The following is a 135,615-nucleotide window of genomic DNA, read 5'->3' on the forward strand; positions in this document are numbered from 1 at the left end:
AAGTAGTGGCCGCTGTGGCCGATGGCTGCTCCTTGTGTTCCCCCAGCGCCTCAGCAGTCACCATGGCGGTGGCTGCATCTGCAGGATTGAGCTTTGGGAGCCCACGTTCATATTTGGAGACCAGAAATTGCTGATGGCTGTGACATTTCTTGTTTATTGGTTTGGCAGTAGAGATTTCATTTCACAACCTATTGATTGGCAATACCCTTTTACTCCATGCCCTCCCTCCCCCAGTTCCTGGCAACTACTATTCTGTTCTTTATTCCATGAGCTTGACTGTTTTCCATACCTCATGTAAGGGGATTCATGTGGTACTTGTCATCTGTTTCTGGCTTATTTCTCTTGGCATAATGTCTTCCAGGTTAGCTCATGTTGTCTCATAAGACAGGATTTCCTTCTTTTTAAGGAATAATAATCCTGTGTATGTTTATACTACAGTTTAGTTATCCACTCATCTGTTGATGGACATTTCAGTTGTTACCACACTTTGGCTACTGTGAGTACTGCTGCAGTGAACTTGGGAGTGCTAATATGTCTTTGAGACTTTGATTTAAATTATTTTGGGTAAATAATTTAGATGTAGAATGGGTAAAACCTATGAGTTCTATTTTCTCTGCTTTTAACTTTTTGGGTAACCTTCATATTCTTCCTAATGGTCACACCATTTTACCTTCCCACTACCAGGTACAAAGGTTCTTTTTCCTCCATAATCTCACCAACATTTGTTATGTTGCTTTTTTGATTATAGTCATGCTTCAGGTGTGAAGTGATACATCACTGCGGTTTTGATTTGCATTTCCCTGGTGACTAGTAGTGATATTAAACTCCTTTTCATGTCCCTGTGGTTATACGTATATATGTCCTCTTTAAAGAAAACGCTATTCAAGTTCCTTACCTAATTAAAATTAAGGTTGTTAAATTTTTTTCTATTATGTTGTAGGAGCTTCTTACGTACTTTGGAAATTAACCCCTTATCATATATATGGGGCTCCTATTTCCTTAAGCCTTGTAACCAGGAAGAGTTAATTTTGAATTCATGCTGGATCAGCTTCTGTGATTTTAACCCTCATCTTGCCACTTTTGTTATTGTATGCATACATAATGGACTGCCTTTGGGACTGAGCTGCCCACCTGTGAGGGACTGTAAGGAAGCAAATCTAACACATTGTCCACCTGAGGCTTGCCATACTAGGGGAAATTTGCAAGTATTGTGTAGTTTCTTACTTTGTTTCCTTTTTGCAATCCATATCTGACCCGTACAAGAACCTGGCAACAGGCTCCAGCAAGATGATTATTTTGACAAGGCACTAGCTCGTCATTGTCTTAGCCAGAGTGTTCCCGAACAAAGTCCCTTTCTAGTCTAGACAGGCTTCCCTCATAGCTCATTCAGTAAAGAATCTGCGTGCAATGCAGGAGACTTGCGTTTCATTCCTGGCTGAAACATGAAAATTTTCATATCATTTTTTCATTTTCCTAGTCCAGACACCTCATCTCAGATTCACTGCAGCAAGCGGAGCAAGCTTGGCTTAGTAATAGACTATGTCACGTGCCTTGTAATAGACATTTTGTTGTTTCCATAGCAAAATTTTGAGGCAAGTATAGCTTTTGTCTCTAATTACAGCAGTGTTAGTAAGCTGATCATCAAGGCAGTTGGTAAATATTTAATGTCCTAAAGTACCGGTGCCTATAGATGTCTGCATACTCAGGGCACTCAAGGTCCCCAATGGAAGGCTTAATGCTTAGTATTAGCTGAAGGGCTGCTGGGTTTCAACAAATTATACGAATAAATTCCTGATGGGATCTATGTCACCATTAGTTTATTTGTTTAGAGGAAAATATCCATGGGTTGAAAGGCGGGGTCAATGACTCGTGGTGCTTCATTCCCTGAAGATACTAAGAATGTCCGAAAACACACTAAATGTCATTTCAAAAAAAAAAAAAAAAATGGCAGGATAGAGTCAATTGAATTAACTGTTGTAGGGTAAAGTGGCAGAGAATATTTGGGAAGTCCTAGTGGACAAGCTTCTTAATGGATACAGCCCAGACATTGAGTCAATTTTGAAAATAATGAGAAGAGAGGAATTTGGGTTTCTAGTAGACTACAAGTTGCTCATGGTCATGTGGCTGCAGAGGCCAGATCAGTGTATAAATCTGCATAAGTAGAGCTTCAGCAAAGCATCTCAACTTGTGACCTTATGGCCTAGAAAACTGAAGGATCATGTTATCCTGTCGAAGTCCATGAATGGAGCCATGTGAAAACACACCTGGCTTAAGACTGCCAACACTAGAAACTAGAACATTAGAAACACAAGACACAACTTTGTGGCCCCAAGTCATTTAATCGTCAAGAAAAGGCTAGAGAAGAGCGGGGCATGATGTAAGGAAGGTGAGTTTTAAAAAACTGTGTGTAGGGGTTAAGATATGTGACATTAGTAAATCCTAGTCTCCACCATCAAGGGAAACAAAGCTGGGTGCTGGCAGGTGAAATGGAATAGGGAGGAAGTTTTCCATAGCAGATTCTTGGGGGCTGGGGAGTGGAAGAATCACCAGGTCTGACAATGGAGGAGCAACACTATTTTCAAAGAATTCCTCATATTTCTAACCGGTGCATAACAATGGCACAGGGAGTATGTGACAAGGTCTCCAGTGAGTCACTCTGCACATCCTTAGTGAAGGATAAAGAGGTCCATGGACAAGGGAGATTTGTGATTTCAGCATGAATGTGGCAATTTATTTTTGAGATTGCAAGCATGTGGAATTTGGGGTGGGAAACAAGTGCATCAGCCAGTCCTGGGATGTTCCCCCTGGGTGGAGCTGCCTGGTCCTTATAAAAGGAGTCTCCATCACAGTGCTGTCATTGTCGTGACGGTCATAGGTCTTCTCTGGAGCCTCAGGTGAGCACAATTCTTAGAGATCTTTTTGGAACTTGGGTGGTAGGGTTAAATTAAGTGGTAGAAATGGATTTAATTGAAGCAATTAGTGCTCTGTCTGGGAAAAAGAAAATTATAAGGATTTAGGGGTAAATTTTTGGCATTTGGTCATGAATACGATCTTAAATGCGAGGAGAAAATGGAGTCAGAGGACAGTCTTAACCTGGGAGAGAGTAACTGTGCTATCACAGCACACATTAGTTCCGAATGCCCCCTTCTCAGCATTCAGTCCCACTGGGTGCCTGGTGTGGGGCTTTGCATTTCTCCTCAGAAGCCCACAGTCAGGTCAGCTTGGCCAGCAACCAAGACCTCATGGGAGAAATAAGTAGAGATTTGTTTGGGGATTGGCTAGAAGTTTATTATCCAGATTCTTCTTCAGAGTATGTTTGTATTCGTACAACACCTTGTAGGTAATTTTGTATTAGAATGTGACAGAAGGAGAGACTAACAAGAAAAGACTGAAAATCTGAGGGCAAGAGATCCTAAATAAGAAGGGTGAAGAAGCTATAAAAAACCATAAAGTCTGTATTAAGAATCAAGAAGAGTCCTTAGTGACGGGAGGGTAGTTGGCGCAGCTAAATATTCTACCAGTCTGACTCTAGTTATGAAGAATGTTGTCTGTTTGTATTTCAGATTCCTTGAGACCCAGGAAGGATGTCTTACCATCCGCATCCGCATCCACATCCGCATCCGCATCCACATCCACAGCAGCAGCAGCATCACCATCACCATCACCATCAGTGCAAGGAGCCCTGCCATCCACCTCCAATACTGTGCCCACCAAAGTGCCATGAGCCTTGCCCACCCCATCCATGCCCACCTCCAGTGAGCCAGCAGAAATGCCCTCCTGGACCACCATGCCCACCATGCAAGCAGAAGTGTCCACCCAAGTGGAAGTAACAGCACCAGATTTCATCTGGACCAGGAAACAAGATCCAGGCTCTTCCATTGTCCTCCCTTCGGCCATGGTGACGGACTGCATCTTCCTTAACCTCCCTCCTCAACTGACAGCTGGCAGAGAAAAGCCTTGCTCCTGATGCTGATATCATGTTGTTGGAAGAGGAGCAGCAGGATCATCGCTTGATCTCTCTGTGCCATGTGCCCGTCTGTAATCTGTGTTGTGATCTCTACCCCATGAGCAATTAGTGTATCTATTCCTTTGTTTCTCCAATAAAGCATATTCATAGCCCATTACGTATATATTTCTTTCATTTTTATTGTGGATTTTTCTCTTTTTTTTGCATATAGTGTTTTTCATCACTTCTATCAACTACAAGTATTCTAAGTGTTCCATTTCATTCCTACTGGATTATTAGAATTAGACTTTTCCATCATTGAGTTCAGCTTTGCTTGAAATATGTCTTTTAAACTGGATCCATCAAAGAATTTCTTCATTGTTTCAGTCTTCTTTCTATCTGTCTATATTGAAGACCCTGAAATGAATTTAATTCTCTCAGTCTCAGGTTCCTTATTTGTAAAACTCCTAGGCAAGAATCTATTCAACTCAGTGTACTCATATAAATTAATTTATTCACAAATGTTTCCCAATTATTAACACATGCCAGGGAGTCTCTTATGTGCTAGGGACATGACGATGGTGACTAAAGTCCTTTCTCCATCTAAACTCTTGAAGGGAGTTTCCACAAACACACACACACACACACACACACATACACGGCAAATAATAGTGATGCACGGGGGAATTGAGTTTTAAGCCAACTTTTTCACTCTCCTTTTTCACTTTCATCAAGAGACCCTTTAGTTCCTCTTCACTTTCTGCCATAAGAGTGGTGTCATCTGCATAACTGAGGTTATTGATATTTCTCTCAGCACTCTTGATTCCAGCTTGTGATTTGCCCAGCCTGGCATTTCACATGATGTACTCTGCATAGAAGTTAAATAAGCAGGGTGACAACATACAGCCTTGACATACTCTTTTTCCTATTTGGAACCTGTCTGTTGTTCCATGGCCAGTTCTGTTGCTTCTTGACTTGCATACAGAGGCACCTAGGCATCTAGGGAGGCAGGTAAGGTGGTCTGGTATACCCATATCTTGAAGAATTTTCCACGTTTTGTCGTGATCCACACAGTCAAAGGCTTTGGCACAGTCAATAAAGCAGAAGTAGATGTTTTTCTGGAATCTCTGGCTTTCTCCATGACCCAACAGATGTTGGCAATTTGATCTCTGGTTCTCTGCTTTTTCTAAATCCAGCTTGAACATCTGGAGTTCATGGTTCATGTACTGTTGAAGCCTGGTTTGGAGAATTCTGAGCATTACTTTGCCAGCATGTGATATGAGTGCAACTGTGCGGTTTGAACATTCTTTGGCATTGCCCTTCTTTGGGATTGGAATGAAAACGGACTATTTCCAGTCCTGTGGCCACTGCTGAGTTTTCCTAATTTGCTGGCATATTGAGTACAGCACTTTCACAGCATCATCTTTTAGGATTTGAAATAGCTCAGCTGGAATTCCATCGCCTCCACTAGCTTTGTTTGTAGTGATGTTTCCTAGGGCTCATTTGATTTCACATTCCAGGCTGCCTGGCTCTAGGTGAGTGATCACACCATCGTGGTTATCTGCGACATAGAGATCTTTTTAAAAAATATAGTTCTTCTGTGTATTCTTGTCATCTCTTCTTAATATCTTCTGCTTCTGTTAAGTCCATACCATTTCTGTCCCTTATTGGGCCCATCTTTGCATGAAATATTCCCTTGATATATCTAATTTTCCTGAAGAGATCTCTAGTCTTTCTCATTCTACTGTTTTCCTCTATTTCTTGGCACCGATCACTGAGGCAGTGTTTCTTATCTCTCCTTGCTATTTCATGGAAATCTGCATTCAGATGGGTGTATCTTTCCTTCTCTCGTTTGCCTTTCTCTTCCTTTCTCACTCTTTGTAAGGCCTCTTCAGACAACCATGTCACCTTTTTGCATTTCTTTCTCTTGGGGATGGTCTTGATCACTGCCTCCTGTACAATGTCTCAAACCTCTGTCCATAGTTCTTCAGGCACTGAGTCTATCAAATCTAATCCCTTGAATCTATTTCTCACTTCCACTGTAGAATTGTAAGGAATTTGATTTAGGTCATAGCTGAATGGTCCAGTGGTTTTCCCTACTTTCTTCAATTTAAGTCTGAATTTGGCAATAAGGAGTTCATAACCTGAGCCATGGTCAGCTCCTGGTCTTGTTTTATTTCTGGCTGTATAGAGTTTCTCCATCTTTGGCTGCAAAGAATATAATCAATCTGATTTCGTTATTGACCAACTGGTGGTGTTAATGTGTAGAGCCTTCTCTTGTGTTGTTGAAAGAAGGTGTTTGTAATGACCAGTATGTTCTCTTTGCAAAACTCTTGTTAGCCTTTGCCCTACTTTATTTTGTACTCCAAGGCTAAATTTATCAGTTACTCCAGGTATCTCTTGACTTCCTACTTTTGCATTCCAGTCCTCTATAATGAAAAGGACTTCTTTTGGGGGTGTTAGTTCTTGAAGGTCTTGTAGGTCTTCATAGAACCACTCAACTTTAGCTTCTTCAGCACTGGTGGTTGGGGCATAGACTTGGATTACTGTGATATTGAATGGTTTGCCTTGTCAATGAACAGAGACCATACTGTCATTTTTGAGATTGCACCCAAGTACTGCATTTTGGAATCTTTTGTTGATTATGATGGCTACTCCATTTCTTCTAAAGGATTCTTGCCCACAGTAGTAGATATAACAGTCATCTGAGTTAAATTCACCCATTCCAGTCCATTTTAGTTCACTGATTCCTAAAATGTGGATGTTCACTCTTGCCATCGCCTGTTTCACCACTTCCAATATACCTTGATCCATGGACCTAACATTTCGGGTTCTTATGCAGTATTGTTCTTTACAGCCCCTGACTTTAGTTCCATCAGCAGTCACATCCACACTGGGTGTTGTTTTTGCTTTGACTCCACCTCTTCATTATTTCTGGAGTTATTTCTCCACGGATCTCTAGTAGCATATTGGGCATCTACTGACCTGGGGAGTTCATCTTTCAGTGTCCTATTGTTTTGCTTTTTAATACTGTTCATGGAGTTCTCAAGGAAAGTATATGGAAGTGGCTTGCCATTTGCTTCTCCAGTGGACCACGTTTTGGCAGAACTCTGCACCATGACCTGTCTGTCTTGGGTGGCCCTACAAGCATGGCTCAAAGTTTCATTGAGCCAGACAAGTTTCAAGATGGTGGATTAGAATGATGTGTGCTCATCTCCTCCTGCAAGAATTCCAAAATTATTTTGGAGCACAAGAACTCCAAAACTACAACTCGCTGCTGGACAACCATTGACAAGAAATTGTTGGATCCAACCAAAAAAAGATACCCGATGTCCAAGGGCAAAGGAGAAGACCCAACAAGATGGTAGGAGGGGTGAAATCACATTCAGAATCAAACCCCATACCCGCCAGAGACACTCAGAGGGCTCAAACAAACTTTGTGCACAGCAGTACCCAATGACCCCACAGAGACTGAGCCTGAACTTTGTTTGAGTTTCTCTGGTGGAGGTACAGGTCAGCAGTGGCCTGCCCCAGGGGAAGGGCTCTGGGTATAGCAGACCTTGGTATGGCATAAGCCCCTCTTTGAGGAGGTCACCTTAACCCCACCACAGAGCCACCAGAACTTACCCTGGACTGGCGAAACAAACTCTTGGAGGGCACAAACAAAACCTTGTGCACACCAGAACCCAGGAGAAACGAGCAGTGACCCCACAAGAGACTGGCCAAGACTTTCCTGTGAGGGTCCAGAAGTCTCCAGCAGAGTCATGGGTCAGCAGTGGCCTGCTGCAGGGCTGGAGGCACTGAGTGTGGCAATGTGTGCATGGGACCTTTTGAAGGAGTTCGCCATTCTCTTCATTACCTCCACCATAGTTTGGCCTCAGATCCAACAACAGGGAGGGAACACAGCCCTGCCCATCAACAGTGAATTAGATTAAAGATTTATTGAGCATGGTCACACCCTTGCTCAATTGGTCCCACCCACCCATGAGAACAAGACTCAGTTTCCCCCACAGTTAGTCTCTCTCACCAGGAAGCTTCCATAAGCCTCTTACACTTATCCATCAGAGGGCAGACAGAATGAAAATCATAATCACAGAAAACTAACCAAACTGATCAAATGGACCACAGTCTTGTCTAACTTCAGCCATAAAACTCCTGAATTGGAAAGTTTACAGATTACACTAGTAATAGAAATTGTATAAGCTACACTCTATAGTAAATTATTACAAAATATTGATTATATTCCCTATGGCTAGTATTTATTGGAGATACAGTGAAAGTCAATAGGTGTTGTCTGACTCTTTGCAATCCCATGGACTATACAGTGCATTAAATTTTCCAGGCCAGAATACTGGAATAGGTATCTTCTCCCTTCTCCAGGGGATCTTCCCAACCCATGGATTGAACCCAGGTCTCCTGCATTGCAGGTGGATTCTTTCCCAGCTGAGCCAACAGGGAAGCCCAAGAATACTTGCGTGGATAGCCTAGCCCTTCTCTAGATCTTCCTAACCCAGGAATTGAACTGGGATCTCCTGCATTGTAGGCAGATTCTTTACCAGCTGAGCTACCAGGGGGGCCCTATATTCCCTGTGTTGTCCACATACAAATGTAAAGAACAAATACTGTATGTCTTCACTTGTGAGTGGAATCTAACAAATGAAACATTATTAAGAGGTATAAACTTCTAGTTATAAATTATAACTTATTCAGTAGTTTGTACCTCTTAATCCCCTTCACATATTCTGCCCCTCCATCCACACCCCACTCCTCTCTGATAACCACAACTTTATCTCTATATGTCTGAGTCTGTTTCTATTCTATTTGTTCATTTGTGTTATTTGTTAGATCCAAGTACAAATGAAAACATACAGTATGTGTTCTTCTCTAAGTCACTTTAAAATAACAGAGACTCAGTCTTTCATTCCCTCCCCTCTTCAGATTGCTCTCATGAGTTTCTGTCCATCCAGCAGCAATAGATCAGGACTTCCAGACTCACTGATTGTCCTCAGGGATATAGTTACTGGCTGGGCAAAACTTCCAGGTGTACTCACCTTTGGCCTAGCTCATACCTCTTTTCCTCTCCTCATGATACAGTGATTCATTGCTGAGGTCAATCTGTCAGACCGGGGCTTCTTCTTCTTCATCCCCAGGCCACTTAAATGATCTTTATCCCTGTCCTTTGGGCTGTGAATGATTTTGTTTATCAAATATATTTACATGATTTTAAAATTCTACTTCAAATGTTACAAGTAATTGCTACTTGAAAACTGCAGTTGATAACTAAAATATTTATTAACCCAGAGTGTTGGATAAACAAAGAGGGGTTGAATTATCTCTCTTAGTGAGGTTAGTAAATTTTCTCAAAAAACTAAAATTGAGATATCATATGCTCCAACAATCCCACTCCTGGACATATCTCCTATTTCCAGATAGGAAAAAAACCATAATTAGAAAAGGTACATACACGCCTTTCTAATAGCTTTGATATTACTGGTACTATCTGACATCAGTAGGAAATGCTATATAGAGATACTGTTTGGTGAGGACTGGGAACTCTGGAAGTATTTCAGATGACTCCACATTTTGGACCCCGGGAGACAGAATAGATGATGTTGACATAGTATTTTGGTCTCTCAGAAGAGTACAAGGTTATGAAGGAAGGAAATGGGTTTCATTTTGGGTACACTATGTTAAAGCACATGAGAAATCTTGGTAGAGATGTTAACTGAATATTTAGAAATGTTACATGGTTCTCTGGCCCCTCTTCAGGGCTGAGACACAAATACAGTGAGATGGGGTGAAAACTTAAGAAAGGAGAACAGCAAAGGGTGAAGGTGAGTAGAAAATTCTGACGACAGAATGCCAAGTTTCAAGGGATTTGAGGGCTTCATTTTAGGTTCAAAAAGAAGGTGGGTCACTCCTCTCAATTTTTTGTTTTGGAATTGATATACACTGTTACCCAATTATGATTTTGAACATCTATTGCTCTTTTCCTGTGTGGCCCTTCTAGCATTAACATTTTAGAGAGTCTTCTCGCTTATGTCTTGTGTACACAAGAAATGAACCAAAGAAGTCCTGCTGTGTCAGTGCCTTTAAACCTTCTTCAGACTGGGTTTCTTTATCCACTGGCAAGATACACGGAATTTACAAAATTATTCAGCAATCACATATATGGGGAAATTTTTCCACGGAGAATTAAATACTTGAGCCTCAGACATAGTCAAGGCTCCATTCCTTGTAATTCCAGTTGCTATAGGTTGGTGTCTTTTTTGAGGAAGGCTAAGGTAGTGGAAAAGACCGTGATGCTGGGAGGGATTGGGGGCAGGAGGAGAAGGGGACAACAGAGGATGAGATGGCTGGATGACATCACCAACTCGATGGACATGAGTTTGGGTAAACTCTGGGAGTTGGTGATGGACAGGGAGGCCTGGCATGCTGCAATTCATGGGGTCACAAAGAGTCGGACACGCCTGAGCGACTAAACTGAACTGAAGGTAATGGAAAGACTATTTGCCTTAGAAATCACATTTAGAATGTACAGCCAATTACATTCTCATTTTCTGAATATAACTTCATCCATGAGAAAGACAGTTTGTCCACTTGTCCTTCGGTTACTTTTTCTTCAAATCACATGTGAGCAAAGCTGCACTCAACTCTGTGCATTGTTCTTTCTATGCTTCCATGCCCCTATGTTCTGATCTTCTGCAGGCAAGTCCCTTCCCCATCTAGGTAACATTCTCAAGATCCCAGGTATGATTTTTTTTTTCATCTCTGCATCCTGAACATTATGTACAGTATTTATTACAGTAATTGTTGATTATAACAATCAATAATTATTGATTGAATGGATAATTAAACTCCAGTTCTGACTCCCACCAATGTTTATTTACTTACTTAAAATATATTTTGATCCTTATTATGTTCCAAGCTCTGTGGTAGATATTGGAAGGACAAGGTTGAAATAAGACACAATCTTTGCACTAAGGTGCTGATAGTATTTGATGTCAAAGACACATAGAAAATTAACATGTAAGGTTGGCAAGTACAAGGATACAGTCATCAGGACAGTATGGTTCTGGAACAAAGACAGAAATACAGACCAATGGGACAAAATAGAAAGGCCAGAGATAAATCCAGGAAACCATAGACACCTTATCTTTGGCAGAGGAGGCAAAAATTTACAATGGATAAAAGAGAATCTCTTTAACAACTGGTGCTGGGAAAAACTGGTCAACCATGTGTAAAAGAAAGAAAGCGGAACATTTTCTGACACCATACACAAAAATAAACTCAAAATGGATTAAAGATCTAAATGTAAGACCAGGAACTATAAGACTTTTAGGGGAAAATATAGGCAGAACACTCTCTGATATAAATCACAGCAAGATCCTCTATGACCCCCCTCCCAGATATATAGAAATAAAAACAAAAATAAACAAAGGGACCTAATTAAATTTAAAAGCTTTTGCACAATGAAAGAAACTATAACCAAGCTGAAAAGGAAGCCTTCAGAATAGAAGAAAATAATAGCAAATGAAACAACTGACAAAGAATTAATCTCCAAAATATACAAACAGCTCATGCAGCTCAATACCAGAAAAACAAAAACCCATCCAAAAAGTGGGCAAAAAGACTAAACAGACATTTCCCCAAAGAAGACATGCAGATGGCTACCAAACACATGAAAAGATACTCAACATCACTCATTACTAGAGAAATGCAAATCAAAACCACAATGAGGTACCATGTCATGCTAGTCAGAATGGCCATCATCAAAAAATCTACAAACAATAAATGCTGGAGAGAGTGTGGAGAAAAGGGAACCTTCTTACACTATTGATGGGAATGCAAACTGGTACAGGAACTCTGGAGAACAGTGTGGAGATACCTTAAAATACTGGAAATAAAACTGCCATATGACCGAGAAATCCCACTCCTGGGCATGCACATCGAGGAGACTAGGATGAAAGAGACATGTGTACCCCAATGTTCATGGCAGCACTGTTTACAATAGGTAGGTATGAAGCAACCTAGATGTCCATCAGCAGACTAATGGATAAGGAAGTTGTGTTACATATATACAATGGAATATTACTCAGCTTTAAAAAAGAACACATTTGAGTCAGTGCTAATGAGGTGGATGAAACTGGAGTCTATTATGCATAGTGAAGTAAGTCAGGAAAACACCGATACAGTATATTAACACATATATATGAAATTTTGAAAGACAATAACGATGATCCTATATACAAGGCAGCAAAAGAAACACAGATGTAAAGAATCAACTTTTGGACTATGTGGGAGAAGGCAAGGGTGGGAGGATTTGACAGAATAGCATTGAAACATGTATATTACCATATGTAAAATAGATGACCAGTGTAAGTTGAATGAATGAAGCAGGGCACTCAAGGCCGGTGTTCTGGGACAACTGAGGGGGATGGGTTGGGGAGGGAGGAAGTAGTGGAGTTCAGGATAGGTGGACACATGTGCGTCCTGGCTGATTCATGCCGACTCAGTGTATGGCAAAATCACCACAATGTTGTAAAGTTTTTATCCAATTAAAATAAAGTAATTAATTTTAAAAAAGAAATGAAAAGGCAGAGGAACCAGAGATCAAATTACCAACATCTGTTGGATCATATAAAAGCCAAGAGAATTCCAAAAATATCTACTTCTGCTTCATTGTCTATGCTAAATCTTTTGACGGTGTAAATCAGAACAATCTGGAAAATTCTTAAAGATATGTGAATACCAGACCCCCTTACCTGCTTCCTGAGAAACCTCTGTGCGGGACAAGAAGCAACAGTTAGAAACAGACATGGAAAAATGGACTGGTTGGAAAGCAGTACATCAAGCCTGTATGTTGTCACAAGGCTTATTTAACGTATATGCAGAGAACATCATGAGAAATGCTGGGCTGGATGAAGCACAAGCTGGACTCAGGATTGCCAGAAGAAATATCAATAACTTCAGATACAGAGATGACACCGCCTTTATGGCAGAAAGTGAAGAAGAACTAAAGAGCCTCTTGATGGAAGTGAAAGAGAAGAGTGAAAAAGTTGGCTTAAAACTCAATATTCAGAAAGCTAAAATCATGGCCTCTGGTCCCATCACTTCATGGCAAAAAGATGGGGAAACAATGGAAACAGTAAGAGACTTTATTTTCTTGCTCTCCAAATCATTGCAGATGGTGACTGCAGCCATGAAATTAATAGACACTTGCTCCTTGGAAGAAAAGCTATGACCAACCTAGACAGCATATTAAAAGCAGAAACTTTACTTTGCAATAAAGGTCCATGTAGTCAAAGCTATGGTGTTTCCAGTAGTCATTCATGTATGGATGTGAGAGTTGGACCATAAAGAAAGCTGAGTGCCAGATAATTGATACTTTTGAATTGTGGTGTTGGAGAATATTCTTGAGAATCCCGTGGATTGCAAGGAGATCCAACCAGTCAATAGTAAAGATAATCACTCCTGAATATTCATTGGAAGGACTGATGCTGAAGTGCTAATAATTTGGCCACTTGATGTGAAGAACTGACTCATTGGAAAAGATCTTGATGCTGGGAAAGATTGAAGCAGGAGGAAAGTGAATGATAGAAGATGAGATGTTTGGATGGCATCACCAACTCAATGGACATGAGGAGGTGGTGATGGACAGGGAAGTCTGGGGTAGTGCAGTTTCATGGAGTAGCAAAGAGTCAGACATGACGGAGTGACTGGACTGGACTGAACTGAACAGAACTGATAGCCAAGGTACTCAAGTTTCCCCTGAAAGGCATAGCAAATATTATTAGCTGAAGTGTTACTGTTGGTCAAAACTTATACTGATAAATTATAAATGGGTTCTATGTCACCCCTATTTTATTTATTTAAGAAAAAATACCCATGGTCTGAATGGCTAAATCAATGATTCATTGAGGTTCATTCCCTGAGTGTACTAAGAATGTCTGAAAACACACTAAGTCTCATTTAAAATAAAGGACCTGATAGAGTGAATTGAATTAACTGTTGTAGAGGAATTGGAAACCCACTCCAGTATTTTTGCCTGGAGAGTCCCAGGAATGGGAGATCCTGGTGGGCTGCCCTCTGTGGGGTCGCACAGATTCAGGCACGACTGAAGCGACTTACCAGAAGCAGCAGCAACAGCAGGGGAAAGAAGTGCAAGATATTTAGGGAGTATTAGTGGAAAAGCTTCTAAATGGATATAGCCCAGGCTCTGAGTTCATTTTTAAGATAATGAGAGGAGAGGAATTTGGGTTTCTAGTAGACCACAAGTGATTCAGATCATGGGTCTGCAGAGTTCAGATCAGTGTATAAACCTGCAAAAGTAGAGCTTCAGGAAGTGGTCAGAGATTGTGATTTATGGCCTTAGAAACTGAGGCATCATGTTGTCCTGTTCAAGTCCATGTATGGAGCCATGTGAAAGCACATCTGACACGAGACTGCTTGCACTAAAAAATCAAGGTAGACTTTGTGGCCTTTAAGTCACTTAATTGTCAAGAAGTAGCAAATGGTACAGGCAAGTTTAGAAAAACGGTAGGTAGGAGTTAAAATATGTGCAGTTAGGAAAACTCTAGACTGTCATCAATGGAAAAACAGCCAGTTGCTGACAGATGAAATGGAATGGAATGCAATAGTAAGTTTTATGTACCAGATGCTTGGGGAGCTGGGAAGAGGGGGAAGCAACATATCTAACTATGGAAGAATAGCACCATTCTCAAGCATTCCTCATATTTCTAAATGGTTCATGGCATGGGTAGAGGAAGTATGAGACAAAGTCTCAAATGAATCATTCTGTAATTCCTCACTGAAGGGTGAGCAAGTCCATGGACAAGGGAACTGTGTGATATCAGTATGACTGGGACATTGATTTTTGAGATTGCAAGCATGTGGAATTTGGGATGGGAAACAAGTGCATCAGCCAGTCCTGGGATGTTCCCCCTGGGTGGAGCTGCCTGGTCCTTATAAAAGGAGTCTCCATCACAGTGCTGTCATTGTCGTGACGGTCATAGGTCTTCTTTAGAGCCTCTGGTGAGCAGAACTCTTAGAGATCTTTTTGGAACTTGAGTGGTAGGGTTTAATTTCGGGGTAGATGAGGCATTAGTTGAACCAATTAGTGCTCTGTGTGGGAAAAAGAAGATAATGAGGATTTAGGGGTAAATTTTTGGTATTTGGTCACTAATGCAATCTTAAGTGTGAGGAGAAAATGGAGTCAGAGGCACAATCTTAACCTGAGAGTAAGGGGGATGAGATACTGTGCCACAGCACAGCACACATTAGTTCCAAATGCACCCTTCTCAGCATTCAGTTCCACTGGGTGCCTGGTGTGGTCCTTTGCATTTCTCCTCAGAAGCCCACAGTCAGGTCAGCTTGGCCAGCAACCAAGACCTCATGGGAGAAATACGTAGAGATTTGTTTGGAGATTGGCTACAAGTTTATTATCCAGATTCTTCTTCAGAGTATGTTTGTATTCGTACAACACCTTGTAGGTAATTTTGTTTTAGAAAGTGGTAGGAGAGACGAACAGGAAAAGACTGAAGATCTGAGGGCAAGAGATACTAAAAGAAGGGTGAAGAAACTATATAAAAAAAAACAACATCTGTATTAGGAATCAAGACGAGTCCTTAGTGATGGGAGGGTTGTTGGCACAGCTCATGTTCTACCAGTTGGACTCTAGTTATGAAGAATGTTGTCTGCTTGTATTTCAGATTCCTTGAGACCCAGGAAGGATGTCTTACCATCCGCATCCGCATCCACATCCTCATCCGCATCTGCATCCGCATCACCATCAGTGCAAGGAGCCCTGCCATCCACCTCCAATAGTGTGCCCACCGAAGTGCCATGAGCCTTGCCCACCTCATCCATGCCCACCTCCAGTGAGCCAGCAGAAATGCCCTCCTGGGCCACCATGCCCACCATGCAAGCAGAAGTGTCCACCCAAGTGGAAGTAACAGCACCAGATTTCATCTGGACCAAGAAACAACAAGATCCAGGCTCTTCCGTTGTCCTCCCTTCGGCCATGGTGATGGACTGCATCTTCCTTAATCTCCCTCCTCAACCGACAGCTGAGAGAGGAAAGGCTGCTTCCTGAAGCTGACACCACATTATTGGAAGAAGAGCAGCAGGATCATTGCTTGATCTCTCTGTGCCATATACCCGTCTGTAATCTGCGTTGTGATCTCTACCCTGTGAGCAATAAATGTGTCTATTCCTTTGCTTCTCCAATAAAGCATATTCATTGCCCATTATGTATTTATTTCTTTCGTTTTTTAGTGTGGTTTTCCCTTTTTTGCATATAATGTTTTTCATCTTTTCTGTCAACTACAAGTATTCTTCAGAGTGTTTCTTTTCATTCCCATTAGATTATCAGAATTAGACTTTTCCATCATTGAGTTCAGCTTTACCTGAAATATGTCTTTTGGACTGGATCCACCGAAGTATTCCTTCATTGGTTTCAGACTTTTTTCTATCTGTCTACCTTGAAGACCCTGAAAAGAATTGAATTCTCTCAGTCTCAGGTTCCTTATTAGTATAACCAGTAGGCAAGGCTCTATTCCACTCTGTATACTCATATAAATTAACTTATTCACAAATATTTCCCAATTATTAACACATGCCAAGCAGTCTCTTATGTGCTAGGGACATGAGGATGGTGACTAAAGTCCTTTTTCCATCTAAACTCTTGAAGGGAGTTTGCACACACACACACACACACACACACACGTGCACATACACGGCAAATAATAGTGATGCAGGGGGAATGCTGGAGACAACTGTGTAGAAAAGCTCTTCCAAAGTGACTTTTAGGGCAAAGACTTGAGTGAAGAGGAGAGTGAGCCTTGAGTATCTGCGGTACACTGTACCAGTGAGAGGCGAAGGCGCGTGCTGAGGCAGGGCCGAGTAACTGCAGGGAGAACAGTCATCCAAGAGACAATATCTCCAAATGGGGTTGAAGACATTGGATCTGAAAGATGTAGCAAAGATTTTGATAATTTATTCACAGTTTTCCAACCATACTATGCTGAAGTTCAGAGTCTCAACTTTCTATGTGATTCTCTACTATCACATCTATTTTCTTTTATCTGAAAGTACTTATGATCTTTAAAGACATTTTTTAATGGTTATAAGGGCCAAGGAATAAATTAATTCTTTTGCAAAACAAAAATTTATTTTATGAGTGTGACTATATGAAAATTGTCTATTATTAACAATGTTCCCATATTATAGGGAAGTTGACTCCATTAATTTCCATCACCTTATAGGTAACCAAATGCACAGAGAATTTTACTCTTGTTGTCCTTCCAACACTAAGAAGTGACTTTATTTTTAGGAGGTTTGACTTTGTACTATTGGACAGGGTTCTGACCTAATATTGACACGATTCCCTCCCCAGTTTTGTCTTGAAGAAAAACAAGAAAAAGGAAAACAAAAAATAAAATTTTGTTTCATTTTGGGAGAACATGATCAACACATTCAGAAAGTTCATAAAGCTTTGCTGTGTGAAGTGGGTAATCACAGATTGATCTCTTTATTGTCAAGAAAGATGAAGATAAAACAAAAGAACATTACCAACCCTGCCAAAGACCCAAGCTTCCTAAATAAATTTCACCTCCTACCTTCTCCATTAGAAGTGACCACAATCATGTTTCTGAGATCACAGATCCTATTACCAGCCTTCTTGAATTCACTCCGTGGCTCTGCTGCTTAATAACTCTATGATTTTGAGTAATTTGCTCAAGGTGTCTGTGTCTCATTTTAAGGTCTCATTTTCTTCTCTTTAAAACTGGAATAATAACAGTACTCATCTTATAGGTTAGCTTGGGAACCTTACATTTATACGTATATATAAAGCACTTAGAACTGTGTCAGCTCACAGAAAGCACAATGAGGATCAAAATTACTGTGAGTGCATCAGAACTGCTCAGTCCATAAGCATACCCTGTCAGTGTTGTTACTTTTCAATCTATGAATTTCACGCCTTGGCCCCTATGCCACTTAAAGAAGCAGTACTTTTCCCATTAAGGTTGTGATAATCTTATAGTTTACTCCATATTTAGCCTACGTCTTTCCTGTTTTCGATTTTTGCTTTGGCATCTTAAGTTGTCTCCTCTTCCCACTCCTTGTCCCCCCCCCTTATTCTGTTTCTCTATCTTCTTTTTCTCTTCTTCCTTTTCCTCTTTCCCTCATTCTTTTGGGAGTTTAAAATCTGCTAGCACTGCAAGTTGTGTGTTCTTTCAAGCTTATGAGGTGCAATTGTTGGACAATGCTACAAATCAGGACTTGATTAATTGCTTGATGGATCGTCTGGACTTGAAAAAGTGATTGAAAATGTTAATAACTTTCCAGAATTCTGGAAGGTGGATCATAGAGGATCCTGCTGTGATTTATGTTGGAGAGTGTTTTGCCTATGTTCTCCTCTAGGAGTTTTATAGTTTCTGGTCTTACGTTTAGAATTTTAATCCATTTTTAGTTTATTTTTGTGTGTGGTGTTAGAAAGTGATCTAGTTTCATTCTTTTACAAGTGGTTGACCAGTTTTCCCAGTACCACTTGTTAAAGAGATTGTCTTTAGTCCACTGTATATTCTTGCTTCCTTTGTCAAAGATAAGATGTCCTTATGTGTGTGGATTTATCTCTGAGCTTTCTATTTTGTTCCATTGATCTATATTTCTGTCTTTGTGCCAATACCATACTGTCTTGATGACTGTGGCTTTGTAGTAGAGCCTGAAGTCAGGCAATTTGATTCCTCCAGTTCCATTCTTCTTTCTCAAGACTGCTTTGGCTATTCGAGGTTTTTTGTATTTCCATACAAATCTTGAAATTATTTGTTCTAGTTTTGTGAAAAATACTGCTGGTAGCTTGATAGGGGGTTGCATTGAATCTGTAGATTGCTTTGGGTAGTATACTCATTTTCACTATATTGATTCTTCCAATCCATGAACATGGTATATTTCTCCATCTATTAGTGTCCTCTTGGTTTCTTTCATCAGTGTTTTATAGTTTCCTATATATAGGTCTTTAGTTTCTTTAGGTAGATATATTTCTAAGTATTTTATTCTTTTCATTGCAATGGTGAATGGAATTGTTTCCTTAATTTCTTTTTTTTATTTTTATTTTAGTGTATAGGAATGCAAGGGATATCTGTGTGTTGATTTTATATCCTGCAACTTTACTATATTCATTGATTAGCTCTAGTAATTTTCTGGTGGAGTCTTTAGGGTTTTCTATGTAGAAGATCATGTCGTCTGCAAACAGTGAGAGTTTTATTTCTTCTTTTCCAATTTGGATTCCTTAAAAGCTTCTGCACAACAAAGGAAAATATAAGCAAGGTGAAAAGACAGCCTTCTGAATGGGAGAAAATAATAGCAAATGAAGCAACTGACAAACAACTAGTCTCAAAAATATACAAGCAACTCCTGCAGCTCAATTCCAGAAAAATAAACGACCCAATCAAAAAATGGGCCAAAGAACTAAATAGACATTTCTCCAAAGAAGACATACGGATGGCTAACAAGCACATGAAAAGATGCTCAACATCACTCATTATTAGAGAAATGCAAATCAAGACCACAATGAGGTATCACTTCACACCAGTCAGAATGTCTGCAATCCAAAAGTCTTCAAGCAATAAATGCTGGAGAGGGTGTGGAGAAAAGGGAACCCTGTTGCACTGTTGGTGGGAATGCAAACTAGTACAGCCACTATGGAGAACAGTGTGGAGATTCCTTAAAAAATTGCAAATAGAACTGCCTTATGACCCAGCAATCCCACTGCTGGGCATACACACCAAGGAAACCAGAATTGAAAGAGACACATGTACCCCAATGTTCATCGCAGCACTGTTTATAATAATCAGGACATGGAAACAACCTAGATGTCCATCAGCAGATGAATGGATAAGATAGCTGTGGTACATATACACAATGGAGTATTACTCAGCCGTTAAAAAAAATACATTTGAATCAGTTCTGATGAGATGGATGAAACTGGAGCCGATTATACAGAGTGAAGTAAGCCAGAAAGAAAAACACCAATACAGTATACTAACACATATATATGGAATTTAGAAAGATGGTAATGATGACCCTGTATGCGAGACAGCAGAAGAGACACAGATGTGTAGAGTGGACTTTTGGACTCTGAGGGAGAGGGTGGGATAATTTGGGAGAATGGCACTGAAACATGTATACTATCATGTAAGAAATGAATCCCCAGTCTATGTTCGATGCAGGGAGAACAGTCATCAAAGAGACAATGTCTCCAAATGGGGTTGAAGACATTGGATCTGAAAGATGTATCAGAGATTTTGATAATTTATTCACAGTTTTCCAGCCATACTATGCTGATCAGAGTCTCAACTTTCTATGTAATTCTCTACTCTTAGATCTATTTTCTTTTAACTGAAAGTACATATGATCTTTCAAAGACATTTTTTTTAATGGTTAAAAGGGCTTAAGAATAAATAAATTCTTTTGCAAAACAGAAATTTATCTTATGAGAGTGACTATATGAAAAGTAGGTCTATTATTAACAATGTTCCCATAATATAGTAGTTGACTCCATTAATTTCCATCACCGTATAGGCAAGAAAATACGTAGAGAATTTTCCTGTTTTTGTGCTTCCAACACTAAGAAGAAGTGATTATATTTTTAGGAGGGTTGACTTTGTACTCTTGGACTGGGTTCTGGCCTAATATTGACACAATTCCCTCCCCATTTTGTCTTGAAGAAAAACAAGAAAAAGGAAAACAAAAAATAAAATTTTGTTTGATTTTAGAAGAACATGATCAACACATTCAGAAAGTTTATAAACTTTTGCTGTATGAAGTAGATAACTACAGATTGATCACTTTATTGACAAGAAACATGAAGATAAGAAAAAGAACATTACCAACACTTTAAAAGATCCAAGTTTCTTAAATAAATTGCATTTCATACCTTCTCCACTAGAAGTGACCACAATCATGTTTCTGAGATCACAGATCCTATAGCCAGCCTTCCTGAGTTCATTCCATGGTTCTGCTACTTAACTGTATGATCTTGGATAATTTGCTTAAGGTCTCTGTGTCTCATTTTAAGGTCTCATTTTCTTCACTTTAAAGTGGGAATAATAATAGTACTCATTTTATAGGTTAAATCAAGCCAGAAAATTACTACTAGGAAAGGACCTGAGTGTGGTCTCTTGAAGATAGAATGGTTGGAGGAATGAAACACATTAGATGTTTAATAAGTTTTTGAGGAAATTGATGACTTAATAACATGGAATTGAAATTATATAGAAGTATTCTTTGATAAAACTCAAAATTTAGACAACGCTGATTGTGAGACCTTGAACGTTGGCGTCAAAGGATAGAAACAAAACAAGATGATTTATTTTGCTGCCTTTTCCTCTGAATATAATAGAGTTACCACTGCGGCTCCTTGGCACACAGTTGGAAAGACTACAATTTTTCTCTCTTTTCTATGTTGTTACAGTTAAATGCAAGTGGATGCAAACATCAAAACCATGTAAAGTCACATCTCTTCCTCTTTGGGGATTATAACTGATGAGTGTTCTAGTCCAACAAGTTTTTAAATATCTGGGCCACCACAGTTTTTCTCTCCATTTTGTTCATTTCTGGTTTGCAAACCAGACAACTCTTTCCTGAGCATGTGTGTATCAAAATACCCTGATCAATACAATAAATAACCAACATGTGCTCAACCTCCTAGATCATTTTTCAAATGTTTTGCTGTTGAATAACACATATCATCATATTTATGGTCTCCAATATCAGTTTCTTTGCCAACCACCTGAAGATTTCTAAGCCAAGGCTGCCGGGAGCCGCCATGGGAGATCCCACCCATGACAAAGTCATGTGGAAGAGGACTGTTAAGCAAGGCTTCAGAACTCAAGGGGCTCCCTAGGCTTTCTTGAGCATCTACCCCAAAACCAGAATCTGTCTGTTTTACTGTTTCACAACTTTCCCCAACTCCTCTGACATTAACAGGGGGCTAACCCTGACCACCTTTCTCTGGAGAAAATCAACTTAGGGCTCTAGCTAATAAGTCTCTTAGACATGAGAGGAACATTTCAAATCAAACCCCCTCTATTAGCATTCTAGCTTGCTTGGCAGGTTATCCAGACTCTTGCAGCTATGCATACAATTATTTACAGTCTCCCAACTGTGAGAAGCACGAAAAGCCTAAACATAGAGCCTTTGAAAGAGTTAAAAATTATTAGAGTAGTGCTAGTGTTAATATAGGATTTCACTATTAGGCCAATGCTTGTTGCTAAGTTCCCATATCTCTTATCCACTGTGCACCTGGGAATGCATTAGTGAGAATGCTAGAAAAACAAGTGTAGCCTTGAATTTAACCATATCAAACTTTTGAGCTAATTGGTTCTTTCTTATAACTCATTGCACCTTTGCTCTGTGGAAAACGTAACTCTGTTTGGCATTTTTAAAAATAAAGCTATGGATCTTGCTCATCAAAGCAGCTTGATCTCTCGTGTCAATCATTTTCCTCCTCTTACTCTCTCTTTCTGGCTAGTTCCCATCTGGAGTACAGAGATCCGCCATGTCTACTTATTTGCCTGGGTTTCTAAGACCTGAACGGGAAGGCGTCCTGCGCCTTCACTCCCTCGGGAGACCGGGAGGGCACCTGTGGCCTCACGTAGACGGTGCAAGTCTCTTGTCTTGAGACTTTATTGATTTTCTGTATAAACCAAGGAACTCCAGCCTCTTTTCTCCTCTCCTCTAGTTTCTTATCTACAACATTCTTGTCTATCTCTCTCTCTCTCAATCAATCGCCGACGCCGTTTCTCCTTCGGGTTTCCTTGGATCCTGCGGGGGCTGGACCCCGGCGCAAGACTACATTTTTAAGATTTGTTACAGTAGCATCCCACCTCAGAAAACTAATTTTTGTGTTAGGTCAAATAACACTAGCTACAGTAAAGACAGATCCCAAATATCAGTGTTTATTTTTTATTCATGTCATAGTAAAATGAGGATTGAGCAGTAATCTGGGTATCTTTTTCCATCTACAGTTCTATCTTTTTAGAGTCCTTCACTTCTAGGTTTGTGAATGAAGACTGTAGAAAGAGAAAGATTGAATCTATCTTGTGTATAGGTATAGCATGATTTGATTTGAAGACTTGGTTACACTTAAGAGTGATGTTATTTTTAGTGTGTGTGTGTGCTTGTGTGTGTTTGATCTGAATTAACTATTTGACTTGTGGACACTTAAGACCACAAGAAGAAATAACAAAGATTACCTTTTTTCACAGCTCACTTTTACAGCTAAGCACTTAGACACTAAGCTGCCTAGCAATAGCAACTTTGTAAATCTCAATAAACACTGTGAACCTCAAATTTCTTTAAAGATGGGATCAAGATAATCAGGAAAGCAATTTCAGATGTGAAAAAATATATCAGGTGGTACACATGGGAAGGAGGCAGTACCTTAACTGGTAAGTACCCTTTATACTTACCTTTCTTTGGTACTACCCATCTTTTAAGAACTACTATAATCTTATGCAGACTATTTCATTAATTTCCAAAAGCCCTTTATCAGCAATAGCATCTAAAAATATGGCTAAATTAGAAAAGAAAAAAAAAAACAGAACATGAAAGTACAGCACAGTGTAAAAAACTTTTGAAACACAAATTATTTCTGAGATACTATCCTTCTGGAGCTAATATGGTGGTGAGGGTAACAGTGGTGGTGAAGGCAGTGATGATGAAGACAATGATGGCCTGGACAGGGAGGCCTGGCATGCTGCAGTCCATGGGGTCCTAAAGAGTCAGACACGAATGAGTGAACTGAACTGAACTGAACTGTCTTCCAAGTGCTATTTATGAGTCTGGCATATGCCAACGAACTTATACACATTCATTGAATATTTATTCCTAAATAGTGTGAAATGAAATACAATTTTCCCTACATTTTACTAAAAGGACTGAAAACCAGGAGAGATAAATATTTTGTTCCTCAACCATCAAATGATAATTAAGGAAATAGCATGGAATTGAAATTCTATAGAAGTATTCTTTGATAAGAGTCAAAATTTAGACAGCGCTGATTGTGAGAGCTTGAACCTCGGCATCAAAGGATAGAAACAAAACAGGATGATGATATGGTATTACTAAAAGCAGTTTGAAAAGAAAGGAAACATTTTTGCCATCACACAAAGGAACTGTAGTTTATTCATGAAGAGGAGGATAAGCAACAGTTGACCAGCTGGTAGAAACCCATGCCCAGGTGACAGACAGACCCAAGAGAGGGAGAGAATCCTCTGATGGTGCCCGGGAGAAAAGCTGCTGCTCTTGCATCTGAAGCTCTGGGATGCTTTCTCAGCCGTCCTCTCAAAGGAGAGTAGAACAGCAGCCTTAGGAAGGAAACCTCTGGCTGTCAGGAATCACCACAGGCATACTGCAGGCTGAAGGATGGAGAAGCTTCTTCTGCATCCATGATAGGCTTTAAAGAGAAGATGAAGGTGGAGCTGTGGAGCTGGGTGAGTCAGTTGTCTTCATCCTTTCCTGACCAGATAAAAGCCGATGCTTCTACTTGCTTTTGGGTGGGCACTTCTGCTGGCATTGTTGGGGAGGTGGCACAGGAGGGCATTTTTGCTGACACTTTGGAGGTGGGCAAGGCTCAGGGCACTTTGGAGGTGGGCAGGGCTCAGGGCACTTGGGGGGGCACACTACTGGAGGTGGCTGGCAGGGCTGCTTGCACTGCTGCTGCTGATAAGACATCTTTCTGGAGTTTTGGAATCTGAAAGAAATTACATGACAATGTTCACAAGAAGGAACTTCTCCAGGGAGAAAAGTCTGAGCTTTATAATATCAGATAGAATCTCTCCAGTCTCTAAGAATGTGGTTTGATCTCTTTAATCCCTTTCAATGAACTTCTGGCCTCCCTTTCCCTCTTCAACAAATTGTATTATTGGCTCAGAGAAAATCTTTTCTTTTAACATACAACCTTTCAAAAAATTTTTTATTCAAAAAACCAATCAAAGTTGTTCTGGTCGTCTTTTTTTTTCTGAAAACAGCATATTCAAGAAAGGCCATCAAGTGTTCCAAAATCCTGGGTAAGCTCACAAGCAATTCTCATCTATCTATCATGAGGCCCCAGAAGTATGACCTGTGTACAGAGCAAATGGCCACCAGGAAGGATACAAGGGCCCCACACCTTCAAAGATAAATGTCTCTTAAATAACAGCAGAAGGACACAAGAAAGATACAGAAAGAGGAAAAATACTTTGTTCTTTACCTCTTCTTGTCAGAGATTTTGTTTTAATCTCTTCATTAAAGGAATTCAAACTCTGTACCAGAAACTTAATAAATACTGTATATCACTGTGTTCAAATTCCAAGCTCCCATCCAGTAAGGAGCATTAAAATCATGACAATAACTGGACACACCAAATTTGCTATAGCCAGAATTAATTCATAAGTAGAGAGCCCAAGAATAAAGCTGAACTGAAGACTCAGACTCACCAGGTTCTCCAAAGTCTATCCAGACTTGAGTAGCAGGAGAATGGCAGTGATACAGCAGAGGGCCTTTTTATAGGGAATTGCTGCCCCACCCAGGAGGAAGCAGAGCTGCCAAAACTGGCCCGGTTCAGTCACTTCCCAACCAAAATGCAAATCCATCCATAAGTGGCTTGACGGGGACTCCAGAAGGAGGAAGTATCCTGCTCCCGGATCTCCTCGCTGGATTATCTTCCCATGACTTCTTAAGCTCTCAGTTTCAGGGGTTTATGGCAGTGGGAGGATTTGGGAGTGTTCTTTAACTTGGAGTCAAAGCCTCCCTTTCTTGATTGGAGAAGATTCCTCTTTGATACCTTTCACCTTCTATGAATTATAAAAGTGCCTGTCTTGTCCCACTTGAACCGGTTGCCATTTTGTTGTACATCCTGGGTTGAAAAGGGCCTGGCTATCTAGTGACACCTTTCTCTTTACCTCAAGTCCTTCTTCCAATGCTTTTCCCTTTGATCCATGACCTCCTAATCTGTCTCCTTTCTCCTTCTAAAATGGACCAAGGGCGGCTTGCAGATCATCTCTCCAGCCTTCCCATCATAATACTTAGATATGTTCAGTAAAGTGGTGACCTCTAGAGCCTCCTTTCACTGCTTTCTCCCTCAGATAAAAGACATCAAGCTGATTCTTACAGCCTTTAGAAATCTGTTTCCTCTTGGGTCACAGGGAATTCACTAAGAGTTGAGCATTATCTACTGTAATTCAGATGTTGAAGCAGCCCAGACTCTAGACCAACAACAGAAAGCAAGCTTTTTCACATAACTCCCCAACGTGACATACCACCTACTCCTACATAATTTCTCCCAACTGTCCTCTTTGTACTACTTCACTCTATGAAATAAGCTCAGAGCATTCCCCTTTGAAATATCAAAAGGCCCAATCTGGTAAGTAATGCCATAAAACAACTATTTTTTAATGAAAGTTGAAATCACTATGAGCCATTCAGTCATTGAAATTAATTGCCATTCATATACAACTTCTCAATCGTTAATAAGAATTTCAGTGTAATTTAAACCAATTTTTTAGATTTACACTACTGGTTACATGGAATATATGTTAAATAAACCTCTTTTCCTGGTCACTCCCGTCATATAATTTGTCAGTATGCTGGAAGGAAGCATAGGTAATTTATGAATCATTTCGACTAGCACAGGGTGCCCAGATAACTGGTCAACTATTATTCTATGTATTTCTCTAAGGATGTTTTTGAATGAGATGGGCTTCCCTGGTGGCTCAGTGGTCAAGTGTCTGCCTAACAAGCAGGAGATGCCAGTTTGATCACCAGATCAGGAAAATCCTCTGGATAAGGAAATGGCAACCCACTCAAGTATTCTTGCCTGGAGAATCCCACAGAGAGAGGGCTACATTCCGTGGGGTCACAAAGAGTCACACACAACTTAGCAACAGACTTTCACCTTTCAATATATAAATCAGTGGTCTGGGTAAAGGAGGTGCCCTCTATAAGGTGAGTAGTCCTTCACCCATTGAAGGCCTCATTTTTGAGTTTTTTTTCTTGTTATCATCTTTGTTTTGTTTCATTTTTGTCTATTCTCTCTGCTTCTTTGTTTCTGTAAGTTTGGTTTTGTTGCTATCATTTGTGTTGAGTTTAGTATGTCTGTTTTCTTTCTGTGTGTGTGTGTGTGTGTCTGTGTTTTGTTTTGTTGCTATTTATATTTTTACAATTTTTCTTGGGTTTTATTTGTTTTCTTTTCCTTTTATTTATTTTTCTTCTTTTCTCTGGCCACAGTTGTGGCTTGTGGACTCTCGGCTCCCCAGCAGGAATCAGACCTTTGTACCTCTGTGATGGGAGCACTGAGTCCAGGACGCTGTATTGCCAGAGAATCTGGGGTCCATAGAATATCAAGTCACATGTGCTATCCTGGAAGTGTGTATTTCAACACCAAGCCCTCACTCCACCCAACTGCCTATAGACTCCATGCCAAACAAGCAGCAAGACAGAAAAACAGCCCCGCCCATCAGTAGATAGGCTGCCTAGTAATTCTAGGCTCACAGACATCCCCAAACACCCTGCTTATCAGAGGGAAAAGACTCAGCTCCAATCACCAGAGCGCAGACACTAAGCCCTCCCACAGGGAAGCTTACACAAGCCCCTGGACCAATCTCACCTACCAGGGGACAGACAACAGAAGCAAACGGAACTGCAACCCTGCCACCTGTGAAAAGGAGACCATAAAAACAGTAAGATATCCAAAATATAATGACAGAGAATTATGTTGCAGATGGAGAAGCAAAGTATAAACCCAGAAGACCAAATAAATGAAGTAGAAACAGGTAATCTATCTGATAAAGAACTCACAGTATTCAGAATTCTGTTTCCATTGTTTCCCCATCTATTTGCCATGAAATGATGGGACCAGATGCCACGATTTTAGTTTTTTGAATGTTGAGTTTTAAGCCAGCTTTTTCAGTCTCCTCTTTCTCCTTAAGAGTCTCTTTAGTTTCTCTTCACTTTCTTCCAGAAGGGTGGTATCATCTGTACACATGAGGTTATTGACGTTTCTGCCGGCAATCTTGATTCCAGCTTGTGCTTGAACCAGCCCAGCATTTCGCGTGATTTACTCTGCATATAAGTTAAATAAGCAGGGGAACAATATACAGCCTTGACTTCTTCTTTTCCTAGTTTTGAACTGGTCTGTGTTCCCACCTAGACAGCATATTAAAAAGCAGAGACATTACTTTGCCAACAAAGGTCCATCCAAACAAACCTATGATTTTTCCAACAGTCATGTATGGATGTGAATGTTAGACTATAAAAAAGCTGAGCACCAAAGAACTGATGCTTTTGAACTATGGTGGTGAAGAAGACTATTGAGAGTCCTTCAAAGTGCAAGGAGATCAAACCAGTGCATCCTAAAGGAAATCAGTCCTGAGGATTCATTGGGAGGACTGATGCTAAAGCTGACACTTCAATACTTTGACCACTTGAGGTGAAGAAGTGACTCATTTGAAAAGACCCTGAGGCTGGGAAAGATTGAAGGCAGGAGGAGAAGGAACGACAGAGGATAAGCTGGCTGGATGGCATAACCAATTCAATGGACATGAGTTTGAGCAACCTCTGACTGGGAAGCCAGGTGTGCTACAGTCCATGGGGTGGCGCAGAATCAGACACGCCTGAGCGACTGAAGTGTACTGAACTCAACTGTTCCATGTCTGGTTCTAACTGTTGCTTCTTGATCTGCATACAGATTTCTCAGGAGGCAAGTATAATAGTCTGGTATTATTATCTCTTTAAGAATTTTCCACACTTTGTTGAGACCCACACAGTCAAAGGTTTCAGGGTAGTCAATGACACAGAAATAAATATTTTTCTGGAATTCTCTTGTTTTATCTATGGCAGTCAGAATTGCTGCCATTACCCTTATCATAATTTGGCCTCAGGCCAAGCTACAGGGAGGGAACACAGCCCCATCCATCAGCAGAAAGTTGGACTGAAGATTTACTGAGCATGGCCTTGCCCACCAGAGCAAGAACCAGTTTTCTCCACAGCCAGTCTCTCCCATTAGGAAGCTTCTACAAGCCTCATATCCTCATCCATCAAGGGTAGACAGAATGAAAACCACAATCACAGAAAACTAAGCAAACTGGTCACATGGATCACAACCTCTTCTAACTCGATGAAACCATGAGCCATGCCATGTAGCGCCACCCAAGACAGATGATGGAGAGTTCTAACAGAATGTGTTCACTGGAGAAGGGAATGGTAAACCACCAGCATTCTTGCCTTGAGAACCCCCTGAACATTATGAAAAGGAATCATAAAGATCAGAGATAGAAATGAAGAAAACAATAGCAAAGATTAATGTAACTAAAAGGTGGTTCTTTGTGAAGATAAACACAACTGATAAACATTTTGCCAGACTCATCAAGAAAAAAAGGTAGAAGATTCAAATCAATAAAATTAGAAAAGAAAAAGGAGCTACAAATGACATGATAGAAATACAAAGATCATAAGAGACTACTACAAGCAATGATATGTCAATAAAATGGACAACCTGGAAGAAATGGATAAACACTTAGAAAAGGACAACTTTCAAGACTGAACCAGAAAGGAACAGAAAATATGAACAGACCACACACAAACACTGAAATAGGAACTGTGATGAAAAAACTTCCGACAAACAAATGTCCAGGACCAGATGGCCTCACAGGCAAGTTCTATCAAACATTTAGAGGCGAGCTAACACCTATCCTTCACAAGCTTTTCCAAAAATTGCAGAGAGAGGAACACTCTCCAGCTCTTTATATGAGACCAAGAACACCCTGATATAAAAACTAGTATAGGAACACAAAAGACCCCAAAAAGAGAAAAATAGAGGTCAATATCACTAATATACACAGACACAAAAGTCCTCAACAAAATACTAGCAGCCAGAAACCAACAACACAGAAAAAGCAACATACAACACAATCAAGAGAAATTTATCTCAAGGATGCAAGGATGTTTTGCTGTCTCCTAATCAATCAGTATGATACACCACATCAAAAGAATAAAAACCATTTGATCATCTCAATAGAAGCAGAAAAAGCTTTTGACAAAATTCAACAACCATTCATGATTTAAAATTCTCCAGAAAGTGGGTAGGTAGAGGGAACCTACCTCAACAGGAAAAGGTCACATATGACAAACTCAAAGCAAATATAATTTTCAATAGTGAAAAACTGAGAGCACTTCCACTAAGATCAGTAACAAGACAGGGATGTCCACTCTCACCACTGTTATTCAACATAGTTTTGGAAGTCCTAGCCATAATGATCAGAGTAGAAAAATAAATTTTAAAAAATACATCTAAACTGGAAAAGAAGAAGTAAAACTGTCACTGTTTGCAGATGACATGATACTATACATAGGAAATTGTAAAGAGGTTACAAGAAGACTACTAGGGCTAATCAATGAATCTGGTAAGGTTGCAGGATACAAAATTAATGCACAGAAATCCCTTGAATTCCTATATACTAGCTATGAAAGATTAGAAAGAGAAATTAAGGAAACCCATTTACCACTGCAACAAAAATAATAAAATACCAAGGGCTAAAGCTACCTACTGAGGTAAAAGATCTATACTCAGGAAAGTATAAGACACTGATAAACAAATCAAATAGGACACAGACAGATGGAGAGATATACAATGTTCATGAATCTTCTCGGTTGCTGTGCTAGTTATGTCTGGGTCACCTCCTTGCTAGAGCAAGCATGGTGGTGAGGTGATGATGGTGATGGTGGTGATGATGGAGAAAACGGTGATCTACTGTCTTCCCAGTGCCATTGCTGTGCCCCATGGTTTGCAATTTAAATTACACACAATCATGTAATTTTTATGCCTCAGATATTTTGCAGTGTAACACTATGTTCCCCATTTCAGTAAAGGGACTTTAATTCTGAGGAGTTAAATAATTTTTTACTCAAATTAGTCAAGCAATAATTATCATGGCTTTTAAATTATATAGAAATAATCTTTTCTAAAAGAGCTTTCATTCTTTTTTAAACAGTGTATTTGTTTATTAATGTATTTTGGCAACGCTAGGTCTTCACTGCTACATGGGCTTTTCTCTAGTTGCAATGAGTCGGGGCTGCTGCTTGTTGCAGTGGAGCACAAGCTGTGGAGAACACGGCTGTGGAGCACAAGCTTTAGGGTGCTTGGACTTCAGTAGCTGCAGCTTGTGTGCCAGTAGTTGCGGATTCTGGGCTCTAGAGCACAGGCTCAATAGTTGTGTCACATGGACTTAGTTGCTCCACAGGTTGTGGGATCTTCCCAGACCAGGGATAGAACTCATGTCTCCTGCATTGGCAGGCTGATTCTTTACCACTGACCCATCAGGGAAGATCAGAAAGGATCTCTGATATTACTCAAAATTCAGACAACACTGATTGTGGGAGCTGGAACTTCAGGATCAAAGACGGATAGTTAGTGATAAACCCAAACACAAGATGCTATTGCAATAAGTGCTTTTAATAGAAAGAAAACATTTTTGCCATCACAAAAGAGAATTATAGTTTATTCAGGAAGTGGAGAACAAGGAACAATTGTCTAGTGGTAGAAACCCCTGCCCAGGTGATAGACAGACACAGAAGATGGATAGAATCTTCTGATGGTGCCCAGGAGGAGAGCTGCTGCTCTTCTCTATGAAGCACTGTGTTTTCTCAGCTGTCTTCCCAGAGGCAAGTGGTGTAGCAGCTTCAGGAAGGAAACCTCTGCCTGTCAGGAGTCCCCACAGGCATATTGCAAGCTGAAGGATGGAGAAGCTTCTTTTGTATTCATGACCCGCTTTGAAGAGAAGACGAAGGTGGAGCTGTGGAGCTGAATGAGTCAACTGCAAATATGGTGGTGAGAACAGGGGTGGTGGTGATGGTGGTGATGATGGAGACAATGATGACCTGCTGTCTTCCAAGTGCTAAATATGACTCTGGCATGTGCCAACTAAATTATACACATTCATTGAATATTGATTCCTCAGAAGTTTGAAATGAAAATACACTTTTCCCTACATTTTACTAAAGGGACTGAAAACCTGGAGAGGCAAATATTTTGTTCCTCAAACCATCAAGTGATAATTAAGCAAAAGTTTTGATAAGACCCAAATGTAAACAACACTAATTGTGAGAGCTTGAACCTTGGCATCAAAGGATAGAAAGAAAACAAGATGATGATATGGTATTACTAAAAGCAGTTTGAAAAGAAAGGAAACGTTTTTGCCATCACACAAAGGAATTAAAGGAATTGTAGTTTATTCGGGAAGAGGAGGATAAGCAACATTTGACCAGCTGGTAGAAACCCCTGCCCAGGTGACAGACAGATCTAAGAGAGGGAGAGAATCCTCTGATGGTGCCCAGGAGAAAAGTGGCTGCTCTTGCATCTGAAGCTCTGGGATGCTTTCTCAGCTGTCCTCTCAGAGGAGAGCAGAATAGTAGTCTCAGGAAGGAAACCTCTGGCTGTCAGGAATCACCACAGGCATACTGCAGGCTGAAGGATGCAGAAGCTTCTTCTGTATCCATGATAGGCTTTAAAGAGAAGATGAAGGTGGAGCTGTGGAGCTGGGTGAGTCAGTTGTCCTCATCCTTTCCTGACCAGATAAAGGCTGATGCTTCTACTTGCTTTTGGGTGGGCACTTCTGCTGGCATTGTTGGGGAGGTGGCACAGGAGGGCATTTTTGCTGACACTTTGGAGGTGGGCAAGGCTCAGGGCACTTTGGAGGTGGGCAAGGCTCAGGGCACTTTGGAGGTGGGCAGGGCTCAGGGCACTTGGGGGGGCACACTACTGGAGGTGGCTGGCAGGGCTGCTTGCACTGCTGCTGCTGATAAGACATCTTTCTGGAGTCTTAGAATCTGAAAGAAATTAAATGACAGTATTCACATGAAGGAACTGCTCCAGGGAGAAAAGTCTGAGCTTATATGATACCATCAGATAGAATCTCTCTAGTCTCTAACATGCTTAATTTCTTCTACTCCTTTTAACAAATTTATGACTTCTCCCTCCCTCATCAAGAGAGTTTTTAATTAGAAGAAAACCTTCTCTCATACAATTATTCCAAAATTTGTTCTTTGTTTGAAAGAATCAAACAATATTTTGAGTTGTTACTTTGATTTTATAAAAATAGCATCTTTAAGAAAATCCATCATAAGTTCTGAAATTCTGTGTAAGCTCACAAGCAATTTCCATCATCATTATCTCTCTTGAAGTCTGAACAGGATGACTTGTGTACAGAGCAAAGTTTCACCTGGAAGGATACAGGGCTCTACACCTTCTAAGATAAATGCTTCTGTACCAGAGTGAAGGGATACCAAAAACTACAGAAAATGGAAAAGTACTTTTGTCCTTACCTCTTCATGTCAAAAAACTTTATATTTATTTTATTTTTAAATAAGAGAATTCAAACTCTGTACCAGAAACTTAATACATACAATATATCATCGGGCAGAAATTTCAAGTTCCTATCAACCATCAACAAAGTAGCATTAAATATGATCATAACTTTGGACACAGCATATTTACTCTCTCCAGCATAAATTCAACATTGGGAGCCCCAGAACAAAGTAGAACCGAAGGATCAGACTCACCAGGTTCTCCAAAATCAATCGGGACTTGAGAAGCAAGAGGATGGTGGTGGTGCAGCAGAGGGCTTTTTTATTGGGGCTTACTGCCCCTCCCAGGGGAAGTGGAGCTGCAAAAACTGGCCTGGTTCAGTCATTTCCGAAGCAACATGCAAATCCATCCATAAGTGGTTTGACAGGGACTCTGAAAAGAGGAAACATCCTGCTCCAGGATCTCCTCACTGGATTATGTTCTCATGACTCAGAGTCTCTGCCTTAGCTCTCAGGGATTTTCAGCAGTGGGAGGATTTGGCAGGTTCTCTAACTTGTAGTCAAAGGCTCCCCTTCTTGTTTGAGGAAAATTGCTCTTTTCTATCTTTCACCTTCCTTGAGTTATAAAACTTCCTATCTTGTTCCACTTGAACTGGTTGCCATTTTGCAGTACATACTGAGTTGAAAAGGGCCTGGCTGCCTGGTGACAGCTTTCTCTTTACCTCAAGTTCTTCTTATAATGGTTTCCCCCTAGATCCATGGCCTGCTAATCTAAGTCTCCTTTCTTCTTGTCCTGTTCGGACTTCATGAGAGATAATGATGATGGGAATTGCTTGTGAGCTTACACAGAATTTCAGAACTTATGATGGGTTTTCTAAAAGATGCTATTTTCATAAAATCAAAGTAACAACTGAAGATATTGCTTGGTTCTTTCAAACAAAAAACAAATTTTGGAATAATTGTAATGCATTGAAGACCTGAATAGAACAAGACTCACCCTTTCCTGGTAAGAGATAATTCCCCTGCCTGTTGGTCTTCAGCAGGATTTTGGCTCAGTAGAGTTTGAATTTTCCAGCTCAGTAGCCTTCCCATCATGATACTTAGATGTGTTCAGTGAAATGGTGACCTCTAGAATCTTCCTTTCACTGCCACACTCCATAAAAAGCAGGACATCAAGCAAATCCCTCTGACCTTTATAAATCTATTTTACCTTGGATCACAGAGAATTCAATACGAGTGTATCACCGATAAAATAATTCAGATGTTCCAGCAGCTTAGACCCTAGACCTACAACTGAAAACAAAGCTTTTTGCTCATAACTCCCCAACTTGACATACCATCGACTCCTGCATAATTTCTCCCAAGTGGCCCCTCGTTATTTCTTCCACTTTTGAACAAAGCTTAGAGAATTGTTCATAATTTCTGGCTTATTGCCCCTTTGAAATGATTGGAAAACCTAATCTAGAGAGCAATGCCATTCAAACATCTAATTATATATGAAAGTTGCTACTGCTGTTGCTAAGTCACTTCAGTCGTGTCCGACTCTGTGTGACCCCATAGACGGCAGCCCATCAGGCTCCTCTGTCCCTGGGATTCTCCAGGCAAGAGTACTGGAGTGAGTTGCCATTTCAAATCACTTTATTAATAATTCATTCAGTATAGTTAATTGCCATTCATGCATAACATCGTAATCATTAATAATAATTTTATTATACTTTCAATTCATTTAAAAATCCATTTTAAAATGTTAAAAGATTTTCCATATCAGTCACAGTGGAATATAAGTCAAATGATCCTATTTCCTGCTCTGCTTTCTTTATGAAATTTGTCAGTGTGTTGGAAGGTTTGATAGTTCATTTATGAGTGAATTTGACTGGCACAGGGTGCCCAGATATTTGCTTAAACACTATCCTGTGTGTTTCTCTAAGGCTGTTTGTGGATGAGGTAAGAGGAGCCTGGCAGGCTACCATTCACAGGGTCGCACAGAGTTGGACACAATTGAAGTGACTTAGCAGACACATGCAATGTTTAAATAAGTAGCCTGAATAAAAGAGGTTGCCTTCTATAAGGTGGGTAGTTCTCATCAGTGCATTGAAGACCTGAATAGAACAAGACTCACCCTCTCCTGGTAAGAGATAATTCCCCTGCCTATTGGCCTTCAGCAGGGTTTTGGCTCGGTAGAGTTTGAATTTTCCAGCTTTAGTTATTTCTCTCTTTTTCTCTGTCTCTCTGTGTGTCTCTCACTCTTTCTTTATAAAATATATATATATAATATATGCATTGTAATACACAATTTCATCTGCAATTTCATGTACATGATTTTCTGTGGCCAATTAAACTAGAAATAAAAATGTTAGTATAAATTGAAGTTAAAGTAAACCTATTAATGTTACATGATACATGTGATCTGTAATTTTGACAAATATAATGAGCCTTTAGGGAATAACTAACATTCTGTGAACAATGCCCTAGTATGTTTTCCAACCCTGACCAAAGATTTTGTTTCTGCCTTTCATAGATTTAGCATTCAATGATGCTTCTACAGTCCCCTGTTCTTTCCCAGAGCTGAACAGTCCTCTTTTCTGTGCTGTCCCCTTGGGCACTCAGGCTTTTTATGGTGGGCCTTGGCTTTTAAGGGTTCCTGTCTAGTTTAGAAATAAGTTATAATGTTGGGTTTATGTTACTGTAGAATGTGGAAACACATTTTTAATGAACTCAGGATGTCCCTTCTATTCCTCACCCGTATGCTTCCTTAGACTGCTATGAAGTGCTTAAAATTCTTTATCAGGAAATAAATCTTTGTATTCCAATTAAATATCAGGTTTAAATTGTGTGAAACAATAATAAATGTAAGATACTGTGTAAGACTCACACCATCACATACAAATGATTGAAAGCAGGTTTGTGAGGGGAGAGAGAATCAGAGCACTAAGGTCTGAAGTCTATGGTAATTATGAACTTAGGGCTAATCTGATACATTTGCTTGCTTCTACTCTTTCCCAAGACATTTTAGGCTTCTAAAAGACAATAATTTAAAAATTATGTTAATGTTTATTCTCTGTCTTCTCCTTCAATTGTCCAGACACCTCAGCTTACTATATTACACTTTGCTCCCCAATATATACCTCTTAACTCTCCAACATTGGTACACTGACATGTTGTCCATACATTTACTGAATAGTCTTTTCACATCTTTTCAAATTCTTCCTGTGGTCAGGAGGGCTGACTAATGGTTGCCAATTAAACATCTAAAGTAATATTGGTAGATCTTCCTTCCTTGTCTTGGCCAAATTATCAGGATGCTTTTCAAGAATGTGGTTTGATAAATGGAAAAGGAGGAAGAACAGGAGAATGAGGAGGAAGAGGAAGTGGAGATACGGGAAACCTGTGACAGAGTCACCAGCTATGCTCCCGCAAATAAAGGATCACTGAATCAACCCATCATCACATCGGTTAAACAGGTTAGGTTCCCTGAACTGTCACTGCCCCTGTCAGTAAGGAACAGCTTTTGGCCAAGATTATTACTGACCATGATCATCCAGGAACAGAGCTGTCACTACAGCACCTTCAGGATTAGTGTCCACAAGCAGTGTCATCACCAAATGTTTTGGTAAACTATTACAGTTGCCACTGTGTACTAAGTACCTGAGTGCAGTAAGAATACCTGTTTTGTACTCAATAATGGGGACCCATATAGTAGGATGAGACAGTAGTAGTCACACTTTGATGTAATTTCCCCTGAGTATGCCATAAGGACTTTCATAGCCTCTCTCATCTCAAGGTGGGGCTGATCCTCAGGGTAACCTGATCCACCATGATATGCCTACTGCTTTAATCCCATCAAAAACACATGCTCTTATCTATTCTGTTTATTGGTTTTCCATCTATAGCAAAGAAAAAAGGTGATAATTGTACCCTATATTTCATCAGGCAACCTACTGCTGCCTTTTGTCCATTATAACTCAAGATTTCTCCTCCATTCAGTCTTCAAGGTTTATAGTTACATATTGATACATCACATGAATAATGTGTATTCATATGCCACATTATTATGTAGCCCTGTAAGGAGTGTTTCCTAGACTCCATCTGTTAGCTAGTTAGAATAGGAAAAAGGAGTCCAGAATGGCAGTGGCTGTAAAACAAAGAAGGGAAAAGCCCATGAAAATAGAACAAAGGAAGGTCCATGGACCAGAGTGAGAACCTCAGGAAAAATAAACAGCCCTCCTGGCTAGCCCAATTTATGTAGGGCAGGCTCAGGGGGAGGAGAAAAATCATATAAAAAGAGGAGCCAAAATTGAGCCAGGGGGCTCTCTTCTCTTCACATTTTCTTGGTTGGCCAGCCTTCACACCTGGAGGATATATTTTCTTTTGCTTGCCAAATAAAACTGAGCTGTAACTGCTTATTTAACATATATGCAGAGTACATCATGAGAAACTCTGGGCTGGAGGAAGCATAAGCTGGAATCAAGATTGCTGGAAGAAATATCAATAACCTCAGATATGCAGATGACACCATCCTTATGGCAGAAAGTGAAGAAGAACTAAAGAACCTCTTGATGAAAGTGAAAGAGGAGAGTGAAAAAGTTGGCTTAAAACTCAACTTTCAGAAAACTAAGATCATGGCATCTGGCCCCATCACTCCATGGCAAATATAGGGGGAAATGAAAGAAACAGTGGCTGACTTTATAAGGGGGGCTCCCAAATCACTGCAGATGATGATTGTAGCCTTGAAAGTAGAAGACGCTTACTCCTTGGAGGAAAAGTTATGACCAACCTAGACAGCATATTCAAAAGCAGAGACACTACTTTGCCAACAAAGGTCCGTCTAGTCAAGGCTATGGTTTTTCCAGTGGTCTTATATGGATGTGAGAGTCGGACTATAAAGAAAGCTGAGCACTGAAGAACTGATGCTTTTGAACTGTGGTGTTGGAGAAGATTCTTGAGAGTCCCTTGGACTGCAAGGAGATCCAACCAGTCCATCCTAAAGGAGATAAGTCCTGAGTGTTCATTGGAAGGACTGACGTTGAAGCTGAAACTCCAATACTTTGGCCACCTGATGCAAAGAACTGGCTCATTTGAAAAGACCCTGATGCTGGAAAAGATTGAGGGCAGGAGGAGAAGGGGACAACAGAGGATGAGATGGTTGGATGGCATCACCGACTCAATGGACATGGGTTTGGGTAGACTCCAGGAGTTGGTGATGGACAGGGAAGCCTGGCATGCTGCAGTTCATGGGGTTGCAAAGAGTTGGACATGACTGAGAGACTGAACTGAACACTGATCTGCCCATCACTTCAAATTTTTGCTGCAGTGAGACAGAACCGAGGAAATTACAAGCTTCCCTGACACATCCAAATAATATATTTTGTAATAGATGTATTCTGGAAAACAAAACTCAAAAGCTATTGACACATTACTACAGTTCTGCTCAGTCAATAACATTTGGTACAGTTCATCATCATATTGTACAATCACAATGTCTTCCAGAGGATTCCACATTTAAAAAGTTCTATCTGGCCTTATAAGTTTACAAAAGCAGGAGTGGTCTCAGCCAGGCCAATATATGACTTCACTCTCTCTGGCAGTTGTATAATTGTGCTAAGAGACAGTTTTATTCTTTTGCTCTGAGTCTCTCTCAAGGTAACGTTGATTTCCCTGTTTGCATTATGCATTTATTTATGTTTTTGTCCTCAGCTACTCTTTCTCCTTCCCTCCATTTGTCACAGATTTAAACCTAAACTTTCCATGTTTGGAAGGAACATTAGGTTCAGCCATTGTGCTTATCCAGATTTTCAAGAGAAATACCAGTCTAGCAAGTACTCCCTGTCTGTCTATTGTCATTCATACAGAGGACTAGCTCACTGTTAAACCAAATTTTGCCAAATGGCTAAAGGCACAATCCATCTCAGATATTGAACCAAATATTTCTCCTGGAGCAAAGAACACATGTGGGTACTCAGGACTGAAGAATGCTGCTGCATTCAGCAAATATTATAGACTCCTGTACAACTTTAAATTTGGCCTTAGATAACAGTCATTGGAAAAGGTCAGCTTTACTTCCAATCCCAAAGAAAGGCAATGCCAAAAAATGTTCAAACTACCTTACTGTTGCACTCAGCTTACATGCTAGCAAAGTAATGCTCAAAATTCTCCAAGCAAGACTTCAACAGTAAGTAAACTGAAAACTTCCAGATGTTCAAAATTGATTTAGAAAATTCAGAGGAACCAGAGACCAAATTGCCAACATTTGTTGGATCATAGAAAAAGCAGGAGAGTTCCAGAAAATCATCTACTTCTGCTTTATTGACTATGCCAAAGCCTTTGACTGTGTGGATCACAACAAACTGGAAAATTCTTCAAGAGATGGGAAGACTAGACCACCTTATCTGACTCCTGAGACATCTGTATGCAGGTCAGGAAGCAACAGTTAGAACTGGACATGGAACAACAGACTAGTTTCAAATTGGAAAAGGTGTGTGTCAAGGTTGTATATTTTCATCCTGGTTATTTAACTTCTATGCACAGTACATAATGCAAAATGTCTGGCTGAATGAAGCACAAGCTGGAATCAAAATTGCCAGGAGAAATATCAGTAACCTCAGATACGCAGATGACACCACCCTTATGGTAGAAAGCAAAAGGGAACTAAAAAGCCTCTTGAGGAAAGTGAAAGAGGAGAGTGAAAAAGCTGGCTTAAAACTCAACATTCAGAAAAATTAAGATCATGGCATCTGGTCCCATTGCTTCATGGCAAATAGATGGGGAAACAATTGAAACAGTGTCAGACTTTATTTTCTTGGTCTCCAAAATTACTGCAGATGGTGAGAGCAGCCATGAAATTAAAAGATGCTTGCTCCTTGGAAGAAAAGCTATGACCAACCTAGACAGCATATTAAAAAGCAGAGACATTATTTTACCAACAAAGGTCCATCTAGTCAAAGCTATGGTTTTTCCAGTAGTCATGTATGGATGTGAGAATTGGACCATAAAGAAAGCTGAGCACCGAAGAACTGATGCTTTTAAATTGTGGTACTAGAGAAGACTCTTAAGAGTCCCTTGGACTGTAAGGAGATCATACCAGTCAATTCCACAGGAAATCAGTCTTGAATATTCATTGGAAGGACTGATGCTGAAGCTGAAGTTCCAATATTTTGGCCACCTGATGTGAAGAAGTGATTCATTGGGAAAAAAAAAAAAAGAAAACAAACAAACCCTGATGCTGGGAAAGATTGAAGGCAGGAGGAGAAGGGGGCAACAGAGGATGAGCTGGTTGGATGGCATCACCGACTCCATGGGCATGAGTTTGAGCAAGTTCTGGGAGTTGGTGATGGACAGGGAAGCCTAGTGTGCTGCAGGCCATGGGGTCACAAAGAATCAGACATGACTGGGCAACTGAACTTACTGAACTGAACAATTCAAATGAAGTGCCCTAATATTTGGAACTTACAAATCTTCTGGCCTATGGAAATTGAAATCCATTTGGCCAGTGTTCAAATAGCATGGTCTAAGTTTGAATTGTATGAAAAAACTGTGAAATGACTTAGCAAACAAGGTGGCATGCCAAGATCAGCACACTGCCAAAGGTCTCTGAAGCACCAGGAGCAGGAAACACAAAGGAGACAGTCTGAGATCGCCGTGCAGCCTCTCCAAGGTATTGAATATGTAATAAGAATATAAGTCCAAATAAACCACAGCAAGATCTTTTTGTCATCCACCTCTTAGAATAATGAAAATAAGAAACAAAAATAAATTGAATCTAATAAAACTTAAAAGTTTTTGCACAGCAAAGGGAAACATCTCAATATAGAACTACCTTATGACCCAGCAATCCCACTCCTGGGCATGTACCCAGAGAAAACCATAATTCAAAAAGATACATACAACACAGTCTTCATTGTAGCAGTATTTACAAAAGCCAGGACACAGGAGCAACCTAAATGTCCATCAAGAGGAATGAATAGAGAAATTGATGTACAAAAATGCAGTGGAATATTACTAATTCATTAAAAAGAATGAAGTGACATCATTTGAAGCATGGATGGGCATAGAGCCTGTAACACTGTGTGAAGGAAGTCAGACAGAGAAAGAGAAATATTGTCTGATATCACTGTATATGTGGAATCTAAAAAGAAATGATACAAATGAACTTATGAGCAAAACAGAAACAGACTCACAGACTTAGATAACGAACTTACCGTTACCAGATGGGTTGGGTAGGGCACAGGCAAGATTAGGAGTTTGAGACTGACATGTACAAACTGCTATATTTAAAATAGATAGCCCCTAAGGGTACAGTGCATAAGATAGGTCTTCTCAATATTATGTAACGGCCTTAATGGGAAAAGAATTTGATAAAGAATAGATACGTAGATATGTATAACTGATTCACTCTGCTGTCCACCTGAAACTACGATATTGTTAATCAACTATACTCCAATATAAAATAAAATGTTAAAAAAAAGATCTATGCTTAAAGAACATATCTGCTTTCACAATTACTTCACTAGTAAGTTAAGCACTTGGCAAACAAACTGCATAGGAACAGAGACTTTGTAAATCTAAACAAATATTGTTAACCTTAATGTTCTTCAAAGGTGGTGTCAAACAATCTGCAAAGTAAATCCAGAAGTGGAAAAAAAAAAAAAAAACAAACCCTGAGATTGATGTGTTGTTGGAGAAAGAAGAGCAGGGGCTTTACATGGAGAGGAGGCAACACTTTTCCTGGTAAGGACTCTTTTAGTTTCCCTTTCTTCTGTACTACTCATGTTTTAATAACTAGCCATGAAATTAAAAGACGTTTACTCCTTGGAAGAAAAGTTATGACCAACCTAAGACAGCATATTCAAAAACAGAGACACTACTTTGCCAACAAAGGTCCGTCTAATCAAGGCTATGGTTTTTCCAATGGTCTTATATGGATGTGAGAGTCGGACTATAAAGAAAGCTGAGCGCTGAAGAACTGATGCTTTTGAACTGTGGTGTTGGAGAAGACTCTTGAGAGTCCCTTGGACTGCAAGGAGATCCAACCAGTCCATCCTAAAGGAGATCAGTCCTGGGTGTTCATTGGAAGGACTGATGCTGAAGCTGAAACTCCAATACTTTGGCCACCTGATGCAAAGAACTGGCTCATTGGAAAAGACTTTGATGCTGGGAGGGATTGGGGGCAGGAGAAGAAGGGGACGACAGAGAATGAGATGGCTGGATGGCATCACTGACTCGATGGACGTGAGTCTGAGTGAACTCTGGAGTTGGTGATGAACAGGGAGGCCTGGCATGCTGCAATTCATGGGGTCACAAAGAGTTGAACACAACTGAGCGACTGAAATGAACTGAACTGAACATTTTAAAATATAAAGTTATTCTCTTAAAAAATTTTCTATGTATTTATTCACTTATTTTTTGGCTGTACTCGGTCCTCATTAGAACAAGTGGGCTTTCTCTAGTTCCAGGCAACAGGGATCACTCTTTTTGGGATGCACAGGCTTCTCATTTCAGTGGCTTTCCTTGTTCAGGAGCACAGGCTCTAGAGTGGGCAGGTGTAGTAGTTATGGCACACTGTAAGGACGCATTTAACAGGAGGCTTCCTGTGTGCTGTTTTGGATCTGTCGGGAATCCTCTGTTCCTTATTAATTCCTGAATATTGAGGAATTAAGAGGAGAAGCAAGCCTCTCCTGGGGCTGAGGGATCCAGGCATTTCCTTCATTAGTTTTTCAATACGGTGATAAGTACCCTCTTCCTTCTTGTGAACCAAAGGGTAAACGTGATTGTTTACAACTCTCTCTCTCTTTAATATGGATCGCCTATGTTTTTTAAGTCTGGAGTTTTAATCTTCATGTTTGCTAAGAAAAACTACAGTATATATGCCCACACCATGATGATTAAAACACCTTTGCTCCATCAGAGCTTGGGTCCCCGTGTCTTTTCTTTCTTTCTATCTCACTGTTTCTGGCTGATTTCCTGGAACGCGAACGCCGACTGCATAACCCAGGAAATATTAGCCTCTTTCCTTCTTTCACTTTCTCATCGTTGACTTCGGACCACCACGTTCCGGTCCATGAAAGGACCTCAACAGCACACAAGCTTTGTCCCCCAGCATGTGGAATCTTCCAAAAGTAGGGAATGAATTCATGTTCCCTGCATTGGCACAGGTGATTCTTAACCATTGGACCACCAGGAAGTCCAAGAACTGCTATACTTATGTGGAACATCCCACTAATTTCCAAAAAAACACTTCATCAGCACTATCACATTAAACCTAAGGTCAAGTTAGAAGAATAATGGAATAACAGAATGGGAAAGAGTAATGAAACCTAAAAATCCTCTTGCTTGCTATGCTAGTTGTGTCTGAGCCACTTTCCTGTGGAGCAAGCGTGGTGGTGGTGGTGCTTGTGGTGATGAGGGAGACAATGGTGAACTGCCTCACCCCAAAAAAGTGCCATTTTTGTGACCGGCTTGTGCCAGCTAAACTAAACAATTCATTTAATTTTTATGCCTCAGACAAGTTTGCAATGTAAATAAGATTTTCCCTACATTTTAGCAAAGGGACTGTAAACCTAAGGAGTTCAAAGAATTTGACCATAAAATTAATCAAGTAATAACTAAGAAAATAATATAGATTGAAATTATATAGAAATGATTGTTAACAGCATGGCAAGATTCAGATAACACTGATTGTGGGAGCCTAAAACTTGGCATCAAAGTAGGATGTAAACAAACCAAGATGATGATATGATACTATTAAAAGTAGGCTTTAAAAGGAAGAAAACATTTTTACTACCACACAAAGGAATTGTAGTTTACTCAGGAAGTAGAGGATAAGTAACAATTGCCCAGCTGATGATAGAAACCCATCCCCAGGTGACAGACACAGAAAATAGGGAAAGTCCCCTGATGGTGCCCAGGAGGAGAGACGTTGCTCTTCCCTCTGAAGTGTTGTGATGCTTTCTCAGTTACCCTCCCAGGGGGAAGTGGTGCAGCAGCCTCAGGAAGGAAATATCTCTGGCTGTGAGGAGTCATCACAGGTGTATTGCACGCTGAAATACAGGAGAAGCTTCTTCTGTGTCCAGGACAGGATTGAAGGTGGAGCTGCGGAGCTGGGTGAGTCAACTGTCCTCATCCTTTCCTGATCCGGATACAAGCTGATGCTTCTACTTGCTTTTGGGTGGGCACTTCTGCTGGCATTGTTGGGGAGGTGGCACAGGAGGACATTTTTGCTGGCACTTTGGAGGTGGGCAGGGCTCAGGGCACTTGGGAGGTGGGCAGGGCTCAGGGCACTTGGGTGGGCAGGGCTCAGGGCACTTGGGGGTGCACACTACTGGAGGTGGCTGGCAGGGCTGCTTGCACTGCTGCTGCTGATAAGACATCTTTCTGGAGTCTTAGAATCTGAAAGAAATTAAATGACAATGTTCACAACAAGGAACTCCTACAGAGGGACATGGCAAAAATTGTGTAATACCATCAGACAGAATCTCTCCAGTCTCTAAGAATGCCCTTTAAACTCTTCAACTTCTTTTAACAAATTTCTGGCTACTCCCTCCTTAGAATATTGTTTCATTAGCCCTGAGAAAGTCTTCATTTTATCATACAATGTTTTAAAAAATATTTTTGTTTAAAACACACAAGCAATTTTTTGTTTTATTTTATTTTGTTTTCAGGAAAACAGCATTTTCTGGAAAAGCCATAAGTTCTAAAATCCTCGGCAAGCTCACAAGCAATTCTTATCTTTATTATCTCTCATGAGGTCCGAACATAATAACTTGTGTACAGTGCAGAGGGTCATCAGGAAGGACACAGGACCTCATATCTTTTAAGATAAAGGCTTCTGAAATTACAGCAGAGGGACACCAGGAAGATACAAAAACAGAAAAAATACTTTTTCTTTCCCTTTTAATGTCAAAGATTTCCTATTAATTTACAGTTCAATAGGGTAATTCAAACTATGTACCAGAAACTTAATAAATACAGTGTACCACTGTGCCCAAATTCCCATCCAATGAAAGTGAAAAGTGAAATTCGCTCAGTAGTGTCTGACTCGTTGTGACCCCATGAACTGTAGCCTGCCAGGTTCCTCTGTCTATGGACTCCTCTAGGCAAGAATGCTGGAGTGGGCTGCTGTTCCCTTCTCCAGGGGATCTTCCTGACCCAGGAATGGAACCCAGGTCTCTCACATTGCAGGCAGATTCTTTGCCATTTGAGCCACCAGGGAAACCTTCCCATCCGATAAGTACCATTAAACACTTGATCATAACTTTGGACCCACCAAATTTGCTGCCTCCAGCATAAAATCAATATTCTGGAGCCCAAGAACAAAGTTGAACTGAAGAGTCAGACTCACCAGTTTCTCCAAAGTCTATCGGGACTTGAGTAGCAGGAGGATGGCACTGGTGCAACAGAGGGCCTTTTTATTGGGGCTTGCTGCCCCACCAAGGGGAAGTGGAGCTACCAAAACTGGTCCAGTCATTTCTCAACCAAAATGCAAATCCATCCATAACTGGCTTGACAGGGACTCTGAAAAGAGGAAATGTCCTGCTCCAAGATCTCCTCACTGGATTGTGTTCTCATGACTCACAGAGTTCCTGCCTTAGCTCTCAGTTTCAGGGGTTTATGACACAGGGAGGATTTGGAGAGTTCTCTAATTTGTACTCAAAAGCTCCCTTTCTTGATTGGGAAATATGACTCTTTTCTATCTTTCACCTTCCATGAATTATAAAATTGCCTGTCTTGTTCCATTTGTACTGGTCGCCGTTTTGCTGTACATCCTAGGTTGCAAAGTGCCTGGCTACCTGGTGACACTTTTCTCTTTTCCTCCAGTCCTTCGTATAATGCTTTCCCCCCTGACCAACAGCCTGCTCATCTAAGTCTCCTCTCTTCTTCTAAAAGGACTGAGAGCAGGTTGCAGAATTTCTCCCTAGTCATCCTATCATAACACTTAGATCTGTTCAGTAAAGTGGTGACCTCTAGGATCCTCCTTTCACTGTTTTCCTCCTTGGAATAAAGGACATCAAGCAGGTTCCAGTGACCTTTATAATTCTGTTTCAACTCTGTCCACAGGGAATTCACTAACAGCTTAGCATCAACTACCATAATTTAGATGATCTGGTACTTCAGACCCTAGGCCTACAACCTAAAGTAAGCTATTTGCTCGTAATTCCCAACATGATATACTATCTGCTCCTACAGAATGTCTCCCAACTGAAATTTTAAATGCTTCCACTTTTGAAGAAAACTTAGAAAACAGTTCAAATTTTCTGGCTTCCTACCCCTTTGAAACTATTGGAAAACTTAATCTAATAAGCAATGTGATTCAAACAAGTAATTTTATATGAAAGTGAAAATACTTTATTAATAGTTTAGTCATTAACACAAGTTGCCATTCATACACGACTCCTCAATTATTAATATTAATTTTATCTACTTTTAACCCACTTTTTAGATTTTCCATATTGGTCAAAGTGGAATATATGTCAAATAAATTTATAAATATTTCCTGCTCTACTTTCTTCACACAGTTTGTCAGTATGCTGAACACTACATTTGGTGGTTAATATGGGCTGACTTGACTGGCACAGGGTGCCCAGATATTGGATCAAACATTATTCTGGGTGTTTCTCGAAAGATGTTTTGCATGAGATTAATACTTAAATCAGTGGTCTGAGTAAAGGAGGCTGCCCTCTATAAAGTGGGTAGTCTTCATTTCATCCACTGAAAGCCTGAATAGAACAAGGCTGTCCTCCCGGTAAGAACTAACACCTCTGCCTGATGGCCTTCCACTAGGGTTTTGGCTCTGCAGATTTTGAATTTGCCAACCATCATAATCTCTCTCTTTCTTCCTCATTTTTATCTCTGTGTTTCTTACTATATTGTAGTATATAATTTGAACATTTTACCTGCTTATTTATGCATATGATTGCCTACATTCAATTAAATTAAAACTTCAAATAGTTAGTATAAAGTGAATTTAAAGCAAAAGATATTGATAGTACATAACACATATGATGTGTATTTATGACAAATATAATGAGCATTTAGAGGATAACTAAAGTTCTGGAAACAACGACCTAGTACATTGTCCAACCTTGGCAAAAGTTTTCATTTCTGCCTTTTCAGAGATTTTTGTTGTTTAGTCACTGTGTCCAACTCTTTGTGGTCCCATGGACTATAGTCCTCCAGGTTCCTCTGTCCATGGGATTTCCCAGGCATGAACACTGGAGTGGATTGCCGTTTCCTTCAGAGATTTAGTTTTCAACAATTCTATAGTTTCTCTGTTCTTTCCCTTTTTCTGTATTGTCCCATTAGACACGGAGGCTTTTCATTATAATCCATGGCTGGTTAGGTACCCTGTCTGTTCTAGGAATAAAGTTACTATGCTGGCTTTCTGTTACTATGAAAGTGTGAAAGTGTTAGTTGCCCAGTCACGTATGACTCATTTGTAATCCCATGGACTGTAGCCCATAGAGCTCTTCTGTCCATAGAATTTTCCAGGCAAGAAGACTGGAGTGGGTAGCCATTCCCTCCATAGATAGTTCTTCAGGCACTCTGTCCATCAGGTCTAATCCCTTCAATCTTTTTGTCACTTCCACTGTATAATCATATGGGATTTGATTTAGGTCAGGTTTGTAACATTGTACAGGATGCAGTAATCAAGACCATCCCCAAGAAAAAGAAATGCAAAAATGCAAAATGGTTATCTGAGGAGGCTTACAAATAGCTGAGAAAAGAGAAGTGAAAGGCAAAAGAGAAAAGGAAAAACATACATTTGAATGCAGAGTTCCATGAAATAGCAAGGAGAGATAAGAAAGCCTTTCTCAGTGATCAGTGCAAAGAAACAGAGGAAAACAATAGAATGGGAAAGACTAGAGATCTCTTCAAGAAAATTAGAGATACCAAGGGAACATTTCATGCAAAGATGGGCTTGATAAAGGACAGAAATGGTATCGACCTAACAGAAGCAGAAGATATTAAGAGATGGCAAGAATACACAGAAGAGGTATACAAAAAAACCTTCATGACTCAGATAACCACAGTGGTGTGATCACTCACTTAGAGCCAGACAGCGTGGAATGTGAAGTGAAGTAGGCCTTAGGAAGCATCACTACAAAGCTAGTGGAGGTGATGGAATTCCAGCTGAGCTATTTCAAATTCTAAAAGATGATGCTGTGAAAGTGCTGCACTCACTATGCCAGCAAATTTGGAAAACTCATAAGACTGGAAAATGTCAGTTTTCATTCCAATCCCAAAGAAAGGCAATGCCAAAGAATGTTCAAACTATCACACAATTGCACTCATTTCACATGCTAGCAAAATAATGCTCAAAATTCTCCAAGCCAGGCTTCAACAGTACATGAACCATGAAATTCCCAATGTTCAAGCTGGATTTAGAAAAGGCAGAGCAACCGGAGATCAAATTGCCAATATCCATTGGATCATAGAAAAAGCAAGAGAGTTCCAAAAAACTATCTACTTCTGCTTTATTGAGTACACCAAAGTCTTTGACTGTGTGAATCACAACAAACTGTGGAAAATTCTTCAGACCGCCTTATCTGACTCCTGAGAAATCTGTATGCAGGTCAAGAAGCAACAGTTAGAACTGGACATGGAACAACAGACTGGTCCCAAATAGGAAAAGGAGTACATCAAGGCTGTATATTGTCACCTTGCTTATTTAACTTATATGCAGAGTACATCATATGAAATGCCTGGCTGGCTGAAGCACAAGCTGGAATCAAAATTGATGGGAGAAATATCAGTGACCTCGGGTACACAGATGACACCACCCTTATGGCAGAAAGCAAAGAACTAAAGAGCCTCTTGACGAAAGTGGAAGAGAAGAGTAAAGATGTTGGCTTAAAACTCAACATTCCCATCACTTCATGGAAAATAGATGGGGAAACAATGGAAACAGTGACAGATTTTGTTTTTCATGGCTCCAAAATCACTGCAGATGGTGACTGCAGCCATGAAATCAAAAGATGCTTGCTCCTTGAAAGAAAAGCTATGACCAACCTAGAGAGCATATTAAAGTGCAGAGACATTACGTTGTCAACAAAGGTCCGTCTAGTCAAAGCTATGGTTTTCCAGTAGTCATGTATGGATGTGAGAGTTGGACTATAAAAAGAAGCTGAGCACTGAAAAATTGATACTTTTGAGCTGTGGTGTTGGAGAAGACTCTTGAGTATCCACTGACTCACTGGAAAAGACCCTGCTCCTGGGAAAGATTGAAGGAAGGAGAAGGGGACAACAGAGGATGAGATGGCTGGATGGCATGCCCGACTCAACGGACATGAGTCTGAGCAAGCTCTGTGAGCTAGTGATGGACAGGGAAGCCTCGCTTGCTTCAGTCCATGTAGTCACAAATAGTCAGACACAACTGAGTGACTAAACCAAGCCATTCCCTTCTCCAGGGGGCCTTCCTGACCCAGGGATCAAACTGGGTTTTGCAGGCAGTTTCTTTACCATTTTAGCCACCATGGAAGTCCATTTTACTGTAGAATGTCAAAACACATTTCTAATGAAATCAGGATAACCCATCTCTCCTCACCCCATCATTTCCTTAGACTACTGTCATGTACTTAAAATTCTTTTATCAGGAAATAAATGTTTTTATTCCATAATGAAATATCAGATTTAAATTTCATGAAACCAAAAATAAATGTAAGATACCATTTAAGACTCACACCGTCACATATAAGTGGTTGACAGTAGGTGTGGGAGGGAAGAAAGGATGAGAGAACCAAAGTTCTAAAATCTAGTTGGCATAGAAGTCTAGGTGGCATAGAAACTTAGGACTGATCTGATCTATTTGCCTTCTATTCTTTCCAAACATGTTTTAGGTCTTTAAAAGACAGTTATTTTTTTTTAATTGTTTTAATGTTTATTCTCTATCTTTTCCTTCAACCTTCCAGACCCCTTTTACACTTTTTCCAGACCCATATTACACTCTGATCCCCAGTGTACACCTCTTAACTATCCAACTTGGTACATTGACATGTTGTCAATGCATTAATGAATAGAACTTTCATACCTTTTTAAAGTGCTGACTAATTGCTGCCAATTAAATGTTTAAAGTGATGTTCCTAGATCTTCTTTCCTTGTCTTGATCAGGAATTTTTTAAGAATGTGGTTTGATAAATGGAAAAGGAGGAAGAATAGGACAATGAGGAGGAAGAGGAAGTGGAGATACTTGAAACCATAGTCACCAGCTATGCTCCAGCAAATAAAGTATCACTGAATCAACCCATCATCACATCAGTTAGACAGTTCCCTGAGCTGTCATTTCTCCTGTCAGTAAGGAAGAGATTTTGACCATGATTACCGTTGGCCAGGACCATCCAGGGAGAGAGTCATCTCAGTGGTCCAATCCTCAGGGTAATTTGATTCACCATGATATGCCTACTTATTTAATCTCATCAAAAACCCATCTTTAAAAAAACTCTGTTTCTTAGTTTTCCATCTGTAACAAAAAAGGGTGATAATTGTATGACTACATTTTTTTTCAGCCAACCAACTGCTGCATTTTGTCATTTAAAACTCCAGACCTTTCTTCCATTCAGTCATCAGGGTTTATAGCTACATAGTGATCTGTCTGCAGGGAGTCATACGCCACATTGTTAGATTGCCCTGTAGGGAGTATTTTCCAGAAATTCCATCCCAAATAATATTTTTAGAGTAGATGTATCCTGGAAGATGAGTTAAAATTTACTGTCCTTTTACTACAGTTCTGCTCAGTCATTAACAGTTGGTACAGTTCCTCATCATATTGTACAATCAAAAGGTCTTCCAGATGATGCTACTCAGATTTTAAAAATTCTGTTTAACCTTATAAGATTCCAAAAGCAGGAGTGGTCTCAGTCAACATACAACTTCACCTTCTTTGGCATCCAGTTGTTGTTGCTGTTTAGTCACTAAGTCATGTCTGATTTTGCAACCCCATGGACTGTAGCATGTCAGTCTCCTCTGTCCTCCACTCTCTCCCAGAGTTTCATCAAATTCATGTCCATTGAGTTGGTGATGCTATCTAACCATCTCATTCTCTGCTACCCCATTCTCTTTTTGTCTTCAATCTTTCCTAGCATCAGGATCTTTTCCAATGAGTCAGCTCTTCAGGTGGCAAAAGTTCAGCTTCAGCAACAGTCCTTCCAATGTATAATCAGGGTTTATTTCCTAAGGAATGACTGGTTTTTAATCTCCTTGCAGTCCAAGGGACTCTCAAGAGTCTTCTCTAGTACCACAATTCAAAAGCATCAATCATTTGGCACTCAGCCTTTCTTATGGTCCAACTCTGACATCATACATGACTCTGGAAAAACCATAGCTTTGACTACATGGACAATCTGGTGTAATTGGGCTAAGAAACAATATTTTTTGCTTTGAGCTGCATTAAAGGAACCAAGGTAATGTTGGATTTCCCTCTATGCACAATCGATTTATTCATTCTTTTGTCCTCAGCTACTATATCTTCTTCTCTCCATTTGTCACTGATTTGAACCTAAACGTTTCCAACTTCGGAAGGAGTATTAGGTCTAGCCACTGTGCTGGTCCAGACTTCAAAGGGAAATACCAGTCTAGCAAGTACCTTTGCCTTTGTCTATTCTTATTTATACAGAGGACTAGTGCAAACTACACTATGCAGCTGTATTCACTCTAAAGCCGAATTTTGCCAAATGAGTAAAGGCACAGTCATCTAAGACATTGGACCAAATGTTTCTTCTGAGATAAACAGAATCTGTGGGCAAGCAGGCCTGAAGCATGCTGCTGCTTCCAGAAAATGTTACCGACCCCTGTATACTCCAAACTGGGCCTTCAATATCATTAAAAATGAAGTGTCCTTAATTCTCTGAACTCATTCATAAAGCTTCAGACCTAATGGGAAGTGAAATCCAAATGGCCGTTGTTCAAGTAGCATGGGCCGCGGTGGAAGTTTATGAATATTTAGTGAGATGACTCAGCAAACAAAGTAGCATGCCAAAATCATCCCCCTTCCAAAACTTTTGGAAGCATCAGGAGAAGGAAACACAAAAAAGATAGTTCAAGATCACCTTGTAACCTCTGGAATGTATATGTATGAAGAATATATGATAGAATAAATCACAGCAAGGTCTTTTTTGTCTCACATTTAGAGTAATGAAATAAAAACAAAAACACCCATGGTGGATTCATGTCGATGTATGGCAAAACCAATGCAGTACTGTAAAGTAAAATAAAGTAAAAATAAAAATTAAAAAAAAATATGGAATATAATTAAAAGCCTTTGCTCAGCAAAGCAAACCATAAACAAAATGAAAAGACAACTCTCAGAATGGGAGGAAATATTTGCAAATGAGGCAACCAACATGGCATTGATTTCCAAAACATACAAACAGCTCATAGAACTCAGTATCAAAATAGTAAACAACCTAATCAAAAATTGCGTGGAAGATCCGAATAGATATTTCTAAAAAAGAAAAAAAAAAAGACATACAGATGGCCAAAAAGCACATGAAAAGATGCTCAACATCACTAATACTTAAAGAAATGCAGATCAAAGCTACAATGATACAAAGCTACAAAAGTTATTATCTCACGCTGGTCAAATCAGCTATCATAAGAAAATCTACAAAAAATAAATGCTGGACAGTGTATAGAGAGAAGGGAACCCTCTTGCACTGTTTGTGAGAACATAAATTGGTACAGCCACTATGGAGAATAGCATAGAGGTTCCTTAAAACAAACTAAAAATGGAAACACGATATGACACAGCAGTCCCATTCCTTGGGCATATACTTGGAAAAAACTGTAAATTGAAAAGATGCATGCATGCCAAAATTCATTACAGCACCATTTACTGTGGCCAAGGCATAGAAGCAACCTAAATGTCCATCAACAGAGGAATGGATAAAGCAGATATGGTACATATATACAACGGAATATTACCCAGCATAAAAAAATGAAATAATGTCATTTGCAACAACATGAATGGACCTAGAGATTTTCATACTGAGTGAAAGAAGTCTGACCAAAAGAAAAGACAAATATCATATGATATTGTTTACATGTGGAATCTGAAAAAAGGGTACAAATGAACTTGTTTACAAAACAGAAGTAAAAAAACAAACATGATTACCTGGGAGTAGGGAGGGGGGAGGGTTAAATTGGGAGATTGGAATAAACATATACACATTACTTTAAAATATATATATATATATTTTTAAGTGGAGGATAAATGCTTTACTATATTATATTGGTTTCTGCTGAATCAGTCATAAGTATACATGTGTCCCCTCCCTCTTGAGCCTCCCTGCCACCACCCACCCTCCGTCCTATCCCTCTAGGCTGTCACAGAGCACTGGGCTGAGCACCCTGTGCTGTACACCAGCTCCCCCTTGGTTACCTATCTTATGCACTGTAGTGTACATATGTCAATGCTACCCACTCAATTAGCCCCACCCTCTCCTTTCCCTGTTGTGTCCCTAAGTCCGTCCTATATGTAAAATAGATAACTGAAAAGGACCTACTGTATAGCACAGGGAAATCTACTCAGTACTATCCTTAATGGCCTATATGGGAAAAGAATCTATAAAAGAGTGTACACACACATATACATACACACACACACACATCAGTTATATGATTCACTTTGTTGTATACCTGAAAATAACACAAGATTGCAAATCAACTATACTCCAATAAAAATTTAAAAACAGAATATGAGTCAGAAAGCCTTTACAGAGTATATCAAAATAGAAGAATCACTTCAAGAAACTAGAACACCTCTGATCATTACTGTTATTTATAGTTAGAAGGGGGCAGATGAAGAAGGACTTGGGTAGAAGGGTTAATTACATGAGACCCATGTGTCAGATCATATGAGCATGTAGCTGCTTATAACCCAATGTCTCCTTGTGTGGGTATCTGTAAAGTAAAAATTAGTGAAGAAAATCAGAATATTAGTTTTAAGAATGTAGGAATGATGTTTTTAAAATTTTTTATTTTTACTTTACAGGATAATTACTTTACAATATTGTGATGTTTTTTGCCATACATCAACACAAATCCACATTAGGTATACATATGTCCCCTCCCTCTTGAACCCCTCTCTCACTCCCCCCCCCCCGCCCCCCCCCCGGGGGGGGGGGGGGGGGCACGGGCTTTGAGTTCCCTGCATCATGCATTGAACTCCCACTGGCTACCTATTTTACATATTATAATGCATATGTTTCAATGCTATTCTCTCATATCCTCCCACCCTCTCCTTCCTCCAATGCAAAAGACAAATATCACATATTAACACATATGTATGGAATCTAGAATAGTACTGATGATCTTACATGAAATACAGCAAAGGAGACACATTTAGGAGTGACGTTTTTTGGAATAAACTGGAATCTTGGAGGCAGTGCACATGGGCTTGGAGGTAGCTTGGAACAAACAGAACACAGTCCACTGCCAGAGAAGAAATCTGCTCCAGATATGGCTGCCTGAATGACAGGCTCTGACCTCTATTACACAATAGCTATGGGGAAACAGTGTCAGACTTTGTTTTTTGGGGCTCCAAAATCACTGCAGATGGTGACTGCAGCCATAAAATTAAAAGACGCTTACTACTTGGAAGAAAAGTTATGACCAACCTAGATAGCATATTCAAAAGCAGAGACATTACTTTACCAAGGTCCATCTAGTCAAGGCTATGTTTTTTCCTGTGGTCATGTATGGATGTGAGAGTTGGACTGTGAAGAAGGCTGAGCACCGAAGAATTGATGCTTTTGAACTGTGGTGTTGGAGAAGACTCTTGAGAGTCCCTTGGACTGCAAGGAGAGCCAACCAGTCCATTCTGAAGGAGATAAGTCCTGGGTGTTCTTTGGAAGGAATGATGCTAAAGCTGAAGCTCCAGTACTTTGGCCACCTCATGCGAAGAGTTGACTCATTGGAAAAGACTTTGATGCTGGGAGAGATTGGGGGCAGGAGGATAAGGGGATGACCCAGGATGAGATGGCTGGATGGCATCATGGATTCGATGGACGTGAGTCTGAGTGAACTCCAGGAAATGGTGATGGACAGTGAGGCCTGGCGTGCTGCAATTCATGGGGTCTCAAAGAGTCAGACACGACTGAGTGACTGAACTGATTGCCATTCCAAGGATGCCCCCTAAATGTAATCACACACACACACACACACACACACACACACACACACCCCTATAGAAGACCAGGGTACCAGAATTAGACAGACGCCATCTATACCAACTCCTCTCTAACTGCAAGTCCTATTCATTATGGGACAGCAAAGAATGGGGCACAGTCAGCCAATGACACCAACATCCAGGAGTGTGCTTTAAAGTGTTTTAATAGCGGTAGAAAGGGAAAGAGGTATTTCTTCAAATCCAGGTTTTCCCCTCAGATGAACCCCAAGCAACTGAGAATCAGTAAAGCTGCTAAGCTTCTGCAGAACTCAGAGCTCAGAGGACTGTTCAGAGTAAGGAAAACCTCATAGCACATATTTTTAGGATGCAAACAAGAGAGCTGTGACTCAGGGAGAGAAAATACTCATTGCAAGATCTACAAAATGAAGACAGAGAAACAAAAGGGGAGAAGGTGTTCAATATCTGGAGGTTGGTTCCTCAAGGGCATAGCTGTGGACCACATTACTTCTGGTTGTCCTTCTTCTGGTTTGGGCCTGGAATGACCACTGAGGGGCATGCCTCAGGCACCCTGGTATTTCCAGGCTGAGGGATGTTGGTGTAGACTGGCTCCGGATCTTTGATGGGACATGGCTCTGGAAGTGTGGAATAGCCTTGCTCGGGAACCTTGGTGTTGTCCAGTTGTGGAACCTTTGGAAGGCATGGCTCCTCAATTATGGGAACAAATGGTTCCTGAGGTGGAGGTGGAGGTGGAGGCTGGCAGGGCTGTTTCACCTGCTGCTGCTCAGGCTCAGGGGGTGGGGTGAAGGGCTGTTTCTGCTGGTAGGAACTCATGCTTTAAAGAAGGCTGGACCTAGAGACAGAAAAGCAGATTTAGTAGTTTAGTAAAACAAGGAGGAAGCCAATGACAAATATCTTAATTTCATGCCCCTTAAGAAACAAAAGCTTCTCTTCTCTTTATTTTTGTTTCCTTGAATTTGAGAATCAAAGGAAACTTTAAGAATTCCTGTACATTTTCAAGAGGATAAGTTTAAAGGTGGTTTATTTTGCTCCTATGGGAGTGGAGCCTTTCTCTATGCTTCCTTTCTTCCTGTTTTTTTTTTCCGAAAACCTACATTAGACACATAACATAACTTCAGGTTCCTATGATTGATTGAAGCCCTCAGTTTACAATCAATGGAAAAAGTGATACAGTTCAAAATCTGTTGTCTACCCTCTCATATCCCTCACATAGAGTGCCTCAGTTCTCATAGGAAAATCCGTAAGCCCACACAATTCCATCTATGAGCCTCTGTTCACATTGTCTTCTTGGTGCTCGTTTCTGGAAGTCTTTCCATTCTGCTGTTGCTTGTCCATACACGCTCACCCCTCATGGCTCTCCTCCCAGATCCCAAGTCATCTTTCTCATTCTGACTCAGCACAATACCTGCCTCATCCTCTCTATTCTATGTGCAGTATTTTTTTTGTAAATTATTCTTATGTATTACATTCTCTGATGGATCATAGGTTCAAGGAGTAAAAAAAAGTGTATCTTTTATACATCCAAAGTGCCAATGCAGTGCCCTCGATTTTGCAGAGTCTAAAAATTAATGAGAGAATATTAAAATGTCACTAAAATTGCCCTGAACATGAGCTGTAGTCTATATCCTCCTGCCAACTGAACAGATGGTCAACAGAAACTATTCCCCTTTTCTGACCCCAAGTTTCACAGCTGTAATCTAAGTGAGAAGTCAGAAAGATCTATAGTCACCTTAAACATAAATTACTTTGCATTTAAAATAAATATATCACATCTTGGCAAAGAGATCTTAATCAAAATACAATATCATTAGGCAAATATTAAGAAAATCCATGTGAGGAGTCTCACCTGATGTGAGGAAACGTTTGAGTTGTCTGGTCTCCTGGGTCTGGTGAGAAATCTCTGGCCAGCTGGCATTTTATATAGAATATGAGCCTTGCCTTAAGGAAGTGGGATTTGGGGGTGCTAAACTGTCTTCATTCCAGCTTTAGTAGTGAAAATCTCTGGCTTAACATTTTGTGGGGCACTTATTGTTTGACGGTGATGTCACTTTTTTTGATGGGTCTGTTCTCACTGTCTACCATTTGTAGTGTGGTTGCTATGGGAAACAGGGTTCTTGGGTGATGATAAGTTAAATCAGAGAGAAGTTCCAGGCTCCTGGGACCAGAAATAACCATGCCTGTTTAACAGGACCCTAATATTTGGTTTAGATCAATTTTGTTGAGCATTTTAATTTCCTAAGTGAATGTGAAGATGAACAATAGGCAATATTGTGTCTCCTGGGAGGCCATGGGACTGGTGGTAGCAAGTGAAGCATCTGATATTCCATCTCTTAGTAGATCCAAAACTAGAAAAGAAAAGGAAAGGTTAAAATGTCTGCTTTGGAAATGCTTCCCTCTGGAGGGCCTTAAGATGCCACATTGACAACGCTGTGCATATCACTGGGGATGGAAAGTTAACCCTGGATCTGTCCAGCATGTTGGAACAGCCCTAAGACCCTGCTTCTCATGGGATGTCTCTTCTCTGTGGGCAACAAAGAACAAGAAAGCCTGATTCTTGGAGTTCATGAACCAGCCACATCCTCTGATCAGAATAAGGTGAAATAGAGGTCACTAGCCCAGGGTTGACCTCAATGCACAATCTCTTACTAGGTGTGGCCCTTAGGAAATTCAAACATTCTTAAAATTCAGGTATGTGGATGGCTCCTCCCTTCCCACTGCTTTACCTCTCTTATCTCACATTAACCTGAGTCCCAGGCATAGCCACCACTGGTATCTCCTTTCATTAGTTCTCCAAAGCTCTAATTACACTTTAGCCTCATCCATTGTCTGGTAGATGCTCAGTCAATGTGCAATTATTGTTTTCCTTGATAGATGCATATATTCATAGAAGAGAGGGAGGAAGGACAGATTAAAGAAAAGAGGGAGAGAAGAAGGGAACAAAAGAAAAAAGGGAGAAATGAAGGAAGAAGGAAGGAAGGGGAGAGAGAGAGAGAAAGAGAAGAAAGCATTATTTTAGAAAGATATACATGAACTGCTTGAGTGCATGCTAAGTTGCTTCACTTGTGTCCGACTCTTTGAGACCCTATGGACTGTAGCATGCCAGGCTCCGCTGTCCATGGAGATTCTCTTAGCAAGAATACTGGAATGGGTTGCCATTCCCTCCTTCAGGGGATCTTCCTGACCCAGAGATCGAAACTGCCTCTCTGGCATCTCCTGCATTGGCAGGCAGGTTCTTTACCACTAGTCCCGCCTGGGAATCCCATGAACTGCTTGAGCAACCATAATAAGGTGACTTCTTAGAAGTGATTCACTATCTTATGACAGGCTTAACAGTGTGAGTTGAGAAGGTGCAGGTTCGTCATGCTCTTGCCCTGCTTCCTTCCCCACCCATGTCCTTCCCTCTCAGCTACTGGCTGACGAGCCATGACCTTCTAAGGTGGTGCCAATATCACTGTCACATCTAAGCTCTAGTCTCTGTTGTCACTTCAGGTCTCCTCTCAGGTTTGTCCAGGTCCCTCCCTTTCCTAAAACCACCTCTCAGAGCCCTTGACTCAGGAATCTTTGCCCAGATCCTGCTGCTCTCCCTGGGATTCTTATTTCCAGAGAAACTGTTTCCTGCTCTTCTGCATGAATCTGGGTCTTCCTCATGCCCTAAATTGATTGACTTTGGTTCTAGAAGAAATTCCTTTCTCATTTCCTGACTCCCTTCCTTGGTGGGCTCTCTTTTGCTCTGTCCTAATCCATCCTTTTCATCTTAACAAAAGCTTCTCAGGCATCAACCACTAGCCCCTCTAATTTACCCACACTATTGTTTCTGTTTGGACAAGCATATTTACTGGCTTGGTGTTGACGTGCTTTCTATCCTTCAGAGAAGTTTGGTTTCTTCACCAGTGCTGTGTGCATTAAGGAAACTGACCCCTGTAGAGTCACATTGTTAGGGGAAACACACAGTGATTGGCCAAAAACAACCCAGAAATTAATCTTATCACCATAAGACCCAAGACTTTGAGCCACATGGCAGAGCAATCCTCCTGGGTTTCCTTACCCTCTTGCTTTCCACCTGGGCGCCCCACTCCCAATAACATCTCTTGCTTTGTCTCCCCAGTATCATCTCTGGTGTTTCTCATCACATGGTTCATTTCTAAATATTAGACAAGAACCCACTTCTAGGCCCTGGAAGGGGTCCCCTTTCTTGCAACAGCATTGCTTCTGATAGTGATGCACTTTAAATGTGCATTAATTTTTTTAAACACCATCCTTGTAGAGAAGGGGGACAAAAAGAAGCAAATGTAGAAAAAAACCTATTGAAAATGTGTTCATTTCTCATTTTCCCAGTACCCCTCGACTCCCCCACCTCCAGAGGCACCTTGATCTTTTCCACTGGACCACTTTCCAGGGGCAGAAGGCTGCAACTCTTTCCATATCAATGGCCTGGGTCTTGCTTGGGACCTTCATATGGGTAGTTTGAGGCACTTTAAACACTCTCCAAATCTTCTGGTCTTGCCTCTTCCCAGCCATGATCGTATGAAATTCCTACACATACCCTTGGGTGCTGCCTTTCCTTTCTTGATCCTAGGTTCCAGAATGCCACAACATGAGGTGTCTGTGGGAATTTTTAATGCATTTGTAGAAACGCAGGCTTGAATAGTTAATGCTTCACAGCTACACCTTACCACTGGAATGCATGAGTTGATAGACAATGCTTCCCCCTTTTATTCCCAGAGAAAACCCTTCTGAAACAAATTCTTTTTTCATATTTAATATGCATAACTAAATATGAGTTTGGACATGTGCAAACACCTGTAACATCATCTCTACAGAAGAGAGACATATCCAACACTTCCAATGTGTTCCCCACTCACCATTTTGAGTGTGTTCCCCACTCACACTATTTTGTGGTGATAAATTTATGTATTTTCTTAAATTTTAAGTACACTATACCATATTGTTTTTTTTTTTTTTGGGTTGTTTTACATTTTATTTTATTTTTTTTAATTAATTAATTTATTTATTTTTTATTAGAGTTATTATGTTGGAGAACTGATCTCTAGATTTTAATCATATAACATAACTGAAACATTGAATAACAATGCTCCATTTGCCCTATGAGTTCACCCATATAAAACAGCATTATACTCTCTGCTTCTATGAGTCTGTTTTAAATGCCTTCTATAAATGGAATCATACAGTATTTGTCCTCATGTAATTGGCTTATTTCACTTAACATAATGTTCTCCAGATTCATCCATGTTGTTGAGAATTACAAGATTACTTTCATTTTAAAGGGCAACTAGTATCCGATTTTGTTTAGGTCCATATTTTCTGTGTCTATTAATCTGCTAATGGACAATTGTATTGTTCCCATATCTTGACTACTATAAATAGTGCTAAAAAGGACATGGGTGTGCAGCTACCTGCTGGAGATGATGATCTAAGTTCTTTTGGATCAGTTCAGTTCAGTTACTCAGTTGTGTCTGACTTTTTGTGACCCCATGGACTGCAGCATGTCAGGCTTGCCTGTCCTTCACTAACTCCCAGAGCTTGCTCAAACTCATGTCCATAGAGTTGGTGATGCCATCCAACCAACTCATATTCTCTTATCCCCTTCTCTTCCTGCCTTCAATCTTTCCCAGCATCAGGGTCTTTACCAGTGAGTCAGTTCTTTGCATTAAGTGGCCAAAGTATTGGAGCTTCAGCTTCAGCATCAGTACTTCCAATGAATAGTCAGAACTGATTTTCTTTAGGATGGACTGGTTTGATCTCCTTGAAGGCCACAGGGCTCTCAAGAGTCTCCTCCAACACTACAGTTCAGAAACATCAACTCTTCGGTGCTCAGCTTTCTTTATTGTCCAACTCTCACACCATACATGACAACTGCAAAAACCATAGCCTTCACTAGATGGACCTTTGTTGGCAAAGTAATGTCTCTGCTTTTTAATATGCTGTCTAGTTTGGCCATAGCTTTTCTTCCAAGGAGCAACCGTTTTTTAATTTCATGGCTGCAGTTACCATCTGCAGTGATTTTGAAGCCCAAAAAAATAAAAGCCTATCATTGTTTCCATTGTTTCCCCATCCATTTGCCATGAAGTGATGGGATCAGATGCCATGCTTTCAGTTTGGTGAATGTTGAGTATTACACCAACTTTTTCACTCTCATCTTTCATTTTCATCAAGAGGCCCTTTAGTTATTCTGCACTTTCTGTAATAAGGGTGGTGTCATCTGTGTATCTGAGGTTATTGATATTTCTCCCTGCAGTCTTGATTCCAGCTTGTGCTTCATCCAGCCTGGCATTTCACATGATGTACTCTGCATATAAGTTAAATAAGTAGGGTGACAATATACAGACTAGATGTACTCCTTTTCCAATATGGAATTAGTCTGTTGTTCCATATCCAGTTCTAAAAGTTGCTTCTTGACCTGCATACAGATTTCTCAGGAGGCAGGTGAGGTGGTCTGGTATTCCCATCTCTTGAAGAATTTCCCACAGTTTGTGGTGATTCACACAGTCAAAGACTTTGGTGTGGTCAATAAAGCAGAAGTAGATGTGATTTTTTTGTAACTCTCTTGCTTTCTTGATGATCCAATGGATTTTGGCAATTTGATCTCTGTTTCCTCTGCCTTTCATAAATCCAGTTTGAACATCTGGAAGTTCATGGCTCATGTACTGTTGAAGCCTGGCTTGGAGAATTTTGATCATTACTTTGCTAATGTGTGAGATGAATGCAATTGTGCAGTAGTTTGAACATTCTTTGGCATTGCCTTTCTTAGGGATTGAAATGAAAACTGACTTTTTCCAGTCCTGTGGCCACTGCTGAGTTTTCCAAATTTTCTGGCATATTGAGTGCAGGACTTTCACAGCATCATCTTTTAGGATTTGAAATAGCTCAACTGGTATTCCATCACCTCCACTAGTTTTGTTCATAGTGATGCTTCCTAAGGCTCATTTGACTTCACATTCCAGGATGTCTGGCTTTAGATGAGTGTGAGTTATCACACCATCATGATTATCTGGGTCGTGAAGATCTTTTCTTCTGTGTGCTCTTGCCACCTCTTCTTAATATCTTCTGCTTCTGTTAGGCCTCTACTATTTCTCTCCTTTATTGTGTCCATCTTTGCATGAAATGTTCCCTTGGTATCTTTAATTTTCTTGAAGAGATCTCTAGTCTTTCCCATTCTATTGTTTTCCTCTGTTTCTTTGCACTGATCACTGAAGAAGGATTTCTTATTTCTCTTTGCTATTCACTGGAACTCTGCATTCAGATGGGTGTATTTCTCCCTTTCTCCTTTGCCTTTCACTTCTCTTTTCTCAGCTATTTGTAAGGCCTCCTCAGACAACCATTTTGCCTCTTTGCATTTCTTTTTCTTGGGGATGGTCTTGATCATGCCTCCTATACCATGTCATGAACCCCTGTCCATAGTTCTTCAGGCACTCTGTCTCTCAGATCTAATCCCTGGAATCTATTTCTCACTTCCACTGTATAATCATAAGGGATTTGATTTAGGTCATACATGAATGGTCTAGTGGTATTCCCTGCTTCATTCAATTTAAGTCTGAATTTGACAGTAATGAGTTCATGATCTGAGCCACAGTCAGCTCCTGGTCTTGTTTTTGTTGACTGTATAGAGCTTCTCCATCTTTAGCTGCAAAGAATATACTCCATTTGATTTCAGTATTGACCATCTGGTTATGTCTATGTGTAGAATCTTCTCTTGTGTTTTTGGAAGAGGGTGTTTGCTATGACCAGTACATTCTCTTGGCAAAACTCTGTTAGCCTTGCCCTGCTTCATTTTGTACTCCAAGGCCAAATTTGTCTATTACTCCATGTATCTCTTGACTTCCAACTGAAGAATCTAAGCTACTCCATTTTGTAAGGTTCCAGGAAAAGAGCCTTTGGAAATCCAAGAGCCTTTGGAAATCCCCTGACCTCACCCCACCACCTGCGAACCAATCAGAACCCTTGGCCAGCCCGGGAAATTCGAATCAAGCCGGGGAAATGGGAACCAATCAGCACCTATGGCCAGCCCGGGAAACGAGAACCAATCAGAACTCAACACCTAACCCTTCACCAGAAGGTGACCAATCAGACCCGGAGACTCCCGTTTTTCGAATTTCTCCCGCGAGAATACCCTATATAAGCAATGTAACCCAGAGCTCAGGGCTCCTCCCTATAGCTGCTGCGTCAGTATCGGTGGGAGCCCAGCTCGAGCTTGGTAATAAAAACTCTCTTGCTTTTGCATTGGATATCGGCTCCCTGGTGGTCATTGGGAGATTTTGCGACTTGGGCATAACACAACTTTTGCATTCCAGCCCCCTATAATGAAGAGGACATCTTTTTTGAGTGTTAGTTCTAGAAAGTCTTGTAGGTTTTCCTAGAACCATTCAACTTCAGCTTCTTTAGCATTAGTGGTTGGGGCATAGACTTGGATTACTGTGATAGGGAATGGTTTGCTTGGAAACAAACAGCAATCATTCTGTCATTCTTGAGATTGCACCCAAGTACTGCATTTCAGGCTCTTTGGTTGACTATGAGGGTTGCACCATTTCTTCTAAGTGATTCTTGCTCACAGTAGTAGATAAAATGGTCATCTGAGTTAAATTCTCCCATTCCAGTCCATTTTAGTTCATTGATTCCTAAAATGTCGATGTTCACTCTTGCCATCTGCTGTTTGACCACTTCCAATTTACCTTGATTCACGGACCTAACATTCCAGGTTCATATGCAATATTGTTCTTTACAGCATCAGACTTTACTTCCATCACCAGTCATGTTCACAGCTGGGTGTTGTTTTTGCTTGGCTCCATCTCTTAATTTTTTCTGGAGTTATTTTTCCACTCTTCTCCAGTAGTATATTGGGCACCTACCGACCTGGGTAGTTCATCTTTCCGTATGATATCTTTTTGCCTGTTTATACTGTTCATGGGGTTCTCAAGGCAAGAGTACTGAAGTGGTTTGCCATTCCTTTCTGGAGTGGACCACATCTTGTCAGAACTCTCCACGTGACCCTTCCTTCTTGGGTGACCCTACACAGCATGGTTCATAGTTTCACTGAGTTAGACAAAGCTGTGATCAATGTGATCAGTTTGATTAGTTTTCTGTGATTGTGGTTTTCATTCTGTCTGCCCTCATGGAAGAGGCTTATGGAAGCTTCCTGATAGGAAAAACTGACTGTGGGGGAAACTGGGTCCTGTTCTGATTGGTGGGGCCATGTACAGTAAACCTTTAATCTAGTTTTTTAAAAGATGGCAGAGTAGAAGGTCATGTGCTCATCTTCTCCTGCAAGAACTCTAAAAGAACTCCAAAAGTAAAACTCTCTGCTGAACAACCATTGACAAGAGAATGTTGGCTTCCCCCAAAAAAGATGTCCCATGTCCAAGAGCAAAGGAGAAGCCCCAACAAGATGGTAAGAGAGGCAATATTGCATTTAGAATCATACCCCATACCTGCTAGAGACGTTTGGTGGGCTCAAACAAAACCTTGTGTGCACCAGGAGACCCTACAGAGACTGAGTCAGACTTGCTTTTGAGTGTTTGAGTGTCTCTTGTGGAGGCATACCTCCACAGTGGCCTGCAGGGCCAGGGGCTCTGGGTGCAGCAGACCTGGGTGTGGTATAAGCCCTTTTGGAGGAAGTCACCATTAACCCCACACAGAGCTGCCAGAACTTACACATGACTGGGGAAACAGACTCACAGAGGGCACAAACAAAACCTTGTGTGCACCAGCACCCATGAGAAAGGAGCAGTGGCCCTACAAGACATTGGCCCTGACTTGCCTGTGAGTGTCCAGGAGTATCTGGCAGAGGCATGGGTTGGTGGTGGCCTGCTGCAGGGTTGCGGGCACTGAGTGCAGCATTGTATGCATGGGACCTTTTGAAGGAGGTTGCCATTATCTTCATTACCTCCATTGTAGTTTGTTCTCAGGACAAACAACAGGGAGGGAATGTAGCCTTGCCCATCAACAGAAAATTTGATTAAATTCTTTGGATATATTCCCACAGATGTGAAGTCAGATCATATGGTAGCTCTATTTTTGTTTTTCTGAGGTATCTCTATACCTTTTCCACAGCTGTTTGTTTTACATTCCCACCAATAATGTATAAGGATTCTAATTTCTCCTTAACCTCAACACTTATCTTTTATTCTTTTAATAATATCCATTTGGAACCACAAAAGAGCCAGAATTGCCAGAAATGATCTTGAGAAAAATAAACAAGGCTGGAGGCAACACACTTTCCAATTCCAAAATATATTACAAAGCAACAATAATCAAAACAGTATTGTACTTCTTTTTTATATAAATTTATTTATTTTAATTGGAGATTAATTACTTCACAATTCTAGAAAGACTTATACACCAATGGAATAGAATAGAAAGCCCAGAAATAAATTCACATGTATACAGCCAACCAATTTTTGACAAGGGTGCTAAGGACACATAATATGGAAAGAAGAGCCTCTTCAACAAATGGTAATGGGAAAAGGGGCTATCTACATGCCTAAATAAATAAATAAAAATTTGGACTTTGTACTACTACCTTCCACTACTTACAAGAAAACATAGGGGAATACACTGATATTGACAATGACTTCATGGATTTGAAGCCAAAAGCACAGGCAACAGAAGCAAAGATAGTCATGAGAAACTACACCAAATTTAAAATCTTCTATACAGTGAAGAATCAACAGAGTGAAAAGGCAGCCTACAGAATGGAAACCATATATCTCATAAGGGATTAATTTCCAAAATATATAAGGAACTCTTACAATTCAGTAGAAAAACAAATAACTAATTTAAAAAATAAGCAAAGGACTTGAACAGACATTTCTCTGATGAAGACATACAAATGGTTAACAGATATGTAAAAGATGCTTAACATAATTAACTATCAGATAAATGCAAATCAAAAATATTGTCAGGGAAATGCCCTTGATGGCTGTCTACTTTGTTACATATTCTTTGTTACATATTCTTTGTAACAAATTTGTGTTTTCTTTGGCATAGTTTCACTTTTCCTTAATCCCTTCTTTCTCCTCTGCAGGATTACATTCTCAAAGAAGAAATTAGTTGCACATAAGACTTTATTGTAGATTCTGTTCTGTGGGGATTCAGGATGGGACATGTCACGAGATGCCAAAAGAGAGAGAAGACTGCCTCATGATGGAAATCTGTGCCTAGGTCAGAGAAATCATATGATGGATCAGTGTAGGAAACTTGAAATTGACCTAAAGCACCATTTTAGAGGCCCTAGAACTGGTTCTGGAACTAGGCTGTTCAATAGAGTAGCCACTGGTCATACCTGGCTATTTAAATTTAAATGTAAGCCTTTGGGACCCAGAATATGGAAAAGAAGCATGGTAAGACAGAAACATACCCATGGCTGAGTGGTTAGAATTCTGGTGCATTCCCTACACTGGCATATTTATGACTGCTTCTCTACACACAGATTCTGTTCCTGATGCGTTTTTGTGGGATTTTAACCCTCTGATTGGCCCAGTAGAGGCAGTGCAACCTAACATCCCAATATTAGAGGGAGAAGGAGCACTGGCAGCCTCAGGTTTAGGGGCTGCACAGGGAATTCTGGGCATGAAGGCTGTCTCAGTGAGTCTGGTGTTGGCTCTGGCACTCCAGGAACATGCTTTGGCATTCTAAGGTCACTATCTTTGTTACCATCAGCATCCTGCTACTGTTCTTAGCTAACTTGGTCACCATCACCTAGCAGGATTCCATTTAGCAAATTATTGCCCCATAAAGATGATAACACATTCTTTAGTAAACACTATGTCTATAGGATTTCACCTTTCGGAGCTTAATAGATCCTGAAAAGCAGTGGATTACATCAATCATTTGAATGTTTCTCTTACTGGTTACTCTGTAAGATTTGTAAATCAGGACTGAAATGCAAAATAGGAAGTCAAGAAACACCTGGAGTAACAGGCAAATTTGGCCTTGGAATATGGAATGAAGATGAAAGACTAATAGAGTTTTGCCAAGAAAATGCACTGGTCATAGCAAACACCCTCTTCCAACAACACAAGAGAAGACTCTACACATGGACATCACCAGATGGTCAACACCGAAGTCAGATTGATTATATTCTCTGCAGCCAAAGATGGAGAAGCTCTATACAGTCAACAAAAACAAGACCAGGAGCTGACTGTGGCTCAGATCATGAACTCCTTATTACCAAATTCAGACTCAAATTGAAGAAAGTAGGGAAAACCGCTAGACCATTCAGGTATGACGTCAATCAAATCCCTTATGATTATACAGTGGAAGTGAGAAACAGATTTAAGGGCCTAGATCTGATAGATAGAGTGCCTGATGAACTGTGGAATGGGGTTTGTGACACTATACAAGAGACAGGGACCAAGACCATCCACATGGAAAAGAAATGCAAAAAAGCAAAATGGCTGTCTGAGGAGACCTTACAAATAGCTATGAGAAGAAGAGAAACAAAAAGTAAAGGAGAAAAGGAGAGATATAAGCATTTGAATGCAGAATTCCAAAGAATACCAAGAAGAGATAAGAAAGCCTTCTTCAGTGATCAATGCAAAGAAATAGAGGGAAACAATAGAATGGGAAAGACTAGAGATCTCTTCAAGAAAATTAAAGATACCAAGGGAACATTTCATGCAAAGATGAGCTCAATAAAGGATAAAAATGGTCTGGACCTAACAGAAGCAGAAGATATTAAGAAGAGATGGCAAGAACACACAGAAGAACTGTACAAAAAAGATCTTCATGACCCAGAAAATCACGATGGTGTGATCACTCATCTAGAGCCAGACATCCTGGAATGTGAAGTCAAGTGGGCCTTAGAAAGCATCACTATGAACAAAGCTAGTGGAGGTGATGGAATTCCAGTGAAGCTGTTTCAAATCCTGAAAGATGATGCTGTGAAAGTCCTACACTCAATATGCCAGCAAATTTGGAAAACTCAGCAGTGGCCACAGGACTGGAAAAGGTCAGTTTTCATTCCAATCCCAAAGAAAGACAATGACAAAGAATGCTTAAACTACTGCACAACTGCACTCATCTCACACACTAGTAAAGTAGTGCTCAAAATTCTCCAAGCCAGGCTTCAGCAATACATGAACTGTGAACTTCCTGATGTTCAAGCTGGTTTTAGAAAAGGCAGAGGAACCAGAGATCAAATTGTCAACATCCGCTGGATCATGGAAAAAGCAAGAGAGTTCCAGAAAAACATCTATTTCTGCTTTAGTGACTATGCCAAAGCCTTTGACCGTGTGGATCACAATAAACTGTGGAAAATTCTGAGAGAGATGGGAATACCAGACCACCTGACCTGCCTGTTGAGAAATCTGTATGCAGGTCAGGAAGCAACAGTTAGAACTGGACATGAAACAACAGACTGGTTCCAAATAGGAAAAGGAGTACGCCAAGGCTGTATATTGTCACCCTGCTTATTTAACTTCTATGCAGAGTACATCATGAGAAACTCTGGACTGGAAGAAACACAAGCTGGAATCAAGATTGCCAGGAGAAATATCAATAACCTCAGATATGCAGATGACACCACCGTTATGGCAGAAAGTGAAGAGGAACTAAAAAGCCTCTTGATAAAAGTGAAAGAGGAGAGTGAAAAAGTTGGCTTAAAGCTCAACATTCAGAAAACGAAGATCATGGTATCCAGTCCCATCACTTCATGGGAAATAGATGGGGAAACAGTGGAAACAGTGTCAGATTTTATTTTGGGGGGCTCCAAAATCACTGCAGATGGTGACTGCAGCCATGAAATTAGAAGACGCTTACTCCTTGGAAGGAAAGTTATACCAACCTAGATAGCATATTCAAAAGCAGACATTACTTTGCCGACTAAGGTCCATCTAGTCAAGGCTATGGTTTTTCCAGTAGTCATGTATGGATGTGAGAGTTGGACTGTGAAGAAGGCTGAGCGCTGAAGAATTGATGCATTTGAACTGTGGTGTTGGAGAAGACTCTTGAGGGTCCCTTGGACTGCAAGGAGATCCAACGAATCCATTCTGAAGGAGATCAGCCCTGGGATTTCTTTGGAAGGAATGATGCTAAAGCTGAAACTCCAGTACTTTGGCCACCTCATGCGAAGAGTTGACTCATTGGAAAAGACTTTGATGCTGGGAGGGATTGGGGCCAGGAGGAGAAGGGGATGAGAGAGGATGAGATGACTGAATGGCATCACGGACTCAATGGATGTGAGTCTGAGTGAACTCTGGGAGTTGGTGATGGACAGGGAGGCCTGGCGTGCTGTGATTCATGGGGTCACAAAGAGTCGGACTGAACTGAACTGAACTGATGGATGAAATAACTTCATAACTTGTTTAGTAGCACAGCTTGGTGCCACTGCCTTGATTCTTGCTAAAGTACCAGGAATTGTACTCTTTGCTTTCATTTATATTGAATCATTTATGCAAAAAATGCTCAGTGAAAAGTCTTATTATTTTGCAATGTCTTGACTCCCAGATAAAATTTCAGGGACCTCCCGCCTTGCCCCCAACAAGGGACCTGCAGGTCATACTTTGAAATTTCTGTTCTAGCATCCTATCCATAATGTGACTGGATTTGCAAAAAGAAGGCAACTCCTTTCTCAGCCCAGCTGCATTGGCCCCTGAGGCAAGGCAACTTGCAAAGCCATGAGATGGGGAAGATTTAAAACCTCATAATTAAAATAAATTAATTAATTTTTAAAAATCCCAAAACCTCACAAATTTACCATCTCAATAAAAGTAGCCTCTCAGGGCTGTCATATGCTGAGGAAGGGTCTGATTGAAGGAGGGCTAAACAGCTTCTGAAGGATTTGAGAAACAAGATCAAACTATTAAAATGAAAAAAGCTCAGACTACTATCCATTTGTATGCCCAATTCTCACAGAAATTGGAAAATTAGTTATTTATGTGTAAAGTTTTTGTTTTTTTGTTTAAGCAGAAATCTGTTATCTACAGAGGGGTCAACAAAAACAAAAATATCATTAAATAGGGAAGGCAGCTTCAAAAAAGTTTTGGTTCTCAGAACCAAGAGCATCAGAGGTGAGGGATTCCTTACTCTTTGTGAAAATTATTCACTCTTATCTTCTGATTTGCCTTCTCTGAAAAGGAGCAATCATTGCATTCTTTACCTATCATCCACTTAGAGAGAGCAGTGCAGTTCCAGTTAAGAATGTCCTTTAAATACATCTCCACTCTTCAGTATATTCTTTAGTTGGAAATTCCATGTGACAAAATGGGTAATATACATGTCATTTCTTCTGCCTTTCAAAGCATGATAATTACCTAAAGAAAAAGCCTTTGGGCCACTGAATTTTGATCTGAACTAGCTGTTCTTTATGAAGCATAAGCTTTATTTTTACTTGAAAGAACAACTGAGAGCCAAACTGTGGTTAGTCAGATGGGTGTTCAGCAGACATTTCTTCAACAATGAATTAAATGAGCCTGTCATTTTAAGGAAAACAGCTCACAGTATTTGTGGTAATCAGACACTAAAGTACTGCTCCCAACAGTTCCCTTCCTGGTATTTATACTTCATGTAATCCCTTCCCCTTGAATATGGACCTGTGATGTTACCTGCTTCTGACCTATGGATTACAAAAAAGGATATGGTATTACCATTCCTGTGATTTTGCTATGTGTATGACTGACTAGCAGATAGAGCTCAACATTCCCCTTCCAGGCTTGATGAAGCAAGAGCCCGTGTGCCCATGTTGGAGAAATTCACTTGGCATGGAATTTTGGAACTCTAGAAATTGCAGGTGGATTCTAGGAACTGAGAGAGGAGTCCACTGGACAGCCAGCAAAAAGCTGGAACCATAGGAAATGAATGTTGTCAACAAGCTGAATGAGCTTGGAAGTTAGCTACAGCCTGGTGGACATCTGGATCACAGTCTATGTGACCCTGAGCAGAGGACCCAGCTAAACTGTGCCTTAGTCTCCTAATCCCTGGTAGGTATGAGACAAGAAATATGTGTTATTTTCAGATGCTAGGTTTGTTGCCACTTGTTAAACAACAATAGTATTTATTGCCAATGATTAAATGTGAACTTTTAGCAAAATTATAATTTTGAAAGACTTATGCTGTCTTGGATACTTGATTGTACTATGAGCTTTACAGCTTCCAACATTTCATGCCTTTTCTCATAATATAGTGGGGATATTAATGAATGTGATTTCTATAATATATAATGAAATATGCTAACATTTATAAGATCTGCATAAATCGATGAACCAATATTTTCAATATGACCAATTTTTGATGCTAGAAAATCATGTATAAAGGAAGAAACACAAGCTGGAATCAAGATTGCTGGGAGAAATATCAATAACCTCAGATGCGCAGATAACATCACCCTTATGGCAGAAAGTGAAGAGGAGCTAAAAAGCCTCTTGATGAAAGTGAAAGAGGAGAGTGAAAAAGTTGGCTTAAAGCTCAACATTCAGAAAACGAAGATCATGGCATCTGGTCCCATCACTTCATGGGAAATAGGTGGGGAATCAGTGGAAACATTGTCAGACTTTATTTCGGGAGGCTCCAAAATTACTGCAGATGGTGACTGCAGCCATGAAATTAAAAGACACTTACTCCTTGGAAGAAAAGATGACCAACCTAGATAGTATATTCAAAAGCAGAGACATTACTTTTCCGACTAAGGTCCATCTAGTCAAGGCTATGGTTTTTCCTGTGGTCATGTATGGATGTGAGAGTTGGACTGTGAAGAAGGCTGAGCACTGAAGAATTGATGCTTTTGAACTGTGATGTTGGAGAAGACTCTTGAGAGTCCCTTGGACTGCAAGGAGATCCAACCAGTCCATTCTGAAGGAGATCAGCCCTGGGATTTCTTTGGAAGGAATGATGCTAAAGCTGAAGCTCCAGTACGTTGGCCACCTCATGCGAAGAGTTGACTCATTGGAGAAGACTCTGATGCTGGGAGGGATTGGGGGCAGGAGGAGAAGGGGCGACCGAGGATGAGATGGCTGAATGGCATCACGGACTCAATGGACATGAGTCTGAGTGAACTCTGGGAGGTGGTGATGGACAGGGAGGCCTGGCGTGCTGTGATTCATGGGGTCTCAAAGAGTCAGACACGACTGAGCGACTGAACTGAACTGACTGAAAAGTGTAAGATAGACTAATAATTTAAAAAAAATGTTTGAAAAGCCTTTATATTGAAGTTTTATATCAATTCCACATTTAATACCTCCTTAATAATTTGTGAGTGATTTTTATTTTTTCCATTTTTGAAGATTGCTTTAGTGATTACATTTTTCACATCAGTTTCTGCATTCACTCTGTTCTATATGTATTTTTTAACTTTTAATTTTGCAGTAACTGTCAATTCACAAGAAGATGCAAGGAAATACACATATTTGCCCCCATCTCCCCAATGTTAACATCACATGTAATTGTAGCACAATATCAAAATCAATATTGGTACAATACATTGAGCTTATTAAGATTTCACCAGTCATGGATGCATTCATTTGTGTGTGTGTGTGTGTGTGTGTGTATAGTTCTGTGCAATTTAGTCACAGGCATGGTTTTGGGGTCCATGTCTCTAGCCCTAGAGGGGACACAGGTCAGAGCACATAGTACGATTACAGATGGCAGCAAAAAAGGATGCACTATGTTTACTTTTATTCAAACTTGGGAGTTCGAGGAAACCAGTGAAGGTGTTAGTCGAGACAAGAGAACGCATGCTCATATAATGAGTTGGTAAAATTCTGTCTTATCTGTGAAGACATACTTTGATCACCTAAACCTATAATTATAATAAATAGCTTTTTATTTCTTCTTTTTTTTAACATTTTTTTTCCTTTCAGCAATTTTCCCTGTCTTACAAAGATTCTCCATTCTTACATCATCATTCTCCTTTTGTGCATCAGCAAATGTTGATTGAAAGCAATAAATAACCCCAGGATTCAACTTCTAAATTGTGTTAAGAAGAAATTGTCCTTATTATGTACCATGAAACCAGAGTGGTTTAGAAAATGAAGCATATATTGTTTCAAAAGATCAAGCCTATGTCATATGTTTTCTTGGAAAAAAAGACATGAATATCAAGAATTCTAACTCATGTGATCCTCTAATATGGATTGAGATTAAAATTTTAAAAGAGTGACAATTACGATGCATATTTATTTATAGTATTGAGCAGTCCTAGTCACGGGCTTCGCAGGCGACATTAGTGGTAAACAACCTTCCTGCCAATGCGGGAGATGCAAGAGATGCAGGTTTGATCTCTGGGTCAGGAAGATCCCCTGAAGGAGAGCATGGCAACCCACTCCTTGCCTGGAAAACCCCATGGGCAGAAGAGCCTGGCAGGCTATAGTCCATAGGGTCGCAAACAGCTGGATATGACTGGAGTGACTTAGCAGCCATGCAGTCCCAGTAACAGAGAAGTGGAGCAGAGGGACGTTATCTCCTAACTAATACACAAGCCCCCTGAAATTCCCCGAACAATTGGGCAGCCATGCTGCTAAAATGGGCATCCTGTATCACCTGGCAGTTTGAATGACAGTGGCAACTCAGTATTAAAAGAGTGAGGTTCAGGATGTTCCTTTCTCCATAATGGCTGTATCAATTTACATTCTCACCAACATGGCAAGAGGGTTCCCTTTTCTCCACGTCTTTTCCAGCATTTATTTTTTGTAGTTTTTTGATGATGACTATTCTGAAGAATACGAGGTGATATTTCATTGTAGTTTTATTTGCTTTTCTCCAATAACGAGAGATGTTGAGTGTCTTTCCATGTATTCATTGGCCATCTGTATGTCTTTGGAGAGATATCTGTTTAGGTCTTCTGCTCATTTTCTGATTGTTTTTCTGATACTGAATTGAATGAGCTTATTGTATACTTTTGGAGAAGGAAATGGCAACCCACTCCAGTACTCTTGCCTTGAAAATCCCATGGACCGAGGAGCTTGGTGCAGGCTACTGTCCATGGGGTCGCAAAGAGGTGGGCATGACTGAGCGACTTCACTTATTGTATACTTTGGAGGTTAATCCTTTGTCAGTATGGAGATTCCTTAAAAAAAAAAAAAAAAAGACTAGGAATAAAACTCCCATATGACCCAGCAGTCTCACTACTGGGTGTATATCGTAAGAAAACCATAATTGAAAAAGACACATTTACTCCAATGTTCATTGCAGGACTATTTACAATAGCCAGGACATGGAAGCAACCTAGATGTCCACTGAGAGATGAATAGGTAAAGAAATTTTGGTATGTATATAAATGGAATATTACTCAGCTATAAAAGGAACAAATCTGGGTCAGTTGAACTGAGGTGGATGAACCCAGATCCTGTTATACAGAGTGAAGTAAGTCAGAAAGAGAAAACCAAATATTGTATATTAACACATATATATGTCATCTAAAAAAATGGTACTGATCAACCTATTTGCATGGCAGGAATAGAGATGCAGATATAGAGAATGAACTTTTGGACACAGCAGGGGAAGGAGAGGGTGGGAAGAATTGAGAAAGTAGCCTTGAAACATACAGTACCATATGTAAGCTAGATAGCCAATGGGAAGCTGTTGTATAATACCAGGAGCTCAAGCTGGTGCTTTCTGACATTCTAGAGGGGTAAAATGGGGAGGAGGTGAGTTTCAAGAGGGTGGGACGTAGGTATACTTAAGACTGATCCATGTTGTACAGAGAAAGCAGCACAACATTGTAAAGCAATTATCCTCTAATTGAAAATAAATTAAAAACAAATGAGCATTGTCAAATCCACCACATTGTCTGGGAGGTACAGCCCACTCGTCATTTCAGCAGACATCACATAGACTCCCATCATTTGGCAGGTAGTTGATGTGGGGGCGGCCGAGATTTGGGGCGGAAATGTTGGACATACAACAGAAAAGAGACAGAAGGCAGAGATAGAAGAACAGGATGACCAGTGTTGAAGAAAATTGAGTGCCTTATGTGGGGAGATGCTGGAAACCACTGGAAAAGTGGTTGGAGAGTGTTTCTTCCAAGTCAGAGACAAGAGGAAACAGCCTGTTGTCCTGTGGGAACTCCCTTATAGAACAGTCTTCATCTAAACCAAATTGTCTTCTTTTTCCTTCAGGACACATGAAGACTCATGGTGCTCCTAGGACAGAAAGAGTGTGAAGGTGAGGAAACCAAGACATATCTATGAAGAGAATCAAACAGCCATTTCTTTATCTGCACAGATGAGAGCTGCAACCAAGCTGTGAACCTGCAGTTCACACAAATTTCTCACATACAAGCAGTACCTTGCCCTCTAGTGCTGGCTGGGTGACTTGACATTCTACTTCCTGGAGAGGAAAGGGGCTGAAAGAAGAGGAGTAGCTGAGATGGGGAGAACTCCACTTTGGCCTGATAACCTCATTTAATCCTTGGGGGCCATAGGTTCAAAGTCAGTGAGCAAGACTGCAGTCCTTGGTAGTGAATGGGGTGGACAGAGTGGTGGGCTTTCCCCAAAAGATTTAGTATGCATAGGGGGTTTATGTGGGATCACACCCCCACACAAGATGTAACTGTACCCCCTTTCCTCTCTTTTGGGGCTGTGGTTCTGGAAACTGCTGCAGGGTTTTAGGAAGGTTCTGAAAAAATCTTGCCTCTAGCTCATCAATATCTTGGACTGCTTTGCTTTTTTGAAACATGCTAAAGAAGTGTTGTAAATAAATGTAATTTCAATTTATGGTGTAGAAAATGTTTAAATTTTTTTGTCAATTGACTTCTTCCTTTTATTTTTTATGGAAGTGTAGTTGACAAAGAATATATTACTTTCAGGTGTACAACATAGCAATTCAACTTTTCAGTTCAGTTCAGTTCAGTCACTCAGTCATGTCCGACTCTTTGTGACCCCATGGACTGCAGCATGCCAGGCCTCCCTGTCAATCACCAACTCCCAGAGTTTACTCAAACTCATGTCCATTGAGTAAGTGATGCAATCCAACTATATCATCCTCTGTCGTCCCCTTCTCTCCGGCCTTCAAACTTTCCCAGCAGCAGGGTCTTTTCAAATGAGTCAGTTCTCATCAGGTGGCCAAAGATTCACCTTTTTTATATACATTAATTGATCACCACAATAAGTCTAGTAATCATCTGTCACCATTAAGTATTGCAATATTATTGACAGTATCTGCTGTTCATTATATCCCTGCGACATTTACTTTATAACTGGAACTTTTTACCTGTTAATTCCCTTCATTTATTTGGCCCATTACTTGAAAGTGAAAGTCACTCAGTCATGTCTGACTCTTTGCGACCCCATGGACTATACAGCCCATGGACTTCTCCAGGCCAGAATACTGAAGTGGGTAGCCGTTCCCTTCTCTAGGGGATCTTCCCACCCCAGGGATCGAACCCAGGTCTCCCAAGTTGCAGGTGGATTCTTTACCAGCTGAGGCACAAGATACGCCCATTACCTCAAACCCTGCCCTTTGGTGATCTCCTGTTCATTCTCCGTATCTTTGAATCTGTTTCTGTTTTTTGGTATTTGTGTTTTAAAGACTCCACATATAAGTGAAATCATACAGTATTTGTCTTTCTCTATGTGACTCATCTCACTTAGCAATAATACCCTCTGTGCCCATAGATGTTGCTGCAAATGGTAAGATTCCCTTCTTTATTATGACTTAGTAATATCCCATTGTGTATGTATATACCACATCAGCTCTATCCACTCATCAATCAATGGACACCTAGGTTGCCTTCTGTATCTTATCTGCTCTCCCTCAACTTTATCTTAATTTTGGTCTCATATGTATTAACCTCTTTTCCTTCTTAAACTTGCCTAGACTTTTCTTTTCCATTTTTATTTGCTGCATTTGCTCTTATGTTCTACTCTGAGAAGTACCCTGTGTGTATGTGTGTGGTGAGAGAGGGAGGCACGTGTGCCTTTCTGTCAGTGTGTATTTGTGTGAATGTATGTTCCTATGAGATTGCAGTGAAGACCATCTCTTTCAGGTTCCTCCTAGGGCACACACTGTGGGTGTTACTCTCCTTTCTGCTGTTACAGTATTGGGGTCTTCATACTGGCGATCCAGAGAAAGAACAAAAAAAAAGAGTAAGTTGATTAAATCATTGTGTGTGTGTGTGTGTGTGTGTTTTATAATTTGGGGGATCTGTGTGTGTGTCTGTGTGTGTGAGTGTGGGTAGGTATGTGTGAGTGAAGATGTGTGTGTGTGTGTGTCTGTGAGTGTGTTTAAGAGCTTGGCTCCATGTGTGGGGTACATCAGGATGAGTGAAGAACAGACAATCATGATGGAATAGAAATAATAATAAAGAAATAGGAACAGAATAAAGGTAGTGTGGGTAGAGTCAGAGAGGGCATGAAGCAGACACCATCTACACTTAGATATGAATAATTTCCTCTTTCGAGAAGAAAGTCCTGCTCTAACTCAGGCTGCCCAAAGTAACAGACTCTGGCGGTCTTGCCTGCTCTCCCAATGCCAGCCTAGCAATGCTTGTGAGTGTAGTCACACACACACAGACACACACGTTCCCGATGTCTAGATCCATTCTGACTGCAGCTCACACAACCAGCCTTTGCTGTGGGCAGTTTCTGCTTCACGTGAAAGAACCGTGAAGGAAGCTATCAGCCAGTGACACATACAGTCTGGTACCGAGTAAAACATATTTAATGGGGGCAGAGCAGGGAAGATGCACTCGATTCCCCCAACCCCAACATCCTTCTTCAGATGAGCCCTGAGCAGCCAGAAGACTAGCTCAGCCAGTGAGCTTTTCAACCTGATTCAGAAGCTCAGGAACCCTCCAGACTGAATGTGAGGGAAGCTTTTTACAGGATACAAAGAAGGAGGTTATGATTCAGGGTGATGGCACACTAACTGCAAACGGGGCAACAGAAGCAGATGGAGGAGATTCAGCAGCTGGTGGTCAGTTCCTCAAAGGCACGGCTGTGGACCACATTACTTCTGCTTGGTCTTCTGCTGAGCTGGCCCTGGGACGACTGGTGAAGGACATGGCTCCGGAACCTTAGGGTGGCAGGGCTCTGGAACCTTAGGGTGGCAGGGCTCCGGAACCTTGGGGTGGCAGGGCTCCGGAACCTTGGGGTGGCAGGGCTCCGGAACCTTGGGGTGGCAGGGCTCCGGAACCTTGGGGTGGCAGGGCTCTGGCACTTTGGTGTGGCACGGCTCCTTGGTTTGGGGGATGCATGGTTCCTGGGGAGGAGGCTGGCAGGGCTGTTTCACCTGATGCTGCTGAAGCTGTGGAGGTGGGATACAGGGCTGCTTCTGCTGGTGGGAACTCATGCTTCAAAGGAGGCTGAACCTAGAAACAGAAAAGCTGACTCAATATTTGATTAAACAGAGAAGAAATCAAGTTAAATCCCAAACAGTTTCATTTCAGGCCCCTTTAAAAAGGAGACAGTCTCTGTTCTTCCTAGCTAAATTTGATAAAAACATGCTTTGATAACTTCTGAGTTTTTTCAAGAGGAGGAGCTTAAAGGCAACTCATTTCTGTGCCATTTCAGGGGGATTCACTCCTCGGCTCCCTTTCTTCCTCAGACATGTCACATCCCTTATCGACAAAACTCAAAACCACATATTAAGTCATTTAGAAAGTGATGTAGAAAGAACTGCACTGTATACATCTCTAGTATCACCCAGAACACCTTGTGACTTATTGGATGAGTCTATACAATCTAAGCTCCTCCGACTTTATTCTAGCCTTTGTGTACAGAGGCCTCTCTGAAATGCTTCCCTTCCCTCTGTGTGCCCAAATACTCCTCCATCACAGCTCACATCATGCATCATCACCAGCAGCTCTTCTTGAGCTCCCCCAAACTGCCACTGCCTTTCCCTGACCCCTCTCTGATCCCAGTCACTATCTGCTTTAGATTTCAGCTACATGTGTATAAATGCATTGTCTTCCCTGCTCGGTTGTAAGTTTGCCGAGTAAGTTCTGTGGCCGTTTGATCCCCTCCACAGTACCTAGCACTGTGCTTTAAATATAATAAATATTCGGTAGAGGTCCATCTTATGGATTAAAATTTGTATAATAAGTTATCAGAAACAGAATAATGCTGTTGCTGAGTGTGTCCTGAGTTCCAGTGGTAACACGACCACTAATTTACCTTGAGAACTTACAAAGATTGTCCTCCTTTTTGACCCCCAGTTCCATAGCTGTCCACTGAAGGGGCTACCTTCACCAGCTCTAATGTCCTTTCAAACCGAAACCACGTTTCATTTAAAATAAAGACACCCCAGTATTCTCTCTTCAGCCCTCTTACACGTGTTTGCCTCTGTCCATTTTCCAACAATGATAGAATAAAAATTTCAAATGGATTCTAATCAGAGACTCACCCAGTCCACAGAGAAGAACAGATTGTCTGGTTGTTCCAGTTGGTTGTGAAGTCAACGGGCCAGCTGGCCTTTTATACAATGAATGAGCCCTGCCTCAAGGAAATACAATCATTGGGGGGCCCCTCTGTTTTCCTTCCTTACCTGTCAAACATGATTCACCTGATTCCCCTCAATTATCAGTTGGCTCAGCTTTTGTGATGAAAACCACCCACTTGATATTCTTTGGCACTGGCTGTATGACAGTGATGTCACCTGGGCCTAATTCCAATTGCCCCTCCCCCCTGGACCCAGAATAGGGCTTGTCTGGGGTAGGGGTGACCCACAGGCTTCCTGGAGTGTTTAATGAGCTAATTCTGAAGAAAGAATTGAGTCCTTTTGCGGTAGTGCCACTTTGCTGCTGCCTTTTTCCTTGGGATGGTTGTTCTTCATGTGCTGTGGGATAGAGCACGTTTGAGCAGATGAACAAGTGGGAAAGTAAGGGGATCAGATGAGCTGAAGTGGGCACGCCCTGTCTGCCTTATAATGCTAGATGCTAGAGAGCATGGAATTGACTGGTTATAGAGTCCTTGTCTGAAATGTCCTACACCCTTTTGTTCACCCCCCTGTCTTTCTCCTAACTCCATTAAACTACACACATTTGGAATGACTTAATTATCACCCCCACCACCACCACCAACCTCACCCCTCTCTGACTGGTTCCTAGTCTGGGTAAACCTGCTTTGCTTTCACCAACCACACCTTCACCCCTCTCCTATTTCAGAGATTTTCAAGAGCTAATTCCTCTTCTGGGATAAACTTTTCTCTCCACTCCACCCAGCCTTCGGGACATGGCCCTGCCCTCTTTCTTAACACAACTCTATCCCACTCCCACCTGAAAACCCAGAAGTCTTTTCTAACCACCTTTATCCCCAGCCCATTCAGGGAGCCCTCCAGGGTGAACACTTCCCCACCTCTTGCCTACTTCCTACTCCAGACCCAGCACCTTGAGAATCTTGCTGGCTGCAGTGGTTTCCTTGCTTTGTGGCTCTGTATCTTTGTATGTGTGTGGAGACGGTGGGGGGCAGGGGGGGGGTTGTGCATCAGAAATGTGTCTGCTCAAAACAACAGTTATTGTTGTTTAGTCTCTCAGCCATATCCGACTCTTTGCGACCCCATGGTCTTCACACCAGACTTCCCTGTCCTTCACCATCTCCCGGAGCTTGCTCAAACTCATGTCCGATCAGCTGCTTATGCCATTTAACCATCTCGTCCTCTGTCATCCCCTTCTCCTCCTGCCTTCAAATGTTCCCAGCATCAGGGTCTTTTCTATTGAGTCAGCTGTTTGCATCAGGTGGCCAAAGTACTGGGGCTTCAGCTTCATCATCAGTCCTTCCAATGAATATTCAGGACTGATTTCCTTTAGGATAGACTGGTTAGATCTCTTTGCAGTCCAAAGGACCCTCAAGAGTCTTCTCCAACATCACAGTTCAAAAGCATCAGTTAACAGTGTTCCCATAGTAATATCTGTATCCTCATTCATTCAACAAACGTTGGACAAGTTCTAAATATACACCTGTTCTGTCTCATTCTAGGAGCTTTCCCAGTATGAAGACCCCTTCCCCTGAAAGTAAGAACTCCCTAGGGTGAGGGACACAGCCTAGTTCAGAACCACTGGTTTAATGGAACACTAGATCCATGCTTCACAAGTGAAAACAGTTTGAGGCTGTGAGAGGTTAAATAACTCACCCAAGATCAAACAAGAGACCCCATGAGAAAAGGAATTCCACACAGAAATCCTGTGTTCATCTTTGTACTAATCCAACCTTGCTCCTAATGTCTACAGAGCAAATTAAGCTCAGGCAGGAAAATGACTAAAGGTGGAAAGGGGGAACACAGTCTTCCTGGTTTGGAGCTGGGCCCACTCACAGTCCTGGGAAAGCATCATGTGAGTGGCAGTGTGAGGTCAGGAAGAGCCTTGCCTTTTGGGTGAGCCCTTAATATTTGCTAAGATAAATCCTTTTAAGTAGGAAAAATGCTATTGAATGTTTAAAGCGGCTCTGGGGATAAACAGAAGGTATTTCCAGCACTGCTAAAAATAGAAGGGGCATGAGTTAGCATAGGGCAAAGTAAGGGGCTCATCTTGTTTATCATCGCTCAGTGGACTGAGTCTGAGAGAAGGAGAGAAAGGCTGAAATGCTAAAATGACTGTTTTGAAGCAGAGTTGTTTTCATGTTGAAGGAAGTCCCAAGGGCATAGTGACAGAGCCTAGGTGCCCTTAACAGTAATAGCATTGAGGCTAGCAGAAGATACTTCTGAGCATCTGCCCAGTGATAGCTTCCCTCCATGATGGCCGGATCCTGGAGAGTTTCCTCACCATGAGCTTCTCTTTCTGGGGACATTAGAGCAGAGATTCCCTGAGGGTCCTTACACTGGCAATTTCCTCTGATGTATTCAACATGAAACTGAGGTCACTGCTTCAGAGCTGCCCTGAAAACACAATATGTTACTAGGTGTGGCCTTTGGAGAATCCTAGTCACCCTTAAACCCAGCTGGATAGATAGCTCCTCCTTCCTCTACCCCCAAACACATACCTAAATGTTTATGGAGCACAGGCTGGCTCCACAGGTGGTCACCTCTTATGACCCTGAGTCCTAGATGGGCCTCCCACTGTGAACCCATCGCCCTTGGTCCACATCCATCCATGGTGCCTGGTAAGTAGTAGCTGCTCCGTGACTTGGCAATTATAGAATGACGGACTGACTGACTGACTCAATGAATGGGTGAATGAATGAATGGCATAATCTGATTTCTGAGAAGTCTCTCTTCTTTTGAAATGAGTTGAAAGGGAGAGTAAGGGTTCAGCAAAGCTTAGGGACAGACAGCTTCCACTGCCTTCTCCACCCAGTGTTCACGGTCAGCCGATTTAATGATCTATCTCCCTCTGGGCTGCTACCAGCACCATGATGACAGCCGAGCTCCTAGCCTCTCACCTCACTTTAACACCCCTCTGGGCTTGGGCCAGGTCCCTCTCTTTACCCAAACTCCTTCTCACAGGCTCCTGACGTAGGGGGCTTGGGGCAGAATCTGTTGCTACATTTGGTAAGATTCTTAGCCCTGAGGAACCTGCTTCCTGCTCTCTGTCCTGTGGTATCAGCCAGCTTGTCTCAGGCTCTGGAAGATCTGAACCCAGCTCTGATGTCAAAGAATTTCCCTGTCACCCAGTACCCCACCTTGGCTGGGCTCTCCTGCCTGTCTTGACTTGTACTTCCTGCACTCCACCCCACACTGCTCTGGATCCTGACTCTGTAACTTTCCCTTGACCCCTGACATCATTTTCCCCATTTGTTCATCTGAAGCTCACCAGTGGTTGGCATTAAGTCAGTTCTCCCTTTCAAAGACGGTCTGCTTTTTACTATCAGGGTGGTGTTAGCCAGTGGACCTGGCCCCATACACTTCCCACACAAAGGAAAGGGGGACTAGATGGTTTCTGATGGTGAATGCATCTCTCAGAAAGGGTCGATTCCTTGACCTTTCACAGGAGGTCGCTGCTCCTCCCTCGTCAGAACCCAGCTCCCCTCTGGCCCAGCTGGGGATCTTTCCTGCACTAGCTCGCTCCGAGTGTGGAGCTAGTTCCTCACTCGTGCACAGAGTAAGGAAGGGGACCCCCACACTTGTGAACACAGTGATCACACTCTTCCTTTGCTGACTGAGGTCACTCCCTCCCCCTTTACTTCCCCGGGGCCCAGAGCACGCAGGGACTGACTTGCCAGATTCGAAAGCTCATCATTTTAGCACAGGAACCATATTTAAAATACAGGAACATCCAGAAACAAGTAAGTTTTACTGTCACCCTGACCACTATGAGGAGCTCAGGAGACCAGAATGTTGACCGCCCCCCATGCATTTCAGGCTCGGATGGTTAAGGAAAACAAAGTCTCTATAACACACAGTGCCCCCATCTATAAAAGAAGAGGAGGAGAGGAAACACCAGACCTAGGTGTTTAGAAGCCTCCTGGATGTTCGGCACAGGAGACAAGAGAAGCAGTGGTTGCCGGCATGAATGCTGAGCTGGAAAGAGCGTGGAAGTCCTAGTGCTGGAGAGCTTCTGCCCAGCCCGGTCCCCAGGGAGCAAGAGAGAGGAGGAGTATGGACGGGACACGGTCCAGGCAAGAAGCTTCTTTCTTTATTGGGATATGGCTGACTTACAATGGTGTGCTAGTTTCAGTGTGTTAGTCACTCAGTTCTGTCCCACTCATTGTGACCCCATGGGCTGTAGCCCGCCAGGAGTGTTAGTTTGAGTTATGCGGCAAAGTGAGTCAGTAATACATATATCCACTTTTTTTTTCCAGATTCTTTTCCCATGTAGATCGTTACTGACTTCTGAGTGGAGCTCTCTGTGCTATTCAGTAGATCATTATTAGGTATCTATTTTATATACAGTAGTGTGTATACGTCAATCTCAGTCTCCCAGTTTACCCCTCCCCATCTCCTTTCCCCCCTGGTAACAAAAGTTTGTTTTCTGTATGTGTGACTCTGTTATGTTTTGTATAGATAAGTTCATCTGTAACATTTTTAAAAGATTTCTCATATAAATGATCTCATATGATATTTGTCTTTCTTTTTTTCTTACTTGCTCCCTTCATGACAACCTCTAGGCCCATCCATGTTGCTGAAAATGGCATCATTTTGTTCTTTTTTATGACTGAGTGATATTCCATTGCCTATATCTATCTATATACATTGTATATATCTATATCTATCTATCTATATATATAGCCATATATACCACATATTCTATATTCACTCCTCTGTTGCTGAACATGTAGGTTGCTTTCATGTCTTGGCTACTATGAATAGAGCTTCGTGGCTTCTTTAGTGGAAGAATCAGATAGAAACCTGTCTACCTAAGAACAGAGTTCTTTCCCCTCCCTCTTTTCTTTCCCCTGAAAGGATGGATAAAAATTTAAATCTGGCTTCTTTTACTTGAGGTAGGAAGGAAGAAAGGGCCAAGGCTTAGTGTCTGGCCCAGTTGTTATGCTCCTGTTGGTCAGATGACCTTGAGCAAGTCACCGAACCTTTCTGCACTTCAACACCCTATTTTTTTTATAATAGGAACTTTAATTGTATTTCCCAAGATTACTGTAAAGATTAAATGAAATGATGCTTCAAACACTATTAGGATGAATGGATGTTGTACATAGTCATTCTTGCTAATTTGTCTGTTTCCTTTCACTTCAAATCTCATGAATGTTCTTTCTCTTGTCTGTGTGTTTTTCTTCTCTCAGTGTGGTGTGTGTGTGTGAAAGAGAGAGAAGGGACCCAAGGACAGGGTGTCCTTCTAGAGTGGGACCACATTCTCGGGCTTTCCTCTCATTTCTTCTATGACACTTTCAGATGTACATGTTGGTCAGATTATATACAAGTTATTGGATAGTGGCAATGACCACACAGTCCATACTTTATTCAAGTTGGAGTGCAGGGGGTGGCTAAGGTTGGTAATCATGCAATGATGTGGACATGCCCTAGGTAAGGAAATGGAGGCAGAAAAATGTAAAGCAACTCTCCCAAGAGGTCATAAAAGTAGGATGTGCCAGGACACAGTCCCTTATCAACTTTCCCATATTGCTTCTCAATACTTCTGGGATATTCTATACGCTGTAGAGCTACTCTTAGAAGGAGGAGAGAGAGGATAGGACAAGGAATAGGACAAGGAGAAGAAGAGGGAAAGGAGGGAGGAGGGGGAATCCTGGTTGGGTCCTGATCTTCTCACACAGCTGAACAAGCATTTGCCTATCTGTTGCCTTTTCTAGACAGTTTCTCTATCTTGAAACAGCAGTAGGATAGGGTATAGATGGTCAAAGCCCTACACAGAGAGAAAGAGAGGCTACTGAGTTTTGAAATGGAATCAGGGATGGTTCAGATTTACATCATAGATAAATGCTCCCCCACTGATCACTCATTGCCCCTTGGGCTGTTGGAGGGGCAGACTGATAACCATATGAGTAAGCATCTTTGGACAGAGAGTCCAAAACCCTGTTGGAGGTGACTGCTGTTTGTAGTTGTTGGTTCCCTCTTGTTTGTTCAGCTGTGCCTGCTTCATCACTGATCCACCTCTACAGAAAACACCTCCAGAGTGCAGAATGACTTCTAGATGTCACCGATTTGAGGGGTCTTCCATGGTGGTCCAGTGGCTAAGACTCTCCTCTCCCAATGCTTGGGCCCAGTTTCAATTCCCAGTCAGGGAACTAGATCCCAATGCTGCAACTAAAGATCTCATGCACCACGACTAAGACCTGGCACAACCAAATAAATCAATATTTTTTTAAAAAACAACAATAAATTAAAAAATACAGATCACAGATTTGAAAACATAAAGTCTTGTGTTCAAGCTCTAGCTCTGCTCCTTACTAGCTGTGTGTGTGTGTGTGTGTGTGTGTGTGAGAAAGAGAGAGAGAGAGATTGGAAAAGTTTCTTAATAAAAATAGCTCCCATTTGATTAGGGCCTCCCTGGTGGCTCAGTGGTGAAGAATCTGCTTGCCAATGCAGGAGACCCTGGGTCCAGTTCCTGAGTTGGGAAGATCCCTTGGAGAAGACATGGCATCTACACAGTGTTAGACTTTGTTCTAGGCACTTGACACTAATCCCCACAATGTCACTGCTAGGAGTAGGTCATGAAAACCATTCTCCAGATGTGGAAGCTGAAGCACAGAGAATGTCCCCTGCCCAAGTTTATGTGGTAAATAGGTGGAAGGGCCAAGAAGCAAATTTAGCATTGTGACTTTGAGAACTTAATCAACCTCAATTTATCTTACCAATAAGTTAGGAACAATAATATTTGCTTCCAGAGCTACTATTCAGTGAGATTATATATGTAAAGTGACTATTGTAGTGAGTGTAGCACAGCAGATAGATTCTAGATATCAAGTACATTGCTTCTCCTGAGAGTCTGAAGTACATCTGTTGTTAGAAACTCATCTCCAGTGACTCAGAACATTCCATAATTGTCTTGACTTGTGGAGTAGTCAGCCATTTATTTAACACATAGTTGCTGAATGACAACCACATGTCAAGCATGGAGTCCCAGCCTCTATGAAGTCTGGTAGAGAAACAGGCAGTCTTCTGTGAGCTTCTGGGACTCAGTGCCCATCAGTGAGGAATGTTCCCCTAACTGACCTAAGCATAAGAGCCACTTGGGGTGCTTGTTAAAATACAGCAACAACCTACTCATTTTCATGTAATACGAGTAGCCAGAGGACGCCTGGGGATCTGTATTTCTAAAGTGCTCATAGGGTGGTTTCTGTGATCAGATAAGTTGGGAAACACTAGATTCTAAACCCAATGATTTTTCTTCCTTGATTGAAATGGACATTATCTGGTGTCTTTAAAAATATCCCTATGGACTCCACTTGAGTTTTATTTAATCAGTCAATTAAAAAAAAAAGTCCTCAGAGGCAAGCAGGTTTGAAAATCCTTGCTCCAACAGAATATCTCAACTCTTAGGACTTTAATGCAGACAAGGATCCCCAGTCCATAACTCCTTCAAGTGGAAGGAGGCACAGGGTGGTGCTAATTTACTGGGGCACTTGTTGATGTTGATGTTGATGCAACTAGATGCCCGTGGATGTGAGTGTTTGGCCTAAGGATATTGGGAAGCTTGGAAAGCAATTAAATCCCATTCAAAAAAGGCTAAGGACTTCCACATACCCTTGAATCCCCACCTTCCCTCCAGGGAATCATCAAAAGACAGGCTCAGGCTGGTTTGCCTGGGCTGGTTTTGGACTCAGTGGCCTGGAGCCAAGAGATGGTTCTGTGTCACCTGCCTGTATACCATCACGCTCGTGATGGTGAGAATTTTTGGTGGTGTAAAGGAAGCAAGACTTTACCTCTACCCATTTTAGGTTTTTAGCTAGGACTCCTTTAAAAAAAAAAAATCAACAAGAGAAAATCAGTTTATTAACGTGCACAGCTCACTTCACTCTAAAACAAAAAGTAACTCAAAGCTGTGGCCCAAGACTGTGGCTTGTTGAGCATCTTCAACAAAGACCAATACATCCATAGAGAAATGACAGGCCAAAGGAAAGCAATTTTAGGCTTCCAAGGGCAGCAGACTGTGGGAAGGTAAATAAATGGGTGGGAACTAATGGGGGAAGGTTGGTTTGCAGATTCCTCTCCTGCCATCTCTGGTCTGGTGAGATTCTATCTCCAGAACTAGAATTTATACTCTGCTTTTAGGCAAAAAGGGGCAGGGCAGGGGGTTGGATTTTTCTGTGTTTGCTGTTTCTTAATTGCCTTCAGCTTGAAATAATTTTTTTTATGTCAAAGAGGCATATCTGGAGTGACATATTCTTATTTCCTTCAGTGGATTAGAGGTCTATGCCTCCCACCTCCAGGAAGCTTCTGGAAGGGCCAAATTATGAACTTTGGAGTCCCAAAGTCCTGAAAATTATAGCTTTTCACCTCCCTCCTTCCTCCGCCAATTCAAAATTAAATCTTTATTTTTCAAAACCTAAAATGCACAGTTGTAGCTTATAAAAAATATTTTCTGGTTTACTTTCATCTGAAATTGTTCATAAATCTGACATTCTTTCTTTTTAAAAAAGTCTTTATTGAATTTGTTACAATATTGCTTCTGTTTTATGTTTTGTTTTTTTTTTTTGTTTGTTTGTTTGTTTGTTTGTTTTTGCCATGAGACATGTGGGATCTTAGCTTCCTGACCAGGGTTTAAACCTGCACCTCCTACATTTGAAGGTGAAGTTCTAACCACTGGACTGCCAGGGAAGTCCCCTGACCTCCTTTTCATTTGTTTATTCTCTCATTTTCTGGGCTTTGCCCATGCCCAGAACATGTGGACTTTACATATTAGGTCAGCCAATCCACTCTTAAGGGAATAGAGAGGGTGGGGTATGGAATAGCACTTACAAAAGTACAAAGCACCCCTCACTCCAATTGTCCATGGGGTTTTCCAGGCAAGAATATGCCATTTCCTTCTCCAGGGAATCTTCCCGACTCAGGGATTGAACTCGCGTCTCCTGTGTCTCCTGCGCTGCAGCAGGCAGATTCTTTACTTGCTGAGCTGTTGAGGAAGCCCTACCCCAATGCATGGATCCACCTAATTGTTGGGCAGAAAGAAAACATCCAATTCCACTTCTCATTTTATGGACAAAGGACCCAGGTTACGGGACTTACTGAAAATCATAGGTCTATTTAGTAGCAGAGCCAAAACGAGGACCCCTGTCCCTTCTTTCCTGGACCCGAGTGCTCTCCACACTGGAAAAGAGACAATTTACAATTAGCATAGATTCCTGAGCCAGAAAAGAGACTTCCATATGGCCACTCTCTAGGCAGAAGGGTATCCTTATAGTAATGTTTTGGAGCTACCTGCCCCAGTTGTAAAAGATGGTTGTTAAGACCAACCATTTATTGAACACATATAATATCCAGTCAATTTATAGATATTATCACCACAAAAATTCTGCAAATAAGTGTTATTAAACCATTACAGTTTTTCACATACAAGAAAACTAAGTCTCAGGATCTAAGTGACTGGATGCAGTTGGACAGCTAAGAAACAAGAGATCCTGAGATTCAATGCTGTTCAGTCTGACTACAGAACCCATGTCCCTTTCTCCAAAAGAACTGTCAGAACGTCTCCAATGCAGATACCCATGCCTAGGCACTTGGCCTCTAAGGGGCTTTTGGCCAGAAGAGGCAGTGGCAGAGAATAGGAGCCGACCAGGTTTGTGTTCACCCAGTTGGGCAAGTGGATTGGGTAGGGCGTTGTTTTGCTCTGGGGTGGAGAGAATTTTCCCGGCAAGTGGAGGAAGAGGGATAGCGAGAGAAAATGGCAATGAGCCTTCCCTCCATTTCTGTAGTATTTAGAGTTCTAAGTACACTTTCCTTTCTGCAGAAGAACAGAAATATTGTTTTAATCTTATTGATTTATTTCGAACGGGCTTTGAAGACATGATGGGAGAGGAAAGTAGTGAAGTACACACAGGAACACTGCGGGGGGGAAGGATTATTTTTCAAGTAAATTAAGATTGGAAATATAACCTTTAGGGATGGTATGGGGAGGGAGGCGGTGTTCAGGATGGGGAACACGTGTATACCTGTGGTGGATTCATGTTGATGTATGGCAAAACCAATACAATATTGTGAAGTAATTAACCTCTAATTAAATAAATTTATATTAAAAAAATTGGAAGCAGGATATTATATTGGAAACTCTGTGTATGCTAAGTTGCTTCAGTCCTGTAAAGCATTTTGTGACTTCATGCACTGTAGCCTGCTAGCCTCCTTTGTCCATGGGATTCTCCAGGCAACAGTACTGGAGTGGGTTCCCATTTCCTCTTCCAGGAGATCTTCCTGACCCAGGGATCAAACCTGCATCTCCTGCATTGCAGGCAGATTCTTTACCACTGAGCCACGATGGAAGACCTGTACAGGAAACTGCATGCAGTTCAATGAAATTTCACAAAGTGGCTGCATCCGTTTACCTAGGACCCAGATAAAGACATAGCATTTGACCAGTTTCCCCTGCCACAGCCTTTTTCTCACCTTCTAGTCATTCTGACTCTGTAAATAGAATCATTCAATATGTGCTTTTAATGTCTGCATTCTTTCCCTCAAGGCTGTATTTATGGGATGTTCCCATGCTGTGTGTCTCATGTCATTGTTTTGTAGCATCTCATTGTATGATTAAATGGGTATTTAGAATATTTTTGGCTTGGGCTTAAATTCTGCTGCCATGAGCACCTTCATACATGTGCTTTAGTGTCATATGTATACATTTCTGTTGTGTATACCCTAAAGAATGAACTTGCTGGGATGAGATGTATATGCTCAATGTTAGAAAGTACTGTGCAATAGTTTTTCAAAGTGGCTGTCCCATGCAGGCTCCCATCAACAGTGTATGGGAGTTCCGATTTATTCATTTCTTATGAGAACCTAGTATTGTCTGTGTTTTTAATTTTAGCTAATATGTTGAATTGTGAAAAGAAATGCAAAAAAAGCAAAATGGCTGTCTGGGGAGGCCTTACAAATAGCTGTGGAATGAAGAGAAGCGAAAAGCAAAGGAGAAAAGGAAAGATACAAGCATCTGAATGCAGAGTTCCAAAGAATAGCAAGAAGAGATAAGAAAGCCTTCCTCAGGGATCAATGCAAAGAAATAGAGGAAAACAACAGAATGGGAAAGACTAGAGATATCTTCAAGAAAATTAGAGATACCAAGGGAACATTAATGCAAAGATGGGCTCGATAAAGGACAGAAATGGTCTGGACCTAACAGAAGCAGAAGATATTAAGAAGAGGTGGCAAGAATAAACAGAAGAACTGTACAAAAAAGATCTTCGTGACCCAGATAATCACAATGGTGTGATCACTCACACTCACCTAGAGCCAGACATCCTGGAATGTGAAGTCAAGTGGGCCTTAGAAAGCATCCCTACAAACAAAGCTAGTGGAGGTGATGGAATTCCAGTGAAGCTGTTTCAAATTCTGAAAGATGATGCTGTGAAAGTGCTGCACTCAATATGCCAGCACATTTGGAAAACAGCAGTGGCCACAGGACTGGAAAAGGTCAGTTTTCATTCTAATCCCAAAGAAAGGCAATGCCAAAGAATGCTCAAACTACCACACAATTGCACTCATCTCACATGCTAGTAAAGTAATGCTCAAAATTCTCCAAGCCAGGCTTCAGCAGTACATGAACGGTGAACTTCCAGATTTTCAAGCTGGTTTTAGAAAAGGCAGAGGAACCAGAGATCAAATTGCCAACATCCACTGGATCATGAAAAAAGCAAGAGAGTTCCAGACAAACATCTATTTCTACTTTATTGACTGTGCAAAAGCCTTTGACTGTGTGGATCACAATAAACTGGAAAAGTTCTTCAAGAGATAGGAAACCAGACCACCTGACCTGTCTCTTGAGAAACCTATCTGCAGGTCAAGAAGCAACAGTTAGAACTGGACATGGAACAACAGACTTGTTCCAAATAGGAAAAGGAGTATGTCAAGGCTGTATATTGTCATCCGGCTTATTTAACTTCTATGCAGAGTACATCATGAGAAACGCTGGACTGGAAGAAGCACAAGCTGGAATCAAGATTGTTGGGAGAAATATCAATAACCTCAGATATGCAGATGACATCACCCTTATGGCAGAAAGTGAAGAGGAACTAAAAAGCCTCTTGATGAAAGTGAAAGAGGAGAGTGAAAAAGTTGGCTTAAAGCTCAACATTCAGAAAACGAAGTTCATGGGATCTGATCCCATCACTTCATGGGAAATAGATGGGGAATCAGTGGAAACATTGTCAGACTTTATTTTTTGGGGCTCCAAAATCACTGCAGATGGTGACTCCAGGCATGAAATTAAAAGATGGTTACTCCTTGGAAGGAAAGTTATGACAAACCTAGATAGCATATTGAAAAGCAGAGACATTACTTTGCCAACAAAGGTCTGTCTAGTCAAGGCTATGGTTTTTCCAGTAATCATGTATGGATGTGACAGTTGGACTGTGAAGAAAGCTGAGCACTGAAGAATTGATGCTTTTGAACTGTGGTGTTGGAGAAGACTCTGGAGAGTCCCCTGGACTGCAAGGAGATCCAACCAGTCCATTCTAAAGGAGATTAGCCCTGGGTGTTCTTTGGAAGGAATGATGCTAAAGCTGAAACTCCAGTATTTAGGCCACCTGATGCAAAGAGTTGACTCATTGGGAAAGACATGCTGGGAGGGATTGGGGGCAGGAGGAGTAGGGGGACAACAGAGGATGAGATGGCTGGATGGCATCACCGACTTGATGGATGTGAGTTTGAGTGAACTCCGGGAGTTGGTGGTGGACAGGGAGGCCTGGCCTGCTGCAGTTCATGGGGTCGCAAAGAGTCAGACATGACTGAGCAACTGAACTGAACTGAACTGAATCATGCTTTCATTATAATTTGCATATCTCTGAAGATATCAGGGATAGTGTTCAGCATCTTTTTATTCAATTATTGCTCACTCTCTTTCATGACCTGTTCAAATCTTTGCCCAATTTTTTAGTAGGTTACCTAAAAAATAGTAGTTTTTATTGATCTAGGAGTCCTTTTGGAGAAGGCAATGTCACCCGACTCCAGTACTCTTGCTTGGAAAATCCCATGGGTGGAGAAGCCTGGTAGGCTGCAGTCCATGGGATCGCAAAGAGTCAGATACGACTGAGCGACTTCACTTTCACTTTTCCTTTCATGCATTGGAGAAAGAAATGGCAACACACTCTAGTGTTCTTGCCTTGAGAATCCCAGGGATGGGGGAGCCTGGTGGGCTACTGTCTATGGGGTCACACAGAGTCGGACACGACTGAAGTGACTTAGCAGCAGCAGCAGCAGCAGCAGGAATCCTTTATATATTCTGAATACAATGTCTATCTATTTTATATCTTACATAAGTGAACATAATTATATTTTATATCTATCCTGTATACAAACATCCATACACATATGCATGCATACACATGAATATACATATGTGTGTATATATATGTGTGTGTATCCAATTTTCCAAGTCCGTGTCTTTGTGTATATTTTGCTGAAATGTGTAGTTTTAATGTAACAAAATTAAATTTTAAATAGATGACACTTTTGTGCTGTTTAGTAAATTTTTGCTTATACCAAGCTCTTCTATGTTTTCTTCCAAAATCATATATTTTTAATTTTCAAATTCAGATCTACAGTTTATCAAGGATTACTTTTGTGAATGTGCAAGGTGGGGGTTAACATGTATCTGAATATTATGGACATATGAATATCCACTTGACATATCACCATTTATTAAAAAATACTCTTCTAATTTTTGTAATGCTATTTACTTTTTGTAATGAGTCAGATGATTGTTTGTATGAATCTGTTAGGCAGTAATAGAGTCTTCCAGCACGTGACATGGCATGTATCTTCATTTTTTAGTTCTTTTGTTTCAATAATGTTTTCTGTTTTTAGTATAGAGATCTCATATATCTTTCAATGAATTATTTATTATATAAATTATTATTTATTTTAAATTTATTTAAGGCAAATGATGCCTTTTGTTTCTTTCCTGCTCCCCAGCTTTATTGAGATACAAATGATATATAATATTATATAAGTTTAAGGTGTACAATATGATTTGATACACAGACATACATTATGAGATATTCGTCTCTATTTTCATTGAGGTTAAAAACTAACAAAATGAAAAGGGCACAGATTGTCAGTATAGCTCAGTGAGTTTTGCATATGCATATGCACCCACGTAGCCATCACCCACAGGAGGGAGAACACTTCTGGAAGCCGGGAAAGCTCCACTGTGTCCCCTCCAGGCAGTAGTCTCTCCAAGGATGACCACTATTTTATTTTCTATCATAACAGATTGGTTTGTCCTGGCCTTACAGTTTTAAACTTCCAATCTGGTGTATTCCCCAAAACCCTTCTTGCCAGTTTGTACACTCCAATCACTGTCTTATCAAACTACTGAAAACTCTACTCTTCTTTTCAGAAGCTTTCTGCTGAGGTTTTTAGTATCTTGACCTGTACATTCCCCCATTCACTAAACTTTCACAATTTGGAAAACTGAAGCCTGAAGCCCCTCAAAGCATCTATCACCTCTTTTGGTTTCTCTGTCTCCCCGCGAGTCTTCCATAGTAGAAAGTCCAGCTTTTCATTCTTCTACTCATGCGCAGAATTCACAAATGGTATGAGGGTTACAAAGTACAGCTCACCTCTTAAGTTCTCTTCTCTCTGGAGTTTTTGGGACCCCAGCCAACTTCAGATATTTATAAATTTCTTTTAGCTTTTATTAGACTGCTGGTTGGCCACAAGCAACCCCATTTCACTCAGAATCAGAAGTTCTAGCTTTATTTGGAAAAGCCAGTCATTGTGCAATTGGGAAATATTAAGAATAGTAATATCCTAGACTTCAAGGTGTCATAATATAATAGGAGAAAGAAACACATAAAAGTAAACTCTAATGCAAAAAACAATTATATGCATGATTCATAAAATAATTATAATAATTATATTACTTAATAATAGAAATCTAAGTGTCATAAGAGCTTGTGGGAGGTTTCATTTCTTTTTAGATGTCGAGTGAGGTTCCATGGAAAAATCTGAACCAGACCTTTAAGACCAAAGGATCTCCTACAGGGCAAAGTGAAGAACTGGTACTCTAGGCCGAAGGAGTAGTGTAAACCAAAAAGCAGAGGCATCATAGCTGAATGATGCATTTGGGAAAAAGTAATTACCTCATTCTGCAGCATTGTGTTATATTCTGAGTCTTGTAGGGGGGTTTTGGAGTAGTCCAGTAATTTTTATATTTCAGAGTATATAGGAATTATGGGAGAGCTTTTACATTTTTCTCTTTGGTCCCTGATGTTGAACCAAATGATGCCTAATGTCCCTTTGTGTTCTGACATTATGTTACTTTATGTGAAGGGAATCATAGAAAAAGCAAGAAAATTTCAGAAAAACATCTACTTCTGCTGCACTGACTGCATTAAAGTCTTTGACGGTGGATCACAACAAACTATGGAAAACTCTTCAAGATATGGGAATACCAGACCACCTTACCTGCCTTCCTGAAAAATCTGTATGACAGTCAAGGAGCAACAGTTAGAAATGGACATGGAACAATGGACTGGTTAAAAATGGGAAAGGAGTACATCAAGGCTGTATATTGTCACCCTGCTTATTTGACTTCTGTGCAGAGTACATCAAGTGAAATGCTGGGCTGGATGAAGCACAAGCTGGAATCAAGATTGCTGGGGAAAATATCAATAACCTCAGATACGCACCACCTTTATTGCAGAAAGCAAAAAAAAAAATACTAAAGAGCCTCTTGATGAAAGTGAAAGAAGAGAGTGGAAAAGCTAGCTTAAAACTCAACATTCAAAAAACAAAGATCATGGCATCTGGTCCCATCACTTCATGGGAAATAGGTGGGGAAACAATGGAAACAGTGAGAGACTTTATTTTCTTGGGCTCCAAAATCACTGCAGATGGTGACTGCAGCCATGAAATTAAAAGACACTTGCTCCTTGGAAGAAAAGCTATGACCAACCTAGACAGTATATTAAAAAGCAGAGGCATTGCTTTGCTGACAAAGGCCCATCTAGTGAAAGCTATGGTTTTTCCAGTAGGCATGCATGGATGTGAGAATTGGACAATAAAGAAAGCTGAGTATCAAAGAATTGATGCTTTTGAACTGTGGTGTTGGAGAAGACTCTTGAGAATCCCTTGGACAGCAAAGAGATCAAACCTTAGGACTGACTATCCTAAAGGAAATCAGTCCTGAATATTCATTGGAAGGACTGATGCTGAAGTTGAAGCTACAATCATTTGGCCACCTGATGTGAAGAACTGACTCATTGGAAAAGACCCTGATACTGGGAAAGATTGAAGGCAGAAGGAGAAGGGATGACAGAGGATGAGATGGTTGGATGGCATCACTGACCGATGGACATGAGTTTGAGCAAGCTCTGGGAGTTGGTGATGGACAGGGAAGCCTGGCATGCTGCAGTCCATGGGGTTGCAAAGAGTCAGACATGACTGAGTGACAACTGAACTGGTGTGAAGGGAGGCCGAGAATGAACAAATTATCTTTCTTCTACCACATATATGAATGAGATTTTCATATTTAAGACATTGTTACTTTGTGAATCTCTGTTTGGTGGCATTAAGTGAAAAACGTGTTTCCTTATGGAGGAGATGAGTCCTTCATATTCACAGAGGGCTGAGACTGTCCTTGGCCACTGGTGTCCAAGGCATGGGTGTCTCTCCCCCTTACTGAGCTAATGACTGGGGATTCAGGCAACACCAGAACTCACTGTTTCAGTCACCCCACTTAATGGAAGTCTAAGGACGTCTGTCATCTCTGGAACCCAAAAGTCTGAGTGAAAGGACTTGCTGGGGCCTTCTGGGTAGATATCAAAAGCCATGTCTGTGCGACTGAGAATCTGGTTGGAGCTTTGGTGGAGGGAAGGGATCTGCTAAGATACACCAGCCTTTCTACTTAACAGAAGAGTTAATAACAGATGCAAGGACCAGGGCTCAGAAGGGCTGTCAAATAATTCTTTGGCTTAGAAGCATTCACCTCTGAATCTTAACTGTTTTTTAGAACATTATGACTTTCCTGGTTAATGCCTGTAACCCACTAAGTTTTAAGTAATTACTATTTTGAAATATTAGCCATAGATGGTCACTTGAAGGGGAAATGGAAAAGACAATATTATTTCTTTTCAGGCCAGTGTGTTAAATAAAGAAGCAATTTATGACTGCTGTTGCCCAACTGGAATTCAGTAAGCAAATCCCAAAGGAAGAGTGAAACTCTAAGAAGGAAAATCTGACTGTGTTTAGCATCTCCCACCCACACAAGGTCTCTCCTTCCAAGTCTCTCATCTCTTTTTATTTCGGGAAGTTTTGCTACTTCTTTCTAATGTAGGAAGCCAGTCTCAGACCAGAGTTAGGAATCCAGCTGTAAAATCAAGTCTTCTTTCATGGCTGCATAAAATTGGACTAACTGACAAAATCAATTGTAAAACTGCACAAACTCTGTACTTGGCTATCCCTGGGAAAGCTTTTCCCTACATGAGAAAATAGACTGAAACTCAGGATAGACTCTCAGGAGAGCTCTGGAAAAGCAGCATGGCAGAGAGGAAAATATTTTCATGCTGGAATCTGCTATATATTCAGTGGGTGAGTAAATAAGCAAGTGAATGAGTGAGTGTGGGTTAATGAATAAATGAATGGACAGTAAATAAATACATGAAAAATTCATTCACACATGTTCATAGCAGTGGTTGGTAATGCTCATGTCATTTATGTATGTTCTTTCTGCTTTTTCAGAATAACTTCTAATAGGCAAAAAACACATTCATCTAGTAGGCTGGGGGTTTGCAAAGTTTTCCACTCTTTGTCCTTTCTTAGATTCAGTTGACTTGCAAGAGTTTCCCAGACTCCTATCAACCAGCCCTGGAATTTCTCTCCCTGTCCTTTACCAGACATGTGTCAGCATCTGACATCTCTCATCATTAGTTACTAGAGAGGGCTATGCCCGTGTCCCCTAAGGATGTATTGATAAGAACATGTGTACTCACATACTCACTTCCCCCAACATTGCCTCCACATCACAGACTGGGGCCAGGACACAGGCAATGATATGAAGCGCAGATTTATTAGAGGAAGAAATAGGAGGGAAGCTCAGGGATGGGGAATTGGGAAAGGGAATGAGACAGAAGCTAGGCATCAGCCTCTGGTGTCCCCATGAGCCAAGATACATTTCTTGCTTTAGGACATGGATGGGGCCATAGCTGTGGCCAAACTGGAAGCTAGAGAGGCTGGGAACTCACTCACGTTCATCTAGGAGGGAGTCAGAGTGGGGAGTAGAAGAATACTGGGAGCAAGGGGATGTGTGAGACAAGGGGTTCTGTGGGAAGAAATCCTGACAACTCTTCCTTGGACCCTGAGTAGGAAAAGGTGGGAGAGAAGGGAAATCCTGGAGCCGAGGATCAGAGGAGAAACAGGAGGAAGAGAAGGCTGCATTTGGTAGCCTGGATGGCAGGCAGGTATATCTCAGTCCATCCTTACTTCTATTTACTCTTGGGGGCTTGCTGGGTTGCGGGACACTTCTGTTGGGCTGGGATGGCTGTGCCCTTGGGTGGACATTGCTTCTTGGCCTGGGGAGCACATGGATCCTTGGTTTTAGGTGCACACGTCTCTTGACATTGGACAGGGGGCGGCTGACAGGGCTGCTTCACCTGCTGCTGTTGGATCGTCTGGGGCAGGCACTGCTGCTGCTGCTGGGAAGACATGGCTGCAGGAACAGGTGAACCTGGAAGAAACCCAGGTAGGGACACTATGAGAGTAGCTCCCTCCATCTCTTCTCCCTCTGACTCCTAAAGACTGTTTTGTCCTCTAGCAAAGGATAAGTAATTAATAGCTTCAAGTTGATTAGTGAGTTGATTCACACACACTCATTGCAATCTCTGTCTTTCTTTCTCCCTTTGTCTCTGATACTCTGATTTCTAATCTTCCTCCATCTTCCCATGGATGCCTGACCCAGTTGAATATATGATGTGTTTCTTAGTCTTAACAGGAAATAAGGTGGGGTGCTGAGCTGAGGATGAAAAGATGGTCCAGATATTTTACTAGATGAAGGCATGAGATCTTGGCTGATGGGTTGGCAATGCCAACCATCTACTTTTGGAAGTGGTAATGAGTGTGGGTGAAGGTGGAAAGGCATGAGGAAGCAATCAGGAGCAGATTCTGCCTTAGAGGGAAGACAGAATGTTGTGGTGTATGAGTGATGGGGCTGGAGTACACCTGTTGTGGGAGCTCAGTTCTAATCCTGGCTCTACCCCTGACTAACCATGGGATGTAAACATAAGTCATTTAATGCACTTGGGGGATGGTGGTTCTGGCCCTCCATGGAGAACTGGGGAATGGAAGATCAAATTGATCGCTGGAGGCCTATAGGAGGATATTTTACCAAGAGACACCCTGGTCCAAAGAACCTGCTGGCCAACGCAGGAGACATAAGAAATGGGGTACAACCCCTGGGTTGGGAAGATCCCCTGGAGGAGGGCATGGCAACCCACTCCAGTATTCTTGCCTGGAGAGTCCCATGGACAGAAGAGCCTGGTAGGCTATGGTCCATAGGGTTGCAAAGAGTCGGACATGACTAAAGTGACTTAGCATGCAAGCATGCATGAGCCCGGTCCAGAGGAAAGAGCAATGGTCAAGAAGGCACAGGCATAAGTTCTAGAGCCAACCTTGCTGTTTGCTGGCCTGCATGCCTCCGGATTTGGGGTCTATTGATCTGGAAGGGCTCTGAGGCCTTCCCAACTCTGACACGTGTCTCTGGTTCTCTTTGTAGGCAGGTCCCTCATCTTTTAAGCTCACGACTACATATAGGAAGTATAGCTTCCAGATGGCAATCATGATAGAGAGGCGTGGTGGCTACAGAGTATAAAATACAATATTTAATAGACCAGCTTCTGTAAACCTAAAAGGAAAGTTTGAGAGAGCTTGCTGGTAGGACTGAAAAGGCAGGAGAAAGCTTTGGAGGAGGCTACAAAATGCTGCAGCTCTGAATATCTCCCCTCAATGACAATTCCTCTTACTGGGGAATCAAACTGAGAACTAGGAAATTACTTGGACCTAGCATTGGTGTGGGAGATTGAATTTCTTAAGTAGTAATTAGTGTGAAATTTTCTTAATTGTCACAGGCTTATGTTACTTCTCTCGTTACCCAAGAACAGGAGAGGAGCTTGGCCTAGCGGCTTAAGACAGTTCAAGGAGCAGAAAAGGGCCCAGCAGATCCCAGGAGGACGAATCCCTCACTACTTACCAGAGGCGCGAGCCAGACCCTAGGAGATTCGGCTGAGCACAGGTTCACATCAGCTACTCCTGGGAACCTTTAAAGGCCCCCAGCCTGCCCCAGGGACCTGGTGTGGCTTTCATTACCATCTTCCAAAGAATTCCTAACCCACTTCTCCCGCCTGCACTTCCTCCAGAGACTTGCTTTACTGGCCTGTTTTAATGAAAACCACCCACTAGATACTCCAGAATTCTGGCTCCTGGCTACCTGAGCTGACTTCATCCACTAAGGTGTCTCCTCAAGCTCAAGGACTCAAAGTCTTTGAAAAACAGGACTTATGTGAAGCTCTCCATGTAGACTGAGAGTTATAAGAAACAGGAGGGAAGGAAGCGGCAAAGCGGGAAGGAATATGGGCTGGGGGCACTTGCAACAAAAATAGGAACGTAGGGCTTTCCTGGCAATCCAGTGGTTAGGACTCCGGGTTTCCACTGTAAGGGGGGTGGGTTTGATTCCTGATGGGGGTTCTTCATGCCATGAGGTACAGCCAAAAAAAAAAAAAGAAGCATAACCTTTTCTGCTATTGCTGCCACTTTTTGAGCATTCACTGGTGCCCAGCCCCGAGGTCACCCTTCATGCCCATTGTTTTATTTTACCTTTATAATCCCTTTATAAAGATGATGCCATTGTTACTATTTTGCATGTGAGAAAAGTAAGGCTGGCAAAGATCACATAAGAAGTAAAGTGCAGAGATTGAATTTGAGCTCTGATCTAGCGGATTCAAGAAATCCCAACCCTTAAGCATTATAAAGGGACACCTGACACAGTGCCTGAGATGTGCCCAGTCCAGAAGGGACTGCTTACATGGTGTTCTATGAGGCTTCCTTTTGATCACACGTAGAACATGTGGTGCTGTCCCCCACCTACCCACCAGGAGTCAGGCTGCTTTGGGTATTAGTGGTGGTGAAAGAGAGTGGGAAAAAAAATTGGCTTCTGGGTAGAGTTTCCAGATAAAATATAGGGCCATTAGCTACATTTGAATTTCAGATAATCAGAATTTTTCAATATTAATATGTTCCAAACATTGCAGGAAACATACTACAGAATTTGTTGTTTATCTGAAATTTAAATGTCATGGGGCAGACTGTATTTTTATTTGCTAAATCTGGCAACTTTACTCAAAAACTAATTCAGATGGGAGAAAGGTGTCCTGGTCCCCACCTCCAGCTCCCTACTTGGCCTCCTGGGATAGGAAAACCTTCCTAGGAGGGTATGGGTCCAGTTTTGGACCACTGCCCCAAACCTCAGGATCCTGCTCTCTAGAGGCCATTGACGAAGTAATTTCTGTCAGTATTAGAGCAAAGCATACCCCTTGCCCTATTTAAGCATCATGGCAATTCTGTTAGTTGTGCAAATCTGATTTTATAGTTTAAAAATGTAGATCCAAAGAAGTTCACTGACTTGTTCAACAAGAAAAAGCTAGCAGGCATGGAGCTGGGTGGAGGCCCTGGCCTAAGGCTCATTTCCACTACATCACAGAGGCTGGTGTCTCTGCCATAGGCAAGTGACTGTCACTGGGTGGAGGCCATGACTAATAATTTTTCTGAGCTTCCTGTCATCTATAAACCAAACATTGGTCATTTTGAGGGGTCAGCCTCACTTAATAGGTAATCCTTTCCATATTTCCCATGCAAGCAGGGTTTCCTCCTCCACCTCTTCTCTTGCCTAACTTTAAGAATGTAGTACCCTGAGTTCCAGATTCCAGGTCCTGCCTTCCATCTTCAGGATGAACACCTTCTCCACCTACACCCCTCTCTTCCCTGCCCCCACTCTATGAGTTCAGTTCAGTTCACTTCAGTCACTCAGTAATGTCTGACTCTTTGCAACCTTATGGACTGCAACACGCCAAATTTCCCTGTCCACACCAACTCCCGGAGCTTGCTCAAATTCATGTCCATCAATCAGTGATGCCATTCAACCATCTCATCCTCTGTTGTCCCCTTCTCTCTGGACTTTCAATCTTTCCCAGCATCAGGGTCTTTTCCAATGAGTCAGTTCTTCACATCATGTAGCCAAAGTATTGAAATTTCAGCTTCAGCATCAGTCCTTCCAACGATTATTCAGGACTGATTTCTCTTAGGATTGACTGGTTTGATTTCCTTGCCTTCCAAGACTCTCAAGAGTCTTCTCCAACACCACAGTTCAAAAGCATCAATTCTTTGGTGCTCAGTTTTCTTCATAGTCCAACTCTCACATCCATGCCTGACTACTGGAAAAACCATAGCTTTGACTAGATGGGTCTTTGTCAGCAACATAATATCTCTGCTTTTTAATATACTGTCTAGGTTGGTCATAGCTTTCCTTCCAAGGAGCAAGTGTCTTTTAATTTCATGGCTGCAGTCACCATCTGCAGTGATTTTGGAGCCCAAGAAAATAGTCTCTTACTGTCTCCATTGTTTTCCCATCTATTTGGCATGAAGTGATGGGACCAGATGCCATGATCTTCATTTTTTGAATGCTGAGTTTTAAGTCAGCTTTTCCACCCTCCTCTTTCACTTTCGTCAAGAGGTTCTTTAGTTCCTCTTCACTTTTTGCCATAAAGGTGTGTCATCTGCATATCTGAGGTTATTGATATTTCTCCTGGCAATCTTGATTCTTGCTTGTGCTTCATACAGCCTGGCATTTTGCATGATGTACTCTACATATAAGTTAAATAAGCACGGTGACAATATACAGCCTTCATGCACTCCTTTCCCAATTTGGAACCAGTCTGTTGTTCCATGTCCAGTTTTGACTGCTGGTTCTTGACCTGCATACAGATTTCTCAGGAGGCAGGTAAGGTGATTTGGTATTCCCATCTGTTTAAGAATCTTCCACAGTTTGTTGTGGTCTACACAGTCAAAGGCTTTGGCATAATCAATAAAGCAGAAGGAGATGTTTTTCTGGAATTCTCTTGCTTTTTTTGATGATCCAATGGATGTTGGCAATTTGATCTCTGGTTCCTCTGCCTTACGACTGGAATTCACAGTTCACATGCTATTGAAGCCTGGCATGGAGAATTTTGAGAATTACTTTGCTAGTGCATGAGATGAGAGCAATTGTGCAGTAGTTTGAACCTTCTTTGGCATTGCCGTTTTGGGGGTTGGAATGAAAACTGACATTTTCCAGTCCTGTGGCCACTGCTGAATTTTTCAAATTTCTTGGCATATTGAGTGCAGCACTTTCACAGCATCTCAGCTGGCATTCCATCACCTCCACTAGATTTGTTCATAGTGATGCTTCCTAAGGCCCACTTGACTTCACATTCCATGCTGTCTGGCTCTAGGTGAGTGATCACACCATCGTAGTTATCTGGGTCATGAAGATCTTTTTTTGTACAGTTCTTCTGTGTATTCTTGCCACCGCTTCTTAAGGTCTTCTGCTTCTGTTAGGTCCATATCATTTCTATCCTTTATTGTGCTCATTTTTGCATGAAATGGCCCCTTGGTGTCTCTAGTTCTGTTGAAGAGATCTCTAGTCTTTCCCATACTATTGTTTTCCTCTGTTTCTTTGCACTGATCATTGAGGAAGGCTTTCTGATCTCTCCTTGCTCTTCTTTGCAACTCTGCATTCAAATGGGTATATCTTTGCTTTTCTCCTTTGCCTTTTGCTTGTCTTCTTTTCTCAGCTATTTGTATGGCCTCCTCAGACAACCATTTTGCCTTTCTGCATTTCTTTTTCTTGGGGATGCTCTTGATCACTGCCTCCTATACAATGTCATGAACCTCCATCCCCAGTTCTTCAGGCACTCTGTCTATCAGATCTAATTTCTTGAATCTATTTGTCACTTCCACTGTATAATTGTAAGGGATTTGATTTAGGTCATGTCTGAATGGTCTAGTGGTTTTCCCTATTTTCTTCAATTTAAGTCTGAATTTGGCAATAAGGAGTTCATGATCTGAGCCACAGTCAGCTCCCTGTCTTGTTTTTGCTGATTCTATAGAGTTCTCCATCTTCAGCTGCAAAGAATATAGTCAGTCTGATTTTGGTATTGACCATCTTGTGATATTCATGTGTAGAGTCTTCTCTTGTGTTGTTGGAAGAGGGTGTTTGCTATGACCAGTGTGTTGTCTTGGCAAACTCTGTTAGCATTGCTGTGCTTCATTTTGTACTCCAAGGTCAAATTTGCCTGTTCAAGTAGCGCAAGAACTTCTTGTTCTATTAGTTCAGTTCAGTTCAGTTCAGTTCAGTCACTCAGTCATGTCTGACTCTTTGCAACCCCATGAATTGCAGCACGCCAGGCCTCCCTGTCCATCACCAACTTCCGGGGATCACTCAGACTCACGTCCATCGAGTCCGTGATGCCATCCAGCCATCTCATCCTCCGTTGTCCCCTTCTCCTCCTGCCCTCAAACTTTCCCAGCATCAGAGTCTCCAATGAGTCAACTCTTCGCATCAGGTGGCCAAAGTATTGAAGTTTCAGCTTTAGCATCATTCCTTCCAAAGAAATCCCAGGGCTAATCTCCTTCAGAATGGACTGGTTGGATCTCCTTGCAGTCCAAGGGACTCTCAGGAGTCTTCTCCAACACCACAGTTCAAAAGCATCAATTCTTCGGTGCTCAGCCTTCTTCACAGTCCAACTCTCACATCCATACATGACCACAGGAAAAACCATAGCCTTGACTAGACGGACCTTAGTCGGCAAAGTAATGTCTCTGCTTTTGAATATGCTATCTAGGTTGGTCATAACTTTTCTTCTAAGGAGTAAGAGTCTTTTAATTTCATGGCTGCAATCACCATCTGCAGTGATTTTGGAGACCCCCAAAATAAAGTCTGACACTGTTTCCACTGTTTCCCCATCTATTTCCCATGAAATGATGGGACCAGATGCCATGATCTTCGTTTTCTGAATGTTGAGCTTTAAGCCAACTTTTTCACTCTCCTCTTTCACTTTCATCAAGAGGCTTTTTCACTCCTCTTCACTTTCTGCCATAAGGGTGGTGTCATCTGCATATCTGAGGTTATTTATATTTCTCCCGGCAATCTTGATTCCAGCTTGTGCTTCTTCCAGTCCAGCATTTCTCATGATGTACTCTGTATAGAAGTTAAATAAGGAGGGTGACAATATACAGCCTTGACGTACTCCTTTTCCTATTTGAAACCAGTCTGTTGTTCCATGTCCAGTTCTAACTGTTGCTTCCTGACCTGCATACAGATTTCTCAAGAGGCAGTTTAGGTGGTCTGGCATTCCCATCTCTTTCAGAATTTTCCACAGTTTATTGTGATCCACATAGTCAAAGGCTTTGGCATAGTCAATAGAGCAGAAATAGATGTTTTTCTGGAACTCTCTTGCTTTTTCCATGATCCAGCAGATGTTGGCAATTTGATCTCTGGTTCCTCTGCCTTTTCTAAAACCAGTTTGAACATCTGGAAGTTCACGGCTCAAGTTCACTGCTGAAGCCTGGCTTGGAGAATTTTGAGCATTACTTTACTAGCATGTGAGATGAGTGCAATTGTGTGGTAGTTTGAGCATTCTTTGGCATTGCCTTTCTTTGGGATTAGAATGAAAACTGACCTTTTCCAGTCCTGTGGCCACTGCTGAGTTTTCCAAATTTGCTGACATATTGAGTGCAGCACTTTCACAGCATCATCTTTCAGGATTTGAAATGGCTCAACTGGAATTCCATCACCTCCACTAGCTTTGTTCATAGTGATGCTTCCTAAGGCCCACTTGACTTCACATTCCAGGATGTCTGGCTCTAGGTGAGTGATCACACAATTGTGATTATCTGGATCGTGAAGATCTTTTTTGTACAGTTCTTCTGTTTATTCTTGTCACCTCTTCTTAATATCTTCTGCTTCTGTTAGGTCCAGACCATTTCTGTCCTTTATCGAGCCCATCTTTGCATTAATGTTCCCTTGGTATCTCTAATTTTCTTGAAGAGATCTCTAGTCTTTCCCATTCTGTTCTTTTCCTCTATTTCTTTGCACTGATCGCTGAAGAAGGCTTTCTTATCTCTTCTTGCTATTCTCTGGAACTCTGCATTCAGATGCTTATATCTTTCCTTTTCTCCTTTGCTTTTCACCTCTCCTCTTTTCACAGCTATTTTTAAGGCTGTGATGCAAAGGCTGTGTTTATCCTGATGCAAATTCTCCAAAAGGGAAGCATGTGGCAGGATGAATTGGTGTAGACACATTTCAAGGTGTAGTCCCACATCTGGCACCTAGAAGACATCAATCTATGTGTGCTGCTCAGGAAGGGGTGATTTTTCCATTCTTCATGTCCCTGTCATCCACACAGCCTCTCTGGGATAAATGTTACTTCCTATTTTCCTCAGTGTGCTCATTGACCTCTTACTTTGTCTATCAACAACTCCTGCTTACTTTGGAGAACTCTATCTAATGATAGACTCTGGCTTATAACACAATTATCATCTCAGAGGATGATACTCTGGGAATGGCCTTTATAGAGGACATGGCTGGACTTGAGATCGCTGTGTCCTCCACGTCATAAATCTCCAAGAGCCATTCAAATGCATACACATCTCACATGTTAAGCTTTTCAAAACTTTGGCATTCAACGTCCATCTTGGGCACATTATCCCTATTTCACAGAAGGAGAAATTGAGACTTGTAATGAGGACATGCTTGACCCAAGGTCACACAGAGTTCATGTCAAAGCCAGGGTTGGATCACAGGTCTCCTGACTTCACAGTAATTTACAGTCAGCTGAAGTGCCTGTGTCCCTGGGCTCATATTTAGTGCATGCTATGTTAATGACAGAATTAGGAAGCTGATTCTGGTACTCTCCATCATTTGAACCAGATCCGTATCCTCTTTCCTCCCTGGTTGACAGATGCTCCCTTTCCCATCAAGCCTGTCCATCCTTCTTCCTCTAAAACAGGAATCCCCAACCATTGGGATCTCTTGCCTATTGATCTGTGATGGAGCTGATGTAACAATAGAAACAAAGTACACAAAAAATGTGCTTGAATCATCCCCAAACCATCTCCCCTGCCCCAGTCTGTGTGAAAATTGTCTTCCACAAAACTGGTCTCTGGTACCAAAATGGCTGGAGACTACTGCTCTAAGAAGCCCTAACTGATCCCTCTCCTCTGCACTGCCAGACACAGGTGCATAGTTTTGGTCATTAAACCTTATAGAGCACCTCTATATACAGTTTTCACAAGACTCTATGAAGAAAGCTAATGGTATTTCTAATTTTATAGATGAAAAAATCATGGCTCTGATGGTGGCTAGTTCTGGAACCCAGAAAGGGGGCCCACCTAAGTCTCTTAGATCAGCAATGACTCATTTCCAGCACCCCAAGTGGCTGGGAGAATGAATGTTCTTTTCAGTGGAGGAGTGGAGACTTCCTGGCACCCCCTCAAATCACCTCATGTAAACACCTCCAGATGAGGTGGGTCCTGAGAAGCTATGTGGAATGATAACTCTGTAGCGCCCTCTCCCACCCACACTGCTCCAGCATGGCCATGAGACTGTTGCCTGGTCACTCGATCATGAGTCCTACGTCTTCTCTGTCATCTTCAAAGCACCATGTTGTGCTGAAATCAGGAAGCCAGGCTTTGCATCTTGCCTGTTTAGGGACCAGACACCTGAGAGCAGGTGTGTACCCATGACTCCATTAGAAAGGGGAGGGCAGAGGTAAGACTCATTTCTGAAGGTGAGTCAAAGCTTGAGAAACCCCAGCCCCACCCTGCAGACAAACAATGTCGTGACCGGGCAGCAGAGGTCTGACACTGGGAAGGGATCTTGTCAGAGACCATGCTGATCATCTAACTCTCTATCTAGACACATCTTCACGAGGGCACTTTTGCCTCTGGGTCTGGGGGGAAAAGAAGAGTTGTTGATGTTTCCATCTGGAGACACGTGAAACATACTTGTCATGTTATTTCCAAGAATTAAACAAAGAAAACCAAAAAGGGGAATTCTGAGTTACCAGTAGAGAGGACAGTGGAGGTTTGGAGCTGCCATCATTCCTGTATTTTAGCTGTTTATCCAGTAAAATGCAAACTTAAAACTGAGCAAATTACATCTCATGTTAAAAATCATAATCATGTGATTATTTGCATGAGCTTAATTTCTGCATGATACTTAACCAGTAGTCATGGCTTAGAACATTTTAGTTTTGGATTTACCTCCACTAATTACTTTATAATCTATCAACAAACATTTTAGAAGACTCTACTTAAAGAGACCTTGTGACCTTTTTTTTAATGTGGGAAATCCATTTGCAACATGAATCATTTTATCCTCTAATTTATCTGTTTGCAAATGAGAAGCTCAGATTCTAATATTAGATACTTTGTATCAGAGTATTCAAAGCAAGCCCATGGAGAGAGGAGAGTAAGAGGATGAGTTTCCAAAAATGTGTGATTAGTTTATCTCTTTCCTCCATCCCTTATCCCTTATCCCTATATGATATTTCTAGAAGACTCTCCATGGTCCTGGGAGTTAGGGAAATAAAGTCCTGGACATGATGAGAGGCTAGTTCCAATGGAACACCCGTGAACTCACCTGTTGAAGTTGAAGCTGGCTGTGGAAGCAGAGGGAATGAGTGGGCAAAGTATCCATCTCTGAGAAGAGAGTCAAAGTCAGCCTCTTGGAAGTCAAGTGGTGCTGAAATACCACTTGGGTGTAGCACAGTATCCTTAGAGACATGAGGAAGGAGCCAGGGCAGTTAAGAAATAATTCTACTGATACTTGCCCCTCACTGTGTTTGAAATACTGAGCACATACCTTAACTTGTCTGGGCCTCAACATTTTTGTTCTCCAATATGAGCTGATTGGCTAATATTTCCTCTGTGCTGTGCTGTGGTCAGTGGTATCTGACTATAGCTTGCCAGGTTCCTCTGCCCATGGGATTTTCCAGGCCAGAATGCTGGAGTGGGCCACCATTTCCTCCTCCAAGGGATCTTCCCAACCCATGGATCAAACTCATGTCTCCTGCACTAGAGCCATCTGGAAAACCCCAAAGAGTTCCTCTAAAGTCCCATTAAGGGGTAAGATTCTATATACATACATCAGGTCTGGGAAGGCAAACCACTTTTCATCCCTTTGAAATCAGTAGTGAATTGAGAGGACTGAGGTTGAGTTTCAGCTTGATCTGAGAGCATAAACATGTTGACTAGAGATGTCTGCCATGAGAGGTAGAAGTGGCCACGTGTGCAGGCAGTCATACCCTGGCTTAGCCTGAAGCAGGGAGTGGTGTGTAGCACTAGGACTTATGAGTGAGGATAACTGAAGCACTTAAAGAAGGAGAGAAGATATGAGCTGTTTAAAACCCTGCACAAGCTGACACCACCTAGAATCCCCATCTGAGCTCCCACCTTTCCTTAGCACAGCTGTTAAGAGGACTGCTGTTTCCAAAACTTGCCTCAAATCATTTGAACTGTGATGACCCTCTCCTGTCAAACATCCCAGCAAAATTCAAGGTAATCTCTAAGAACCATTCAAAATGTTGCTAAAATCAAGCAGGACCTTGCTGGGCCCTCACAGGTACAAAAGCTCTTCTGTACCTTTCTGTACAGAAAAAGACTTTAGTCTGCTAGGGGCCCCTCCTGAGTCACAAATGACTGGCTCAAGAATTACTGATTGAAAGGATGTGGACATGTAGATAAAAAAATAGCAGTTGGGGCAGGAGAACTGGTTACAATTTACACAGTAAATCAGTCATATAGCAGTCATAGGGTGTTTATTTCCTCCCTGAAGTACATAGATAACAGTGTCTGAGACACAGTCCTGACTTGCTTTGCAGGTACAGTAACTGCTACTGGATGGAAAAACTAACTATATGATGACCAGACTATTGTCATGACATCAGCTGCTCTATCTTGAGCTGTACTGAATCTGTGATTTTCACAATTCAAGGAACTGGCCTCAAGAAAAAGAATACATCGATACTGGAGTTGAAGATTAACTGTTCTTAAAACTACCAAGATGACACCGACCAGCCTAGTTTCAACATGATTATGGGAGTCAGCTACATTGTTCTGCACGTAGCCCTCAGCGGCACATCCTTGAAGCTTTTCTTTATCTTTATTTAATTAATTACTATTTTTTGTCCCAATAATTTCTTGGTATATTAACTCTTGAAGAAGAAGCCAGGTTTGTCTTTCAAGTATTTCCATTATTTCTTTTATTAACATACTTTGCAAAGACTGCTTCAAGTTCTTTGGGTCATCAACCAAAATTTCAAAATCTTTTTGGAAGGGTCCAGTACGATTTATTTCCTTAAAAATATACTCTATCTGTTGACAGCACTGTCATCAAAATAAAGAAATGTAAAATACAAACATTTCACATCAGTTCAGTTCAGTTTAGTCCCCCAGTTGTGTCTGATTCTTTTCAACCCCATGGACTGAAGCACGCCAGGCCTCCCTGTCCATCACCAACTCCCAGAGTTTACTCAAACTCATGCCCATTGTGTCGGTGATGCCATCCAACCATCTCATCCTCTGTCATCCCTTTCTTCTCCAGCCTTCAATCTTTCAAGCATCAGGGTCTTTTCAAATGAGTCAGCTCTTCGTATCAGATGGCCAAAGTATTGGAGTTTTAGCTTCAACATCAGTCCTTCCAATGAATATTCAGGACTGATTTCCTTTAGGATTGACTGGTTGGATCTTGCATCCAAGGGGTTCTCAAGAGTCTTCTCCAATACCACAGTTCAAATGCATCAGTTCTTCAGCACTCAGCTTTCTTTATAGCCCAATTCTACTCTATAGCCCACATCCATACATGACTACTAGAAAAACCATAACCTTGACTAGACAGACCTTTGTTGGCAAAGTAATGTCTCTGCTTTTTAATATGCTGTCTTTCACATAGAAATGCTATTATAAACAGGCGAATTGTCTTCCTATGGATAACAAAAATAACTGATGGAGAATCTGAATGTCTGGACACTGCAAACTTCTATTGCTTCTAATGCTGATATTGAGCTAATTCCATTCCATGAAAGCTATTTAAATGACTGCTTCCTAGATCCTGCTCACTCTTTTCCTCTGTAGTCACTAGAAATTTGGCTTCTCTTCCTACCAGTCTGCCAATCCACAGAGAAAATATAGGAGCATTCCTTTGAAAGCTTTTGCCCTCTGGTCAGCAATTGCGAGATCCTTTTTAGGATGCTATTCCACCATCTTCCCAGGTTGTTGGCTTTCTGAATAAAGCATCTTTCTTTTCCACCAATCCCTGTCTCTTGAACATTGACTTTTGAGTGACACATGGCCAACTTGAGTTTGGTTTCCACCCCAGTTGGTAACATCATGTTCTCCATGACCTCTGTACTTATTCTCTCCCTGAAGAAGTGTTTTCCTCTTTTGCTCAGCCCCCACAAGTTTTTATTTATAACTATTTGGAGCACTTTTTATCTAATGTTTTCACTTGGTATACATATAAATTATAAAATATACATTATTTATGTCAGCATCAATATAAATTCCTTGATAGGAGCAGTTTCTCCCTCATCATATATTCATGTGTTTGTCATCTACCCCCATACTAGCCAAACACATATTATATCCACTTCAGAAATAGAAACAAATAAATGCACAAAAGAAAAGATGAATGATAATTAAATGAATGAATTGAAGTGAATGGTAAACACAAGACTAGACACTTTGGCTAAACAGTCAGAACCAATGAAGTGCCAAGGTATGTTTTGGAGTAAACCAGCTTTCTGAGTTCAGAGATACTTGCCCTCTCTAAATAGCTTTCCTTGTTTATCCTAACCACATGGTGAGCATGCTCAGTCAAGTTAGACTGTTTATGACCCCATGGACGGTAGCCCTCCAGGTTCCTCTGTCCAAGGGATTCTCCTGGCAAGAATACTGGAGTGGGTTGCCATTTCCTACTCCAGGGGATCTTCTTAACCTAAGGATGCATTTCTTACATCCCCTGCATTGGAAGGTGGTTTCTTTACCACTGCGCCATCTGGGAAGCCCATTTCAACCACACACATTGTCTTTCTATTCCCTCAAACTTGAAGATTGATGCTGAAATCATCCATTACCTGTAAGAGGCCCAGGTGTCTGTGTGTGTGTGTGTGTGTGTGTGTGTGTGTGCACGTGCATGGTAAATGGGGTGCTTCTTTATACCCAAACCGTGAGCTTCCTAAGGGGAGGAGAGATGTTCAGGAAAGACCTTACACCTGGTAAAAATTGGTACTTGGATAGACTTGCTAGTTGTTGAGTGGGTGGCCCAATTACTGAAGGATGCTGTTGAATGAGTGAGTGAGTGAGTGCACTAAAAGATGGAGAGAGTGAGTAAGCAAACGTATAAATAAGAAATGAGCCAACAAACTAGTTGACTGACTGGCTAGTTCACTGAACAACTGACTGACTGACTGTTGAGTGGTTGACAAACTGATCTGCTGACTGGCTGACTGGTTGGCCACCTAACTGATGGGTAATTTCAAAAGCAGATCTTCGTATAGTATAGCAAAGGAAGTTTTCTTGGGAACATGGAACAAACAACGCAAAAGAGGATCTTTTGTATGGGAGCCCCTGAGGAGTGTATACTATGAACTGGAAAACCATTTCCTAGTTTTCTCTTTTTCTTAGGAGTTCTCTATGATTTTCATTCCCGGTCAACTGAGGTCAGTGGATGTGACTTCAAGGGACCCCCAGCCAGAGGCAGTCATGGTCAAATAGTGGCTCTCTTGCTGTAAGAAGGTATTTGGGACCAGAAGGCATTTGTTCACTGGGGAGCCTGATTGTTCCCTGGGTCTTGGGCTCTGGGAGTGGGGTTCTGGGGCTCAGATCGTCTTTCAGGTTGGGGAAAGGGCCTCTGTGATGGTGGCCAAGATAGGGAACCAAATCAAACAGACAAGTTAGTGGACGCACAAGCTGGGCCAGTTTGTCCAGTTGATACCCTGCTCTCTGACCACAGAGACCTTCCTTGGGAAAGTGATATACAGGCAGCTAGCAAGGGCTGCCAGACTCGGCTTCAGACAGTGCCTGGTGATGCATGAGGCCCCCAGGGTGGACCAGGGCTCATCGTGCTATGTGGTGACTGACCCTGCATCTACTCAGCTGACTGACAGACAATTACAGTACCCTGCCACAGCCATCACTCCTGACCTGGGTGAGAAGAAAGGGGCAGGACAACAACCTGGATACAGGTAGCTTGTATCCATAGTAACCAAGCCACTCCATGCCCAAACCTTTCAGTGACTCCCCAAAGGCCTCACGAAAAAGCCCCTGGTTGCTGACAGAAGTAAAAAGGCCCTTTTCTACTCTTGTCCCTTGCTGAGATGCTTCTAGTCTCCTCTCTCTCCCCAGTCATCCTTTTTCTCTATGCACAAATACTCTGCTGTTTTAACCATAAGCCATGATAACTATTTTTTAAATTTAATTTTATTTTTTAATTCAATTTTTGTTTTGTACTGGAGTGTAGTTGATTGGCAATGTTGTATTAGTTTTCAGGTGCACAGCTGAGTGACTCAGTTATACATATGCATACTGCTGTGGTTTAGTCACCCTGTTTTGTATCCAATTCTTTGTGACCCCTTGGACTGCAGCCAACAGGCTCCTCTGTCCATGGATTTTCCAAGCAAGAATATTGAAGAGAGTTGCCATCCATTCTTTTTCAGACTCTTTTCCCATAGAGGTTGTTACAGAACATAATGACTATTTACAGTTTTTTTTTTTTTTTTAAAGAATAGTCTCTCTTGATGAACAGATAACGGACTTGTGGTACATATACATGTACCTACTTACAGGGCAGCAAAGGGGACACAGACATTTTAGACAGAGTTGGGGAAGGAGAGAGTGGGATGATATGAGAGAATAGCCTTGAAATATATGCCTTGCCATATGTAAAACAGATAACCAGTAGAAATTCGATGTATGATGCAGGAAACACAAAGCCAGTGGTCTGTGACAACCTGGAGGAGTGGAATGAGGAGGGAAGCAGGAATGGAGTTCAAGAAGGACGGGACATATGTATACCAAGCACCAACTCATGCTGATGTGTGGCAAAAATCATCACAGTATTGTAAAGTAATTATCCTCTAACTTATAAATAAAATTATATATATGATTTGTATATTTTTATAAATATATAAGAAAATATATATAAACATAAATTAAATATATATATAAGAAAATATAAATATATATGAAGAAAAACAACTTGGTAGCTCAGATGGTAAAGAATCCACCTGCAATGCAGGCGATGAAGGTTCAATCCCTGGGTTGGGAAGATCCCCTGGAGAAGGAAATGGCAACCCACTCCAGCATTCATGCCTTGACAATTGCCATGGGGTTGCAAAGAATTGGACATGACTTAATGACTAAGACTTTATATATAAAGAGTATTCTATCTTTTTAATTCTCCTTTTCCCAGCAAGCCACTCCCTCTGCCTGCAGTGCCTGTCCTTAACTTGTGCCTGACTGGTCTCAGAACTTCAGCGACTAATTTACTTCTTCCCTGAATACCGCCCCCCCGCCCCCCACCCACCAATCTGTGTTACCCAAGCAGCATTTGGTATCTGTGTTTGTTCTGGAAACTCTTGTCCTGGTGCTGATTCTCTTTTGGAACAGTCTCCTCTGCTCCATCCCTTTGTAAACTGTGAGCTCCTGGAGGGCAGAAACAACACTACCTACTCCTTTGACTTGTATAGAATGCCTTGTCTATAATAGATATACAACAAATATATGTTTGTACAAACCAGATATGTAGTCCATCTGGAACATATGTGACTCTAGCCTCTCCTGGTGTGTGGCTGTGAGAGTTTCTTACCTCCTATGCCTGACACAGGCAAGCTCAAATTCCTCCCCATCGTTGGGTCTCTCCCTGCCTGGTTTTCATGCTTCAATGTGTGGCCTATGTCAAGCATGCCTTCTTTGAGCTCCGTGTTCAGCCTGTGGCTTTTATTCCTTGCTGGATATTGAGCCTGTGAAGAGCAGGTACCTATCTTTCTCAGACTCAGTTCCTCCTCCTATCCAGAGCCTTGGCAGACTTTTGCATACAAGAGAACTTAATAAAGACTGGCTAGGTTTTCTAGGATGATACTCAAGTTCAAAGACAGTAATGAGATCAATAATTCCAAAGAGTAGATATCCGAGAATCTCTTTGCATGGGTGAAGTAGACTGCACTATGCTCGAAAGCGTTTTGCTGCCAATGCCCCTCTGCCCCAGGGGGTATCCTTGCCTGCCTTGTTGATGATGGCACCCCTAGCCGTGCAACTTGTGCTGCCTACAAGACTGTAAACCTTAAGAGCCATGTTCATTATGCCCTCTTTCCTCTCTGCCATGAAGACTGACCTTGTTCCTGATTGAAGCTGCACTGTAAGCCTGCATCCTTAAGTCAACTTAATGTGTAGCAGGGCTGCAGCTGACCTTTGGTAGACATGTAAGGTGAGCAAGCAATAAACCTTTGTTGTGTTAAGGCACTGAATGTGGGGCTCATTTGTTACTGCAGCATAACTTAGCCTATGACTGATGCACAGGGACATAATGAACTTCTCTCGAGGAGAATGTATTCCTAGTTCAGCTCGACTCTGCCCAAAGGGAAAGTGCATTTTTAAGTCCAGTGCATGCTGAGTAGCAGTCAGGACAGTGACTCGGGTATGTGTGTGTGTGCCATGTGTGGGGTGTGTAGATATGTGTGACAAGTGTGAATAAGTGTATGCGGAGGTGGGGTGCAGGAGAAGGGAGGGGAGGGGGAACGGAGGAGCAAGCCTGGGCTTACACAGCACAGGGAAAGGACCATCTGCTTGTGGGCACCTGACATTTGCCTACAAGTGACTTTCTGTCTGTGGTTGGGAAGCTAAATAAAACTGTTTCCCCACAGGATTTTGTGCCAAACCACATCTTACATCTTACGCTGAGCTGAACTGAGGACAGAGAGCCACCTGCAGGAGCTGCCAAGCCGGTGCAACTACTTCCAATTTCAGCTGAGTTTCTCCTTCAGTCATGTCCAACTCTGCAACAATGGGCAGTAGCATGCCAGGCTGCCCTGTCCATCACCAGTTCCCGGGGCTGGCTCAAACTCATGTCCATCAAGTCAGTGATACCATCCAAACATCTCATCCTTCCTTCTCCTGCTTTCAGTCTTTCTCAGCATCAGGGTCTTCTTCAATAAGTCAGAAAACTAAACAAACTGATCACATGGATCACAGACTTGTCTAACTCAATGAAACTATGACCCATGCTGCATAGGGCCACCCAACACGGACAGGTCGTGGTGAAGAGTTCTGACAAAATGTGGTCCACTGGAGAAGGGAATGGCAAATGACTTCAGTATTCTTGCCTTGAGAACCCCAAGAACAGTATAAAAAGGCAAAAATATATGAGACTGAAAGAGGAACTCCCTAAGTCAGCAGGCACCCAACATGCTACTGGAGAAGAGTGGAGAGATAGCTCCAGAAAGAATGAAAAGATGGAGCTCAAACGAAAACAACACCCAGTTGTGGATGTGACTGGTGATGGAAGTAAAATCCAATGCTGTAAAGAACAATATTGCATAGGAACCTGGAATGTTAGGTCCATGATTTGGAAGTGGTCAAACAGGAGATGGCAAGAGTGAACATTACCATTTTAGGAAGCAGTGAACTCAAATGGATAGGAATGGGTGAATTCAATTCAGATGACCATTATATCTACTACCGTTGGCAAGAATCCCTTAGAAGAACTGAATTAGCCCTCATAGTCAACAAGAGTCTGAAATGCAGCACTTGGGTGAAATTTCAAAAATGACAGAATGATCTTTGTCCTTTTCCAAAGTAAACCATTCAGTATCACAGTAATCCAAGTCTATGCCCCAACCACTAAAGCTGAAGAAGTTGAAGAATGGTTCTATGATGACCTACAAGACTTTCTGGAACTAACACTAAAAAAAGATGACCTTTTCATCATAGAGGACTGGAATGCAAAAGTAGGAAGTCAGGAGATAACTGGAGTATCAGGCAAGTTTGGACTTGGAGTACAAAATGAAGCACAGCAATGCTAACAGAATTTTGAAAAGAGAACGCACTGGTCATAGCAAACACCCTCTTCAAACAACACAAGAGAAGACTCTACACATGGACATCAAAGATGGTCAATAACAAAATCAGACTGATTATATTCTTTGCAGCTGAAGATGGAGAACTCTATATAATCAGCAAAAACAAGACAGGGAGCTGACTGTGGCTCAGATCATGAACTCTTTATTGCCAAATTCAGACTTAAATTGAAGAAAGTAGGGAAAACCACTAGACCATTCAGACATGACCTAAATCGAATATCTTACGATTATACAGTGGAAGTGACAAATAGATTCAAGGGATTAGATCTGATAGACAGAGTGCCTGAAGAACTAGGGATGGAGGTTCATGACATTGTACAGGAGGCAGTGATCAAGACCATCCCCAAGAAAAAGAAACGCAAAAAGGCAAAATGGTTGTCTGAGGAGGCCATACAAATAGCTGAGAAAAGAAGACAAGCAAAAGGCAAAGGAGAAAAGGAAAGATATACCCATCTGAATGCAGAGTTCCAAAGAACAGCAAGGAGAGATAAGAAAGCCTTCCTCAGTGATCAGTGCAAAGAAATAGAGGAAAACAATAGAATGGGAAAGACTAGAGATCTCTTCAACAAAACTAGAGATACTAAGGGAACATTTCATACAAAGATGGACACAATAAAGAACAGAACCCGTGTGGACCTAACAGAAGCAGAAGATCTTAAGAAGCGGTGGCAAGAATACACAGAAGAACTGTACAAAAAAGATCTTCATGACCCAGATAATCACTATGCTGTGATCACTCACCTAAACCCACACGTCCTGGAATGTGAAGTCAAGTGGGCCTTAGAAAGCATCACTACAAACAAAGCTAGTGGAGATGATGGAATTCCAAAACCTAAAAGATGATACTACGAAGGTACTTCAATCAACATGCCAGGAAATTTGGAAAACTCAGCAGTGACCACAAGACTGGAAAAGGTCAGTTTTCATTCCAATCCCTAGAAGGGCAATGTGAAATAATGTTCAAACTACTGCACAATTGCACTTATCTCACCCGCTGGCAAAGTAATTCTCAAAATTCTCCAAGCTAGGTTTTAACAGTACGTGGACTGAGAACTTCCAGATGTTCAAGCTGGATTTAGAGGAACCAGAGATCAAATTGCCAACATCCTTTGGATCACTGAAAAAGCAAGAGAGTTCCTAAAAACATCTACTTCTGCTTCATTGACTACACCAAAGCCTTTGACTGTGTGGATCACAACAAGCTGTGGAAAATTCTTCAAGAGATGGGAATACCAGACTACCTTACCTGCTTCCTGCAAAATCTGTTTGCAGATCAAGGAGCAACAGTTAGAAGCAGACATGGAACAATGGACTGGTTCCAAATTGGGAAAGGAGAATGTCAAGGCTGTATATTGTCACCTGCGTATTTAACTTCTATGCAGAGTATATCATGTGAAATGCCAGGATGGATGAAGCACAAGCTGGAATCAAGATTGCCGGAAGAAATATCAATAATCCAGATATGTAGAGGACACCACCCTTATGGCAAAGAGCAAAGAGGAACTAAAGAACCTCATGATGAAGGTGAAAAAGGAGAGTGAAAAAGCTGGCTTAAAACTCAACATTCAAAAATGAAGATCATGGCATTTGATCCCATCACCGCATGGCGAATAGATGGGGAAACAATGTAAACAGTGAGAGACTTTATTTTGGGGGGCTCCAAAATCACTGCAGATGGTGACTGCAGCCATGAAATTAAAGATGCTTGCTCCTTGGAAGAAAAGCTATGACCAACCTTGACAGCATATTAAAAAGCAGAGGCGCTACTTTCCTGATGAAGGTCTGTCTAGTCAAAACTACGGTTTTTCCAGTAAGTCATGTATGGATGTGAGAGTTGAACCATAAAGAAAGCTGAGCACTGAAGAATTGATGCTTTTGAACTGTGGTGTTGAGAAGACTCTTGAAAGTCCCTTGGACTGCAAGGAGATCCAACCAATCAATCCTAAGGGAAATCAGTCCTGAATATTCATTGGAAAGACTGAAGCTGAAGCTGAAGCTCCAATCCTTTGGCCACCTGATGCGAAGAACTGACTCACTGGAAAAGACGCTGATTCTTGGAAAGATTGAAGGCAAAAGGAGAAGGGGACGACAGAGGATGAGATGGTTGGATGGCATCACTGACTCAATTGACATGAGTTTGAACAAGCTCCAGGAGTTGGTGATGGACAGGGAGGCCTGGCATGCTGTCAATCATGGGGTTGCAAAAAGTCAGACACAACTGAGAGACTGAACTGTCTCCTCCTTCAGCACACAGGTTCAGACCCAGAGTGGAGCCTCAGATGCTGAGGTGACCCTGGTGATCCCTTCACTTCACTTTGCAGGCAAAGAAACTGAGGACGTGGGCCAGGATGTTTCCCTCTGAAGGCCTCTCAAGTTGGGCCACACTACCCTCAGGGGAAGGGCTGACTTCTTCTCCATTTTAGCCAGTGGTTCCCTTGGCAGTGGGGTTCGAAGTAGACAGGCTGTTTTGGGTAGGTGCATGGGGTGGGGAAGAGGTGAGTACTCTGTGGTTCAGAAGAGCCAACCTGGATGGAGGATAAGGGAAGACTCTTGCAAGGGCTTCCATTAACTGAACAGTGATGGCCTAAAATGCAAGGGTCTCTACATTGTTGCCCACAGTCCTTGCCAGAAAAACACTACCTCCTTTTAGCAGATAAGGAAATTGAAAGCCTGAGAGCTAAGTGATTTGTCCAGAGTCGTGTAGCTGGGAAATGTTTGTGTCAGAATTCAAGTCCATATCAGTTTGGTTCTAAGACTGAAATCTGTATTGAATCAAGCCATATCACCCCCAAACTATAGGCTCTTCATGCCTCTTGACTGTATTATTCCTGCACAGGGCATGCAGACAGGCAGGGTTCAGGATCTTCAGGCCACATGGTATGCTTCCTTCAAGGAGTCTGTAGACTACAGAATGAGGGCTTGACAACCAGACACTTGGTGAGTGCAGGGAGCAAGCCTTGACTGTAGATGGCCTCAGTCACATGTGAAACCACTGCCTCAGAGATCCATGCAAATCCTTATGCTTTATGGAGGTACTATCAGTGCCGGGCCCTGTGTTTAGAGAACAAACAGGCAGTGAATGGGACAGGAAGAAAAGTGGCTGGATGATTATAACAGTGTGTTACTGGCCTGGTATGTTACTCTGCAGGGCAGTTAAGGGCAGCACTCTCAAGGGAAGCTGTTCAGTTCAGTTCAGTCACTCAGTTGTGTCCGACTCTTTGCAACTCCACGAACAGCAGCACGCCAGTCCTCCCTGTCCATCACCAACTCCTGGAGTCCACCGAAACCCATGTCCCTTGAGTCAGTAATGCCATCCAACCATGTCATCCTTCTCCTCCTGCCCTCAATCTTTCCCAGCAACAAGGTCTTTTCAAATGAGTCAGCTCTTCGCATCAGGTGGCCAAAGTATTGGAGTTTCAGCTTCAACATCAGTCCTTCCAATGAACACCCAGGACTGATCTCCTTGAGGATGGACTCATTGGATCTCCTTGCAGTCCAAGGGACTCTCAAGAGTCTTCTCCAACACCATAGTTCAAAACCATCCATTCTTTGGCGCTCAGCTTTCTTTATAGTCCAAATCTCACATCCATACATGACCAATGGAAAAACCATAGCCTTGGCTAGATGGACCTTTGTTGACAAAGTAACATCTCTGCTTTTTTAATATGCTGTCTAGGTTGGTCATAACTTTTCTTCCAAGGAGTAAGCATCTTTTAATTTCATGGCTGCAGTCACCATCTGCAGTTATTTTGGAGCCCAGAAAAATAAAGTCTGTCACTGTTTCCACTGTTTCCCCATCTATTTCCCATGAAGTGATGGGACTGGATGCCATGATCTTAGTTTCTGAATGTTGAGCTTTAAGCCAACTTTTTCACTCTCCTCTTTCACTTTCATCAAGAGGCTCTTTAAAAAAAAAAAAAAAGAGGCTCTTTAGTTCTTCACTTTCTGCCATAAGGGTGGTGTCATCTGTATATCTGAGGTTATTGATATTTCTCCCAGCAATCTTGATTTCAGTTTGTGCTTCCTCAAGCTCAGCGTTTCTCATGATGTACTCTGCATATAAGTTAAATAAGCAGGGTGACAATATACAACCTTGAAGTACTACTTTTCCTATTTGGAACCAGTCTGTTTTTCGATATTCACTCTTGCCATCTCCTGTTTGACCACTTCTGATTTGCCTTGATTTATGGACCTAACATTCCAGGTTCCTATGCAATATTGCTCTTTATAGCATCAAAGCTTGCTTCTATCACCAGTCCCATCCACAAATGGATGTTGTTTTTGCTTTGGCTGCATCCCTTCATTCTTTCTGGAGTTATTTCTCCACTGATCTCCAATAGCATATTGGGCACCTGCCGACCTGGGGAGTTCATCTTTCAAGTGTCCTATCTTTCTGCCTTTACATACTGTTCATGAGGTTCTCAAGGCAAGAATACTGAAGTGATTTGCCATTCCCTTCTCCAGTGGACCACATTCTGTCAGACCTCTCCACCATGACCCATCCATCTTGGGTGGCCCCACATGGCATGGCTTAGTTTCATTGAGTTAGAAAAGGCTGTGGTAGGGGAAGCCGTAGAACATTTACATTTCCCTGGGGTAACAAAAGGCTTCTGGACAAGATGATTCCGGAGCAGAGACCCCTGCCATCTTTTGCCTTTAAGAATCACTACTCCAACAAAGCACTGTCTTCAGATGACCAGGGAAGAAGTTAGGAAACCCAGGTCTGGATGCAGAAAGTCTCCTGGTGCTGGAGTGTGCCCCTGGATTGTGAACACATGGGGACCCCTGGCCCAGTCCAGAGGGAGAAGGAGAGGGCGATCAGCCACCATCTGAACCGTGTGTGCTTCTTTGTTGGCACCTGCAGGCATCCTGGGTACGTGCCTGGCCTCACTCACCTCTTTACAAGGCTGCTGGTCCCGGCTGTCTGGTTCTGTCTTTTCTCATGCTCATGCTAAGTCACTTCAGTCATGTACAACTCTTTGTGACCCTTTGGACCGTAGCCTACCAGGCTCCTCTGTCCATTGGATACTCTAGGCAAGAATATTGGGGTGGGTTGCCATGGCCTCCTTCAGAGGATCTTCCTGACCCAGGGACTGAACCTACGTATCTTGTATTTGCTGCATTGACAAGTGGGTTCTTTAACCACTAGCACCACCTGGGAAGCCCTCTGTCTTTTCTACTTTTCCTTTTATCATGGCATCTACTCTGCAACTGCAGGTCACCAGCCTCCTTGGAATAGCAAAGCCAGCATTATTCTATGAAATACTCCCAGTCGGTTCTAGTTCAGCTCAGTTCAGTTTAGTTGCTCAGTCATATCTGACTCCTTATGACCCCATGGACTGCAGCACGCCAGGCTTCCCTGTCCATCACCATCTCCCAGAGCTTGCTCAAACTCATGTCCATTGAGTTGGTAATGCCATCCAACCATCTCATGCTCTGTTGTCCCCTTCTGCTCCTGTCTTCAATCTTTCCTAGCAACAGGGTCTTTTCCAATGAGTCAGTTCTTTGCATCAGGTGGCCACATTATTGGTTCTAAGGAGTGTCAAAATAAGCATCTTTAGAATCAAGATTCTGATTTTACAACTCTCTCCACAGGGGGCTCAGTCCTAATATAAGACATGGTAGGATGCCAGTAGAAAACTTTATTCAGTTCAGTTCAGTTCCGTCACGCAGTCATGTCCAACTCTTTGCAACCCCATGAACCGCAGCACGCCAGGCCTCCCTGTCCATCACCATCTCCCGGAGTTCACTCAGACTCACATCCATTGAGTCAGTGATGCCATCCAGCCATCTCATCCTCTGTCGTCCCCTTCTCCTCCTGCCCCCAATCCCTCCTAGCATCAGAGTCTTTTCCAATGAGTCAACTCTTTGCATGAGGTGGCCAAAGTACTGGAGTTTCAGCTTTAGCATCATTCCTTCCAAAGAAATCCCAGGGATGATCTCCTTCAGAATGGACTGGTTGGATCTCCTTGCAGTCCAAGGGACTCTCAGGAGTCTTCTCCAACACCACAGTTCAAAAGCATCAATTCTTCGGTGCTTAGCCTTCTTCACAGTCCAACTCTCACATCCATACATGACCACAGGAAAAACCATAGCCTTGACTAGACGGACCTTAGTCGGCAAAGTAATGTCTCTGCTTTTCAATATACTATCTAGGTTGGTCATAACTTTTCTTCCAAGGAGTAAGCCTCTTTTAATTTCATGGCTGCAGTCACCATCTGCAGTGATTTTGGAGCCCCCAGAAATAAAGTCTGACACTGTTTCCACTGTTTCCCCATCTATTTCCCATGAAGTGATGGGACCAGATGCCACGATCTTTGTTTTCTGAATGTTGAGATTTAAGCCAACTTTTTTGCTCTCCTCTTTCACTTTCATCAAGAGGCTTTTGAGTTCCTCTTCACTTTCTGCCATAAGGGTGGTGTCATCTGCATATCTGAGGTTATTGAGATTTCTCCCAGCAATATTGATTCCAGCTTGTGCTTCTTCCAGCCCAGCGTTTCTCATGATGTACTCTGCATAGAAGTTAAATAAGCAGAGTGACAATATACAGCCTTGACGTACTCCTTTTCCTATTTGGAACCAGTCTGTTGTTCCGTGTCCAGTTCTAACTGTTGCTTCCTGACCTGCATACAGATTTCTCAAGGGGCAGATCAGGTGATCTGGTATTCCCATCTCTTTCAGAACTGTCCACAGTTTATTGTGATCCACACAGTCAAAGGCTTTGGCATAGTCAATAAAGCAGAAATAGATGTTTTTCTGGAGCTCTCTTGCTTTTTCCATGATCCAGCGGATGTTGGCAATTTGATCTCTGGTTCCTCTGCCTTTTCTAAAACCAGCTTTAACATCAGGAAGTTCACAGTTCACATATTGCTGAAGCCTGGCTTGGAGAATTTTGAGCATTACTTTACTAGCATGTGAGGTGAGTGCAATTGTGCGGTAGTTTGGGCATTCTTTGACATTGCCTTTCTTTGGAATTGGAATGAAAACTGATGCCAAGAGCCAGCGTGAGGAATCCCACCTGTGACAAGGTCATGCGGCAGAGATTTGATGGGCAAGGCAAGTCAGGTCTCAGGGTGTCCCCGTGGTATTTCCTGAGCATGTACCCCCAAAACCAAAAATCTGCCAGCCTTTGTGCTCTGCTTTTCCACTCTTCTGACATACTCTGGAAAAAGACAACTCAGAGCTTTAGTCTTCTGCATTTGAAAGGGATGTTTCAGTTAAACCCCCTCTGATAACTCTCTAGCTTGCCTAACAGGTTCCCCGACCTCTTACAGCTTGTGAATTGCTTACAGCCCTCCAACCGTGACAGGCACAAAGCTTAAAGCATCTTAAAGACACAGAGCCTTTTCTAAAGAGCTAAAGATCATATTGGTGACGGATTTCACTGTTGACTCAATGATTGCTGCCAGGCCTCCATATTCTTTATCTTTTAGGCACCTGGGAGGATGTTAATCAATGTAAATGGGATATGGAAAAGGATATATAATAGTTTTGATGTTAGCAACACTAGACTTTTGAGTTAATTGCTTTTCTTTTGTTATAAATCACTGTACTCCTTTTACTTGTTATAAATTGCTGTATCTTTGCTATGTAAGAATGTAACTTTATTTAGTGTTTCCTGAGAGTGGCACCAGACTTTGAGAAGAACAACACAAATAAGTCTTCTGGTTTACAAACCCTTATCAGGGAAAAGGCTGTAAAATGTTAATTGGCCCTTTTGGCTGGAAGATGATGTAAATCACCTAAGACTTGTGTATACAACTAGGTATGCAGAGAGAAAAGCCTGGTTTTGATAAGACTCTGGGCTGCTAATGCTGCATAACTTTGTATTACCCTTTGATCTCTATGTACAATCAAAAAGGTATAAAAAGCCTTCCTAGACAATAGAGGCTGGGCAAGTCATTGGAAGGACTGGTTTCCCCCGTGTCTCCTCTTTACTCTATTTTCTGGCTGAATTCCCATCTGGGGCATGGAGGCTCACCATGTCTACTTACTTGCCCCGGCTTCTAAGATCCACGAGAGAGGGAGCCCAAGGTGGGGCACCCCCGGCTATTCAAGAGGACGCTGGTGGCCTAACGTAGATGGTGCAAGCTCCTTGTCTGGAACTTTATTGGCTTTCCATGTAAACCAAGTTATTCAGCCTCTTTTCTCCACTTAATTTTCCTACTACACTATTTCTTCATAATCTAATCTTACATTTATAAATAAATAAGTTTTTTCCTCGCCTATTCGTCTCCCCTTCGAATCACCCTGGATCCACCGGGGCTGGACCCTGGCAAACTGACTTTTTCTAGTCCTGTGGCCACTGCTGAGTTTTCCAAATTTGCTGACATATTGAGTGCAGCACTTTCACAGCATCATCTTTCAGGATTTGAAACGGCTCAACTGGAATTCCATTACCTCCACTAGCTTTGTTCACAGTGATGCTTTCTAAGGCCCACTTGACTTCACTTTCCAAGATGTCTGGCTGTAGATTAGTAATCACATCATCATGATTATCTGGGTCGTGAAGATCTTTTTTGTACAGTTCTTCCGTGTATTCTTGCCACCTCTTCTTAATATCTTCTGCTTCTGTTAGGTCCAGACCATTTCTGTCCTTTATCGAGCCCATCTTTGCATGAAATGTTCCCTTGGTATCTCTGATTTTCTTGAAGAGATCTCTAGTCTTTCCCATTCTGTTCTTTTCCTCTATTTCTTTGCATTGATTGCTGAAGAAGTCTTTCTTATCTCTTCTTGCTATTCTTTGGAACTCTGCATTCAGATGGGTATATCTTTCCTTTTCTCCTTTGCCTTTTGCTTGTCTTCTTTTCTCAGCTATTTGTAAGGCCTCCCTAGACAGTCATTTTGCTTTTTTGCATTTCTTTTCCATGGGGATGGTCTTGATCCCTGTCTCCCGTACGATGTGACGAACCTCATTCCGTAGTTCATCAGGCACTCTGTCTATCAGATCTAGGCCCTTAAATCTATTTCTCACTTCCACTGTATAATCATAAGGGGTTTGATTTAGGTCATACCTGAATGGTCTAGCGGTTTTCCCTACTTTCTTCAATTTGAGTCTGAATTTGGTAATAAGGAGTTCATGATCTGAGCCATAGTCAGCTCCTGGTCTTGTTTTTGTTGACTGTATAGAGCTTCTCCATCTCGAAAATATCTAAAATTTAGTTTAAATATTTAATATAATTAAATATAAAATTAAAATTTTAAGATTAATCATATATTAAATTATATTGTTTATAAGTTAATATAAAATATTTATAGCATGAAATTATAATATTTCTCTATATATTTATATATATATAGTATAATACATATCTATACTATATATATAACTGGTTTCAGACTGTGTGTGTGTGTCTTGGTTCCCTGGAGTGAGGCACGTTTGTCCTGTCGACTATAAAAGAGGAACAACTTGAGAGTTGTGAGTTAAGTTTTATTTGGGGCAAAATGAGGACTGCAGCCCGGGAGATAGTACCTCAGATAGCTCTGAGAAATTGCTCCAATGATGCAGTGGAGGAAAGTCAAAATATAAGATTTTGGTGAAGAGGGAGTTCAATACAATTAAGCACTCGTTTTACAAAAGGTTTTCTGCGAGTCATGAGGAACTGATGTCATCAGGAAGGGATTTACTGCTTTTTTAAATATGAGGAGATGCAAGGATTGGAATCCTGAAATCAGTTCCTGAAAATACTCAACTATCTAAAGACTTGTCCCGCCAGATTCCCTGGAGCACAGAGCACCTCACTCCACCCTGAACTCTCTCAGTGGGCGTTGAAGGGCAGCAGCAGCAGCAGCGCAAGGTTCAACCTTTGCTGAGGCGGAGGGCAAATGCCTCTGTTGTCCAGTCACTGGCAATACTCTTGGCAAGTGCCAGTTTGTAGTTGACAGTCCTAAGGCTGAGGGACTTGAAAGTTTAGATATGGATTTCAGCTAAGCTTGCTCTGACCCTCTGGGAGGAATCCTTACAAAATGCCTTAGGGCCTGGGTGGCCCCATCTTGTCATTCCCTTGTTACCTCTTTCCAGGGTTTTCCGTGACTGTGAGTTGTTACGAGAAATAAAGATTAGAGTGAGTCCCCGTACACCGAGTCAGAGCTGGAAGGAAGCTGAGAAAAACTCCTGCAAGCCCAGCGTGGTCAGGGGCAGGTGAGGAAGCCCAGGTGAGGCCTGGGAAAAGGAACTGACTTGCTCAAGATCAAATAGGTGGCCCACGGCAGAACCTAGGCAGCAACTTGGGTCTCATGACTCCTGTCCAACACTCTTTATGTGGAGCTATATTTAGTGCCTCCTAAAACCCATGGAAGGTGAATCTCCTTGTTCCATTAGCCCCTGGGGACAGAGGAGACTCAAGCCCAAGGGTTGCTTGGAGACCTGAGGACACAGAATGGTTTCCTTTTTATGTTGCTAAAGAGTAAGTTGGAAGCAGCCTTGTCTGATACCTGATAGTTGGTATAAAAATTCCAGAAGACAGAGGACTGAATACCAGGAGCCCAGAGTCAGAGTCAACAGTGGTGACTATTCTCTGCCCTGCACCACCCCAGACAACCACAATGCTTACCCCCCCACACACAAACACACACGCACACACACACACACACTGAGATGGAAGGCACCACAGTGACCCAGGTGATCTCAGCAGACCTGGGCACAGGCCAAGCCCATGTGTCTTCCATGCCAGGTATTTCTGATTCCCCAGGAACACCAGCCCAAGCCCAAGCACAGACATGCAGGGGAAGGCAGAGCCTACCAAATCGGGTCAAACCCAGGGCTCCTTGCAAAGAATTCTTGGTGGCTGGAGCTGAAGTCTACCTGCTGAAATCCATCACCAGCTGGGTATCCCCTGGGGAATGGCAGGGTTGTGCCCAGCACATGGGTGGCTGAGAGATGGCCTCACTTTCCCAGGGGATTGTGGGGTAGGGAGGAAGGAGGAGGGAAGGGCAAGCCTCCACTGCCTGGCAGAACCTCTGCTCGAGTTTCTAACTCAGCCTTGAAGTTTGAGTCATTCTCATTTTATACCTTAGACACTTTTATGGCTAAGGTTACTCAATAAAAATGTAGGAAAGAGAGGATTTAAACTCAGCTCTGCCAGGCTCCAGGATGGGTGTTTGTTTTTTTACTTGTCCCATACTACCTTCTAAGTAATTTCTTTATTTGGAATATGTAACTATATTTTTCCCAAAGGAAGGCGCACCTCTTTCCAAGCCCTCAGCATCATACCCTTTATCCTGAGGTCTTTGTGCTATGGAAATTGACTCAAGACTGATGGGCAGACATCCTGTTGGGATGTTGCAGAAACCTGGGGAAAGGTCTGGACTTTGTGCTTTGGAGCCATGCACATAAGCAAGAATGACAATGTGAGCATGCCTGTTGGTGCATTCAGGTGTCTGTGAATGTGAGTTGGTATATGAACAAGTATTTCAGGGTGATTGATAGCATGCAATTTTGTGTCAGGGTGTGTTGAGTCCTTGTCTCACAGGAGGGCTCATGAATGAATACATGTGGGAAGATGAACTTGAATGTGCAAGAATGAGTGTGCACAGGGCTGACATTCAACAGGTATGCCTAGGTGTTGATGAATCCAGAGTTAAAATGTTAAAACAACTTCTGTGACAAGTGGCAAATAGCCTCTGCACCAGGCCCTGTACCCACCAGCGCCCCTGCCCGGACTCTGACTGCCAGTCAGCTCAGTCCTACAGCATCGGGAAGCTGCTGACCAATGACTGTCACAGCTGGGGCCTCTGGGACACTGGTGGATCTCAGTGCTCAATGTCAGTCTCTGAATCTGCAGAATTCACTTTGAATAATAACCCTCTGTGTGTGTGTGCGTGTGTGTGTGGGGGTGGGGGGGTGGGGGGGTGATTTGTGGGCTTCCCAGGTGGTGCTAGTGGTAAAGAAACTGCCTTCCAATGAAGGAGATGCAAGAGACATGGATTCGATCCCTGGGTCAGGAAGATCCTCTGGAGGAAGACACAGAAACCCACTCCAGTATTCTTGCCTGGAGAATCCCATGGACAGAGGAATCTGGCAGGCTATACACCACAGGGCCACAAAGAGTTGGACATGACTGAAGCGACTTAGCACACATGCTCAAATGTGTTTCATTTCTGTGAGTGTATGAACATGCATGAGCAGGTACCCCTGTATAAACATGTGTGAGTATGTGAACATGCTGGCTTTGCCTTCCCAACAAATGGGTGGGTTGTAAGTTCTGGAAAGATGGAATCCAGACTTTATGCTTCTTCCAGAAACTAATAGGGTCAGAGCACTTGCTGTGTTGCAAAGAATTCAGACCAGAGAGCTAGAGCATCAAAAGTTTGAATCTCAGCTCTACCACCTACAAGCTGTTGCTGCTGTGAGCAGTAAGGAGCTTCTCTGCACCTCACCCCTATCTCTAATGGGAAAAGCAACACCTGCTTCAATAGTGTGGTATCAGTGTGTGGGAGTGCTTGGCACACACCATGGCCCTGCCCTGCTCATGCTCCCTCAGCATATCAGCCTCAGTTCTTGCCTCCAGGGAGCAGGGTCTGCCTCCAAAAGGCATGGCTGGCTGTATAAATTGACAGAGAAAAATTACTGTGGGCTAGAGCTGCCCAGGACTACCTCAAGAGCAGAGTCCATCACAGGCATGTGTTAAAAAAAAAGGGAAGATTCTGGAAGAAAAGGCAACCACCAAATGGGGTGATTATGTCCTGGAGTAAATTGTTTCCACCCATGAACACCCCTCAGACCCTTTGTTCTACACAACTGGTCCTTGTCCTTGACTCTAAGATGCATCCTGACCCTCACACATTTGTCTCACTACAGGACTGGAGCCTGTGTCCCAACATTGGTGGAAATAAGTGGAGGGTCTTGCTGCTCTCTCAGAAAGTGGAGAATAATAGTAAAAGCAACAATAATATTCATCCAACATTTGCTATGGGTTATTGTTTAGTCGTTAAGTCATGTCCAACTCTTTGTGACCCCACAGATTGTAGCCCACCAAGTTCCTCTGTCCATGCAATTTCTCAGGCAAGAATACTGAGGTGGGTTGCCACTCCCTTCTCCATACCTCTGCTTTTAAATCACACACAGGTGAGCCACTGGTGAATGCTGATGTGGAATCAAAAAGGGAATGGATTGAGCAAAGTCTAGGTCCTAATATTTCTCATAGGCAAGACATCTCCAGCTCTAGGTTTTTTGTCACAAATTTTTTATCACAAATCTCATAGTCTATTCACCGAATACCAGTCAGATGGAAAGGAAAAGCATAATTTACATAAAATGATACTTTTGGACATCCCTGCCATACATAAAATTTATTCTAAGTGTTTGATACAGTGGAAAATATAAAAACCTAGTATGGGTTACATTCTACATATTATTTATTACATTGTTTTACTAAACACTTTTTTCTAAGTGAACAATGCAAAGAAAATAGAGGGAAACAATAGAATGGGAAGGACTAGATATCTCTTCAAGGAAATTAGAGATACCAAGGGAATATTTCATGCCAAGATGGGCACAATAAAGAACAGAAACCATATGGACCTAACAGAAGCAGAAAATATTAAGAGGTGGCAAGAATACACAGAAGAACTATACAAAAAAAGATCTTCATGACCCAGATAGCCACGATAGTGTGATCACTCATCTAAAGCCAGATACGTTGGAGTGAGAAGCCATGTGAGCCTTAGGAAGCATCACTAGGAATAAAGCTAGTGGTGATAACGGAATTTCAGATGAGCTGTTTCAAATCCTAGAAGATGATGCTGTTAAAGTGCTGCACTCCATATGCCAGCAAATTTGGAAAACTCAGCAGTGGCCACAGGACTGGAAAAGGTCAGTTTTCATTCCAAACCCAAAGAAAGGCAATGCTGAAGAATGTTCAAACTATTATACAATTTCACTCATTTTACATGTTAGCAAAGTAATGCTCAAAATTCTCCAAGCTAGGCTTCAATAGTACATGAACTGAGAACTTCCAGATGTTCAAGCTGGATTTATAAAAAACAGAGGAACCAGAGATTAAATTGCCAACATCCACTGGATCATAAAAGAAGAAAGAGAATTCCAGAAAAACAATTACTTCTGCTTCATTGACTACCTTAAAGCCTTTGACTGTGTGGATCACAACAAAATGTGGAAAATTCTTTAAAAAATGAGAATACCAAACCACCTTACCTACCTCCTGCAAAACCTATATGTAAGTCAAGAAGCAACAGTTAGAACTAGACATGGAAAAACAGACTGGTTCCAAATCAAGAAAGGAGTACATCAAGGGTGTATATTGCCACCCTGCTTATTTAACTTACATGCAAAGTACATCATGCAAAATACTGGACTGGATGAAGCACAAGTTGGAAGCAAGATTGCCGGGAGAAATATCAATAACCTCAGATAGGCAGATGACACCACCCTTATGGCAAGAAGTGAAGAGGAACTATTAAAGAAAGTGAGAGAGTGAAAAAGCTGGCTTAAAACTCAACATTCAGAAAACAAAGATCATGGCATCTGGTCCCATCACTTCATGGCAAATAGATGGGGAAACAATGGAAACAGTAAGACTTTATTTTCTTGGGCTCCACAGTCACTACAGATGGTGACCACAGCCATGAAGTCAAAGACATTTACTCCTTGGAAGAAAAGCTAAGACAAACTTAGACAACGTATTAGAAAGCAGAGACATTACTTTGCTGACAAGGTCCATATAGTCAAAATGATGGGTTTTTTCCCAGTAGTCATGTATGGATGTGAGAGCTGGACCATAAAGAATGCTGAACAGCAAAGAATCGATGCTTTTGAACTGTAGTGTTGGTGAAGACTCTTGAGAGTCCCTTGGACTGCAAGGAGATCAAACCAGTCAATCCTAAAGGAAATCAATCCTGAATATTCATTGGAAGGACTAATGCTGAGCTGAAGCTTCAATGCTTTGGCCAACAGATGCGAAGAGTTGACTTCTTAGGAAAGACCATGATGCTGGAAAAGATTGAAGGCAGAAAGAGAAGGGGATGACAGAGAACAAGATGGTTGGATGGTATCACCGACTTAATGGACATGAGTTTGAGCAATCTCTGGGAGATGATGAAGGACAGGAATCCTGGCATACTGCAGTCCATGGGGTCGCAAAAGGTGGGACATGACTGAGGATAAGAACAACCACAACAACAATTGCACACCACTCCCCTTCAACCCCAGGTGGCAGGTATTATTCTCTCCACTATTCAGATGAGAAAAGTGAGACCTGGAGTAGCGTAAGGGTGGATCTGGGATCCAAAACCAGTATGCTGGAGACAACAGAAAATCTGCAAAATGGTCCATACATAAGCACATGTGTACACATGCTAATTATGATCGTTAGTGGAGCCCAAAGAGGCCAAGTTATGACCAACCTAGATAGCATATTCAAAAGCAGAGACATTACTTTGCCAACAAAGGTCCGTCTAGTCAGGGCTATGGTTTTTCCTGTGGTCATGTATGGATGTGAGAGTTGGGCTGTGAAGAAGGCTGAATGCCGAAGAATTGATGCTTTTGAACTGTGGTGTTGGAGAAGACTCTTGAGAGTCCCTAGGACTGCAAGGAGATCCAACCAGTCCATTCTGAAGGAGATCAACCCTGGGATTTCTTTGGAAGGAATGGTGCTAAAGCTGAAACTCCAGTACTTTGGCCACCTCATGCAAAGAGTTGACTCATTGGAAAAGACTCTGATGCTGGGAGGGATTGGGGGCAGGAGGAGAAGGGGACGACAGAGGATGAGATGGCTGGATGGCATCCCCGACTCGATGGACATGAGTTTGAGTGAACTCCAGGAGTTGGTGATGGACAGGGAGGCCCGGCGTGCTACAATTCATGGGGTTGCAAAGAGTTGGACACAACTGAGCAACTGAACTGAACTGAAGTGAAAGAGGCAAAATTAAACCTTCTGTTAAGCTACTGAGTGAGGGGGCATGAGGAAAGAGAAGTAAAAACCCAAACGAGATGTTTGGGGGAAGGTCATGTATGAGAATCGCAAGAGTAGATATATGGAGGCTCTGCTGAATAACATCTCACTATGGGGAAATGTTTAAAAGTGCTCATCATTTATTTTCAGGGGGTTCTGTTAAGGTTTATACAGCTTTTCAATGCTTTTTGTGAGTCATACTTGAATTCTGTTGAATGCAGCACTCTGGGAGAAATGTTTACACTGGAGCCACTCTCCAGCTTTCTGTGGTGTTCAGTTGGTGTGGTCCACCATGGACCAGGGCTGAGACCCAGGAGGGCTGACTCTCACCATTTGCTCATGCTGCACCTGATTCTGGAACGTGTTCCTCCCTGCCTACTCAAATCCCATTCTGAAGCCCCCTTCTACAGGTGTTCCTCGTGGAACAAACATTTTCTGGGAGCCCTGTGGTGGATGCCATGATGACAGAGATGGCCAAGTTCTCCTTTCTTCCTGCATCAGCCCTGGGTATTCTCTGTTTCATCTGATTCCAAAGACATAAATGATGCATCTGTAGTTTCCAAGTTACCCTTTAGAAAGAATCCATCTTATCTAATTGTTCTTTATTATCTTGAGGATCTCAGCTTGTTCTTCTTACAGGGATTACCAAACCAAGACATTTGAAGCCTGGGTGTGTGCTTCTGTGTTTTCACAGCACCTATCACATTCTAGGCAAATAGGATGGGAGGTGCTTACCAAGGAGCCACTGATGGATCAAGGGATGGGATAGATGGCTTTCAGTTCAGTTCAGTTGGATGGATGAATTGATGGGTGGATGGAACATAGCTGAAAGGCATGAAAAGGAACAATAAAGAAAGAAGAGACAAATCAACCAGGGAAGCAAAGCTAAAGCTTCAGTATTCAGATAATTCTGAATTCTACAGGATCTGTAATATATGTTTGGGATAATTCAGACTTATAGTTTATGTTATTTTCCTTTCTGGCTCCTTTTGGGTACTTTTGTTAGTTCTCAGTGACTCCCTGTCATGAAAAGGGAGGTAGGTATGAAAACAGAGATTCAAATACCCCTATTTGTGGACTATTTTGGCAGAGAAGGATTTGATGGAAAGGTATGGGGATAGTGAAAGAAATGGAAACAAGAAATTTGGATTATTTCAGGGTCTGAATTATCAGATTATCTGTATACCCCAAGAATTTAGAGACTTGAAAGTAGGAGGGCAGTGAGAGAAAAATAGCCCAGGAGAATCCCTGTAGAGGAAGCCATGGGGACTACAATTTTAATAAATATTGGGAGTAGATATCCTAATTATACATTTGGCTAGCTTGAAGAAACTTTGATCTTTTCTTTTACTTATGGGAGAACTTTAAAAATAACATTTGTGTGGTTTTGGCTATGCTGCATCTTCACTGCTGTGCAAGCTTTTCTCTGGTTGTGGCATGTGGGGGCTACTCTCTAATCATGGTGTGCGGGCCTCTCATTGCAGTGGCTTCTCATGCTGCCGAGCACAGGCTCTAGGGTGCGCAGGCTTCAGTAGCTGCTGCATGTGGGCTCAGCAGTTGCAGCTCCAGGGCTCTAGAGCACAGGCTCAATAGTTGTGGCACCTGGGCTCAGTTGCTCTACAGCTGAATCAGGGATTGAATCTGTCTCCTGCATTAGCGGGTGGATTATTCACCACTAGCTTCCAGGCCCAGCAGCCCTTGGAATGTGTTCTTTGAATTACAACTTAACTTGCTTCAATCCTCTTCTCTATTACGTAGTTCTTGGCTGAGGGTTCCCTTACTCTTTCTGCACCTTACAAGGATAAGGATGGGTTTTTTGTTTTTTGTTTTTTGTTTGTTTTTGCACATGGGCGTCATATCCCCCTGTTTCTAAGGGGTGGTCTCATTGTCCGTGGATGGGGGATGTGTTTGCATGGTGCAGAAGTGTCAATCTCTTCTCCTCACCTTGGCAGGACCACAGTAAATGTTCCTCAGCTTAGAAGTGCATCTCCCCATGCCTTCTCCTCCACCTGCATCCACATACCTAGCCCTCCTAGGGCTCTGGGTTAGCAAACAGAACGCAAATAATCGAACTGAGACATTAATGCCAGAAGAATTGTGTTTAATTGTTTGGAAAACAGGAGGAGCAAATGAAGGGTGATAGAAAAGGGTGTCTGGGCATGCTGCCCAAGTTTCCAAGAAGCTGACAGGGTGATGTAGATACATGTCGGCAAAGGTGATTAGTAGGTTTAGAACCAGATCCTCATCTGAGATGGAAATTGCAGCTGCTAATTAATAAGAGGTTGAGATCCAGGAAGCTGCCATCCTGTTGTTGCCGCCTTTTCCCGAAGAGTGGCTGCCTCCAGGAACCGGGGGTGAGTGGATCTGACAGCTGACTGACAGAGGGGAGTGGGCTCCATCCTCTCTGTTCTCCTGGTGGATTAGCCCTTGGCCTCATGCCTGGGCAGACTTTTTATTGGACTTCTGGCACTGCTGAAAGGGTGAGTGCTTCTGTTGGCACTTGGGGGCATAGGACTCCTTGCACTTGGGTGGAGGCTGGCAAGGCTCCTTGGTCTACTGAGGCGAGGCTCAGCACTGCTTTGGTGGGGGGCAGCACTGCTTTGGTGGAGGACAGCACTGCTTTGGTGGGGGGCAGCACTGCTTTGGTGGGGGGCAGCACTGCTTTGGTGGGGGGCAGCACTGCTGGGG

General features: G+C 41.8%; 6 protein-coding genes and 1 long non-coding RNA gene across 7 annotated transcripts; 1 reads left to right on the top strand and 6 right to left on the bottom strand.

Annotated features, from left to right (window-relative positions):
• Nucleotides 1-24,104: 24,104 nt before the first annotated feature.
• On the bottom strand, nucleotides 24,105-25,524 carry LOC120855824 (small proline-rich protein 2I-like). The gene is made up of 2 exons (XM_040230589.1): nucleotides 25,429-25,524; nucleotides 24,105-24,704 (listed from the first exon to the last, which is right to left on the bottom strand). Exon 2 carries the CDS (start codon nucleotides 24,683-24,685, stop codon nucleotides 24,494-24,496), a length of 192 nt encoding a protein of 63 aa, XP_040086523.1. The 5' UTR covers nucleotides 24,686-24,704; nucleotides 25,429-25,524; the 3' UTR covers nucleotides 24,105-24,493.
• Nucleotides 25,525-31,672: 6,148 nt separating this feature from the next.
• Nucleotides 31,673-44,513, top strand: LOC120855827. Its single transcript, XR_005719320.1, has 2 exons — nucleotides 31,673-31,773; nucleotides 44,369-44,513. It is a non-coding gene; the product is annotated as an uncharacterized LOC120855827 (long non-coding RNA).
• On the bottom strand, nucleotides 32,418-33,633 carry LOC120855825 (small proline-rich protein 2E-like). Its single transcript, XM_040230590.1, has 2 exons — nucleotides 33,545-33,633; nucleotides 32,418-32,812 (listed from the first exon to the last, which is right to left on the bottom strand). Exon 2 carries the CDS (start codon nucleotides 32,791-32,793, stop codon nucleotides 32,575-32,577), a length of 219 nt encoding a protein of 72 aa, XP_040086524.1. The 5' UTR covers nucleotides 32,794-32,812; nucleotides 33,545-33,633; the 3' UTR covers nucleotides 32,418-32,574.
• On the bottom strand, nucleotides 44,043-45,723 carry LOC120855826 (small proline-rich protein 2E-like). The gene is made up of 2 exons (XM_040230591.1): nucleotides 45,624-45,723; nucleotides 44,043-44,671 (listed from the first exon to the last, which is right to left on the bottom strand). The coding sequence occupies exon 2, from the start codon at nucleotides 44,650-44,652 to the stop codon at nucleotides 44,437-44,439; it is 216 nt and encodes a 71-aa protein (XP_040086525.1). The 5' UTR covers nucleotides 44,653-44,671; nucleotides 45,624-45,723; the 3' UTR covers nucleotides 44,043-44,436.
• Nucleotides 45,724-55,588: 9,865 nt separating this feature from the next.
• On the bottom strand, nucleotides 55,589-57,372 carry LOC120855828 (cornifin-like). Its single transcript, XM_040230592.1, has 2 exons — nucleotides 57,268-57,372; nucleotides 55,589-56,253 (listed from the first exon to the last, which is right to left on the bottom strand). The coding sequence occupies exon 2, from the start codon at nucleotides 56,232-56,234 to the stop codon at nucleotides 55,905-55,907; it is 330 nt and encodes a 109-aa protein (XP_040086526.1). The 5' UTR covers nucleotides 56,235-56,253; nucleotides 57,268-57,372; the 3' UTR covers nucleotides 55,589-55,904.
• A 20,639-nt stretch (nucleotides 57,373-78,011) lies between these two features.
• On the bottom strand, nucleotides 78,012-79,816 carry LOC120855830 (cornifin-like). Its single transcript, XM_040230593.1, has 2 exons — nucleotides 79,710-79,816; nucleotides 78,012-78,675 (listed from the first exon to the last, which is right to left on the bottom strand). Exon 2 carries the CDS (start codon nucleotides 78,654-78,656, stop codon nucleotides 78,315-78,317), a length of 342 nt encoding a protein of 113 aa, XP_040086527.1. The 5' UTR covers nucleotides 78,657-78,675; nucleotides 79,710-79,816; the 3' UTR covers nucleotides 78,012-78,314.
• An 18,026-nt stretch (nucleotides 79,817-97,842) lies between these two features.
• Nucleotides 97,843-100,071, bottom strand: SPRR4 (small proline rich protein 4). Its single transcript, XM_040230594.1, has 2 exons — nucleotides 100,039-100,071; nucleotides 97,843-98,520 (listed from the first exon to the last, which is right to left on the bottom strand). The coding sequence occupies exon 2, from the start codon at nucleotides 98,498-98,500 to the stop codon at nucleotides 98,279-98,281; it is 222 nt and encodes a 73-aa protein (XP_040086528.1). The 5' UTR covers nucleotides 98,501-98,520; nucleotides 100,039-100,071; the 3' UTR covers nucleotides 97,843-98,278.
• Between the last annotated feature and the right edge of the window lie 35,544 nt (nucleotides 100,072-135,615).

The sequence above is a fragment of the Oryx dammah genome, unplaced genomic scaffold, assembly GCF_014754425.2.
Source record: "Oryx dammah isolate SB20612 unplaced genomic scaffold, SCBI_Odam_1.1 HiC_scaffold_28, whole genome shotgun sequence".
Taxonomy (NCBI): domain Eukaryota; kingdom Metazoa; phylum Chordata; class Mammalia; order Artiodactyla; family Bovidae; genus Oryx; species Oryx dammah.

Coding starts and splice junctions, on each gene's coding strand:
- LOC120855830 (XM_040230593.1), bottom strand. CDS start 78,656: ATGAGTTCCCACCAGCAGAAGCAGCCCTGTATCCCACCTCCACAGCTT.
- LOC120855828 (XM_040230592.1), bottom strand. CDS start 56,234: ATGAGTTCCTACCAGCAGAAACAGCCCTTCACCCCACCCCCTGAGCCT.
- LOC120855826 (XM_040230591.1), bottom strand. CDS start 44,652: ATGTCTTATCAGCAGCAGCAGTGCAAGCAGCCCTGCCAGCCACCTCCA.
- SPRR4 (XM_040230594.1), bottom strand. CDS start 98,500: ATGTCTTCCCAGCAGCAGCAGCAGTGCCTGCCCCAGACGATCCAACAG.
- LOC120855825 (XM_040230590.1), bottom strand. CDS start 32,793: ATGTCTTATCAGCAGCAGCAGTGCAAGCAGCCCTGCCAGCCACCTCCA.
- LOC120855824 (XM_040230589.1), bottom strand. CDS start 24,685: ATGTCTTATCAGCAGCAGCAGTGCAAGCAGCCCTGCCAGCCACCTCCA.